At 50.3% G+C, this 121,896-nt stretch overlaps 5 protein-coding genes across 6 annotated transcripts; 2 read left to right on the top strand and 3 right to left on the bottom strand.

Annotated features, from left to right (window-relative positions):
• Window positions 1–241: 241 nt before the first annotated feature.
• On the top strand, window positions 242–2,893 carry SLC51A (solute carrier family 51 subunit alpha). Of its 2 annotated transcripts, none has more exons than XM_058812502.1 (9): window positions 242–382; window positions 574–668; window positions 1,039–1,193; window positions 1,295–1,368; window positions 1,443–1,601; window positions 1,733–1,844; window positions 1,946–2,092; window positions 2,289–2,394; window positions 2,511–2,893. In XM_058812502.1, exons 1-9 carry the CDS (start codon window positions 348–350, stop codon window positions 2,645–2,647), a joined length of 1,020 nt encoding a protein of 339 aa, XP_058668485.1. In that variant the 5' UTR covers window positions 242–347; the 3' UTR covers window positions 2,648–2,893. The 2 variants fall into 2 exon arrangements, with proteins under 2 accessions (XP_058668485.1, XP_058668486.1); XM_058812503.1 differs by having other exon boundaries at window positions 355–382; window positions 596–668.
• Window positions 2,894–5,978: 3,085 nt separating this feature from the next.
• PCYT1A (phosphate cytidylyltransferase 1A, choline) lies at window positions 5,979–24,082 on the bottom strand. Its single transcript, XM_058812003.1, has 9 exons — window positions 24,002–24,082; window positions 17,219–17,359; window positions 14,374–14,473; window positions 12,055–12,171; window positions 9,956–10,107; window positions 9,080–9,158; window positions 8,259–8,401; window positions 7,036–7,224; window positions 5,979–6,457 (listed from the first exon to the last, which is right to left on the bottom strand). Exons 2-9 carry the CDS (start codon window positions 17,333–17,335, stop codon window positions 6,251–6,253), a joined length of 1,104 nt encoding a protein of 367 aa, XP_058667986.1. The 5' UTR covers window positions 17,336–17,359; window positions 24,002–24,082; the 3' UTR covers window positions 5,979–6,250.
• Window positions 24,083–25,957: 1,875 nt separating this feature from the next.
• DYNLT2B (dynein light chain Tctex-type 2B) lies at window positions 25,958–31,777 on the bottom strand. Its single transcript, XM_058812425.1, has 5 exons — window positions 31,673–31,777; window positions 31,102–31,235; window positions 29,441–29,510; window positions 27,723–27,786; window positions 25,958–26,413 (listed from the first exon to the last, which is right to left on the bottom strand). Exons 1-5 carry the CDS (start codon window positions 31,747–31,749, stop codon window positions 26,366–26,368), a joined length of 393 nt encoding a protein of 130 aa, XP_058668408.1. The 5' UTR covers window positions 31,750–31,777; the 3' UTR covers window positions 25,958–26,365.
• Window positions 31,778–36,825: 5,048 nt separating this feature from the next.
• Window positions 36,826–41,374, top strand: PDCD1 (programmed cell death 1). The gene is made up of 5 exons (XM_058812581.1): window positions 36,826–37,022; window positions 38,988–39,320; window positions 39,618–39,770; window positions 40,313–40,347; window positions 41,156–41,374. Exons 1-5 carry the CDS (start codon window positions 36,914–36,916, stop codon window positions 41,372–41,374), a joined length of 849 nt encoding a protein of 282 aa, XP_058668564.1. The 5' UTR covers window positions 36,826–36,913.
• A 15,655-nt stretch (window positions 41,375–57,029) lies between these two features.
• Window positions 57,030–77,980, bottom strand: MASP1 (MBL associated serine protease 1). Its single transcript, XM_058812347.1, has 11 exons — window positions 77,819–77,980; window positions 75,611–75,836; window positions 68,818–68,995; window positions 68,427–68,558; window positions 67,760–67,956; window positions 67,313–67,460; window positions 66,720–66,838; window positions 65,779–65,857; window positions 61,407–61,544; window positions 60,365–60,439; window positions 57,030–57,925 (listed from the first exon to the last, which is right to left on the bottom strand). The coding sequence occupies exons 1-11, from the start codon at window positions 77,821–77,823 to the stop codon at window positions 57,030–57,032; spliced, it is 2,193 nt and encodes a 730-aa protein (XP_058668330.1). The 5' UTR covers window positions 77,824–77,980.
• Between the last annotated feature and the right edge of the window lie 43,916 nt (window positions 77,981–121,896).

Here is a 121,896-nt window from a genome sequence, read left to right as displayed (position 1 = left end):
CTGCCGAGGGCGCAGCGGTGTCACCCCAGCACATGTGCCCTGCGCCCCGGGCCTTGGCACACGCGGGCGTGCCCGCTCGGGTGACAAATGCCTTCGCGGGTCGATAACCTGGTGGCCAAAGCACTCGGAGGGCCGGGATGGCGAGAGGCCACGCCAATGGGTGCCCGCGGCTGCGGGAGAGGGAGGGAGGCTCTGCAGGCTCTGGTTGAACTGGAGGGAGGCGCGGCATCGTCCCGCGGTCCCTGCCCCGGGGACTCTGACCCCGTGGGCCGGCCGGGGCAGCCGAGGCAGGCGGTGCCGAGCAGCCCCACAGGCACCGGGACGGAGACAGCGAGGAGCCGAACAGGATGGAGCCCACTTGGGAGCTGGCAGATGACCCCAGGTGAGTGCTGGAGACTCCCGTGCCGCTTTGCAGCCGGGCAAATCCAACTTTTTGGATCGGAACTTTGGATGATTCCTCTGTAAAGGAAGGGAGGCCTTGGTGGTGAGGCAAACCAGCCAGGGGACTGCTCGGACCCTGCGGGGCCGGGTGTCCCCGTGTCCCTGTGCAGCACTCCCGGTTCTACTCCGCAGGTTCTCCCGCCCTTTGGTGGAGATGCTGATCAGGAACTTCAGCGTGCCGGCCGCCTGCTTCTCCCTGCCGCCCACCTCCCAGCATCTGCTGCACCGTACGTGGGGGGACAGGGTGGGCAGGACCTCCTGTTGTCGCTGGCGGGAGCAGGACAGGGATAAAGGTGGTAGGGTGGCCGAGGCAAGAGCAGGTATGGAGCAGCCTCAGAAGTCAGAAACTGGTGCCAGGGTCTTAGCCTCCCATCCCATAGTCCTGCCTGTAGAGATGGAGACAGCCCAGGAAGGGCCAGCACAGGGGCAGGTGTCATGGGACAGGGAACAGTGGCACAGAAGAGCCAGCTCCGGCATAGACAGGCATGTCCAGGGCATGGCACAGAGCTTCCTAAACCTGGGCAGTGGTGGGTCGAGGGGCAGCTCCCCAGGGGGGACTGGACAGGATGAAAACAGCTTCTCACCCCTCCCTGGCAGAGCTGGACATGGCCCAGCTCATCATCCTGGGCCTCTGCACCATCATGACGCTGCTGTCGGTTGTGATCTATGTGGAAGAGGTTTCGTACCTCTTCCGCAAGATCCGCTGCCCTATCAAGATGAAGACCCTCTGCTGGAGCAGCTCAGCCCCTACGGTGAGCTGGGCTCTGGGGGTCCTGGGGGGCCAGGGCCACCCAAGGGGTGCCAGCCCGCAGGAGGGGGGAGTGCCAGTGTGCCAAGCTCACATGTCCCCCAGGTTGTGTCAGTGATCAGCTGCTTTGGCCTGTGGTTCCCGCGCTCCATGATGGTGGTGGAGATGGCAACCACGGCGTGAGTATCACCCACCCTGGGACAGGGCACCACAGAGCCCACAGCGCTTGACCTGCCTTCCTCCTCCTCCCCAGGTATTTTGCTGTCTGCTTCTACCTGCTGATGATGGTCATGGTGGAGGGCTTTGGGGGGAAGGAAGCACTGCTCAGCACCCTGAAGGATGTGCCCATGGTGGTCAGCACCGGGCCCTGCTGCTGCTGCTGTCCCTGCCTGCCCAAAATCACCATGAGCAGGTGAGGGGGAGCTGGGATAAACCTCTGCCCCTGGAGAGCTTTCACCCCATGCTTCTGCTGGGCTGGAAGAGAATTCCCTGGGCAGAGACCTGGGGACTTTAGAGTGCTACCTGTCTCTCTCACCATGCCAGGAAAAAGCTTAAATTGATGATCCTGGGGACTTTCCAGTATGCGTTCTTCAAGGCAGTCGCTGTCTTCCTGGGGCTGGTCCTGGCCACCGATGGGAATTACAACCCTGCTGACGTGAGTGCCAAAGCACAGGGATGGGCAGGTTGATGACCTAGACAGGAAGCCTCCACCTGAACTTTGTCAGCCCAGTAATGTTTTCTGTGTGTCCCCCTCAGATTTCAGGGGAGAGCGTGGCCCTCTGGATCAACACCTTGATTGGTGCCTCCGCCCTCTTTGGGCTGTGGGGCCTGGGCATCCTCTTCCGGCAGGCCCGGCTGCACCTGGCGGAGCAGAACATGCAGGCCAAGTTCACCTGTTTCCAGGTGAGCCCCTGTCCTGCCCAGCTCCCTCCTAGGTGAGGGGTTCTGCAGCACTGATGGGGTGAGGCAGCATGAGGGAAGATGGTGGGGCAGGAGCCACTGCTAGGTGAGAGCCCCGTTGGCTGCAGGACGGGGGGAAGGTGAAGGCTGAAAGCTGGGCAGCAGCACAGCCCTCACAGCAGGGTGTTGGTGGTTGCAGATCCTGCTCCTCCTGACGGCGCTCCAGCCTGCCATCTTCAGCATCCTGGCCAACAACGGCAGCATTGCCTGCTCGCCGCCCTTCTCCTCCAAGGCCAGGTCCCAGCGTAAGTAGGGAGATGAGAGAGCAGCACTCCCAGCCAGGCCCCTCCATCATGGAGATGGCATGGGGGGTGGGCATGGTGGCTGAGAGCAACTTCAAATGGCCCCTCTCCTGTTCCAGAGATGAACGTGCAGCTGCTGATCCCACAGACCTTCATCCTGGCAGTGCTGACACGGATGTACTACCGCAAGCAGGACGACAAACCGGGCTACCAGCCCGTGAGCTTCGCACCCGCAGGCTCCGACGCCAAGGCGTGAGCAGGAGGGACAAACTGGAGTGCCAAGGGCAGAGTGGGGTGAGGGGTTGGTCTGCCCTGCACAACCTTCTCCTCCTCCACTGGCCATGGGGAGCTGCTGGCAGCAGCAGAGGCAGGAGGGGAAAGAGCATCTTGGGACAGAATGAAAGGTCTGAAACCTGAAAGCCATAAGCCAAGGGGGTCCATGGAGCCACCTCCAGCCCAGGGGCTCTTGTCTAGCACTGAGTAAAGATAAATATTTACAAGAGTCTCGCATTGGTGACTGGCTTCATATTATCTCTGCCTAGGCTGGGTGGGAGATGACTCCATGCAGGGGGAGGACGATGGAGCCCAGACTAACACAGCCATGGCGTGGGACTGTCATGGGATGCCCAACATCCAGCTCTGACACTGAGCTCTGGGTGCTGCTGGCTGGGGTCCCAGAGGCAAGGCAAGCCCAGGACAATGGTGATTTCTACCAGGATATCAGGATGGATCTGGCCCGTCCCTGGGGCCTGCCCTCTGTGGGACTGGCTGCTCCTGAAAGCACACAGGGAGCATCCACACCTGCCAGTTAGGTGCCAGGTAAAGGAAGGAGCCTTGAAGCACCTTCGTAACACTGGGAATTAGTCAATGCTGCCTTAACCAGCCTCAGTCCAGTACCAGTATCTGCTCTAGACACGGGGATGGACATCAGGAGCAGTAACAATTTGCAGAAACCACTGGGTAATCTTTTGACCCCAAGTGTTCATTACAGACACCAGAAGCACAACTTAGCCCATGGTTTCAAATGAGCAGATCACATGTTAAAAAAAGTTGCAGCATTCTCCAATGCTCTTGCTTCTACCACCATCTCTGGTCCTTCTCAATTCTGTCTGTTGCTGTTGTTCTTTGCCATCAGAAAATCCTTTCCCGGGGCTCACACCCCAGATCTACAGAGGAAGTGAAATGGGGCTGTTTCACATGAATAGATGCCTCTAGATTTGGCAGCATCAAACTCCACAGGGCTCTTCACTGCATGCTAGTAAACTTTTGTTTTTCCACTGCACTTTTTGCTTCATGTCTCTTCTGGATGCTTCTTTTGAAGAGGAAGGGATGGCTTAGAGTTGTGCAGAACAGCCCTGAAGCAGCAGCACTGGGTGTATATGTGGGAATGAGATGAGCCTGGGGAACTTGGCTCATGTTTTGCTGAAAGATCAAGCTTTACCTATTCCCGATAAAATATGACAGTGCTGGAGAAGACTGGTCCAGCAATCCAGGAGAAAACAAAACAAAGGAAAAATAAAGGACTAGACTGGGATTTCAGTGTCCAATTTAATTTCAGTGCAAGGAGGAAGCAGAGATTATTGGTTACAAGAAACAGCTCTGTTATTCCAAGCTACATGTAAAACCATGGCTGGCTTGCCAAGCACCCCAGAATGTGCAAAGAGACCAAGCTTGTTAAGGTCTCTGCAGAACAAGCCACAATCCAGAACATCATGGATACCCAAACTTACAGAACACTGTTGCATAACTTGTGTTTAAAACAGTAGTAAGGCTCTAAAGCAGCCTGGCCTTTGTGATCTGGCTCAGGGAAGCAACCGCAACATCCACGCCGAGGGAAGGGCGAGGAAGGGAAGATGAGGGAAGAGACAACGTGAGTGATACAAACAAAGTGTTCTACCACTCATAAACCAGAGGATTAACAACTGGCTTCTACCACGTGACTGTTATTTGCTCCTTAGAGTTTAAAATCCACGGCAGTCAGCCATGCTCCCACAGCTGTGCACATCCCTGCTGAAAGAGATCCAAGTGGCAGATTAGTGATCCCCAAAATACCCTTTCCCATACTGGTTCTGACTTCAAGAGAAGCACATAACCTCTGTCAAGCCCTTTGGGCAACGTGACAAAAGACCATCAAGACAGAAGCTGGAAAGAAGCCGCAGCCTGTTCCTACCCCAGGGCCACCACGTGCTCTGGAAGCATCACAGTGTGCAGAGCTTGTTGCAGCACTTGATGAGTTTCTTCCTTGCACGTGCTGCTCCCCAAGCCTCACATCCTGCTCTGGAGACCTCCCAGCAGCACTGCTGACAGGGCTCTGAGCTGTCCTCTCTTCCCAGCACCACAGGATACAGGCAACTCAGCCCAGCAGCTCCACCCAGAGACAGTGGTTATCAGAGGCAAACCCTGGCAGAAAAGCTCCACAGCTACATGACAGCAAGGCCAGTTTCTCCAGTGCTGGCTGCAGGACAGGGTGCTGGACCTGCTCTGCTCAGCCAGGAGGAGGGCAAGTCCCCTTGGGGAGCCACAGGCCACAAAGCTCAGTGTGTATCACAGACACAACAGCAGGCACAACTTGGACCATGGACTCACACGAGCACTATGCATTTAAATACCCTTAAAAAGCTGCAGCACTCTCTGATGCTCCTTCCATCGTGCCTCATGGAGCAGAGTGAGCAGGCATGGATTTGTGCATGTACTGCACAAGCCAGGTAACTGTCACACAGAACTGGGGCCCTTCATCTGTCCAGCTGCACACACTGACAGCAGCAGCACACTGGCTGCTTTGCCCTTAGAGCAGCGACTTCATGGCACCAGTGTGAAGGATTCCTGCAGCCCCTACAGCACAGCAACTGAAACACAGACAAACACACACAGAGCACAGTGCTGAGGGACTGTTTGGACAGACACTAAAATGTGTAACACACCACAGACTGGAACAAGGAACTTCTCAAAAGACTAGACACATTCATTTCCTACCTGGGCTCTCACACCCAAGGAAATGTACAACAGCAAATGCCCTGAAGCAAAGATTCATTCTCTTCTCTCCAACAGCAACTGAGGGCTCAATTTTAGCTCAGGATTTAGCAGTCTTGTTAAGATTAGCTGGAAAGGCCTTTCCCCTGTAGGCCCTCTACAGTTTGGAGCTGTGAATGCTGTGCACTTTACGGGGTGTGCCACTCTACAGTGCTGTAAGTCCTCCCCAGGTGTAGCTCCTGCGTGCCAAGCTGGTACCCCTGCCCAGCACGTCCTCACTGCAACACGCTGGGAAGCTCAGTTAAGAGGCATGTGAGCACTACAGGGTCTGCTGGACAGATTCCTATCAGCTCCAGCCCAGCAGGGATGTCTCTATTTCCTAGAAGCCTCATTACACCACTGCTTTGTGCATGCTCTCGAGGTCATGTTGGTTGAGGAACTGAGGGGTCTTTTGTTTGGCAGTGGCACAGATACTGCCCGGGGATGGGGGGGGATAAGACAGAGGAGCTGAAGGAAAGAAGAGACAGATGGGTCTTCCCACTCTCTCTCTTGCCTGGAGGTTTAACAAGGGAAAAGAAACCAAAACAAAAGCCACGCTTGAATGCTATTCCTTGCCCTTTTAACAAATATTTTCTTAAAATATAAAAACCATCTTCACCCTGGAAACCGCTAGAACGTAAACAATAAAAAGGGGATTGGGGGAGAAGGGAGAGGAGGTTTGAATGTGCTTCCAGGCAGCAGCCCTTGCTATGAGCAACGGGTGCCTCCAAGGCCCTGTGCTCAGCCATCAGCCCTGTTCCTATGGCTCTCTTGCTCATTTAGAGTTCCCCAGTGGGTCTGGACTTAGGATTCAGCGATTAGCGGTCCGCAGCAAATCCTGGCAGGTAGGTTAATCCTCTTCATCCTCACTGATGTCATAGGTGACTGCAGACTCGTTCCTGGAGCGGTTGGCAGGGGAGGAAGGAGGAGTCTTGGTGGAAAAGGGCCAGCGGAAGGAGGGAGATGGGGAGCGGTCGTGTGTGGGGCTGCTGCTGGGACTCTGCTTTGGGCTGATGGCCTGCAGCATCCGGCCCTTGCCCTCCTTCAGCATGTGTTTCTGGTGAGGGAAGCAGGAGGACTGTTAGCATGGGTTGCACACTCATGGAAATGGACATTACTTACACCCTGTGCAGCATTTTGAGTTGTGCCCCTTCAGAACTTCATACTATTTAAGAGCAGAAAAAGCCCCAGCATCACTCTGGGCTTTGGAAACTGCACACAGTGTAATCACCACTCTTTTTCAAGCACTTCTAACATGAAATACCTGTGATATTCACCCAACAGTGCAGGAAAGCATAAACAATTTGCTTCAGACTCATCTTAGGCCAATGACAAAGTGACCACCATCCTCTTGGCAGCTCAGTGGTCAGCAGGGCACAAATTGGAGTTTACAGGTCAGCTCTGGGACAGGGGAGTTTTTCACTTTACAATGTAACTGGCATTATCTCGTTGGCAATGGTGGGTACTCCCTGAAAACAGGCTGCCCAAACCTGGGACAACTTGTCTGGAGACTGGCAGCACACTGAGCACTGCAACAAATGCCAGACCTTTCCTCTGCAGACCCTGTAGAAGACCTACAATGTCTGTTAATGTCTCCAAAATTCCCTTTCCCATTTTCCCATAGCAGCTCCTTACCAGTGCACCTTCTGGGCCAAACATCTCCAGGAAATTGCCGATGAACTCCCGGGACTTCTCTTCCCATTTCTGAATGAGATCAATACTCTTCTCTTCCACTTTCTGGACAAATTCCTTTGACTTCTCCTCTACATCCTTCACTCTCTTTTTCACCTTATCCACACGTTCCTGGAGGTGATATTTTTTCTCCTGCACAGAGAGTGGTGGATCAGAATACAGATCACCAGATTTGAGTGGAGACCATCTCTGCTCTGTGTAACTACACTGAACTGCTGCTTGAGACTCAGCATCTCCATTAGTCTGGTGACATTCCTCCTTCACTTCTATGACACTTCTTTCCTAGACTACATGGCAGACACAGTGGGGCTGTGAGACACTCTGTGGCAGGCACTGGCACAGTACACAAAGCAAGACTAAAGCCAGAGATAAGCACTATCTAATAGGAGTGCATTGAAGAGGGAAATATTTATACAGCACACAGATTAGATTCGAGTGACTTGCTGTAGGTCTCTGCATATCACAACAGCACCAGTCTTTCTGCTGGGTGTTTTTAAACAGAGGCAGAGTTATGTGCCAAGGAGAGGCCAAGCAGCCGTTACCTCTCCTGTTTCACTGCTGTTCACAGGCACAGTATCTGAGTGATAAAAAAAAATGTTTATGACTTTACTTCTAACATCAAAAATGTCTTCTGCCATGTACTCTTTCTGAGGGCTAGAGCTGCACAGCACAGGATCAGGGCATATCCTTCTGTCCTACCCAAGCACTGCTGCTCCTGCAGCTCCAGGAAAGGAACAGTACAGTGGAAACAGCATCAGATTTTATCCTAACAAATGACTCTACCCTAGGGAGGTGGCTAGGGGAAGAGGAGAGAGATGAGACAGCAGCTCCTGTCAAGAACAACTCACTCTTCATTCAAGAAAAACATACATTTTGCCACACACCCTCTCTCCGGCTCTTTCAATAGTTAAGACATCATCAAGACATCTCTAACAAGACAGCAGCATTAGCAGCCCCCCAGTTCCTCTGAGTGGGTCCCTGAGGTGATTTCAGGGGTGGAAGTCTATTTTTCACTCCAAGGACACTGGTTTGGTGCCAACGCTTAGCTCTACAGACAGGCCTTTCACTGGCACATGGCAGGACTGTGCTATCACTAGACAAGACTCCCTTCACACTCAGCAAGGTTCTGGCTCCTGCAGCGTGGGGTGAGACCCACTTCCACTCACGTTTATGAAGCTGACATTGAGCTCCTTGGCCGTGTAGCCCCGCTGCAGGTTCCGCCGGGCGTAGACGTCGTAGTCCCGCACGATGCGCGTGATGATGTCGGATGTGGAGATGCCCTCGGTCCTCTGGGTTGGTGCAAACATGCCTAAAGTTGGGGAAAAGGACCCAGGACAGCTTGAGCAAGACACAAGGCAAAAAGCTGCTGCCGCCTCTGTCACAAAACAACTTCTCTTGTCAACATTTGCTAACTGCTCTCACATCTTTGTCCTTAAATGTACAATACCACAGCCATCCTTTCTGGGATGCCTAAGTAAGACCAAAACATGCCAAAACCCTGTCAAAATAGCAGGTATTCTAATGAAAAGGTCTTCACTTTAGCTGGCTTAAATATTGACTGCATACAGAGTAGTGTGGGGACAAGGACAGGACAAGGGGTCCTGCATTTTAATGGATGGAAATATAACATTCTGATGGCTGAGTTTGGATAGATATAAAAAAGCTGCATCCCCAGTGAATTTAACAGCTAGAGATGTCCCTCTGCTAAGTTCATCAGATTTCCCATTTGTGAGAATCTCTAAGCTAAACTGTAGTATGTTTTCAAGAGGTTGCTGTTAATTCAATCAAAATAACTAGACTGAAATTAGGAATTAATGCTGGGCCATGGAACAGTCCTAGTGTTATGAAGTAGGGCCCAGAGCTTCTCCTTCCTGCCACCACAGGCTCCTGGGCAGATCAGAGGGGCATAATCTCGCATTACAGAGGTACAAGAGAAACTACAGAAGATTTTTGATAAGAAGCCCTGGAGAATTTGAGGGGGACCCACCTGCTTCTTTTATATGCTTATAGACATCATCACTGCCAGCAGAAGAGTAGGGGATGTCATCATGTGCAACAAAGTCGATCTGAAAATTAGAAAAGCAAGTCAACATTTTATCTGGAACGTGCAGATCTCCTGCTGCTGTCGAAAGATGGTAACTTTCGGCTCAACAACTCCACTCATGGGTATGAGAGAGAACAGCAGGACGTTCCCTCTGTAACAACACAACACAGAGCAGTCCCAAGTGCTCAGTAGCAATTGCCTGTGAATTGTAAGCACATGACAGAGGGGAAAGAAAAGGCTGGGAATAGGTACACAGCTGCTTTAAGCTCCACAGAGAAATGGCTTGTTAACGACAACAACGGTAAACTAAGCAAGCTTTCCTAGAGACTCCTTCACCTCCCAAAGCTGTTCAACAGATGTTAAGAGATTCCTTTCACTTTATCTCACCAGCTGATAAAAGGCTTTCAAGACAGCTTGTCTGGTCTCCTGTGGCAAGGAGGCTGATGTATATCTAAGCTGCTCCCGCTGTAAGCAGGGAATTGGACCAGACACCACCCAGAAATCACTTCAAACACACCTATTCCTCTCTCTACTGCATTTCACACCTATCTGTATCCAGCACCAATCTCTACTGAAATAGCAAGAACCTTTTTCATTATGTCACAATCTCTACATTATTTTAACATTACATACCAGCTCAGCAAATGCTTCTACACTCCCAAGAAACCCACTCAATTCCCATAACCCAGTTCATTCTATATTTAAGGCGCTTCAACAGAAACAGCTTGCTCAGGCAGAGGTCACTCCCAAAGATGAATTCTTGCTATAAACAGAGAGAGGCTAATCGAAATTCCAAAGAGATCAGATGTCACAGATTACCCTGTGCTCTGCCAGGAACTCGGGTGTGAGGGTCCAGGGTGCATTTCTCACCACCTCGTCCACATAGCGACAGTGCTGCACAGCATCATAGCGCTCGTTTTCGTTCATTACCGTGAAACCCTTGAAGTTGTGGGTCAGCTCATCACTGCACACTGCAGAAACAGGCAGAGAACACAGTCTGAGGCACTTACCCCCATGACTTACAATAAAAGGACCTGGCCCACATTGTGCTGGACCTGACAATGCCAGCAGCTGACAGAGGGTGGTGTTTCAAACCCAGCTCTTCCAGCCACAATACACCAGGAACACGGAGTGCTACAGGGCACTAAACTCCTGAGCAATTCTGGGCAGGCTGCTTGGAGAATTTCTGCCCAAGCTGGGGACCCACACACCCCAAGCCTTTAAAGTCTCCAGAGCTTTCAACACTTGTCAAGAAAACCAGCTAACACAGAAGACCATTCTTCTATAAGAAATGGCACCTGGGGGGCCTGCTGCTCAGAAATCCACCTTTAAAGCAATGGATGTCTCAGGCTTGGAATCTGAAAAAACTTATTGCCTGAACTTCTGATTTCATAAAATGCCATACCACAGTCTAGCTCTTGGAAAGTTTATGTTAAAACAAAGGGGGAGTTCACAGGAAATCAAGCTTAATTATTATGTTCTATGAGAAAGTAAATTAACAACTCTTCATAATCTGCACTGTAAGATACTGAAGAAGGAGTTGTATTTGATTATCAGACTCAAAAGTAAACAAGACACTACCAGTATCACTGGTATTGGATTTATTTATATGTTCTAGACAAACAGATGATAAAGACTGGGGGAGACTGTTCCCTGCTTGGAGCTAATGTTCTTCTGGGATGTGGCCTCTTGTCTCAGTCCTCGTGCAAGTTCATTGCCCTTCTCCTCACCAGTCTCCCAGAGGCACAGAATGTCATTACACTCCTTGCTACTTTAACATGTCAATAGTTTGACCTGAAGTTATTTTCCTGTCTGTTGTAGTGTTCATGTAAATGGGGATGTCTTTCAGCCTTTAAGATTTCTAAGCTCAGGGCAGTTTGTAGGTTGGAGCAACTGTTTCAGCTCTCCTCCCTCCCTTCCCCTTCCAGACACTACTGTAGCACACAAGAAGTGCAGGCACATCACTATTAGAATGCTCTCAGCAATGACTGGAACTGTGATAAGGAAACAAACACTCAAGGATGTTATAATCATTCTATGGCAGGGTCAGAATTTCATTTTCTTCATGAAGACAACAGGAGTTGAGAAAACTAGTTAAAGGTATTTTCAGTTCTCATTCTTCAGCATCATTGTGCAGCCTGAGTAGGGGTCAGCTCCTGATGGACAACATGCACAGCCTGCTGTGCCCTCAGTGTGGGTGGAGGGGTGAGCAGAGGCACTGCCTGGGCAGAGGCCCATGCACTGCAGCAGCCGGAGAAGGGGTATCTTTTTTCCTGTTACATGCTTGAAGGAGCCTGGCTGAAACACCTCTGCTAGATCCCTTTAGGCATTCAGCAGGATATTCCTGGCACCATCTAAAGACTTATGACCTAACAGACAAAATGGGAACTTCTATTTTGAGAAGGAAGGCCTAAGTGACTTCCAGGTGTCCAGGCACATGCCCAAGAAACCACTGTGATCTCCATGCTCCCACTGGGATCTGTTTGACACTAAGCAGTCTCTAGCAGGAAACTGGAGCTGGGGAGTGACTTGCAGGGCAATACAGGTGAACAAAGCAGCCATGGGAGGGGCTCATACTTTAGCTGTCTCATTTATGAGTCAAAAGTAGATGCTCAACGATCCCTAATATATTTTGATATTCAGATGTGCAACTCACCTGTACCTGTCACAAAATAGAAAGGTCAAATTAAAACAGCACAATCAAAAATCTTTTCCTTAAGTATTAATTTGGTGCAGGATATCTTTCTGCAGACATATCCAGCCCTCAAAGTTTTGCAATAAGACTCCAGCAACATTTGGGACAAGTGTCTGCAGTGAGAGTCACTGAGGCCACAAAGACAAAACCTCAGTATGCACAACCAGAGACAGAGCTCAACTGTACTCCTGCAACAGCCAAAGTCAACAAGGTCACTCCTTACCTCCAACAATGAGGTATGTGTTTGGGAAGAGGTTCTTTGCTTGCATCAAGGCCCGGGCATGTCCAGAGTGGAACAAGTCAAATATTCCATCAGCATAAACTCTGACAGGGCGATCCACTGTGCCAAAGGAACAGAGACACAGCTGTGAATATGCCTGCCTGGAGAAGCAGCTGCTGCTCATACTCACGTTTGAGGACCTTCTGAAAGTCATGGAGGGGTTACAGAATGCAGCACCATAATCAGGACAGAAGTATGAAGAAAAATGCCTGGCTCTCTGCCTTCCCATGTGGAAACAAATGCATCTGAGCACAGAGCTGAAATACAGCCACAAATAAAGGCAGACTGAAAGCCTACCATGTATCACCCAAACAAGGTGAAGGAGAGACCAAGGGAAAAGCAAACCCTGAACATTTCCCTTCTATGGAAATCCAAATGCAGAATTAACTTTTTGCACACCAGAGGGGAACTGACTCAAATGTTTCACAGGTGCCTGATTTCCTCCTGCCTGCTAGGATGGCATCTCAAGGCCTTTACAGCATCCCTCTCTGCAGCCTGCTGCCACAGTCTGGTGGAGGGACCAGCAGCATCAGCTCCCCTAGGAACAAGCAGTGTATAGCCTTATTCAAAAACACAGCTGAACTAATCAAAGAAAAGCAGACACAATTCTGCTGAATCACTGGCATTATCAGCTAAAAAAAAAAAAAAATTATTATTATTATTATTATTATTATTATTATTATTATTATTATTATTATTATTATCATCATCATCATCATCATCATCATCATCATCATCATCAAAACTTCCCTCAGGCCACCTCTGCCAGGAGAAACTGTAGCTCAGTTCTTTGAGGGCAGCACAGAGGTAAAGTGAGATAGTCTAGCACTGCCATGTAACAGTTGGAGGTTTCTGATCTTGGGACCACACAGGACCACAGTCCTCTTGCTGCTGATAATCAAAAGCCACACTCTTTGTATGTGACACACTCGGGAACAGCCTGCTGCTCTCTTGGCTCAGTTCAGACAGACTCAGAGGAGTGGTGAGCACAGGGACAGCAAAGCTGCAGTGAAGAAGGGCAGAGAGAACAGGACCTAACAGGAAGCTGAGACCTCACAGGTCTGGGGAGAGCCCTGGAGGTACCCAGAGACAGAGACTGGGAGGCAGCAAGAAGAGGAGTTGATGCAAAGGTCAGGGATCTTAAGTTCAAGCTGAGCAGAGGAATCAGTTTGAGGACAGCCTCTTACAATAATTTTTTAGTGGTTCTAAGACCGCAATCTGAGGATGCCAGAAGGCTCTGAAGAGCCAAGGAGATCTGTGACTGCAAAAGCTTTCTGTATGCCAGAAGAGGACTGGTCCTAGCAGACCTTTATGAATATTCATTCACGTTCTGGAAAGTGGCTGGGACACCCTTATCTTTCCTCTGTACCTGCAGCAGCTGCAGTTCCTGAGCACAGACACAAACAGCAACAAGGAAGTGTGCACTGTGTTTTAGTCTCAGCAGGCAGGAGACCACCACTGCTGAATCAGAGACCTTTGTGCAGACTCTGGAGATTTTCAGCTGGGAAATAAAAGCAGACTGTGAAATACACTGGATTTTCAGAACCCCAGCAGGAAACCACAGCCAGGTCTCAGTCTGAGCTGGTTCATCTCTCAGCAGTCAAGCAGATAGAAGCGCAGCATTTTTATTGCCTCTGTAGCCACAACAGAGAGCCCAGGTAAGACAGCACTGTCTGCACACTCTGTTTGGCAGGAGAGAGCCTTCAGGAGTCAGCTGTGCCTCTGCCTCCCCTGTGGACTTGCAAAGAGAACAGTGTTTTTCCCAGCTTGGTTTAGAGAATAAAAGGACAGATTTTTGTTGACAGGCTGGCCTGTGGTGTTTAATGACACTGACTTTAATTCAAATCAAGGCTAGAATGGGACAGTCTGACAAGGATATAAATTGGTTTTACTTGCCTGTTTCAAGTTTCAGAAAATATGACTTTTAAAAAATATGACTTTTAAAGGGCTTAAGGCTTAACTTTAAGCTGCCTCAGACATAGTAGTACAGAAAGTGTGGAGTTCTATGGCTGTCAGTGGCTCAGCTAGAGTTTAAAAGAAATATCTGTAATCTCCTCACACATACAAACTTGAATTTCAGGTACTGACAGCCAAATTTCCCATGGAAACAGTTATCTAATCACCAAAGCACTCACTTTGTCATTGGCTGTAAACCTGGTCAAACACACAAGGTTGGCTTGGTCTCAGAGATATCCCAATCATACCCACATCCCCCAAACCCAACATTCATACCATCCCCTTCCAGTCTGTGTTCTTACTTACAGGGGGTCCCTCTCATGGCTTCTTCATAGGTCACTCTGATGTATGGTTTGCTGTAGTCGATCTCCACCTCATCTGAGAACGGGGCTGGCTCCCGCAGGCCCTAAAGAGCCAGGAGAGTTTCACTGAGAGACTGCAAAAGTGAGGGCAGTTTGTAGTGGCAGCACTGCCATCACAGCGTCCCAGCCACCAGGTGACTCACTGCCTCTGCATAATTCAGACACGTGTACTAAAAGAATAATTAGTGTAAAACCTCAAAACAGCCTTGCAGGCTGATTAGCCTGAGTTTAGAGAGGGAGAGAGAGAGAAAAGCAGATTTTAGAAGACAGTATTTCTACTGGAGCAAGAAAATCAGAAGGTCAGAGCTGCAGCTGCTAAACTCAGACTTTTGACAAACAGCAGTTCACAGCAGCACAGGCCAAGCTCAAACCTCACTGTCACAGCTCCAGCTGTGACCAGTCTGGCAAGACCATCACTCTGCTGTGCCTGAGTGTTTGTGCTGTGATGTACAAACTGTAACAGCTCTTTTATCTGAGTATATGAACAAGGAGAAGAGCAATACCAATGCAGCACTAACTCTGAGAGCATGTGTGTGCTGTCACCATTTTTGAGCCATACAAGTGACAGACTCCTCTTCATCTGTGTCAGAATAACTCCAACTGCTGCAAGAAAACCCCTCCAGCCTGCTAGCTTGACAATAGCAGTACATTTAATCAACAGCTGAAGTGCAGCCATCATTTCTGGTCTGCTCTGAATGGAAATGAAACATTTGCCCTTCCCATTACAAAACAAAGAGCTGAATTTCCTTCTAGCTGGAAGGTGTAGGGCTGCAATGGACATCTTGTTCCCGAGTCAGAACACTAGGAAACAAGCTTGCAAATCATTACAATAATACCTTCAAGCTGAACGGGCTAATCTGCAGTTTCCTCTCTGGCTTCCTGTCCCACTGCAGAATGCTGGCAGCATCCAGCACCACTGCAACCAGAAAAACCACTGCTATTCTGGCCAGTGTCAATCCTTATCAGAGTGCTTATAGTGAAATGCACAGGAAAACAACCACTGACCACGACAGTCAAACAAGCTGCTCCTGCTGAACATCTCCTTTAAGTTACCAAGGGCTCCACATTTCACACAGCACCTCCTCTACCAGGATCCTTACTGTCAGATAAGGCCTGTAGGTCTCTCCTCTCATCACTGCCAGTAAGTCTAGGACTTCCCTATAAAACTAGATTCTTGGCAGTTTAGTTGAAGTTAGGAATAGAAGCACAAAAGGCCCTATTAAAATTATCTGAGGAACACAGAGACATGTCCTCAAAAGGTCCTGCCAGAACCTTGCCCTTCCCCTGCAGGGCCACTGAGGGTCAAAACTCAACCTGATGTGCACAATACAACAGGCTTATGTGTCAGCAGGTTTGTTACCACCATCTGCTGCTGAGCCCTGCTGCTTCAGGGGAACATTCTGCCAACAGCTGCTTAGCTGGGAGTGGAAAAGGCTTCAAGGTAATCTCACAGTTAGGCAACACTATTACTCTTGCTATAATAAATAAAACTTTTGCAAAAAGAAGAAAAAAAAATCTTTCACCAGGAGAACTGTATTTGCCCTGTGGCTAAAAACAGGCAGGAAGCTTAGAAAGTGGATGGATATTACTTGTCTTGTGCTGTTTGCCAATGCTTTATTTCTAACAGAGGACAGATAGCAACTTGAAGAGCAAGTGACTCCCACAGAATAATAAATAACCTGCACACTTCTCTTTCCTTACTGAAATACATGAGATCTTTGAGAGGGACAGGGTGGGTTTTGGCAACAGTGAAGGACATAAATGTTCTGTGGGATAAGTCACACAACAGCTCAAGCCTCCATTCCTAATGCCTGCCTCCCCAGTTCTCACTGCTGGTGCTGCTCTTACTTCACCACCACTGTCAATGCCCTGTGACAGGGCTGAAGCCCTCCTGAAGAGCAAAATGTTGTCATCGAGGAGGAAGATTGCAACACATCACCACATTCTGCCAAGGACCACGACCCTGGTATGACGTGGCAGGGATGGTAGCTGGCTTTTGACAGAGATAAGAAAAGAACAACTAGAGCACACGTGATGCACAGGACAGCTCCAGGAAGAGGGCAGAGAAGAACTATAAAAAGCCAATTGTCGCAATCTTGTGGCAAGGACAAGTTAAAGACAGCCCTTGTCAGTAGCATTAACTGGATCATACCCCCTTCAGAAAGGATCCTGCTAGCATTAGCTAGTTAAAGCCATCCCAATGTTGACCTAGAAAAGAAATCCTTTTGGTTGTTTGTTGTGGTTTTTTTTTTTTTCTGGGCACTCCCAAAGTACCAGCAACATAAATGTGGTCCCTCTCCAGACCAAGAAAATCAAATGAACAGTGATCTACCCTGTGTGTCAGAGCATGGATTCAACAGATCACTTCTGCAGGTGCTCACAGGCTTCAGACCCTCCTGCAGCTGTCATGTGCTTCTCCTGAGTATTTCTCCCTCCCAGTGGGTCACTTAAAACCCACCTGGGAGAAAGGCCTGCTTCTCTGTGGCTATCTAAATGCATGCCTCTTTGGCTCAGCTTAAGTGACAAGCTGGACACACCACAAAAGCAGCTTAGCAATGCTTGCCTCAGACCTAATTTAAGCCCACGTTGTAAGTATGTTATTAGTATGAACAAAGGAAGATTCCAAACTGGATTTGCAAGAAGGAGAGCTACTATCATTTGCTTCTTATCCCCTGCCCCCTGCCTTGTTTTCTCTGTCCACAGATAAACCACCACCTGTATCTTCCTGCTGTTACAGCTCAGTGTCCTCATCTCACAGGCTCCCAAAATTCTTATCTCTGCTTACTTACGAGTGAGCGTCGGGACATTTTTGGAGGGATTCCGTCCAGCTCTGTTGCCCCATTAGGGCCTGATCCATCTTTTCTTCTCTTTCGGGAATTCAGTCTGGATGAGGTCGGCGGCTCCATCTTGCCAAGCACGTCCAGAAAGAACTGGAACAAAATGAAGGAGAGGGAAAAAAGGAAAAAAAAAGAAAAGAGATATTTCTCAGTTCTTCCAAAACAGAATCAGCCAACAGCAGGCACAGTGCACAGAAGGTCAGTGCAAAGACACAGCCACCTCACAAGGGGCTTAGCCAGTTGTATTTGGCATCAGCTGCCAAGGCTTGACAAACAGTGCCTGGTGGGAATACTGAATCATTTAATGCAACTCAGAGCTGTTCTGCAGAGAGAGGCGTGCAGCAGTCAGCTGGCTGGAGAGACACTGAAACAAGAGTTGCAACGCAAATTATAAATCATTACTATGAGGTTAATAATGCTATTTTTGCATCTTAAAGGCAAGCTAAGGATATGGCATGCCCACATCACATTCAGCCCTTGTCCAGCTCTCATTTGGATTCTTTACCGTTTACACCCCCAAGGGCAGCTGGTGGGTGTGCATGTACAGTCCTTCTTCCTTCTCTTCCCTGTACAGTCTTGAAGAGAGGAAGGAGGGTCTATGCAGAAGGATAAAGGGAAGGGCTCGTAACTTAAATGACTTCAAACAGGCTTGCTGTTTGCTTTGCTGTTTGTGTAAGACAAAGTTGCAGCTGCCCAGCGGGGACAGCCCACCTTGGGACAGCTGCCACCGTGTTCCCCTCTTGTCCCTTGTCCCCACCGCAGTGGTGACTCAGCAGATGGTGAAGCAGCTGCTGACACCACATTAGGCCACACTTCTGGCACTTTATGCACTAGCTTGCAATTAGTGGTGGCTCAGCTGAACTGCTTCTCTGATGAACAGACAGACATACCGCCAATTTGGGACAGAAATGGTGACAGTTATAAAGAGGTAAGTTATCTGTGCTTTGGGCTGGAGTCACTGTACCTTTGCAGATGGGCCTGGAGTATTAGTAACTCCTGCTTCACACAGCTGAAGCAAAAATAGGGATTTATAGGAAGGCATGGCAGTGAATATTCCCTTTCCAGCTGCTGCAGGAGTTAGAAATGGGTGCTAGATTTGCAAAAACTAGAAAACAGCATTATGTCTCTTGTTGACTTGAAGTGTGCACCTCTCCAGTGCAGCACGTGGCACTTGTGGCCTGGAAAGCAGCACGGCCCCTCCAGCCAGCAACGATCCTTAACAATGCTAAGGTGCTGCTTCAACTCCCTAATAACAGGAGTGGGGTGGAATTTAAAACGCCTCTCCACCCACATGCAGTGGGTGTGCTGGAATGTTAGGTGGGGCAAGTGCAAGGTGTGACAAAGAGCAGATGCCCCTCTGAATCCCATCCTTTTCAGCAGTAGAGGGGCTCTGCGGAGTGTTCTGTTTGGGATGAGCTACGTGAGGAGCTGTGACTGCCCTCAAATGGCCACTGGCAAAGCTCTGCTGTTTGGCAGCCAAGAAGGGTGTGTTTTGTGAAAGAGCTGCTAAATAGCAGATTTAGTGATCGGACTTACTCAAGCACACATGACTCAAGGTTAAGGAATGCTCCAAAGTAACAAGACAAATGCAGTTTAACGAGATGCAAATATCTCTCCCACCCCACTGAGCATCAGCATGATGATACCTTATGGGCAGTTTTAGGGTCAGACACAGCTGAACTGCTTTGGGGCTACATACATATAAGTATCCTCGGCTGCTCTGCTAGGCCTACCACTATGTACTAAGAACAAGGAAAGAGAATCTTAGGTCAGTAGGGAGCCAAAAAAATATTGTTGAGAAGATAAAAGTGACAGTGAAGAGCAGCCACAAGGACATTCCAGAACTGTGTGAGCCATCCAGTACTCACTGTGAGTCAAGCTTGCCGTTTCCCCCATTCCTGTAATTAAATTACTATTTCCTGAGAACAAACATATGGGAGAGTGCAAACATAACCTCAGGCAAAAAAGTTTGGAACCCTCAGGTACAAGTCTTTAAACATTTAACCAAGCATTTGACTTTCAGGTGAGATCCGTGCTATAAATGCAGGAGCTTCCAGAGTGCCTCTGTAAAAACACAGGGTATGACACGAGTAATTCTTACATTTTGCAAGGTGTCATCTTGCAAGCACACTCTGCGTCAGTCATTCACCACCCTGGTCCCAGCAGAAACCATGAAGTTCAAAAAAAGCAGCAAACGTCTGTCTCTGGTTCAAGTAACCCCAGAATTCATGGAAACACTGGGGGCAAACAGCAGTCGATTTTTTTGTTATTTGGTTAAAATAATTTCACTGTGCTTCAAGTCACCTGTTGGTCTCTGACCACTTTCTTTCCTTCCCTTGGGAGAGAATTAAAAGGTCTGTTAATGTGTGCTGAATGCAGACATTCTGAACCACTGCCCAGCAAAACATCAAAAGCAGAGGCTTTGGTGCTGAAGCACAGACACAGCAGCCCCACACACAACCAGGTGAAGCTCTTCCCCCATCAGAGCAACGAGACTTCACTGCACACAAGTACAGTCTCTGCTGAATTATCAGCAGCCCCTTGCTGCTGGGTGCAGATCCCATGGCCAGGCAAAGAACTGCAGGTTACAGTACAGGGCAGCACTGTCCCAGCTCAGGAGAAAACTCCAACAGCTTCTTCCAGCTCCTCCCACACCCAACCATCCACCCTAACTTTTCCATTTCTCAGGGTATACACAGTCAGTTAAACGATGGCAAAAAACAACTTAAGTGAATGGATTCCAGCTTCAGAGATTCTATTATTCACTGTGCATTAAATCAGCAGCAGTGGTGAGACAGCATCAGCCACACAGCAGCAGCTCTCCCCAATGTACCAAGTGAGAAGCCAGCCTCAAGGGTGGGATAAATATGCTGTGTCTGCTCTGGCCTGACAGGTGAGATGTTGCTGAACTGGCCTCTGCAGCGTCCGGACATCTCATGAGTGACACAGCTCTGTTAATTACTCAAATTAATGCAGAAATGAAACAATAATTTTACCACTATTCAGAACTTTAAAACCTCTGTCCTGTGGATGGTGCATTTCTGGGAAGTCCTCCCATCACCAGGCTTGGCTTCACAAAAAACAGGGAATACACCACACCTTACTGCAATAAGCCTACTCATCTTAGAATGCTTCATTTTGACCTAAGTGACTAAAATAGCATCTCAAGCAATTATTTACCAACAGTGGGATCCAGCACCTGAAGCTGAGTTTAACAGATGAGGATATGGCTTTGCTTCTCCAAATGCATAAAACACTGCCTGCTCTAAAATTAATTACATTTGCAGCAGATGGGGAAGAGGAAAGAGAAGATAACTCAAAGCTCATTCTGAACACGCCAAGATAGAAACCAAGCATAACCAGAAGAAAGAGCCTTGCTGTAAAATATTAATATTGATCTATTTTAAGGTGTCACCCTCCTGCATTATTGAGTTCATGGCTGAATACGAGATACTGCTCCAAAGGAGCAAAGCTGCAAGTGCCCCGTTTGGAAAAGCCACGGGCACATCACAATCCCTGCACCACTTTATAAAACACTCAGGGCTTTTCTTCTTAAATATTTCTTTGGTGTATCCTGTATCAAAGAAGAGCCTTGCATCACCTGCCAGCTAACTCATCGAGAGAGAGACCCCTGCACAGGCTCTGCAAGGAGCAGCTGACTGCCAGATGGGAAAAGAGTTGCTTTTCCTGTCAGGGAATCACTGAATCCTACTGAAACACAGCCACTTCTGGAGGGGAAAGGGGACAAGCATTGATTACTAGAAAGGAAAGCAAAATACAGGCAGGGAAGGATTTTAAAACTTCTCCCTTGGTGTCAGTTAACTACACCATCATCAGAACTGGAATTTAACCACAACACCAAAGCTGACCCCTCTGGCATGGGGAAGAGGTGAGAATAGGTCCAGCAAATCTTCCTGCTTAGCCAAAGCTTTACCTCACTGTCTGCATCTTTATGGACAGTGCTGCCATTTTCCAGTCTTGGTGGTGTCAGAGAACTCCAGCATCACACTGCACTGGAGAAGCAGGTCAGATCTTTCTACACCCTAGGCACACTGATGGCATGAGGACCTGGCCCATCTGCCTTTTTTTTTTTTTTATGTCCTGAAGAACTTCTTGGAGAATATTAACTGCAAACCTACATCAGCAGCAGGATTTCTTCTGCCACTTCTGCTGCTTTTCACTTGCAGATTTACCTGTGAAGCAAAATAAATGCTGCTACTTAAACTGAAAACGAGCTTGCTGCACCAACTCAGTAAATGCTCCAGCCCAAAGCTGCTGTAATTCCCACCAGGGACCCAAAGCACAAGACTGGCAGCTGGACCAGGGAGGCCCTGGGACACCCGCAGCTCCCTGGGTGGCACCGCCTGCTCCAAGGCTGTCCTATCGTCCCTCTGAACCTGGGAGGCGTTGGCACAGTCAGATGTGACTGTCATGTGCTGCTTTGCCTACAAGATCATTGCACTTTACAGGAACAAGATATTTCTCTTCTGCTGACTCATCTGCAGTCAACACTACTAAACTTTGCACTCTGCCAGCTGTCTGCAGAGAATTGCCTTGACACATGGACAGCATGTAAGCAAGAGCCTCAGGGGAAAGGCAGAAGTCCAGTCACTTCAGATAGGTCCCTTGCCAGGCTATAAAGTACCAAAGCAACTCTATATTCCTCTGCATTCCTTGACCATAGAGTGAAGAGAATCCTTTTCCCCCTGTTCTCCCTCATGTGCAACACCCAGTCTCCAATTAACCTTACTGGTTGGTGTGTATCCCCATGGAGATCTGCGGAAACACAGAGACCTGGGAGAGGTTAATGACAGAAGACTCATCATGGATCTCTTCTATCAGCGCTTAAAAAACTTGCCCAATCTCCAAGGCAACTTCATGCCCAGCCCAGGCTTGCCAGGCCCAGCTGTGTCCCAGTCTCCAGACTCAGAGCTCCTGCCTGGGAGCAGAGTGCTGATAGATATGACCCAGCCTGCTCACCTCCAGACAGACGGCACCACTCCCCACAGTCAGCATCTGCTCATGGTCAAGCCCTTGAGCCCCTTAAAAAGGTTACTGCAGGATCTGGCACAGTCCTGTCCACTTGTAAAACACAGGCTGCTTCAGCTACTTTGGATCAAGATCAACAAAAGCAGCTGTCCCACAGTGTGTTAAAAGCCACAGGAACATATAAAAGGAATTCCTGTCCAGCCAGTGCCACACATCAGTCCAACAGCATCCTCACCTTTGCTACACCTGCTAAAACAACCCGCCAGGCCTTGCATCCCCTACTGGTCCAGGCAGGCTGATATTCTCTCAAGCAGAAGCTCTGGTACTCATGTCCTGCAATTGATGAAAAGATGCTGCTTTTCTCCAACAAAGTCCCAAATGGCTGAAGATAACTGTCTAACCACAACTGAAAACAGTTCAGTGCAGTCACCTAGATAGTGCTGCTAAGTAATACACATAAAAAAGAGAAACTGCTGTCAGGACCTCTGTGAATTCACAGCCCTTCTGGGTATACCATGACCTCCAGGCACTGAGTGTCTTGACATGTGACAGCCCCTGCTGGGTGAGTGAAGCAGCAGAAATAGGGTTTACTTATTACAGAATACCAGAAAAAATACTGTCAGGAACAATAAAGTGTGAGAATAGGTGGCTATTCTGACCCGACTTCTGCACTGTTTTGTTTCTAGGGATTAGCAACAGAGCTTCTTGAGACTGGAGGTGTAACCCTCCTTTAGCAGGTTTACACATCAACACCAATTCCCTACTGGAACAGTATTATTTGTGGCTCTTGGAAAAGTAATTTAAAGAGTGTTACAACCCAGATCTCACAGGAAAAAAATTCAAAATCAGGAAATTTCATAATTGTGTATATCAGGAAAACTTATTTGGGAAATAATGCATGGGTATTTGTCATCTGAATTTCAAAACCAAATACAGTGGCTGTCCTCAGACCCTGGGGTTCTGCAGATGGAAACACAGCATTACCTGTTTCTGACCACCCCAACCTTTGCCAGGGTCCTGGTGCAGCAGCATCACAGGGAGGGGACAGAGCGAAGGCCACCTGCAGCATCCTGCACCGCCCTCCACAGCGAGTGAGGACTCCAGAGGAGCATCTCAGCTCTCGGAATTCCTGAGGACTTTAAGTCCCATTGCAAAACCATTAATCAGTGCAGCCAGGACTCCGGTGGACACAGAAAGAGGGTTAGAGAGGATGTGTGCCTACGCAGCAGCTGGGTCACACCTTGCTCCGCCGCAGCCAGGGCCACCTCGTCACTGTCCTCCCTAGGCCCTGGCTGTGTCCCCTGGCTGGGGGATGTCCCCCGGAGCCCCCGGGACATCCAGGCGCTGAGGCTGCACTACAGAAGTTTCCCAATGAGCCACCAGTGCTGCTCTCGGCTGCCAGTGCTGCCATCCCAGAGGATCACGCCCGAGCCCCGGCCTCTGCCCAAGCCCCCACAAAGGGGACGCAGCGCATCACGACCACCCCAGCCGACACTGCCCTCTCGCCCAAAGCCACGTCCCGACCGGCCAGCACGGCCCGGAGCCCCCAGCCCGTGCCCCGGGAGAGGGGCCCGGGCGGGACCCCCGAGCAGCTCCGCAGGGGGAGCGAGCGGTGCCCTCATGTGCCGCCGGTCTAACCGCACTCCGCAGCCTCCGCTCCGGTGCCAGGCTCCGCTCCGCTCCCCGTGCCCTGCACCCCCCGCCCCGTCGGTGACAACCCCCCGCTCCCGCCGGACGCCGCCGTACCAGCCGCCGCCGCCGCCGCCGCTCCGCAGCCCAGCGCGGCGAGTCCGGCCCCGCCGCCGCTCCCGGCCCCGCCCCGCTCCCGCCGACGCCAGGGGGGCGCGGGCGGAGCCGCTGCGTGTCCGCCCGGAACCACGGAAGGGACCGGCCCGCCGCGGGGAAGCCGCGTCCCGGGAATCCGCGCCTGGAACCTCCGTTCCGGCTCGCGACGGTCCTGCCCCGCGGCTCTGCGCGTCACAGAATATCCCGAGATGGAGGGGACCCGCAAGGATCACCGAGTCCAGCTCATGGCCCCGCTCAGCACCATCCCCAAGAGTCACACCAGGTGCCTGAGAGCCTTATCCGAACGCTTCTTGAGCTCTGCCAGGCTTGGTGCCATAACCACTTCCCTGGGGAGGCTGGTCAGTGCCCAAACAGCCACTGTGGGCAGAACCTTTTCCTGATACCCAACCTAAACCCCAGCACACAGCTTCAGGCCATTCCCTTTGGTCGCGTCACTGGTCACCACAGAGAAGAGATCAGTACCTGCCCCTCTGCTTCCCATCGTGAGGAGGGGAGACTGATGAAGTCTTTTCTCCGTTCATCCAGTGTATGGATGCATCTGGTGTAAATTCCGGAGGCTCTGGAAGGAGGGAGCTGCCCTGCTTGCCCACACCGGTGTGCAGTGCTTCAGCAGTGGCTCAATCTCTCTCCAGGGGAAATACACCATCCCTTACTTGTTCCACACCACAGCCAAGGGTGGTGAGGCTGAGCGATTACAGACTGAAATCTGCTCACCTGCGTTGTAAACACCTTTGTGAAGAAGCCATTAAACACCTCCAAAATGGAGCAAGTGCAAGGTTAAACATTCTGATTGAACAGCCATGGCTTTATAAAAGCTTCAAAACGAGTCTGAGGTCATATGTACCAGCTCCTGGAAAATGTTGTGTGGAGGGTTTTGCTGTTCCCCAAAAGTCACACTCCCAGGTTGTGCACAAACAGAGCATCACTGTCACATCTCTCTGCAGGTCCATTAGTGGGTGACAGCCACAGGCAGCAACAAAGCAGTCAGTGAATCTACCCTTCATTTCCCACCAGAGGAAAAGGAGAGGAAGACTCATAGCCAAAATATTTCAAACTAATACAATAGAGAAGCAGCAGTGTGCTGCCTCCAGCACACTGAAAGGATTCCAGAAGATGCATTGTAATTTTTTACTTCCCTGGCTTCCAAGAGCTGCATGGGGAGGGTGTGTTCTGCTGTAACAGTTGGTGAGGGTGGGATTCAGAGCTCACCTCACCCCACTTTGGCACTCTGAAAGCTGTTCATCCCACTGGAATGGTTCAGCTGTGCTTGCTCTGTCAGCAGAGAGAGTACAGGCATCACCACAGAGCATCCCATCTTCCAACGGGCACACTAAGATGTACTCTCTTGGCACCCACTGTCTCAGCAACCCACTTGGTCTTCCAACTTTTGGGGAGATGAGAAGATTTAGCATTCTTCTGCAGATCTACTGCAGCCTTTCTGAGGCTGGAGTCCTAGCAAAGCTGGTCTCCAAACATCCACCCTCATATTCCAAAACGATTATAAGAGAGATTGGGAAATCACTGCAGTATCTGCTGAAGAGCCTGAGGAGCAGTGATCACTCACAGCATCCAGGGGTGCCAAATTGCACCAAACCAAGGAGCACTTATTGCAGGGAGGAGTTCTGGCAGTCACGGGGTGTGTGGGCTGCTGGCCTGACCTAATGTCCTAAATACCTCGACTTTCCATCAATTAATACCATCTCATGTGACACAGCTGAGATTCATAGCCCAATTGTTGTGGGAGTCATAGGAACAAATCTGGATAACCAGAATCAGAGATCAGCTTTGTGGATTAATTTACAAAGAATTGTCAAAATGCTCACCTAAGAAATGCCGACAAGCTATCAGGATAGTGCATCTTGTAGAGTGGAAGAAAATGCCACAAGAGAAGAAATATTAAATACATAGATTTATTATTTTTTTTCTTATAAATATTTCATTAATTTCATAAAAAATAAAAGTAACAGAACCCTTTCGAGACAAAAGTTGAGTTTGCCTTAGAAGCAATGGCTATTGGCAATACACTTTTAGGACAAAACCAACACTATATTAAAAACAAAGGGCCATTTAAATAAAGGACATCATAATAATAATAGTAATATTAATATTGTGCTTAAAGCTATATAAATATCCACAAGGAAGAGGGAATGTTGTAGTGTGTAGCACAGGTGTAGGACGTGCTTTGTAGAGCAGTTAATTGTGTTATGTACTCAAGGAAGAGTATGATGCTTTTGTACACTTAAATAAAAAATACTCCAAAGCATTCTCCCCAATGTCCATCCTTCTGTGCAATGTTTGTCACCATCAGTAGTAGAAGCAGCCAAATGCAGCCACCACACAAAACAGACTGTCCTGGGGAAAACAGAGAAAAGCTCTGTGTTAGTCAAGGCAAGCTTTTTGCTAGTCTAGTGGAACAGGCAAACATCGGGGAACATTTAGACCAGATTGTGGGATCTTAGCACCTCAGGATGGAGGTGCAGAGAGGCCGAGACCACCCTTGGGGGGCTCGGGAGTCCTGGAATGCTGCCAGAAGTGTCTGGTGGCAGGGCTTTGATCCTACACAGGAGATGAGACCTGTATGAGGACTGGGAGGAATTCACTGGGTGAATGGTGAAGGGATAAGTTAGTTAAAGTGTAAAACACAGGGTTTAGGATTTTGGTACAGGGGGGTCTAAAGAAGTAAGATGGAGGAATTGGGGCGTGTCCTGTCCTTCTTCTTTTTCTTCTTGGCCTCCATCTTCTGTGGTGGTGGTGGCACTTGGGGATTGGTTATTACTAGAAGTGCACCGGTTAATAAGGGTAGAAGGTATTGGGGAGAAATGATAAATATTGTACACGTAACTTAGGGTATAAAGATAAGTGACCGCCCAGGGGCTTCGGCAGTGTGCCCATGGCTGACTTGCTGTGCAGACCTCTGTCGGGCTGAAAGAAAATCTTTTAGATAAACAATTAATAAACACCAAGACCGAGACAAGATCAGAAGTCTCTCCTCGTCCTTTGAAGCGTCGGCTCTTCAAGGCCATCCCTGGGCCTTTCCAGGCCACCTAAACAGCATGGAAAACCTTACAAGTGGCGTCCCTGAGCTATCACCGGTCGTAAATCAGCCGGGAGAAAAATGAACTTTACACCAGATCATAACTGTATGGTAATATATAGCAATTTTCTCTCTTTTATTTAAGTTTCTTATTCACCTCACTTGTGGTGTAACCCAGGTGAGTGCATCTGAATGCCAGAATTGCCTCAATTTCCTCCATCCACACACCCACAGGTATCTAGGTGTCAGTTTAAAATAAAATAATAATAAAGTAAAACCTTGACTTTGGCACAGTCCTGGATTTCAGCCATGCTCCACGACTGCAGTTCAGCAAAGTATGTAAGAAAATACTTAATTTCTTGTGCTTTCTCTCCCCACCAGTAAATGGTGTGACTACAATGACTTTTGTACTGTACTGTGTCACCTACTCAGGGGAGAACTTTAACTATGTTGGCTGTTAAAGTTAAGTATGTTTTGTGAACAAGCATGTAAATCAGGCTGTTTCAATAATCTCGATTCCTTCCTTCTAGCAGTTGTTTCTTTTCTGCTCCATATTTAAGGTCACTCTGCCTCTCATACAAAAGCAAGTAGCCTTGCACTTGCCATGAGAATCCAGCCCATACTTACGTTCATGAACACGTCGTGAGCACAGCTGTCAGTGTCAGCGTCCCAGAAACATCGTGCAGCCATGCTAGACAAAGGAGACAGACAGGGACATTACCCAGAGTTCATGTATATTGACCTAAGTGATCACAGATACTTCCCTTGAAAACAAAACTGAGCTTGCTTTAAAGGTAATGGGATTGGGAAGTATGCTCCTGAATCCCAAGCCTGGTTTTCTACTGCTGAATTCTACCACATGCTGTAATCCCCTCTGTATGTGCTCCACCTTCAAACTCATCAGCTCTCAACCTTGCTACTTCCACTGTGCAGCAGGACTTGAAATCTCATTGCTGTGGTGCTTAAGAATCTTTGACTTCTGGCCTATGCATATCAGTGGCTAATTTAGCTTATTTGTTCTTGTCCTTCACCTGCACCCTCATGGCACATACTCCCAATTTATTTATAGGGAGCTATCGTATGCCTTGGCAGATGCCATGCTACGAGACCACGACCTCTTCAAGTCTTTTCATATCTATACCCTCTGCTCCCTGACTATCCTGATGGACTTCTACACCCAAGCCCTATCCTGAGCACAAACAACCAGACCATAACAGGATATTGCATGGGAGATCTTGCGGCTGCCTTGTCTAGTGACACTGACATTCCCTTATCTCTGCTTCAAGGCTCCCACTCCCTGCCTGCCCCAGTGAGCCTCAGCTGACAGGATTCCTTTAGGGGCACAGTCCCATCATGTATGAGTGACTGCACTAAGGTGTATTTTGCATTAAGGAAGTCAGTGATTATGTTTCAATCTTGCTTCCTGTCTGTTACAAACTGGAAAATTTCCCCAACTGCTCTGTCAGCCTGTGTGGCTGGACTTCACATTTCTGATCAGACCATCTGAACACTGAACTGTTCACCCTGGCACAGTGCTTGTGGAGCAGCCTGCCTGCAGACAGACATTCCTGACAAAAGCCAGAACAGCAGGTACAGGTATTCCTCTCTGACCTCCAGAACAGGGAGGCAGCAGCTCTGATTACAGCTCTGCTGCACTTATTTTCTGCTGGAGTATCAGGCACAATAATAAAGATAAGCCCAGCAGATAAAGCACATAGACCTTGTGAGCTGTTCCCTTTTGTTTTCTCCCTACCCATGAGTAATGGAAAGCTACAGCCCACTATTGCAGCCAAGAGGAATTCTTTCATCTGACTGCAGGCATCTGGAGCTGACTGCTAGTGCTCAGCACCCACATGGGAATCTAGGCTTGGTTCCCATGGCAGTATTGCAGTGGGATTATAGAAACTGAAACTTCTGAAAAATGTAAATGAAGTGCTTATCGAAGCTTTCTGGCTTTAGACAGAAGTGAGTTACCATGGCTTTTGTGCTCCAGCAGGGCCTTAGGAATGGATGGGGGGTGTAGCCTAATTCATCATGAATACAACACAAAAGGCTTCTACCACACTCCTCAAGGCTTCTACCACACTCCTCAAAAATGATTTTCAGCATTTCAGCTTGCTAAGAACCTTGCTAAGAACTATAGAGCCAATTATCACTGGCTAATTCAACCAGTCACAACCTAAGCACTCAAGTTGCCACTAAAAGAGAAAAGAAAGTGATTTACACTTTATCATCTGCAGACAGATCTTTGTAGCAAGGGAAATTGGAAGCAGCTTCCAAAGGAAAAAACTACACCTAAACCCAGAAAACATGCTAGAAATACAATTAGAAGATGCAAAACTTACTTCACTCCTTCTCCTCTCTGCTCTCCAATGACAACCTGCACCACCATCTTGTACCTGTCAAATCCCTCCTCTGGAGAGAGAAAAAAATAATAGTGAGAGCAATAACTTTTTAAAAATATGAGCCCAAGACACGACCCTGAAAGCTAAAGATTTCTGGCTACAAAGCAAGTGGCTGTACAAGCCTATGCAAGCAGCCAAGTGGACAGACTGCCTTGCAAACTTCATTTTCCTAGTATGGAGTACCATGGTTTTGCTGGAGTTGAAGGGTGAACAGAGTAGTTGGCATCCATCAGAAGCTGCATCTTAAGGCACTGGACACCCCTGAGCAGATACACTGTGGGTCAGCATTCTGCTTTGACAACTTTCAAGAACTGGCCACATGGAAAGAACATAAATAAGGCTGCTGGCGGACAAAATGCAATTTGAAAAAAACTGCCTTATTTTAAAACTGTTTGATGCAAAGGTATTGTGAGATTCTTCTGCCACACAGGTGTTTCCTTTGCTCCCGAGTGGTATAAAGGGCCACACAATAGCTGTGTTATTTTTGTGCCTTCAGAGATGTGCTATTGTTTCACAACAGTAAAAAGTACCTCTGGGGCACAGGCCAGATCTAATCAGGCCATGGCAATGTTCCAGAAGCCAAATCAGAACAGGCATGTTTGAAATCAAATATAGATCCCTATGCCTGTCTTCAACAAAGCAGTGTCCCGGGACGACTCCAGCACCGTTTCCACTGGAGGACTGAATGCAGCATGATGGCTCTGCTAACATCCAACAGTCAATGCTTATCAGAGATGCCAGCTGATAAGAGTGGCTACCCCGGGCCAGCCTAGCTTCAGGCTGCTGCCACTGTGGTTGCACATGACTGAAGCCAAGCCCCGTGCAGAGGAGCTCAGCGTGAACGCGTGCAGGGAGTACAGCTGCTGCTGCTGCTGGCTCTGAAGCAGATGTGTAGTTCTGGGAGAAGCACAAATGCACGGCTCCTGCCGAGGGTGACCGTGCCACCACGGCAGGCCAGCCCAGCAGGTGGAGCACCAGCGTGTCCCCAGGAAGAACGGGACAAAAGTGTCCATGCCAGCACACACATCCGTATATTTATTCCGGCACAAAACTCAGGAAACACCTGCTGGTGCCTGCACTTTTCTTCTTGAACTCGAAAATGCTGGAGGGCATCCTGTGCAGCAGCACAACCTTTTTCCAGAGCTGTGAGGCTGTAGTCACACCCCTCCTTGGCTGACTGCTCCTCCCTCCCACCTTCCCTGTGCCCCCTGAGCCTTGTTCTGATCTCCACTGCTATTCCAGCTCTGATCTAACTCACAGCAGAAAAAGAGCAGGAATGGTTCTGTTTATGGAATCAAAAGGCAGTGAAACATCACTTCTTTCTTCTCTCTAATGCAGCTTCTTTTCCCCTGCAGACCCTCCAAGTCTGACATCACACACCTGCCAAGTTATACAAAAACAAATCTTGTCTGCTTGAATTAGATCTCCAGTTCTGCAGGCAAGGAATGCATATATATAGGACAGACTGCTTCATACCAGCAGACTGGAGTCAGTCAACGGGGAAGGAATACATTTCAAGAATAAAAGAAGAAAGCGAGATCTTGTCAAAATGGAGAGGACATGGCAAGAAAAGAAATTACAGCCCCAGCAGACCTCCTTACCTTTCAGTCTGTCTTTTATTGTGTCTGATAACGACTTGGTAAGTTCAGCCATTTCTTCTGGTTTGTACTGTACATCGGCCAGCCTCTCCTTCAGTATCGCACGGATGCATTCTTTTACTGTGGAGGACTTAAATCTATCATGGCAACAAAAAGTAAAAAAAAAAAAAAAAAAAAAAGAAGTGGAAAAGTTCACACACAACGTGTAGAAACACACACAGTGCCACTCCTCGGAAAATATAGCTTTCATGTATTAGAGAAAAATTATAGATGAAAAAAAAAGCTCCACTAAAACGGAGATATTGCCAAAAGCCAAACACCTATCGGCAGGGGTGAAACCAGCCGCACTGGACGTTGCCCCTCCAGCAGCACCCCCCACTCCAGTGGGTGTAAAGCTGGTGTGGGAGCCCGGTGCCGCCAAGCCCTCGGTGCTCCCCGTTCCCCACACCCGCACCGCCTCACGCCCAGGGACGCCCTCCCGCCATTCCCACCGCAGCTCCACATTCCCCTGGGGCCCACCCGCCCCAGTCCAAAGTTCCCCATCTTGCTGGCCCCTCTTTCCCGGCGGCCTCACCGGTGCTGGAGGTCGGGCCGCAGGCTGTACGTGTTCTCGGCCCCCTCGGCCCCCTCGTCCGGGCCCAGCTCGCCCATGGCCCCGCAGGCCCCGGCGTTGGTTACCGGGACAACTGCGGCGCTTCCGCCGCTGCCGCCGCTTCCGCCGCCCGCCCCGCGCGGCGCCGCCCGGGCACGGCTGCGGGGCTGCGGGGCTGGGCTGTGTGTGTGTACCTGCAGCGTGGGGTATCATTTGTATTGGAAAAGGAAAAGGAAAAGGAAAAGGAAAAGGAAAAGGAAAAGGAAAAGGAAAAGGAAAAGGAAAAGGAAAAGGAAAAGGAGAAAAAGAAAAGAAAAAAGAGAAAAAGAAAGAAAGAAAGAAAGAAAGAAAGAAAGAAAGAAAGAAAGAAAGAAAGAAAGAAAGAAAGAAAGAAAGAAAGAAAGAAAGAAAGAAAGAAAGAAAGAAAGAAAGAAAGAAAGAAAGAAAGAAAGAAAGAAAGAAAGAAAGAAAGAAAGAAAGAAAGAAAGAAAGAAAGAAAGAAAGAAAGAAAGAAAGAAAGAAAGAAAGAAAGAAGAAAGAAAGAAAGAAAGAAAGAAAGAAAGAAAGAAAGAAAGAAAGAAAGAAAGAAAGAAAGAAAGAAAGAAAGAAAGAAAGAAAGAAAGAAAGAAAGAAAGAAAGAAAGAAAGAAAGAAAAGAAAAGAAAAAAAAAAAGAAAAGAAAAGTTTTTGGGTTTTTTTGTTAAATGAAGTAGTTGGTAAATAAGTGTTAAATAATTGCAGGCTATTTTAATAAATGTAATAATTGTAAAATTTTGAAATGGCTTGTAGAAGATGCTGAGGTGCTGGAGCAAGTCCAGAGAAGGGCGGTGGAGCTGGGGAAGGGTCTGGAGCACAAATCCTGTGAGAAGCAGCTGAGAGAGCTGAGAGTGTTTAGTCTGGAGAAAAGGAGGCTCAGGAGGGACCTTATCCCTCCCTACAATTCCCTGAAAGGAGGGTGCAGCCAGGCAAAGGTCAGCCCCTTCTCCCAAACAACCAGCAACAGGATGAGATGGCACAGCTGTTCCCGGGGAGGTTTAGGTTGGACATTAGAAGGAATTTCTTCATCGTAGAAAGGGTGATTAATATTGGAATGGACAGCCTAGGGAGGTGGTGGAGTCACTGTCCCTGGAGGTGTTTAAGGAAAGACTGGATGTGACACTTAATGCCAGGCTGTAGTTGTCATGGTGGTGTTGAGTCATAGGTTGGATGTGACGATCTCAGAGGTCTTCCCCAGCCTGATTCATTCTGTGATTCTGTAAGTAAAGGGTTTGAAGAAGTTGCTGCCTGGGCTGTGGCTGGAGGTATGATGGGGAGAGAGTGGGGTAAGACATCCTGGCCTCACTGGGCGCTTCCCTGGTGACCCCTTCTGTCCCAAACCAGCCAGCAGCCACAGCCCCTGTGCTGAGCCTTGCCAAGGGCTTGAAGGGCTCCCTTCCTGCCTCTGTACAACACGTCCCAGACATCAGGGAGGAGATCCCAGCCTTGCTCCTTTCCTCCAGCAACTTCTTAAATCCTCCATAAAGGCCTAAAATTCTTGCTCCCCAGAATCCTTGTGCCCTTTTCCCTGCCCATAGCAGCTGTGTGTCACAGGGAAGGCGGCATGTGCTGCAGCCCCTGCTGAGAAGCTGACATTGTTTCCTCTGCAGGTTATCTCGAAGCAGCGATCTCTGTGATTGATTGTGCTTCCCACGTGCAGCGGATGACACGGCTGAGAAAGGTCCCTGTGTGCCTCACCCAGCTCCGAATGGAAACACTGTGAGGGCACAGCCAGTGCTGCTGTGGAGTGATGCTGCTGACACAGATGAGAGGCTGGAGGGGGCCATGAGCTGTGACAGGGCTAGGTGTGCCTGGAGGTGCCCCTCGGGTACAGGAGGTGTAAGGTTGCCCCAGGAGGAAAAACTGCCAGAGTTTTGCTTGGGTTGCACAGGCATATCCCAGCTGGTGCCAGATCCTGCCCCAGCCTCCTCTGAGCATGAATGGATTGCTGAGACCCTGAGCAGCAGCAGCTCCTAATTTCCACAGACTTTGCCAGCACCTCTTGTTAGAGATGGACTGGCAGAATCCTTACTACCGCTGGGCTGGGTGTCAGCTCTGACCGCCAGCAGGAACACTCACTGCCATGCTGGAGGTGACATTGGTCCTTTGCCATACCCATGTGGCACCTTCCCATCACAGTTACCAGTGCTCTGCCCAGGCCCTGCAGGTTTCTGCTTGTTAAAGGAACAGTTTTGTGTCTCTGTTCCATCCCTGTACTTACTCACTGCTTACCGCTGCTTACTCAAAACCACAGCACGCTACCTGTCCCCACAGGGTCAGATGTTGCTGCTCATGCAAATCGTTTGCAGAGACCTTCATGATTTCTGATAAGTATCTGAAAGACCTCACGATTCTGTATTTATTTGCAAACACTATCAACCATTTCCTCCTCTCACCCTAGCCACTCGGCTCCCGCCTGGGTCAGAGCCACAGATGTGAATTCAGTTAAACCGTTGGGGGAAGGATCTTTGGAACGTGTGGGCTTCTCTTCCTCAGCACCTTTTGTGGCAGTTTGTGTTTCCTCTTTCACCTGGGAAGCTATGGTTTCCCTGGACTTCAAGGTCATGCACCTCTTGGCTTCAGTCAGCTCCATCAGAGATATTTGATCACAACTTTCTTTTTCTTCCAGTTTTTCAGTGCTCCTTAAATAACCCAGATGCTTTTAAACATTTTGGGGCTCTACCCTCTAAACATTTTGACTCTCTACCCTCTGAGGTGAGTGCTCAGGTGACAGCTGTGTGCCCCAACAGCGATGGCTGCAGAAGACCAGGTCCTCCTCTGGGTCTCAGATGGAACTTACCAGCTTCTGGCTGGAGAAAAACTATGACATTTGTGCTCCAATGAACTGGTGTGACATGTGCTTGCTGCAGTTGCTGATTCTTAGTTTTAAATAACTGTCTTCTCACTTATTTCTGCTTGTCCTTACTTTTTAGACTTAATTTTCATCTTTTGGTGGACAAATAGAAAAGGACTGTCCTATGCAATTTGCCATGCTCCAACTCACAGAAAAAATTTATATTTTTTTAAGCACCAAAGGACCTTTTTATGACCTTGTCAGCAAACTCCAAGGTGTACCATCTACCCCACTGGGCTGGAGCAGATTTACCAGCACGAGCAGGGAGCTGCATCATGGTTGGAGCCAGGCTGTTTTCCTTCATGCTGGAGAACTTGGAGGAGCCAGGGTGAGCTGTGCTGGTCTGGCCGGCTGCAGGCAGGGTTCAAAGGCTGCCTGAAGCCCCAGGGCTGCTATGGGGCTGGGGCCGTGCTCCTCTGCAATGCTGACACCTGAGACTGCTGCTCACTTCACTTTCCTCCACAGCAGCTTCCTAGCAGCTTGATCTTTTCTTTTATTCTTTTCATCACCATGGGTTGGGTTTTTGTTTCAGAGAAAAGGACATCTTGCCATTGTTAGTTTCTCATGGACATGGCAGCCTCCCCACCCTGGGTACCAGTTATACCTATTGCAAGTGTGCATTGGAAAGTTTGAGCAATTTGTGCTATGATTCTAATCAGCTCCGCTGCTGCCACACGAGGTGGGGAGGATGAGCCAGTTTTTCCTGCCTATCCCCCTGGCTTGCTGAGTTGTGATGTTGGTGGTGATACCCATCACATCTTCCACCTCTAGAAACCAAAACATGTGGCAAGTGCCAAACGAGCCTCCCCACACCTGGCTCAAGTGCCTGGTGTCACTATTTGGGGACATAAAGCCTCAAGGTGGAAAAGTGTCCTTGCTGTCAGTTTCCTTTTTTCCTGGAGTTCAGTTCAGTTTAGTTTAGTTTAGTCAGGGATTTTTAGTGGGAATCTAGGAAATTTTGAAGGAACAAGTGATGTCCAAGTCAAAACCCATGTGCACCCTTGTACATGATGGAGAGCACTTCCTTTTGCCACCCACCTAGGCAGCATGGTGGGCTCTGGCCAGATGGCATAGAGAGGTGACAAGGTGGTCACAGCACCCAGCCTGGCTCTGCAGCTCAAGTAGTGCCTGCAGTCCATGAGAAAGGAGTGTTGCTGCAAATGTCAGGAGGAGACTGGAAAAGAGGACCAAGACAGGCTGGACTGAGCCACCTTCCCAGGGTGAGCCCTGTCTGCCCCAGCTCAGAACCCCCTCCTTGGCCATCCTTGTGGTATGGTGTTTTTGGCTGAACCTGATGGTCCTAGAGGTCTTTTCCAATTTTAATGATTCTATGATTTCATGATTCTATGAAATTAGGGGTGGCTGCCCCAGCCCACTCGCCTGCCAGGGACATGTTTGAAAGTGAGAGGTGAGCAAGCCCCAGCCCCACAGCTTGTTTGTGGAAGCTTGGAAAAATAGTGAAGTCATCATTAGAATCACATCCTTCTTATTAATTTTCAGTCACTAATTTTCCCCTGACATTTTCCAAAATTGTGGGGCACCGAGGCTGTGTTTTAGAGAAATGGAAGAGCGTGCTTTCACCGCTGGTTATTTCCTATGCCAGTATTAGTCAGTGTAGTGAGAGGGGAGCATGGATGGCAAAAAATTACAGAAGTTTTCTGCCCCAATAACAGCACCCTGGGTACCTGCCCTTGCTCTCGTCAAATCTGAGAAGAAAAACACCTAAGAAGGCAAAACTCATCCTCCTCCCCCTCCTCATCTCCCATCCCATTCCATCCTGGTGGGAGCAGCCTACAATAAGTGTCCCATGGTTTTCAGACCCTGTCCACCCAATGCCACATGTCCCACAACCCCACTGCCTTGGGCATTCAGTGGGAGCACCTGTAGATGCCTGGGAACCCAAGATGACTTTTACTTATGGGCCAGGCTCAGAGCTGAGGACATGTCCCTTGTGGTCCCTGCCTCCTCCAACCCTGGAAGCTTTCCCCAGAAAGGGTGCAGGCTCAGAAGAGCTGTTCTGTTAAGCTCTCCCCACTGCTTGGCAGCTGGGTACCTGCATGGGCACATGCCAGGAGCGCGCAGGGAGGGGAAGGGGCCAGGTCTGGCTCAGCTGATCCCTGGTTCTGTGGGGAGGAAGCTGGGGGCGGGAGGCAGCCCGGGTTTCCCTCTGGGGCAGAGATGGGTACGTTTCATTTCCACCCAGCCCTCGCTGTGTACGACAGAGAACAAGCTGCTGCCTCTGTGGGGAAGGAAGCACGGAGAGAGCCGGGAGCGGCACAGCGCACACGGCACAGCACCTCCCGCCTGCCTGGGCAGGGGACACAGCGGCTCAGCATGGCTCCAGGGGCCTCTAAGAAGTCATGGGGCAGCGTGGAGGTGGCCCTGGTTGACCTCTGTGCCATCCTGCTCTGCTGTGGGCCGATGCTGACCTGCTGCCGCCGGGGTAGGTACAGGAGTGTGCCGGGCTTGCTGGCATGGCCATGTCGTTTGATGCTGGTGGAAGATGTCTAAGGGCTGGGAGCTTTGTAGTTAAAAACTAGCTCTGGCATCAAGAAGGCAGAAACCTCAAAGCTTTTGGGTATGTGCAGCTGAAGCAAAGGACTTGGGGATTCTTGGGGCAGAAATGGGATTAAAGGATGGAGAAGGGGACAGGACACCAGAGCTGTATTGTGACACAGTGACAGTGGTTGGAACTTGGTGTTGAGCTTATGAATTTGCCAGGGGGGTGTGGGGTTTTTTTTCTAGCTCTTGTGGCTTCAGTCTGTGCCCTTGGGCTGCAACTCCTGGTTTGGACTTGATCCTGAGGGATCTAGGGTTCTTGCTCTGGGTGAACTTTGTGGCAGAAGGAGAGGTTGAAGGGAAGGTGTGAGTCTGGGCAGGGTGAATGAGAGCTCTGATAAAGCTGATGAAGCCCTTTCCTTCCAGCCCGTTGTTTCTTTGGTGGATTCATGTACTTTTTGCCTTGAGGGTGGGCAGAGGCTGGGTGTCCCTTGGAGCAGATGTTACCTCTGGGAAGATACAGGAAAACATGTAAACCCAACATCCACTTTCAGAAGTCATCTGAACGCTTTATTCATTGTTGGCAGCGGCACTAGTAGGAAATAAAGCCCTGAACCTGCCAAATATTTCCTGTTAAACACAAGAAATCCAAAACATGGCAGAAATCCCATCTCTTGGTGTGGACACTGCCACAGCCAGTGCCGCCTGTGGGAATTGGGGCACTTCTCTCCTTCCTTCCTCCTGTTTGGTCTCGACCCTCATTTCTCAGCCCAGTTTTCTATCTGGTCTTGTATTTATTCACAGAATTTCCAGGTTCCTTTTCTAGTTGGTGATGCTGAGGTTATGGTGCTAATGGCCTCAGGGCAGAGCTAGGGGGACAGGAGGGACTTTCTGACTCTGCGTGCGAGCCCTGGGGCTGCTTTCGGTGGTGATTTCTGAAAGGGGAAGGCAAATTTCCTTTCACAGAGACTTTTCAAGCCATGGTGGTTTGAATAGCTTGGTTGGGAGACCCTTGTGAAAAATGCTTCTTCCCACTTTTCATTGTTCTGAACAGAAATAATTACAACGGCTGTTCTGCTGTGTGGGACTGGCAGAAGCTGGACACTGTGTGCCTGGCCCACATTCACAGCATTCCCACAAGGCAGGATGGATAAACCCACCCGGATAATGGGCAGGGAAATGAGGTGAAGCAGCAGGGCTGCTGCTAAAGCAGAGGAGCCTGTGCCTGTGGCTGGCTGGATTCTGTGTTGGGAGCAGCCTGACAAGCCCAGCTGGAACCTTGGGACCTGGCTGCCACGCACACATAGGGAGAGGACAGGCCCCTGGAAAAGGATGGCACTGTAAGCTCCAGGTTGTTCTTCCCTGTCAGGTGGTCTCAGGCTGGAGATGACAAATACTGTGCCAGGGGCAGCCCCTGCCTGCTCTGAGCTCCCAGCATTGTGTAGTGGAAAGAGCCAGAGGATCCCAGCAGGCAGCCAGGCATGTGATGGGCTGAACCACAGGACACTGCCCCAGCCTGGGACTCTGTCCTCCTGCTCACTTTCAGAGTCAACCTCAACTGGAGAGAGGATGACTCAGACATGAACATACAGCATATATTTAAAAATAATACAACCCCCAAAGTCTGTTTTCCCTGGTACAGGTGTTCAGTGCTAATTTTAGGTAGCCCGGAGCACAATTTGGTCTGCTGAAACTATTTCACAGTACAGTTGCTACCTCTGAGAGTCCCTCTCCAGCCAGCAGGCATACTTTTGGAATGGCAGAGACATGGAGTGATGTACCTGCCCATGTCCCAGAGTGATAATGTGAACTGGGCTTGCATCCCTGGCTCCCACACAGGGTATGGCTGTTTCTGAGACCTGTGCCTGCTGTAACCATGTCTGCTCCTTGTATCCTCTCTCCCAAACAGTGACCATCTCCCCAGCAGTGTTAACTCGCCCTGAAGGTGACAAAGCCACTTTCTACTGCAATATCTCCATGGAGAATGACTCTGGTTCAGAGTACAGCCTCAATTGGTACAAGGAGACCAACCACAGCCAAGCCCAGAAAACTGCTGAGATCAGCCGATACAAGCCCACGACAGAGACAGAGAAGTACCGGCTCATCAACAACACTCCTGTCTTTGAGATTGAGATCCTGAACCTCCACCAGAATGACTCAGGCTCCTACTACTGTGGACTGATCACTTTCTACGAGCCCGATAAAGTGATGGAGAGCGAGAGGGCCCAGCTGATAGTCACAGGTCAGCCTGGGGGCTGAGCTGATGGGGATGGGTCCCAAGCCTGTTGTAGCACCAGGGGTTAAGGCAGGCAGTAACCTGCTGGCAGAGGACCTGACATGGGTCAGGAGAGCACAGCCCTGCCCTGTCCTGTCTCCTTTGCACCCTGGAGGACAAATGAGACCATGACAGCCTACATGGCACTGAGCCCTTTCTGAGGACGGCCCTATGTTCCCCTGCTGCCTTTCACAAGGACTGTAGAGGCCACGTTGTACTCCTGACTTGCTGTTTTGTTCCCCCTTTTTTGAATGCCTATTGCAGCAGCCCCCCAGGTGAATGCTACTGACGAGCCGGAGATGGAGGAAGGCAGCCCCTCAGAGCACATCAAGGCCATGCTCCTGGGCATCCTCCTGCTGGCTGGAGTGGTTGTGCTGCTGATCTTCGGCTACCTCACCTTCACATACAGGAGAGGAGGTATGTTTCCCCTGGAGGCCACACAAACCCAGTTTGAGACCTGGGGTCAGCCAGGTGTCTGCAGCTGCCTGGGGTACATGGACTGGTTCAATGTGCTAAACCCAGCTGTGGCATGCCCCTGTGGGACAGATATCTCCAAGCTGGGAGGAGAGGGGTGCTTTGAGCTCTGCTTGCCCTTTGTAGAGCCCCCAGACCATGTGCTGTGGCTCCACACCACTCGTTAGTGTTGTGCCTTAGTGGTGCACTTGAATCCCTCCCATGCACCTTGCCCAGGTGCCTTTGGAGCACCTCACCCTGCTGCAGCACAGGGCATCACCTCAGACACACCACAGGCACCCAAGGACTCACAGAGAGTTCTGCTGCACTCTACTAATCCCAGATTAAACCCTAGACTCTGGGCTGATGTCTCACTTGTCCTTGTAATGCTCAGGGTGTTAGGCCCTGTGGACAAGGAGTGAGTGTGGTGAAAAGATTGCAGTGTCCAGTGCTCTTGGGTGGGGCACACAAAACTCCTCACTCTAACCAAGTGTGTTACTTTGCAGATGTGCAGAAACCACCGAGTGAAAACATGCCAGTGGTGAGTTTTCCGCCTCTGCCACCCTGCTTGTGCTGCAGGAGAGCACTATGGCATCACCGGGGCAAGGAGGGTGCTGGGCCTTCCTTTATCAGCTCTTCACTAGCATCTCACTTCTTCTGTCTGCTGCTGCTTGATCTTTTCTGCATGGCTACAACTGCTTTTCTGCACCCGCAGCAGCACAGCCCCATCACAAAATCAAAATAAAACTACCCAAGATAGGATGTGACTCTCTAATCCAATTCTTCTTCAAAGCAGGCTTCTCTTTGACAGTGGATTGTGCTGCTGTAGAGAATGGGAGGATGTTACCCTCCAATATATCAAGCTAAAATTTATTTTGTTGCAGCTGGTGCCTGTTTTCCTCTCTTTAGGCAGGCACCTGTAGGAGGGATCTGTTTCCTTTTTCTCTCCAACCCCATTCAGTAGGTGGCTGAAGGCAGTGAGTAGGTTGCTCTTTACTCTCTCCTTTCTGGGCTGAGCAAACTCAGCCCTAGGCTCTTCTCCTGCACACCATCCACCTTGGAGCCCAATGGAGAGGTGGAAAGGGGCTCCTAGCACAGCCCTGCCTTCCATGGCCGGGCGGGCAGAGTCCAGCCTGCCTGCAGAGGCAGAGAGCTGAGACCCCAAGGCTCATGGTGCAGTTCCTCTGTGCATGTTCTGCCCCAGGTCTGTGCATCTTTCTGCTGCGTATCACTCTCACTCTCCCATGATGCTTCAGAGCTGATTTTGGCACTTGCTGTAAGAACGGGTTTGTGCTGGGGATGGTGGGTACCTCTGGAGGCTGAACCACCACGATGGGGTTACCTTGCAGAAGGAAGAGAAGCCCCCCGTGGTGTTTGTATCCACTGTGGACTATGGTGTGCTGGAATTTCAGCGGGACCAGCACAGCCCAGTGCCCTCCAAGACTCAGCCAGTTGAGCAGACTGAATATGCCACCATCATCTTCCCTGAGGAGAAACCTGTCACACCAGAGCATGGCAAGAAACACTGGGAGGAGAGGACTCGACAGCTGCCATCACTGCCCTGCTGAGGGTCAGTGTCCCTCCTCACCAGGGTGTGGGCATGAAGAGGCTGCCCCAGCCCCTCACTCTGGGAAAATCCAGCGTATCAGGACTAAAGCAACAGAGATGCTGCTGCTGCTGGAGTTAGTATTGAACAGTTCTCACCACAGTGTTGTTGTGGCCATGGGGTGGGTACCACAGGATCAGGAAGGTCCCTGCTGTGCTCCATGTGCTGCCTCTTCACTCAAGGCAGGGAAAAAGGGCTGAGGCAGAGCAGTGATGCCAACAGGTCTGTCCCAAAGGTGACTTACAGTATTCTACCTTCACCCAGTGCTCTCTGGAGTAGCCATGCTGCTTCCCTGCCCTAGGTCTGAGCCAACTATCAAAGCATGACTTGAAGAAAGTGCTGGAGGTCAGAGCTGGAGTGAATCCTGTGAGATGCTGCTCACAGGAGCCAAAGCTTCTTGCAAGCTTCTTGCTCGGAGCAGAGGCTGCCCTATGTACCGCTATTCAGAAACCCCTGGGAAGCAGGCAGCTGGTCTTCTGCCTGTCTCCAGGCATTTTCCTCCTCTACATGAGGGGTAATCTACCCCTGTGTCCCTCCCTCCCCAGGTGGGAGTCAGATATGGCCACGGGGGTGAATAAAGAGTTTTGCATCCAGGAGTTTGTTGACTTGTGATGGCAAGTGCGTGGGCAGGCAAATAACGGCTCTTGCAGTGCAGGGCAGAGCTGGGAGGTGGCAGCATCTGTTGTGGTTCCTGGGCCTCTCCGTGGCATATGCAAGCTGCTCTTCCACAAAGCTGCTCTTAAGAATTTAGAGAGGTCAATGCTCATTTTCTCCTTGCCCCTGTCTGAGCTGGTCACCCAGGCATGGCTGAAAGCCAACACTCTCCCTTAATCAGGCTTGTCTTGGGGCACTCACCCACTCCATGGGGATGAGCATCCCTGCTGTGCCAGGGGTCTGGCTGCCATTAGCCAGGGCAAAGCTCATATCGTGGTGCTCAGTGCAGCTTTTTTGGCTTCAAACTTCCACTTTCTCTCTTGAAAGAGATGTGCTACGTGCCAGAAACCAGAGTGGAAAGAAATGACAGCTGCTTGAGAGAGGAGAAACCCCAGTAAGGAGTGGCTTTGGAGGCAGCAGAGGCTTGCCAGGAGAGTGTGAAACTCAGTGAAAACTGAGAAGAGTCACTTGCATCTTACACTTTGGCAGCACTGTCAGCAGGTTTCTTCCTCCCTTACCACCCCGTAAAACCAGTGCAGCCTTGTGGGAGCAAACCTGGGCACTGGGGGAAGGGGTGAGGCAAGCCAGGCACCTCATCTTGTACTCTGTGGGGACTGGAAAGTCCATGAGAAACTTCCAGAGAGGACTAGATGGTATAAATATCCATTTGGGATAGCTTTCACCTTTCTTCAGGGTAAGACAGTGGACGGGGTGTCCCCTTTGGTCCCCAGTGCTGCTGAAGGCTCCCAGTAGCTTCCACGGGCAGTGCCATAACTGCCCATAACTCATGGCAGTTCATGGTTCAGCCCATCGGGGCTGTTTGCCAGCAGCAGCCCTGCTCTTTGCCCCAGCAGCTCTGACAGAGACCTGCTGTGGCCAGCAGGCCCCAGCAAACGAGGCAGGAGGCAGCTGCAGTGGGAAAGTGGGAGCTCCGTCAGCACTTCTGCGTTTTGCTTTCCCGTCAGACACGACACTGACATAGCTGAGAGGGTGGACCCTGCTTCATATTTTCCATCCTACCTCTCAGGCAGCAGAGGTGCCAGATCTTCAGCACTTCCTGCACTCCCTGGCTGCAGCTATGACTCCTCCAGGTGCAGTTGCGGCTGAGTCCTTTCCTCTCTGGTTGGATGGTGGTCTGCAGCTGACCAGAGGCTCCCAAGCCATCCAGTGGGGTTGGAGGTGTAGCAAAAGCATCTCCCACTGCCTTTTGGGATGGGAGAGCATCCAGCCTGCTGCAGTGCCTGTGTCCCTCCAATCCCCATCAGCCTGGCTACAGTCCTGCCCATTGCAGGGAGGAAGGCTGGGGCCTCAAGATGCATGGGTTGAGTGCTGGGGATGCTCCAGGCTGCCAGACACCATCTCCCATCCCTGCTTGGAGCACAGGATGCCCAGCACTGACAGACATGAGCTGTACTCCCCTGCACCTGGCCTGGCACTGGCTGTGCTTTCTGAGCTTCCCCAGACCAAGCAGTGCCCTGAGATGGGTGTCAGGCCCTACACCCCACTATCCTTCTTGGGAATGGGGAATCAAGTGTGCACACAAGTGCAAGCACACACAAATGCTCATGACGCAGAGATGTGCAAACAAGTCACCAGACAAATTTGTGTGCACACCCTCAGATTTGCACAGCTACTGTACCAAATACCACCCTCCTGCAGACACACATCCCCTCAGGCCCCCATCCCTGTGCCACAGCTTCTGCTGAGCTGGGAGCCAGGACCAGCCAGGGGAGGCTGTGTGTGCTGGAGCTGCTGCATTTCCTGTGCAGTCTGGTCTGGCAGTTAGAGCAGCCGCTTCCGACCGCGGGCACCCCCGAGGAGAGGCTGCCACCACCTCAGTGCCAAAATGCTTCGTCAGCCCTCTGAGGCCACACACCCTCTGAGACCTCTGGGGAGCCTCAGCCTGGCCCTACACTAGGGTCCTGATGATGAGCAATGGCCCAGAGACATCTGGGAGACCTCAGAGAGCTGGGACTGGTCCCTGTCAGCATCTGCGGGAAGCTGGATGTGTGGCAACGTGCCTGGGCTATACCTAAGCAAGAAAAATCCTCCTACATGATGCTTGAGAGCCAGCCTGGCTCCTTATACATCCCAGCCTTGATTAAAGGTGGTTGGAAACAACATTTGAGCAAGCTTCTCTTCAAGAAACCTGAACTCATAAACCATGTCTTAGGAAAACTGGACAGGTGGATGAAGATGGAATGGAAATCCTCCTGCACTTTGCAGTTGTGTCTTTGAGGAGAGCCATGCCATGAATCAGAAAATCACTGTTCCTGAGCACCAGGGCATTGCAGGTGTTGAGGGAAGAAGGGGTGGTCAGGCTGTAGGACAGCAGGGTCAGTTTCAAGTGAGCACTGTCCTGGTCACTGGGATGTCTCAGAAGTTTTTGATTAGGACAGGTTGGACTGGAGGTGATGCATGAGGTATGTGGGTTATTTGTCCACTGGGTTCATGAGATGGCTTGTGGGTGGGACTGGTCTGTCAGGAACTGTGGTGTGGGAGCATTGCCATAGCCTTGACTATCTGGGAAAGAGACTGTTGTTCCTGGAAGAGAAAGGCTGGAGGGAGTTGGTGGGTGCTGTGCTTGGTGGTGGGAGGGGTGAGCTGCTGTGCAGGCTGCCTGGACCCCTAACCATGGTCAGGCTGCACAGCTCTGGTGTGTCCTGAGGGGTCTGGGTCCACAACATCTCCTCCATCCTGTCCCACCGAGAGGCTCACCCTACCTGTCACTGAGCTGTTGTAGCTTGCAGAGTATCTGTGTTTCCTCCTCCCGCCCTCATTCTGCTTTCTCTAGTTTTGCTTTGAGTTGCCTCCAGAGTTTCTTCTCCTCTCTCTTCTTCCCTTTGGTAGGATGTGATGCTCAATGAGGAGCTGACAGTCCAGATCCTGGTGCATGGGTCTTGGAGGGCCAGGCAGGAGCCCTGTGCCTGCCTGCTCCTCTGTCCCAAGGCCAAACTCTCTGCCCATGGTGCTGGCACAGAGCTTTGTTGGAGGGGGTCGAGCTCGCCCCTTATGCCTGGAAGGACCATCACAGAACAAGGAGCCTAATGTGGAGTGATACCTGCCCATATCTTCACATCCATTTGCCCCCTTAAATCTCTCTCCATTGCTCAGCATCCCTCTCTTTCCCAGAAATCCAGGATGATGGGGCAATGTGCCCTCTCTACAGCCCAGCTTGGGCATAGCCCTATTTCCTGAGGAACTGATCCTCCTTTCCTCAAATCTACCCTTAGACAGGTGGGCCCTTCTGCTCCAAGGGTTCAGCTGTGCAGACAGTCCAGCATGGAAGGGAACCTGTAGCCACTGCTTGTCCCTAGAGCTGGTGGGTTTCACCATGACAAGGGGTGACAACCTTTCATTGTCAAATGCATCAAGGTTGGAGGGGGACTGAGGCACAGAGGGCTGTCATGGAGCTGTGTCCCAGGAGGATATGAATGTCCAAAATTCACTGTCTGCTTCATGGAAGCAGAAAAAAGAGGATCCGGGAAATTCTAGATGAGTCAACCTGCCTCAATATCCAGAAACCTGCTGGAACAAATTACCACCAAGTGGCAAACACTGACAGGGCAGTGCTGGGGCTGAGAACACAGATTTAGCTGGAACTTGTGTCAAACCATCCTCATTTTCTCTTCATTAGGGTGGCAGACTGGGTACCACAGGGAAAGCGGGAGTGATGCTATCTTTGTGCTGCCTTACATGACATTCTCATAACCAAATGAGGAAATGGGAAATTCTGCCACTATGGGTGGACGGATTCTCAAGAAGCTCTATCCCATGAGCAGTTATCAATAGCTTGTGCAGCAGACACATCCAACAGAGATTTTCTGGGGAAGCCAGGCTCATATGAAAGCAAGATGCTATTGAAAGAGGGTGTAAAGGCTGTTTGGATGGGGGATTAGAAACTGAATTCACCCTGATGACCTAGAGAAACGAGCAAAAATTTCCTGAAAGAACGACTGATGGAAAAGAATTGGGTGTGTTCAGGAAAAAATGAGGGAAGTCTTCAGAATAGGAAAAAGCCTCAGTATGAAGCAAGCAGTGAGAAGTGTTTAGGGTTCTGCCCTGTTGCTTAGATGTCAGTTCATCTGTCCTGTAAACCTTGATGTGCCCATGGACACAGCATCCCCACTGCTGAGGGGATGCTCCTTTCTGCAGTCCTGCATGGGGTCTGGGGTTGAATGCCCCTTTCTGCCCTTTCCAGGGACTGCTGGCAGGATGGAGCCACCAGGGTATGGGGTGACCCATGCCAAAGGAAGGCATGGATGTCCCAGCAGGAAAGGGGTGCATGTGGGCCAAGGAGAGTCCTTATGGCAATGTGGGCACTTCGTCCCTTGGCTGGAAGAGTGGGGAATGTGGAGGCTGACACATAGTGAGAAATGAAGAGGAGGAGAAAGAACTTTGGGAAACCTTCCTGTGCACACAGAGGCGGCTCACCCAGGGGTGGGAGCTCAAGTCAAAAATAATTTTGTGCTGTGCAAAAACAGCAGGGAAATTACCACTGAGGCTGCACCTTGTGTGCTTCCTTCACGCATCCCACGGAGCAGCCATGGCCAGTGTGCTGGAGTGAAGAGGATTGGCAGGGTCTGACCCTGGCAAGGGCTGCCAGCCCAATGAGGTCACACTGTGTGCAGGACAGAGCATGTCCCCACTCCCTGCTGAGGCCAGGCTGTAGGGAGATCCTGTAGAAACAGCTTTTGTTTCCAGGCAGGTACTGATAAGCAGCAGGGTGCTTGGGCAGAGCTGGGAGGTGTGTGTGAAATGGAACAGGATGTCGAAGCAATTTCGTCTCTGTGGGCTGTTCTAGGAAAGTCCCTTTAGTAGAGGCAAGTCAAAAGCTCTAATAGAGGGACCAGCACTCGGCTGTGTCAGAGATGACTGTGAGGGCTCAGCACACTGTGGGTCGTGATTTGAGTTGTGTTGCCATGACGTAGCAGGCACTGGTTTCCATCACAGCCAGGTTTTGAAGGCAGGGACCTGTTCCCACACCAGGAACCAGGTATGCCACTGTATCCCCACTGAGCAGTGTGCCAGAGGGGCAGTGTTTTAGCCCCTGGGGTGGGGAGTGTGGGGAGTGGTGCTGGTCCTGTGGAGAGGATGCCTTGTGTCAGCAGGCTCAAGGAGGAAGAGCTGGGCTGAAACCACAGATCCTTGTTTGGGTGAATATGAGAGTGTCTCCAGGGGGCTTCTCCTCCTCAAAATAGCTGGAGATGTTTAGCACAGGCATGCCCTAGATGTTAATGGAAGGTGTCAAAACCTTTAGGTCTTTCCTGCATTCAACCCCCACAGGGTAAATCTTGGACAATAACACAGAAGGGGTGAAGTGGACAGGCAGATGCTGCAGGGTGGGGGCTCCATCCTTGTCACCGTGTGTTGGCTGGGTGCCCATGCCATGCTTGGCCATGGTGCCAGCCGTGAGGCCAGCCCTTTCCCTACTTGGCTCCACCTTCTGCACCATGAGATTTGCAGCCCTGAAGACCCCTCTGTGGCAGGATACATGAAGGGGTTTTCTATAATGAATCTATAGACATGGGAGCCCCAGGGAAAGGAATGATAGGAGGCTGTAAAGATCTGCTGCTTTGTCTCTTCCTCCTCATGCACCAGGCCTGAGCCAAGGATGTCCCCCAGCTCCTTTCTGTGAACATTGAAAACACTGGTGGGATGATCCCTCCTTCACTGCCCTGTTTGTAGTTCACTGCCCCAGCCCAAGCAGGACCCAATGAACCCATGACAAGGGTCTTGGCAAGGGGATGACTCAGGGTCTATCCATAGGTGAGGGCTTTCTTCATAAGCCTCCTGAAGACCTTGTCTTGGCTTCTCTGCTTCCAAGCACTTTCTGTCCTTCCAGTCCTGCTCCAGATGATGATATCAAGGTGTAATTGAGAGTGGAAGGAACCACAAAGAAGGAAAATGTGGAAGCTGAAGGTTTGCTATGCCCTGGGATCTCCTGGGGTCTCCTGCCTCTGCTGTCACAGGAGGGGCAGGGCACGTTGTGAAGGTGTTACAGGGCTCTTGGTACAAAGGACTTGCTGACTTTTCCCTTCCAGCAGCAAACATCAGAGCCTCCCTGCCAGGCTGTAGTTCCTGGGATTTACCTACATGGACAGCCTGGAGTTAAACCTGCCTTATCAAGATCTTTCTCAAACTCAAGTCCTGTTATCATTTGGCATCTTATCTAACCTGCTTTCCATCCTGCATAGCTCTCCATGGGATTTCCTGGGGGACCTGCACTCGGAGAGGGGTGAGCTGGGAGGCAGAGGGCAGCAGGCAGCCCCAGCCCTGCTGTTTATACCTTGCCTGGGTACTCTCAGCTCGGAGCACACCTCATCTCTTTTGCTTTTATGCACTATGCTGTCCTCCCCAACTTTCCACCCTGAAGTTTCATGTTAGGCCTTTTTCTGCTCAAATTGGCTGAAAATAGGTAAAAATAGCCCATGGTTGCTGGCAGCTACTGAGATAGATAAGGTTATCTGGAGCTTTATCAGCTGCTGAGTCCTGCATTTTCGATGGGTTTCACTTTCATTATTCCTAAGCCGGGCAAATCTCTTAAATTCTCCCCACTGCCATGAATGTGATGGGCGTGGGCAGCCTGGCAGGAGGTTTTGTTTCCAGTCTTTCTGCCTATGGACAGAGCAGCATTGTGGCTTTCCAAGGTCAGGGGTTCATGTGCATATATTGAAGAAATCTGCTTTGTCCTTACTTTAGGAGGGATTTCACCTGGCCAAGACCTGGTGCAGTGTCAGCAGAGACTGTTGACCCAGAGATTTGCATGGGGTGGTGCTGCTCATGCAGGAGCAAAGGTTCCCCTCTCCAAGCACAAAAACATTGTTGTACAAGGAGGAAAAGTATAGGGAAAAAGCAGTTGCACATGTGCATTCAGAAGCTGCAAGCTTGACTTGCAAGCTTGGTCACGACCCCTTCCCCAGCTTCAAGTGGAACTATGAGCATGTGGCAGAACATTTTTGCAGTGAAGATTGAAGAAATGCACGTAACAGATCCGTGGACACTTCTGGAGGATGATACCCTGCAGGTGCAGGCCTGCAAGCCTGGCTGGAAGGAGTTTATGCCGCGCCGTGCTCTTGGGAGGTAGGGGGCTGCTGATGGACCCTGTTGGAGGGGCATCAGGGTTGATGGGTCGATATGTGGACCTTTTCCTTTTTCAAAATTTGCTTGCAGGAAACGGGGTTTTGAGCAAAAGGGGGAGTTTGGAGGTGGATGAGGCTGTGAAGGGTTTCTTAATTTTTGTTTGAATCTCGGTGGGTTATTGCCAAACTGGAAAACATGATATTTGGAGGGGACAATAGTTCAGCAGGTCCAAAGGGCAGCTGCTATTTGGCCAGAATTTCTCCATGTCATTGTTAAGATGAAAAGAGCTCCTTCAGCAAGTAGGGGGAGTTATATCTCACTAGAACCAAATCTTCTGGGTTTGCACGCAGGGGGTGAGGAGAGGGAGAACCACTGTGTTCTGGGACATGGGGTGATGCCTCAGCAGCCCCTGCACCTGCACCAGGCTGCAGGGCCTTGGGCAGAGGGAGTCTGTGGCTCTGCATTGCTCATGGGAAGCCCCATCCCAAACACTTCCACCCTGGGCATTGCTCAGACACCTTGCGTGAGTGGCAGCAAATGAAGACCTTGGTTGCCAGCCCCAATACAAATTGTGCAAGATGAAGAGCTGTGGCTGCACACCTTTTGGCTCCTCAAGATATCTTTGCACCTGCCCTGCACCCTCCACCCACACTTTCCTTCTGTTTTGCTTTTTATTGTCTTACCCAGTCTTGGGCTTGATGCTGGCTTTCTGCTGAGCTGTGATGAGCCAGCACGGGCGAGAGGATGGAGTGTCCCAAATAGGGACCTGATGCTACCCATCCCAAGGGCCCCTGCTTTTGGCAGTGGGGCCAGGATCCCAAAAGACAGCGTGGCTTCTGAAATCTTTAATGCTGAGGCCAGCCCTCAGCTCACATCTGTAGTGAATTTCCCAGACAGGCATCATGCTGTCAGGGGGAGGACAGTTTGGTGTAAAGCTTGCATGAGTGAAGTTAGTCCATAGTCTGTGTTAACCCTCGTCCCTACTGACTGTGCTGAAAGCCTCTAGCTCAGCATGGGCACCTGGGATGAGCTGGTCTCCTCTTTGCCCTGACAGGTTTCAGTGCTCCCAGTGCTTTTATAACTGGTCTTCTGCCAAAGTGCACATCGTGTTCCACATGTACCATGGCCCAGGCTGGGGCACGGTGTGGATGCGGATCTTTCGCCAGAAGTGCAGGCGCTGCCCTAACTCCGGGCTGGAGGATCCTCAGTTCAGCCCGGACACTGTGGAGACAATTCTGCACAACCTGGTGATAAAGATCCTCCAGTATTTCTACAAGAAACCTGTCCAGCCCTCTGACCTCCTGGAAGTCGTGGTGGATAGACCAGTGACGGGGCCACACGACTGTGCCCACTGCGAGGCCTGCGAGCTCGGCATTTGCAACAGGTCACAGAGGGCCCCGGCACTGGATGCCTGGAAGCCCTTGATGGGTGAGGACAAGGCCAGGATGCACAGCAGCAAGCCATGTGTGGCCTGGCCTTCAGATGTCTGGAAGTCCTTAACAAATACGGGGGAGGCTGGAACCCATCACACGGAGCCATGGTCATCCCTGGGATCAGATGACTGCAAGCCCTTGGTTGGTGTGGACAAGGCCAGGACCCATCGCACTAAGTTGAAGTCAGCCCCAACACAAGTTGCCCGGAGTAAAACAAAACCCACGACATCTCAGACCCTGAAACACCAGGGCTTAAGGTCCCATGAAGCCTCGGCCCACCACCCCTCACCCTCCAACAGCAACTTAAGGCCCCATGAAGCCTCGGCCCACCACCCCTCACCCTCCAACAGGAACTTCTCCTGGAAATGGTGCTGCTGCATTGGCAGTTCTTTGCTCGGTGTTCTGGCACTGATCATCTTCGTTGTGCTTTATTTGACCATCATGTAGAGGGACCTGGAGATCACAGAGAGGAGCTGGGGTGATGGATAGGGAAACTGATGAACTGCCTGGAAAATTGGATACCCAAGGTTCAGCCCTTGCTCTTGGCTCAGCAAGCTCCCCAGCTCCTGGTGGCATGGGATGCCTCAGCCAGGCACCTCATCCAACAACCTCTGGAAGACTGATGGGTCTGGTGGATTCTTACGAGACATATTCTGTATGAGGATGAATCTCCCAGCTACCCTCATCCTACCAGCACAGGATGAGGTTTATTACTTGCAGGAACAAAACAACCTCCTTCTCCTCAGCCCAGGAATGCATTTGTGCTTTTTAATGTCTCAAAAGCCTTTTCTAGGTGTGTGTGGGCATCTTGAAGGGAAGCTTGGGGCTGTTTTTATCTCCCAGGGTGCTCTGCTTCCAGAGAGGCACATGCCCATCTGCCCTGCCTTTGGCCAGCTGTCTGGGTACCCTGCAGAGGGAGCAAAGGGTGCCAAACTTGGCAAGTGCAAGAAGGCTGTGGCAGCAAGTCCAAAGTCTAGGCCCCAGTTATGCAGAAATTGCAAATATTGGGCTACAAAGGGGAAGATGCAGACTCTTGCCTTCTGCTACTTCACCTTTCAGGGCTTTAGGGACCTAGTGGGTGACTTAAGGCTGGGAGGAAATGTGCTGTCCCCATGCAGCCTAACACCCTGACTCTCACCTTCCCAGCAGGGCAGCTGGGCTCCTGCAGAACTTACCCGTGGGCACAGCATGTCCTGTGGCCACAACTGATTTCAGCTGGGATGGAGAAAATTTTCTTCTTTGTAGCTGTTACTGCACTGTACTTTAGATTTAATATGGGAGTAATAATGTTGCTAGCACACTGATGTTTTAGTAATTGCAAGTAGTGCTTACTCTAAGTCCAGGACTTTTCTGTTTCCTGTGCTCTGCCAGTGGAGCAGGTGCACAGGGAGCTGGGAGGGAGCAGGGCCAGGACAGCTGACCAGAACTGGCCCAAGGGACTTTGCACACCATAGATCATGCTGCTCAGTGGATAAACTGGAGGAGTTGGCTGGGATGGGCTGATTGCTCTGGGGGATGGGCTGGACATCAGTCAGAGGGTGATGAACAACTGTAGTGTGCATTTCTTGTCTTTATTATGTCTCTCTCTATCTCTCTGTTCATGATTGTTATTATTATTAATATTTATTTTATTTCAATTATCAATTGAAATATTGTTCTTATCTCAATTCACAGACTTTACCCTTTTCCAATTCTCCTCCCCGTCCTGCTGGGGCAGGGTGGTTTGACTGAGTGAGAGGTTGTGCTGTACTTAGTTACTGGCTGAGCTCAAACCACAGCAACATGAATAAACTTTTGAAATAGCCTGTAACCTGTACATCACAAGCCCCAAACACAACCATGGTTACCAAGATCTGTCTTCTCTGGGACCCTGGGGTGAGCAAGTGGTGTTGGGGGGCCAAGGCGTGCCCTGTGAGAGAGAGCATTGTGAGGGCTATCACCTGGGAGTGCACTGGTGACACCAGGGATGGGAAATCCATCTCCATGGGGTCACAGGAGAATCCAGAAGATGCAGCCATGCTGCTTACCTGAGTAGCAGAGTTGAATTGACAACCTCCAAATAACTTTGGGTACTGAAATAGATTTTAAATCTGTCAAATTAGTCCAACAAGAAGCAGACCTGCAGAACCACTGAGGCAGCTGTATCCTTCCTCTCCTTGCTTTGCAGATGATTTGATGCTGAAGATGGGTATGATATTAAAGATTTTGTGACTGGATTAGTGGAAGAATGATGGACCAAAGGAGAAAAAATAACCAAACTCAGTGTGGCTTACATAGCTCCAATCCCTGGCTGTGCAGCTTCCCATGTGCTGTCCTCTCCTCCCTGCTGTACCTTGAAGGCCCTTTATGCTGCTTTTTCTGCTACTGTAAAGTTCATCTTTATTCTCAGCTAGGCAACCTGCAGGCTATTGGTTAAAAAATAAATATAACAAGAAATTGGTTAAAAAAATAAATATAACAAGAAAAGACTGTGTATTCTAGACGCCGTGTGGATTTGGTTTCTTAAGTGCTCTAACCTGCTTCTATCCCACCGACCATTCTCTTCAGCAGCGCCTTCTCTGCAGCCTCAGCAGCCCTGGCCATGGAGCCACCAGATGGAGCTGCAGGTCCCCGGCACTGCTCCGGGAACCACCGGGACCAGTGACCCGCCAGCACTGGGAGGGGACAGCATTCCCCGCATGGGGGATGCCCTCCATGCCCTCCCTCCCTCCTGTTTCTGTGGCCAGCTGCTGCCCTGTAGCACGGTCCACCCAGAGCCCACCCCACGTGTGTCCGGGGCTGGTCTGTGGCTGAGTGGCTCTGATGAGTGCTCTGCTGTGATCAGACGAGGCTGATCCTGCAGCCCGGACCAGCTTCCTTCCCTCCTGTGCTGCGAGCAGCCCGCCCCTCCCCGACAGCAAAGATACGGCCGAGTTTCCTGCTGCCACTGCCCACAGCCCTCTCTTTCCATGCTGAGGATTTCCCAGCCCCAGGGACCGTGTCCGGGCTGTCTGTGCCTCCCCAGCCACCCAGACGCCGAGGGGGAACGCCCTCGCCTCTGCCCGAGATGCCAGCTCTGGTGGAGACTACATCCCTGCAGGGGTCCCTGTTTTCCTGCTTGAGCCTCTCTGCTCTTTTACAAGGGCAGACCCACTTCTTGCTCCCCTGCAAGTCTTTTACACCCCCCCTGTGCTCCCCCTTCCATGGCCCAGTGTGAATATTCTCCTTTTCCCTTGGTTCCCTCCTCGCTGCTGCCTTCTTGCCTGCCTGTGTCCTCATTCTGTGCAAGCATGTCCCCTCCCTCATGCAGCCCCCTCATCTCCTCCCCAGTCCTCAGAGCCACATGTGCATGAATGGGCTTCTCAGCCATGGCCTCGTTTTTGGGGTTCTTTCCAGGATACCCCTTTCCAACATGCAGTCGTGACCATTACTAGTTTCTGAGCAAACTGCCTTAAAATTCTTCTTTCTGGGGCTCCTGGCACTTTTGGGTTCAGAGCAAGCACTCCTGGCCTGGCTGTCATGGGAGCAGTGAGCCCATCCCAGAGGATGAAAGAAGAAGGATGCTCAGTCTGTGGGTTTTGTGCAGGTCCTGTCTGCCCCCCCAGTCTGTCTGAGATTGGGCTCTGCTACAGCCAGCTCTCAGCTCATGCCTGGCACTCGCAGCCAGGGACAGCAAAACTTCACCCAGGGATGTTTTGCTGGCTTTTCACCACAGCCAGACTGATAAATAGCTGTCTCCATGCCTGTCTCCCTGGAGAGAAGCTCTCACCACTCCGGCAGGTTGTGAGGTGCCAGAAATGCAGAACCCATTGTTGGTCTCACTTTTGTCCTCGGCTGTCTGTCCCCAGCCCCCTGCAGCCACCACAGTGCCCGTGGGTCACTCGGGGCTGGCACAGCTTGGTGAGCAGGGGGTGAGGGCTGGGCTGGGTCGGGATTTCCCGGCAGGGCTATTGACGGGAGGCGGGGAGAGTCTGTATTCACCAGCGGTCTGTTAAAGGGCAGCAATATTTTATAATGTGCCCCAGGGCTGTCTAGGCTCAGATCTCATAGATGCTGGTTTAATGCTCAGGGGACCAGGCCTTCGTTTTGCTTTTTCTCTGTCCTCTCCTCTACTCCCGTGATGTCTCTGGAAGTGTTGGCAGACCTGTGAGCCAGCCAGACCCACCATCCTCCTCCCTGCCGTCAGTGCAGAGGAGCCTGGTGCTGTTTTTCAGTTCTGTGTCATAGGAAAATAGGGATCAATAACCCAGCTCCCAGCCCTGGATGCAGGCACATGGGAGGAAACAGCCCCCATTATTTTAAGCTCCCTCCAGAGTGGAGATTTTCACAGTCTCTGGTGCAGAGATGTCCGGCAGAGTTTTGTCCCTGTCTCAGCTCACATGCAGATCCTCTGCTGTGAGGACATTCTCCTTCAGTCCAACAATGAGTGGGAATGGGCTGATTTTTCACACCTTTTAAACAAACCTCATATTGTTTCCCTCATGTCAGTTGAACCCAGACTTAATTGCTATTCTCAGCAAACAGGTTACTGCCCTCTGCTCCTGCCACCACCCCCATCTTCAGTGATGTGCTAAGGCTATAAATAATTGAAGGCAGGATCTCCTCTGTCGCCTTTTTTTTGTGATTTGTATTCAGGGGCTGCTCAGGGTCTGTCTCAGCCCTAGAAGCTGCATAGGCCAAGGCTGAGCAGCTGTCAGAGTGAGGGATGGTGTGAAGATTCTCCTGGGAGTGCAGGCGTGCATGGCAGATATCAGCAACCAGCCTTAACCATGTTCCTCTTGGAATAAAAGCCACAGGGCACAAGCTCAATACATACAAAAGTTTTATTTTGTTCTCAGGAGGAAATCTAAGAGAACCATCCTTACCTGACATCAGGTATTTTACAGAATGTAATATATATAAAAAAAGAAATACATATATATTAAAAAATACCTTGTAATTACATGACATAGCCAAGAGTACAGTTCATAGTGTATCTGCAAGTTCAACCTTCCTTAGGCCTTCTGCTCCTCTACAAGTTCTACAAATGGCTTTTTGGGTGATAGCAAAATGTCAGAGTGGCTCATCCACTGTTGGCTTCTTCCTTTCATGGAAAAACCAAAGGAGGAGGAGAAAGAGAGGCCTGAAGGAGGCTACAGGCACACAGAGAGCACAGCAAGCAGTTTTTGCATGTTGCTTACAGCTATCTTGGCAAATGAAGGAGAAAGTCCTGCTGAAGGAAGGACAGCTCACCTGACATTGTTCCTTTTTGGGACTTGTCTGCATGGGCTGTGGAGGGGAGCTGGGGAGATATGAATACTCCTGGTGTGGTAGGTGGATTTGAGTCAGTCTAGAAGGACTCGGACACCTGCAGTAGGCCACAGGAGACATGAACAAACACTGAACACCAATGGTAACCTGTAAATCAGCTAAATCAGTGGCCTCAAAAGCAGTGAAAAGGGACTAGGTTCTTGCAAGAATGAATAAACTGTCATGCAGGACTAACCAGCTCCTGAGAAAGAGATGAAAGACAAGAAAGGGTGTTTTATATGAAATGATTATGCTGAAAATAAGTATTGCTTAGATACAGCTGATGTGAAGCTGTCTTGTAATGGAAAACTTTCCTTGGGAGGTCTGCTGTGGCTGGAAACCACAGAGCTAATCTCAGGGTGGGACTGGAGAGGGCTTCAGGTGATAGAAGATTGGAGAAATTTTTGTGGCTGGAGGTCAGGGTGGTGCTGAGTTCAAACCCTGCTCTGTGTCCTCATGTTCTCTGTGGGTCTCTCATCCCACATGGTGGGATACAGGTATCCCATTTGGGCTGGTGCTGTCTTGGCAGCTATGGCTGAAGTTTAGGGCTAAATGTGGATGCATCCTCACATCTTTGGGGCCAGGTGGATATCACCTGAGACGCTACCAAGAAGAGATGTTTATTTGCCTATGAAAATAATGGCAAACTCCCAGGACTCTCTCACTACTCCTTGTACAGAAAATGGGGTTCACCAGCGTTGCAAACCTGTGAGGTCCAGGCCTGCCCACATGGATTTCCTGCACTGTCCATAGGCTCTGAAGCTCTGTAGCTGCATCTTCTGACAGAGGGATCTGGCCAGAGAGCCCTGGGGGTGGGGACAATTGCCTGTACACAGCACAAAGCTTTGGTGTCAGGGAAACGCTGCCTTAATCGCTGTGCCTTTTTCCTGCCTCGGAGGGAAGTTCCCTGGAGTGTGGGTGAGGTTTGCAGATGGGCAGCACATGCAGAGGACACCAGCTGAGATCTTGTCCTTCGCCCCCTCCTTCCAGCTCCCTAGCAAGCATTTCCTAAGAATGCGAGCGAAGGGATGCGGGACCAAGCGAAACAAATGACCTGGCAAGGGCTTGGCATGCGTGGAGTATCGTGGCTATTGCTTGCGAAAGACCCGAGTCTGGAGCACATTAAACAATAACAACAAGAAGAAAGGGAGCCGCGGTGGCAGCAGGCAGCTTAGTCACTCATCTCTCCAGCTCTGGGTCCAGAAATGTCCATCTCTCTGAGGAGCCTGTTTTCTGCTCCACCCAGTCCACGTAGTTGGAGACCTTGGTGTACACACCGTACACCTGCTTGCTGCCGCACTCCTCCGGGCCGCCCCACGAGACCAGCCCTTGGGCCACCCACCTCCGCGTTCCCGGGTCCTGGATGACGAAGGCTCCCCCACTGTCCCCCAGACAAGTGTCCTTGCCCCCCTCGTAGTAACCAGCACAGAACATGTTCTCGGTCACGCTGTAGTTGCCCGAGCGCGACTCGTAGCTGGTCTTGCACTCGGCGTGCAGCACCACGGGCAGTTTGACATACTGCAGGATGTCAGACAGGGTCCTCATGCCTGAGCTGATGATCTCGTCCACTGTGATGTTGGGGTTGGAGATCCCCCAGCCAGCCACCAGCCCCAGCGTGTTGGGGTGAGGCCCCTCCAGCTCGTGCTCAAACTGGGGCAGGCAGACAGGCATGACGTACTTCCCCATGGTCACCTTCTCCTTCAGCTTCACCAGTGCGATGTCGTGGTTGTAGTTCTGGATGTCAAACTCCTCGTGGAGGATGATCCTCTCCACTGTCCTGTTGACAGCTTCCATCTTGTTCCTCACGTCGTGAAGGGCCAGGTAGACGGTGACGTGCTCCTTGGAGACGGGGATGACGGTGTTGTCCCGCCGCTGGGACCGCAGCACGTGGGCGGCCGTCAGCACCCAGGACTCTGAGAGCAGCGCCCCGCTGCCGAACCATTTGTCGTTGGGCACCCGGGACATGTCCTCCACCACAATCAGGGCCTGCCAGGGGAAGAAGCCAGGCTCCGCGTTCCGCCCGCCGATGATGCGCTTGATGATGCCGGGCAGAGGACGAGCCGGCCGGCCACACACTGGGGACAGAAGGGACAGCACAGTTACCTCCAGCTTATTTATCTAGGGAACAAATGAAAGGGGCTGTGTGGCTGGTTATCTCCAAACCAAACACTCTCTTTTGTCCTTTTTGGTTTTGTTTTTCTTTCCATTTTCAGTTTCTTGAGGGATTTGGCTAGATCCACACCACTTCAGATGCAGAAAGGCCAAATGAGTAATCTTACAGCCTCACTGTGACCTGTGAGCTCAACCAGCCCTTCACAGACCTTTCAGGCACTTGCTTGGCTCCTGCTCAGTGTGCCAAGAGACCCAGGGGAATGATGGTGGGAGGACTGGAGCTTGACATCAACCCAGTCTCACCCCTCACTGAGACCTGTCATGAGGTCTGTGCTCTCACAGCCATGGCATTTGCCCTCCTGGAGCTGCTGTGGCTGGAGAAGGCTCAGCCATGGGATGTTGCCTAGCACCATGGGCTTTACTCCTGCGTCTCATCAGCCACAATTCTGGCAGCCAAACCAGAAGCTCTCTGCTCAGCTCTTCAACAGACCAGAATTAATGCCTGAAGAACCCTGACATGGTGCCTGCTTTGCTCCCAGAGCTTTATCTAGGCACAGTGTTAGGAGGGTGAGGGAATCAGGATGTTGAAGGTGGCTCTGAAAGGTTGGACAGGGTAGGGAGGGACAATCCTGTCCCTAGGAAATTTAAGCCTTGGGATATGGCTGTTGGTGGTAGGGCTGATTCCTGCCTGTGGCAGCACTGTGGAACAGGACTCAGGTGGCTTGGCAATGCTAATATCACTGGGAGGTTGTGGGAGCCTATTTGGGCATGTCCTATATCTGAAAGAGTCCTGAATCACAGCAACTCAGGTGCAGGTCTCATCCCTCTCAGTCTGCAAAAAAACCCCAGATCCTCCATGGAAAGTGCTGGGACTCTGCCTCAATGCCACCTGTGCTGTGAGGATGCAAAGCCCCACAACCAGAGGCTCTGACCCCTCAGGGTGGTGGGGTCAGGGTGAGAATCAGTCTTGGGACCAGGGCAGGAGCACTGGAAGCTGCTACTGTGGATTTGTTGAGGCTGGGGTCTGTATCTTGGAAAAATGTAACTCTAGCAGGGAGGGAACATGGTGAATGTGTCTCTGCATGTGCTCCACACCCCTGCCTTTCCCAGTGCTGAAAGGAATAAAAAACATGCTCAGGAAAAGAATTCCTGTGTCCCAGCCCAGCTGCTCTGCTGCACCGAAGCCGATGGCTGTCCCAGGGAGATGCTTTTAGAGGAAGTGCATGCAGCCAAATATTTATTAAATTACATATCAAAAATGCTGACCAGGCTGCAAATGCTCCCACTAATGGCAGAGGCAGGCATGGAGCAGAGGTTCCTGGAAGAGAGGTTCCTATTGATGGGGAGGTGCGTGAGACACGGGAAGATCTGAAGAGCAGCTGGCCAGCTGCTGCCGGCAGATGCCGATCTCAGGAGAGTGTGACCCTCTCTCTGGGATTTTCCATTTTCCTGAAGTCTCTCTGACTCCTGTCACTAATCACAAGGCCTGGAAATGGCCCATGAAAGCAGCTATGGCCCCAAAGCTGTCCCCGTATGCTCCCAGCTCAAATTAGTTCAGGCTGAAACATCAAGCAGAGATGCAGAGAGCAGCTGCCACAACAAGAGCAGCCACAGCCCTGGTCTTGGAGTTTTGTGGGATGCAGGGAGTCTTAGGAGTCCTTTCTCTAGCCTGGCAGTGTCTCAGCATGGCTGGAGAGCAGATACCCTCCATGGGGTTGGGCCAGTGTCTGAACCCAGGCTGGTTGCAGCTGCAGCTGCTGCATGGCATGGATGCCTGCACCTCTCTGGAGAGCCATCCCTGCACATCCCACTACAGCCCACACCCAAACTGCCTCCAGGCCCCTGACGTGCTAGCCAGTCTGGCCCCATGCTTGGCCATGGCCACAAACTCCCAGAGACTTTTGTTTAATCCCAAGCAGGTGCCTGGCCTGGAAACTTGCTGGCTGCAAACATTTCTGCCACTGCTCAAAGACTTGGGACATTTCCTTCCCTGTAAAGCAGTTTGTTTTTTTCTGGAAGGCTTGAAGAGGTGGTAATTGCTACTGGATGTGTACACACTGCCAACAGGAGCTGGCAGCCAGGTAATGCTCTGCTCTTAGCTAAAACCATCTCCAGGGATGCTGGCAGCTGAGCATGGCCAGGGGGCTGCTGGAGTGGGGAGCTTGGGGAGCCCTGACAGCTAGGATGGCTGTGACCCCAGTGCCACCACTGCACCCTGACCCCCTGGGCCTGCTGGGGTAGCAGGAAGCCTCTGTCCCCACCACCCTGCTGGCCATGCACTGTGGCACTTGGGTATGTACAGCTGGCACTGTCACCAGGAGCAGGGTTCTTGCATGGCAGCATGCCCTCCCTGTGTCCCTGCTCTGCACCCCTGGCTGTGTGAAGCCACCCCTGCACAGTACCTGGTCTGCAGGATGGCAGCTTGGTCCCCAGCTCCTCACTCCTCCACTGCCCCAGCGCATCGCACGTGTAGGTGGCTGCAAGAGAGCAAAGTGTTAGCTGGGCTCTGGTCCTGGCATGAGGGATTGTCTTTTCCAGTGAGGAGACCTTGCCTGGCTGTCAGGGCCCTTTGAACCCTTTTTCAGAGCAGGAAGTGACCTCCCTTTTAATGCCCTTGGCCATGGTAGCCCTGCCCCCATGCAGGGACATGTCTCCATCCTCAGTTTCATTGCCTGGAGCTGTCTGGAGGGCTGTGCTATGGCCTCAGCCTCTGCTGGCAGCTGCCTCCATACAAAAATGCTGCCAATGCCCATTCTGATAATTCATATGTGATGCTGGGACCATATGCAGGGAGATAAAAGCAGGAAGACAAGAATGTGAAGAATTCTTTTGGCTTTGGTTGCTGAGGGAGGAGAAGGGAGAAGGGCTGGGCTGTGAATGCACCCTTTCTAATGTCCAGAACTGCGTCTGGAGGGTACACAGAATTGTGATAATGATAAACCAACCTGTGGTTTTTCTTGGTTGTGGACCAAGGGGGATGGCAGGAAAAACTCAGTCTGATATGATCCCACCACTATCTGTTCAGCTTGTTCTGTGCTGAACACTTGGGTACTGGAATGAGAAGCCTTGCAGAGTCCTTCCAGAGGCTACTCAACCTGGTACTCTCTCTAGCAGCAGCTCCTTTCACAGACACACAGAAAATTTTGTAGTCTGCAGGGAGCAGATGGCAGGGCGAGAAGGCAGAATGCAAAACAGACACTCACACCGCTCTGCTGAGGCTGTGAAACACCCAGGCAAAGCGGCCAGCAGGGCCAGCTCCATCCTACCTCATTTGTCCAGTCTGACAGTCCAGGCAGGGCAGACACAGGGCTTGGTATGTGCAGGCTACATCCACAGCCTGCTGTTTGCAGAACACCCTGGAGCTGCCATCCCAGCTCCCCCTCTTGCATCCCACGTGCCCACCCTGGCTGTGCCGTGGGGACGTGGCCTGGCCCCACTGCTCACCGGTGCTGTTGGGGGCCATGTGGTAGTAGGGGTGCTGGCAGTGGTACTGGATGGATGCCTGGTAGGTGGTCAGGTTGTTCCTGGTGGAGAAGGTGACAAAGCCATGCTCCAGCTCTGGCGGCGCCTTGCAGTCAGCAACTGAAAGCCAACACAGAAGGGGGGGTTGGACCCTGTGCTGTGGTTTGGGGTGTTCAGCCAGCCAGCAGGCAGGTAGTGCTGGGCTCTGGCCTGGGATGGTGCTCTTGGGGGGCAGACCAAGGGCCTGTATGGTGCTGTGTCCCTTTTCTCTGTGGCACTGCAGGGGGCTCTGGCCTGGCAGGGCAGGCTGGCCCTGTGAAACCCTGCCATGGCCACCCTGCACAGACAGAGCACACGAGTGGCACCAGGAACACCAGCAGCCTGTCCCACCCATAGGCTGTGTGACCAACACTCACACTGGTGGAGACCCCAGGCCCAGGAGCCCCTTCATGAGGGGTCAAGATCTCTCTGCTGCCCCACTGGGAGGGGAAGAAGCCTGTCCTGGCAGGTGAGATGGTCCCAGAGTGTGTCTTTGCACTGCTGAAGTGTGCAGGGAGAGGCAGGCAGTGATTCACCAGCTGTGCCTCAGGGGTGCTCCTCTATGTACAAGGCTTTGCTGAGAGCACAGCCCTGTCCTTCCTGCTCTGGTTTTGCTCACCAAGAGCTCATGAGCATTTATAGATCAGGTGAACAGCCCTGGGTCCTGGCTGTCCTGTGACAGCAGGAGATGAAGGACATAGACAGTGTGGCTTGGCTGGTCTGCAGGCAAGGGGGAGGCCAGTACATGTGGGTGAGACCAAACTCCTCCATCCCCCAAGACATCAGCAGGGTTGGCTCTGCTTTACCAGTCCCTGGTGTTGACTCAGGGTGGGATTGAGGAGAAGAATTTTGCCCTTCCCCATGGCCTGTCCATGGTTCCCTTTCTCCCCATGACCTCCCAGAGTGTTCTGCCCTCTCCCCATGGCTTGTCCCCTGTATTAGGTTAGTGCCAAACACTCAAGGGAGGGCCCCAGGCTGTGGGAGGGTTCATCTGCCAAGTCCAGGAGTCACCTCCTTGGAGCTGAGCCTCCCTCCCACGTGGGCAGCTCACAGCACATTCAGGTGATGCTGTGCAGCCTTCCCCTCCCCATCCTGGGTGAGCTGCCCCAGGGGAGGGCAGGAACCAGAGTCTGATACTGCCAGGAAATGCAGCGCTGTGCAGCTGGGTTCTGCTGTGTTTAGGATGAGGGGCTGAGTAGGGAAACAGTGACTTTGCAGTAAGTCACAGTGACTTTGCAGTAAGCAGGTCCTGTGGGTCAGGGATGATGTGAGGTCTGTTGGTTCCCATGTGCTCTAGGATGTGAAGGGAACGAGGAGAGTACTCTTAACTGATCCAGGCTAACAAAGAGAGAATTCACTGGACACAGTAGCTGGAACCAGGGATATGGTCCACTGCTCGAGATTGTCTAATTCCTTGGGTGAAAAAAGCCTGATTTATGGCAAAATACTGCAGCTCACCATTCCCCAGGATCCCCTTCACTGTCTGTAGAGACAGCAAGTGATGGGATGAGTGTGTAGGTGCAGGCAGGCTGGGTGGAGACTCTGGGTTTTCTTGCAGGAAAGAGGGAATGAATGTCAGGGGACCACCCTGACCACCTCTGCTCTGGGACTGTTTATGGCTGCAGGGCAGCATTCACAGGCCTGCACAGCCCATCTCATCCCTGTGTGTCCCTCAGACCTGGGCAGGCCTGATCCCTGGAGAATGGGCTCTTGCAGAGAGGTGTTGCTGCACCAGTGTCCCAGGTCCTGCTGAAAGCGTGAGGGGAGGGCATTCCTTCTGTAAGCCTTTCTAGAGTTTTTCCTCAGGAAAGGGGCCATTTAGCATCTCTGTCTTTGTAGGACCAGAAGTGGACTGATGTCCCCAACACACATCTCCTCCTCCTCTCCCTCTCGTTCACATCCCTGCACCCTCCTAGAGGAGCCTCCAATGCCTCAGGGAGAACAGTGTGCGTGCCCATGGTTCCTGGGGATATGAATGGGGCCAGATACCAGGTCTGGCCTCCTTGAGCTCCTTGGGCAGTCAGCCTGAGGCCAGGCTGTCCTCACCTCTGCCAGGCCAGCCACGGGGAGCAAAGGGGAAGTGAAGGAACATCCATCCCCCTGTCTTGGTGCCTGCAGGACAGGGCTGGTGATGCCAACCCATCCTCCAGGCCTTCTTGTCCAGAGGGTCTGAAAGGCACCAGGACTCTTGGAGAGAGGAGGGGAAGGAGTGTTTCTTATTTGCAACACTGGGCCAGTGAGGAAGGACACAGTGGGAGACTGAATCCAACCCACCAACCCAGCAACCGGGCGGCCGTGCCACAGTCCTTGCACAGCTGCCTTGGAGGGGGAGCCAGGGCGGCCCAGGAGTCCGAGCGCAGAGGGAGGGATGCAGAAATGCTGGGAGCCAGCAGCAGCAGCACGTGGTGCCCAGGCAGTGCTGCTGGGGCAGGTGGGCCCCCTTCCCTGGGGCAGTGTGTCAGTGGCAAAGGGGGGCTCGGCGTCCCTTTCCTTCACCCTTCTCGAGACGGAGTTAAGAAAGCACCAGGCGCGAGGGTTAAGAGTGCCATGCCGGTTAGACAAGCCACAGAGATGGATTTGGCAGCCAGGCCAGTGGAAAGGGAACCTGCCCTGGGTACGGGACAGATCAGAGGGGCATCGAGGCAGGCTGCCCGTCGGGGCGGCACGGCCGGCGCCAGCCTCACGCGGCCACTCGCTCCGAGCCGGCTCTTCCCTCTGTCTGGTTGTCGGCTCTATCTGCAGCTGCACCGAAAGCACAGTGGAAGGAGGAGAGCAGAGAGAGAAAGCCCAATTAGTAGATGAGCGGAGAGAGACATGCAGGAAACCCAGCCCCCAAAACACCAGAAATTGTTAATGAGCTCCCAGCGAGCTGAGCCAGGGTGGATGCCAGTGGAGCCACGGCCCTGCTGGGGACCCCCTCACTCTGCTCAGCCAGGGCAGCCTGGGGGTGATGGCTGGGAGAAGCTGTCACAGGTTTCTGTTTAGCCTCTGCAGGCTATGGAGCGGGATTTTATCCACTTTGCTGAGAAGTTTTCTATTTTCTGCATTGTTTGTGCCCTGCCTCGCACAGACATCCCAGGGAGGTGGAAGTCTGTAGCCTAGAGGCCTAAATTGCCCATTTAGGGGCTTCTTGGCTTTCCAAAGATGTCTTAGAAATTTAGTGTAATGAGTCATATTACACAAGAAGCTGGAACAATGCAGGTAATAATCTCCATTTTCTCAAAAAATTAGTAATTTTTGGTGCTAAAAATATTTACCTAGATTTTGTTCTAAGTTTTAGACAATGCAAAATTTTCTCTGATCACTGTTCAAGCCAGATGAAATCAATGGGAATTTGTGGTAGTGTGAGTGTAGGAGTGAGGAGTTCCTCAGTAGGGCAGAGGCATCACTGACCCCACAGCTTTTAAGGAGCCCTTTCAGTTATTAATCTATTTAGCAAGTCTGAGAGGCTCCCAGTTTCCATTTGGCCTGAGAAAACATGAATTAGAACTCCAGAAATACTCTTTGTTCCAAGGTAAGATGCACAATTATTGAAAGCGTCTGCCCAGATGAGAAGAACCTGGATCCCAAAACATACCCCCCTGCCTCTCCTGGAAGGACCTGGGACAATGTCTGACCATGTTTGCTGCTTTTCTCCTCTGGACCAGCCTTACAGCACTGAGCAGCAGTGAGAGCCTCCCTGAGCTCTGAGAGGTTTGGAGGATAAGGACAAGGTGTGATCAGATACATATCTCACACCTGAGCTGAGGGAAGAACTGGATTAGATGAAAGAGGAGATAATTCAAATTATCACCTGTCCTTTCAAATGACATTTCTTTTCTTCTCTCATTTTCTCCCATTTAAAGGTTTGTAAATATTTGGACATTTTGCCCTCCTCTCTCACTTACCTGAGCAGTGCTCAGTTTAGGCTCATACCAGGGACCTCTCTAATGCCCTGCATTCTAATAGCCTCTATTTGGAAGGAAATTTGGACCAGGAACTAGATTATCCCACATTGTCCCAGGCTTACCTGACAGAGCCAGTTCTGAAGAGCCAGGCTTGCTCTTTCTTTGACAGGGAGACAGCAAAGTGGCTCACAAATCAAGTTCTATGAGTAATCTGAATGAAAGCACCAATCTCCTGCTTGTGGCATTTGGCCTGAGCCCCGTTATGTTATTCAAGAACAAGCCAAAAGAGCTTTGCAGGGTTACGTAGCCTCTCTGGCTGGGTTTGTGTCTCTGAGTAAGGAACTCCACTCTGGCAGGGCAGCTCCCATTAGCATGAAATGATTTTAGCAGGAAAAGGACATTGGCAGGGTAGGGAAGGGTGTCCTTACTTTTGCAGATAGGGATCTTGTTACTCCACGTGCCATCCTTCAGACACTCGATCTGGAAGGAGTCGCTTTCCACGTTATCCTGTGCAGAAGGTACCAACAAAACAAAAAACAAACCACATTCTAGCAATGTTCAAAGCAAAGAAATAAATCTCTCAATAAAAAGGGAATTTCTTGGTGATTTAGTCAGGTTATAGCTAGCATGCCCGGGAAGAGGACTTTTTAAGCTAAAAATTGCAATAAAATTGTAATGAAAAACTTGAGGTGTTTTCTTGCTGCCAGCAACTCTGTGGCACACTGAAAGCCAAAGAACTGGAGTCACTTATTCCTGTTGTGAATGATGGGATGGGTAAGGAGGCAGCTCTGCATGAAGGATGGGACTGGGAGGAGATCAGAGAAATACCCAGGTCCATGTTGGAAGTCAAAGTGGGCTACTTGCTTGGAGGGAAGACAGCCACGCCATGAGTCAGCCATGCTCTCTGTGGTTCTCAGCTGCTTCCCAGAGAGCCTGCCAAAGTCCTGCCCTCCTGACTCACTAATGCTGTCCCCAAGTCCCTGAGGACCTCCCAGTCAGTGGAGACTGGCCTCTGCAGGGCTGCTGAGACAGTGTCCACTGAGGTGGGGGGCAGGCAGAGCCCTGGCAGCTGCCTCAGAGTTTCTGCTGATTTTTTTCTCTGCCAGGGGACCCAGGCCTGACATTCTGTGAGGTTGCTGCCTCTGGAGGGATGCTGAGAGGATGGCTCAGGGAAGTGCTATCTCCTCTTTCCCTCTGCATCTTTGGAAAGGAAAGGTGTTGGCTCTCAGAGGAGGTGTTTTCCTTGCCCCTGGGAAGGGAATGAGGATGATGTGTGATTGTGTTCACTCTCCCAGAGATGCAGTAGCTCTGAGAGGAAGTATCCTCTTCTTCCTACCCCTATTCCCATCTCCATGTTGTCAACCCATACCTTCAGCACTTTGTATCCAGTGTTGCAGCTGATGACAACCTGGTCTTTGAAGGTGTACTTGGCTTGAGAAGGCTCAATTTTCCCATTGATTGGTGGTTGCACCAGCGGGCATGGGTTTCCTTTGAATAGAAAGCAAATGAGGCTAAACAGGGGAATAAATAGAGCAAATGTAAAGTCCCAGCTCTTCCACCCAGCCCATGTAGCAGAATTTGAGCATCTCTGCCCTGCTTTTACCCTTAGTCTACACTGGCATGGCACAGCCAGGCATGGAGGCTCCATGTCTTTCCTTCAGTCTGTAATTCTCTGTCTTTGAGCATTACAAATCTGGGAGCTAATAACAGTAGCTTGTGCCATTATCCTGCCCAAAATTGCTCTGCTCTGCAATATGGTCTTGTTTCAGAGCCCAGTTGTTGTAGGGAAAAAAAGAATCATTTGGAGGGAGGGCTCCATGTTACTTTAAGCCTCTCCTATTGTGATTTTTGGAACAGATCCTTTCTGGAGACAGGATCACAGACTACCAAATTCATGCTGTCCACCTTTATAAAGCCCTTCCCATTCCCAAGCCCAGCAAACAGGAAAGCAGCAGGAGTTACCAACTGCTGTGTACGACAGCTTCCAGCCCCTGTTCTCTCCAGAGTTGTCACTGTGGAAGCGGATCTGCACGCTGTTGGTTTGGGTTTCAATGCGTCCTGGGGACTTTTCTCCACAGAAAGGTCCAAACTCCTTTTGGCCTGCTTGGATCTGCCGAGGGAAAGATGACGGAGGGATTTGAGGGGGCTCTCTGATCCCTGAGGCCAATGGGTGGGGCTGGAGTGGGGCTTAAGCACCATGTGTTGGGAGAATGTGAACAGAAAGAGGGTCACTCTTGGTTGCGGGGGTCACAAGCAGATGTGGGTGAATAGACATGAGGTGAATAGAGCACAAGGCTCCTGTTGATTCTATCACCCCTGTTTAGACTGGGGCGATTCTGATCCCATCACCAGAGCACTGGGCGCACAAAAGGTGAGTGTGAGAGGAGGAGAGTGCAGAGTCCAGCTCACCTTGATGTGGTCATATGGACAGGTCACCTCGGGGTGGTCTTCCACATCAAAGCTGTCCTCAAAGTTGAGGGTGATGAAGAAGCCCTCCTCCAGCTCGATGCGGTACAGGCAGTCCGAGCTCTTGGGGTAGGGGCTGGGGAAGTCGGCACTGGTGATCACCCCGCTCCTCTGGGTGTAGAGGTTGTCACTGCACTCCACTGAAACGCAGCCATGGCTCCATCAGGGCCCTGACAGCCGTGTCCCAGCCCTGACCAACCCAGGAATCCTCCCAGTGGAGTGGGGTCTGTTGGGTGGATCATGGATTCCAAATATGGGTACATGGATCCCAAATATGTGTCCATGCAAGGAGAATCTCACACAGCCAATTTCCAAATATGCCCATGGCACAGAAGCCCTGGGCTGAGAGCAAGTCCCAGCCAATCTACATGATGCAGATTCAGAGCAGGGACTAAAACTTTCCATTTTTCTGACTTGAGGAGATCTATAAAGCTTAGCTGAGGAGCACAGCCCCTGGGAGTAGTCCCACACTACTGGTTTGTAGGGGAAGAAGCACCTCATCCCTGCTAACAGCCAAAAAAGGGCTGTTTTGCCTGTGCTTGGAAGGTGTGATGCCTACTCAGGGACCCTCTGTGTGCCCATGCCTGGGTGTGGGCTGTGCCTGTGGTACCTTTACAGGTCCTGTTGTCGGAGTGCAGGATGTAGCCAAACCTGCAGGAGCAGTAGTACCCGCCAATGTAGTTGTGGCAGTAATGGTCACAAGCCAGCTCCTCGTCACTCTTCTCCTGGCACTCATCCACATCTAGAATTGAGTCAACAAGGAAGGGAGGTCACTTTGAAGCTCTCCACACATCACTCTTTGTGGGGACATTTGTCATAACAACAAGAAATCCGTTATCCCATGTGGTGGGTCACATGAGCACCCAGTGAGTCCCACATGGCCCAAGGGCTGCACACGAGTTCTTCTCTTGCCAGGGAACCCAAGGCTGACCTGAGATGTGGTCCCTGCAAATTTGGTTCCCTGTCCTAGCAGTCTGGCCATGAAGCTCCAATGCTCTTACCCACGGCGGTGTAATGGGCATCGAAGCCAGTGAAGCGTTCCTCGTTGGAGAAGTCAGACCTGAAGGTGAGCCCCATGTAGGGCCCTGGGGACAGGATCACTTGCTGTCCTGGAGCCTGCTCCGTGTCCGTTGTCTCCCTGCCACAGAAGGTTGCCAGCTCCTGGTCCTCAGTTTCAATCTGTTGGCAGAAAGAAGGGGTGAGCCTGGAGAGCCCGCTGTGTGTTCCCTGGGGAGATCAGGCTGGGATTGGAATCATCCTCCCTACCCGGGAGCTCACACCTCTGCCTGTGCTTGCCCAGGCTGTCCCTGCCAGGACTCACCAGTGTCGCCATAGAGCACAGGGATTCAGGTCTGCCTGTTCTGCCTGGAGGGGCCTCTGAGGCAGATGCCAAGAGCCTTTGGCATCCAGGATGTAGTGAGGAGCTGGGGGATGTAAAGGGAGGACGCAGGGTGGGAGCTCATTTGGGAGATGGGATGAGATCATGGGGTGGCAGTGTAGAAGAAGGGATGTGAAAATCAGCCCTCGGCTGTGTCATTCCCACTCAGAGCTGGTGGCACCTGAGATGCTTCCCCTCACCTCTTCCCATGGCTCAAACACTGATCCATCTGTGAGAGGGGCCTAGAGCAGTCCCTGCCTATTGGTTTTGCATCAACTCAAAGCAGCAGCTGTAATTTCTGTCCCTTGGGCTGCCTTGGACAAGCTTGGTCCTGTCCCTCCTACCCAGGCTCTCTGTCTGGCTCCAGAGCTGTGGCTCCAGGCACTGCTGGGACTCTGACCGTGCCCCCAGAGGGCTGAGGAAGGGGAGTGATGAGCCAGGGTGCCCTGTTGTCATACCAGCACATTCAGTAGTCTCTGTGTGCATCCCTTTAAAACAGAGCCTTATCTGTGCCTTAAAGCACTGTAATCCCTGCAGAAAACCCTTCAGTTTTCCATGGAAACCCTCTCCTTTCCTTTTTCCCTGCTGTTTGCTCCAGCATTAGTCCACCTCCTTCTCCTACACATCCCATCCCCAGCCCCTGTCTCAAGCACAACCTCTCCCAGGCAGTTCCCAGCACCCTGCCTGCTTTCCCCTGGGGATTTGAATATGAATAAGCCTCGGCAGAGGAATGTGATGAGCACCACCAGGCAGCCACCACTGATCGAGCCAAGCCACCGCTATTGAGGCTGTGATGAAGTCTGCAGCCCCCCAGCACATGCCTGGGGAAATCAGTCATCTGCTGGGGGCCCATGGGGTCCCGGAGGTGCTGGAATGCTGTCCCTGGCTTGCTTGGCCTCAGCAAGAAGAGACCCTTCTCTGACTCCGTCCCTGCCACCAAGAGACCCCCAGGATGTGCCTGCTGGGGAGGGTCTGGGCTGAAAGGGAAATTTCCCAGAGCTGAACAAACAAGAGGAAACTCGTTCACACCAGGGAAAGCCAACATGGAAATGGCAACTCAGCATGCCTTGACATTGCCTCCAGATATTTTCCATCCTCTCATACAAGCTGGAGCTGGCCAGAAAAGAGAGACACTTTCCGATTATAAATTTTGGGAATTTCGAGAAAAACACACGCACCCTGCTTTGGGGACAAAAACCCAATTGAATTTTTTTTTTTTTTTTTTGTGTAACAGCGTTCTGGGGCAAAAAAAGAAAACAAGTAATTTGGGCTCCATCTGGTTTCAATCCCTTTGAAATATACTGTGGTGCTTTAGAATTGCTTTTAAATCTGAAAGATTGTTTTGAAATGAAAAAGTGTTTCAGACTGAAAAACAGGAGTGCCATCACCAGCAGCGAAGGAAAAAGGCATTTCAGCCCTGATGCACAGAGTGGGCAGTGCCAGCACGTGGAACACAGCCTCTTCCACAGAAAATGCTTTTTCTTAAGGAAATCTGTGGGAAGGAGGGATTTCCAGCCAGCTGCTCTGTGTGGGGCTGGTGGCTGTCACCCCTGTCAGAGTTCAGAGCCACCGCGTGAGCTCCCATTCCTTGCCTTCAGCCCCAGGGAGTGCAGGACCTGCAGTGCAGCATTCCCAAAGTGCAGGAAAACCTTCCCAATGCCCTGTGCCTCTGCTCTAGGATGCTGCAGCCATGGGGCCAGCCCCAAGCATCCCTGGATCCCTGGATCCAGCCCTGGAGCAGCAGGATGGGCCCCGGGAGAGCTGTGCTCTCCTCACTGGAGGTATCACAGCCCCTTATCTGAGACGGGTCCCATGCCCCGAGCCACAGGGAGCAGAGGCAGCCCTGCAGCAGTAAACTAAACACAGAGGTCATCATCCCTGGTTAATATTTGCTACTTCTGCTGGGGACTGTATACTTTTTTGTAGATCATTTACATCCAGCGAGCAGGCTGGTAATTAAATCCTGGTTGTTTGTTTGGAGTTTCTCCCTCTCGGGTCACGATGTCGACGTTTTCACTAGAGAAGATGTGTCCCTGAGGGAAATATCAATTGCCACAGAGAAATTCCCTATAAAAATACGCTGAAAGAATCTTCCTTTGAAAAATAAAATATAGCAACACCCTTGTGCATTAAATTTACCCATGCCAATGCTTCCTGCTGTCTTCCCTGTTTTTTCTTGTATCCTTAGTCCCTCATTAAGACTTCTGCCCTTCTGGATGGAGGCAGATTGGAGTCCCTCTCTGGTTGTGGATCTATCCCTCTGCATTTTGCTGGTGCTGTGGCTAATGGGTGTCCCAAGCTGTGGGGCCCCTCTCTGCCCCACAGCAATTCCTCCCTTGGGCAAAGGAGCTGGGATGCCCTGGCTGGCAGGAAAAAATGCTATCCCAGGGCATGGGCTGTTGCGGATGCCTGGGAGCGCTGATGCTCTGGAGGTGCCTCCTGCAGCCAGGGGGTTAATAAAATGCCAGAAACACCGAGGGGAATTTGGCCAGGCAGTTTGGTGTCTGCTGCCCGAGAGGAGCAGGCAATACAGAAACACAGCCGCCACCCGCCCCCCTCTGCAGCCCTCCAGGAATGCACTAATTGGACTGATGAAGGCCAAACATACCACTTGTAATATATATAAATGGCTCATTAGGCAGAGAAATCGCAGTGCTGGGCTGAAGACACTGGGAACATGACATGGGGAGGAGATGCTCAGAGCCAGGGCAGGGCGCGCAGCGGCCCCCGCAGAGCAGCCCTGCAGAGTGTGGCAAGAAGGCAACACCCAGAGCAACAACGGGGCTTTTTCCACAATGCTGCTTCTGCTGACTGCTGGGAATGAAGCAGGGACAGCCCCTGCAAAAGCCTCCATCTAAGTCTGCTGGAGATCTTCTCCCCAGGATACATCTAGGGTCCTTTCATAAGCTGCAAACATGAAATTGCCCTGAATTTCCGTGGGAGCATAGGTGGCAGCCCTGCTATGGGTGATGAAGGAGGATAGTTGGTTTCCTGGGCTGTGGATTTGGCTTGGCTCCAGAGACTGTCCCTTCCTGCACGGCAGCTGCACCCATGTGCCCTACGTACGGGCAAGGTTTGTTCCCTGGAGGGGCTGGGGGTGAAAAGAGACCCAGGCAGGAGGCTGTGGTCCTGCAAGAGAGGATGACTTGCTCCCATGCCTGGTCTCCCTCCTCCCCCTGCACTGTCCCCAGTGGCACAGGGGAATGGACTCTGCAGAGAGGTGGCACTTTCCTATCAGGATAGGAGGGACAAGCAGCAAAGCCCTGGGCTCTCCCAGCTGCCTCCTGGGGTTCACAGTGCTCCTTTTGGGACCCCACACTCCCAGGGAATGAATGAGCCCCAGCTAGGGCTGGCTGACAGGACCAAAAGAGGATGCTCTCCTCCTGAACCCTCAATTCATGCCAAACCTTGATTTGTGCTTTTTCTCCCTGGTTTGAATAGAGGAAGGTGTACATGGGCCCTGTGCATCCTTGTTGCAGCCCCAGGCTGCCCTGAATGAAAAACCAAGCCTGTTCCCTGGTCCTGCATGTGCCCCACCAGTGCCTCATCAGTCACTGGTGGGGTGTCCCCCCATATTCATTCCAATCAAGGAGCTGGCTGCCAAGCTCTTGGGGGCTGATTTCATTCCAGGGCTTGACTGAGCAATGTGCAAAACCCCACTGACAGCTCCCCAGGCTCAGATCTCTGTAATAAGCTTGGGGATTTACTCATGATGGCCCTTTAGAAGCCAGGATGCCCATCTCCCTGTACTCCTCAGTGACACTGTTCAAGTCATTTATCCTGATTTTATAGTCAGAGCTGTGGATTTTTGGGTGCCCTGGGCCAGTGCTGCAGGCTTGCAAACCATGGTGAAACCCTCTGCAAATGAGGAACCCCCAGACTGGCTGGCTGTGGATGGTGATGAGCTGGGCAGAGCCTGCTGAGCAGCACAGCAAAGGAAGGAGCAGGAAGAGGGTGGTGCCACATGCACCTGGCAGGAGGCTGACAGCAGCCACCAAAGGTGAGAGGCTGTATCCAGTGTGCTGAGCCCCAGAGCTTGGCTCTCCAGCAAACTGGAGTTTTCTGCCTGCATGGGGGGCTTCTCCTGGTGGGTATTTTGGGGATGGCTGTTCCTCCCACTCCTCCTGGCTCACTTCCTTACTGAAGTGCAACTCCCCTTCTCTGCCATGCCCATTTGCACAAACAAGCCTCCCATGCTGTGAGCATTTCTTCAGGAGCCACGTTCATTTTTTACATATACACACAGGGGCACGCGTGAATGTGCATATATATAAATAAACAGCTATTGTTTTAATTAGCCATTGTTTCAGAGCTCTGGAAACTGTTCCCTCCTGCAGACCACCCCGAAGGCAGAGGTCTGTGAGGGTTTACAGCTCACATCACCCTGAGCTTGCCACTTGGGATGAGCTTCTACACCACTTAAGAGCTTGGGTGTGTGGGCAGCCAGGGGGTGAGGGAAGCAGGACACAGGAGCTTTCTGCCTGTCCTGAATTGAGTCCTCACCTGCTCAGCCCCTTTTAAACTCCTTCTTACAGCAGTCAAGATGAGGAAGACCCTGAACAAACAAGAAGGTGTTCCTTCATACACACAGAGACACATAACCATGTATTTAACCTGTCCAACTCTCTGGCATGTGGTGCTGCAGAGATCAAAGTTACCCAGGAGCTCAGAAAGCAATGGTACAAGTTCATAGATGGGGAATCCATTGAGCACCATGGAACATAGAGCTCTGCCTGTGTTTCTCAGCTCCCTCACTGTCACCAGCAGAATATTACAGAGAAGCACCTGTATGTGCTAGGTCTATAGTTATGTTCTATAGCCATGCACTGTGGCCTCTGTCAAAGAGAGGGGTGATTGATGCTGGTTTTATAGCTTGCACTGGTGGAGACAGAGCTGGACACACAAACCCAAGGAGGAAAACAGCCACGGACTCATTCACTGCTCTCCTTAATGTTTCCTAAGCCAGTGGTTTAGCAGCATCAAGAGTGCACCCTTACCCAGCAGAGTAACCTCTGGATCTCCTGGAATTCATCCATTTTCATCACTTTCCAAATGTAATTCTGTGGTGGAGGCTCCGCAAGCTGAGTTATAGCCCCGAGCAAATTTATACAGCTGAGATCTAAATCCCTGTGAAAAATACCTCCTTCTTATGGAAATCCAGCAGCAGGGAGAGATGTGGTGCCAAGTTGGCACCATGGCCAAATAACAGGGAGCCTTATGAAAAAGGAAAAAAGAGCAGGGGGTGAAGGGCAGGAGGAGGGGTAAAGATTGGAATGGGGAAAGTTTCCAAGAAATCTGTTCCTTGAGCTTACTGGGGTTTTAAAGCAATATATCTCTATATATGTCCCTGGGCCCTTGTGCTTGGAGAAGATCCAGGAGAAGCAGAAAGAGCTAATCAAACCTCAGTGAGAGCTGTTAGTAGCAGGGTGAGTGCCAGCACAAAGGGGAAATTAAAGCAGGGAGCAATAGACCCTAGAGGGAAAAAGACACAAATGTTTGCTTTGTTTTCTTAGGGCAAGAATAAAACAATAATTTCAATTATCTGGCAAATAGCACCAGGGTCAAGTTCTGTGGTTCCAGACCTGGAAGCAAGCTCCACCTGCCTCTGTGTGAAGGAGCAGGGTGGAGCTTGTCCTGGTGATGATGTAAGGTGTGTTCAGCCAGGCAACCTAGAAAGCACCTGCTTGCTACTGCTTCATCTGCCAGAAGCTCCACACTTGAACATCTTCAGAGATCTGGAGAGCCACCCTTATCCTGGATGTGAAGGAAAGCCCTGCTTGGAGAAACCTGTGGTGTACAGACAAGGTTGCTCTGGGGCACTGCAGTGTGTGGCCACCCCAGTTTTGGGTGGGTTACCACCCAGCAGAGAAGCAGACTGAAATATTTGGAGGTTTTGGCCACGGCAGCTCCCTGGAAACCTCCATAGCATTCTCAAGCTCAGGTCTAACCTCTCCCTTTTGCTTCCTGTGGGGATGGACAGGGTGTCCTGAGAGCCTGCAAGGTGTGGCCAGGGATCCAGGCTGGCTGCAAGATGCATCCACAGCCATGGCCTGACAAGTGTGCCCAGCTCAGGGCATCTCCTGGCTGGCATCAGAGTGGCACAAACTGGTGCTTAGCCACAGGTGTTTTATCAGCCCAGAGGTGTGAAAATCCCATTGGGTGCAGTAAGAATTAGATGCCCAAATACTTTCAGAAATTTGTTTGTCTCTGGGTAAGCTCTGACTCTGGTGTCCCACTCCCTGTTGGTCCAGTGGGTGCTGCCAGCTTACCTGTGCTCTCCCTGTGGTCCACTGGACTAAAAACTCCTGAGCCCAATAAAATGGGGAAAACTGTCCTGTTCCCAGCTTTTCCAGCACTACCCTTTCTCAGCTGGCCAAGCAACCCTACTGTCTATCCCACCACCTGTCACGGCTCACCTTCACATAGTCGTATTCACAGAGGTAGGATGACTCCAAGTCAAAATGCATGAAGTACAGCTTGATTTTAAACCCATCAGGCACAGAGATGTTCCAGGTCATTTCTGAGTCGCTGGGATAGGAGTCGGGGAAGTTGGGAGACTGGATCTCCCCAAACATGTCTGTCAGCTCCACAGCATCTGCCACACAGAGCAGCAAGGCACAGAGGGGCCAGGCCAGGGGGTACCTGGAACACACATGAGGGGATGAAATGAAACTCTGGCAGTGACAGTGGCTGTGCAAGGCTCATCTCTTTTCCCAGGTGGATCGTGCAAGAGGAGGTGCAGCACCATGGCACCATGAGCAACCCCTGGGAGGAGCAGGTGGGATCTGCATGTGGCTCCCATGAGGGGAAAGCCCCTTTGGAAGGTGGGTGCCACAGGTGCTGCAAGTGAGGCAAAGGCAGCTCCACAGCTCCCAGCCAGCCTGAAGTGCCATCAGGAGCTCAGTGTTTCCTGTGCTGCTGGAGCAGGAGCCATTGGCAACACATCCCTTAACTAATGGAGCTCTGGTGGGCAAATCTTCATTTAATGGAAGAATGAACATAAGCATGCTTAATAAAATAATGATGTTCTCTAAATCGATTTAGTGAAAGCATCCTGGCAATAACTGCTAAGTATCATCATTATTATTATTATTATTATCATTATTACTGCTGAGCCTCATCCTGCCAAATTGGGATCATTAACTCTCAGTAAAAAGCACACATCTTTGCAGCTGGGCAAAGATGGAACCAGGGCTCAGCTTTGCAACCATGCATGTTACACTCTTCTCTTCTCTTCTCTTCTCTTCTCTTCTCTTCTCTTCTCTTCTCTTCTCTTCTCTTCTGAGGCTGAGATTAATAAAGATGTTTTGTCATCAAACCCATCTTTTAAAAGATCTCAGTCTGAAGACTTTGTCCCAACTTGTTCCCAATTTATTTATCCCAGAGGAGGGCAGAGAGAACAGGTGAATCTGTGGTGGTCCAGCTGACTTCACACCAGCCTTGAGCTTCATTTGTCATGAAAGGGAGCATGAGCTGAGCATTCCTCTGCACAAGGAGAGAACACCACCCATGCTGGAGGTGTGAACACAAAAGCCTGTGCTATTGCATAGGACCCAGAAAGAAGAAAGACCTCAGGCTCTTTACACATAGTTGGAGCATACAAAGGAAAAGAAACATGCAGGAAATAAGAGCCATTAAACATTAAAATTTCTAAAATAGGCACTAAGGCCTGGCAAAGGTTTGTAGGTGTATACAACAGACATTGGAACTACTTACATGTACACCTGGTTTCAAAATCAGGGCTTGATTTAGGTATGCTGGTGAGGAAATTGAAGCTGCATTAATGGATTATTTTTAACCTGTCTGTGTTCTTTCAAAACCAGGGCAGCAAATTTCTGGGGTTCATTTGTGCAGTGCCATCAGTTCTTCTTTCTCTCTTTTCTCAGCTCTTCTTTACAAAGAAAAGTAAATGGGAGCTGAGAAATTTGGATTGATTTTTCTTTCAAGCGGAGTGAGGTTGAACATGCCCTTTGCTGACAGCTGTTCTGAAACCACAAAAATGTGTGAAGGGAAAAACTGTTATTCCTCTGCTCAGAGTACATGCACGGGGCTGGGTGCTGAGCTGGTGTAGTGGGCATCACCTCCTCCATTTCAACAGGCTGTTTTCTTGAGCAGTTCTGCTTCCTCTGAAGCAGGGGAGGCAAAACAGCATCAAACTTCATCCTCACGACCGGAAAGTCTTAACCTCATGTGAAGTGATAAATGACCGTGGTGTGCACAGAAACCTGAAGCCCACTCGGCAGGTCCCACCTCGCTGTGGCTCGGCCGTGGCAGAGCGGTGCCCATGCCGGGATGTCCCTGTGGCTGTGCCGGGATGTCCCTCTGGCAGTGCCGGGTTATCCCTCTGGCTGTACCGGGATGTCCCTTTGGCTGTGCCAGGATGTCCCTCTGGCAGTGCCGGGTTATCCCTCTGGCTGTGCCGGGATGCCGCTCTGGTTGTACCGGGATATCCCTTTGGCTTTGCCGCGATGCCGGCGTGCACGAAGTGCGGCACGAAGCCGGGCCGTGAGCACTGCCCTGTTCGCTCAGGACAGAGGAACTGGAACCGATCCTGGAGAATCCCTCCTGAGCAGGACACCCCCCTGCCCGGCCGTGCCCGAGCTCAGCCCGTGCGGGGTACTCACCTCATTTCGCTGCTGGGGGAGTTTCCCGGCGGCTTTGGTGCGGAGGATCGATGGCTCGATCCTTGCGGGGGACGGCTCTGCCTCCTTCCCGGCGCTGCGCTGTCCGCCTTATCTCTGTCCGGAGATTTGCGAGCGTGTGTGCGCCTATGTGTGTGTGTGCGTCTGGAGCTGTCTGGCATTTTCCATGCAGGTCACGCCTTCCCGTGCCTGCAGCGTTCCCCGCATCCAGGCAGGCAGGCAGGCAGACCTGCCCGCAGCCGAGCCCTCCTCCCCGCCCGCCGCTCCCTCCTCTCCGCCGCGGGGCTGCCCTGCGCTCCAGCATTCAGCGCCGTTTTTGTCTTCCCTAATCTCCAGAGTTTTGTGTATGTGTGTGTGCCCATGCACATTGTGTTTTCTCTCTCTCTCTCTCTCTCTCTCTCTCTCTCTTTTTTTCTCCCCCCTCACAGCCTGCTTTGCCAGATGGCTAAAATTTGCCTCTCAATAGGGTCTCAGGCTCCAGCAAAAACAGAAGGCAAGAATGTGTGAAAAAAAAAAACCTGTGCCGGGATAAATAGCTTTAGTGGTGGTGCTGCCGCTGGGATCGGCGCTCGGGAATTGCTTTCAGCATCTCTGCTTAGTGCCGAGCAGCGTTTGGGATGGAGATCTGGCTTCCAAGAAACTTTGGAGCTGTGACAGTCTGAATAAAATCAAGCCCTAATTTGCATCCTCCTGTAGAACTGAGGAATTGCCAGATTCAGTATTTTGTCCCAGGGCAAAAGAGCAGCTTTAGAAGTGGACTCTGCTCAGGAGTGAAAACTTTAAACACTAAAGTTTCACAGTGTTTTGAGCCTGACTCCCTCCTGTTCAGGAAACAGGTAAAAACATGAACACTCCCCGCTAAGCCACGGGAGACTGATCTCCCCTCCCTGTGCCAGGCACAAACCAACCCAAACTCCCCTGTCTGCATAGCTAAGAGGGAAGAAGATCCATCCGGGCTGCAAATAAGGCAACGGCACGTAGGACGTCAAAGGATGCGAGCGACTCCCTCATTCAGAAATCTCCTTGGACGCACAAGGAGCAAAACTTTAATAGGTGTTTACCAACTTCAGCTTGAGCTGGTTAATGTGAACCCCGCAGATATCCACTGGCAGGCACGGATACACATGCGGCACGCTGAAAGGCACACGAAAACAAGGGAGGGAAGAGGCAGGGAAGCAGGGATGTGTTGGCACCACGCGGGGCAGCAGCTCCCGGCCCTCCCGGGCTCGCTGGCGTCAGGCTGTGGCGCTCCCGTTAAAGGGGCGATGGTGCCTCCAGCCTCTGCACAGGCTTTGCCCCTCCAGCAATCCTAGAGAAGCTGGGAGGGAAGTGGATAGAGTGAAAAAAGTAAAATTGTCTTTTTCCATTTCTTGTCTTTGTATTTTGGGAGGTTATGGTTTCTTGGTTTCCCATGAAGAAGCTGCTTTCTCATTCCCGCAAGTCTCTGGTTCTGCACCGAGAAAGAAATGGTACCTAAGAGACACAGTGAAAGAAAATAGAAAAATATGGGTGGAAGAGCACTATAAAAAGAGGAGAAAGGCCCTGAGTAAAGGGAAGATCTCAGTCTGCCATAATTTCTAGCTCTATTTGGAAAGTTTTAACAGCTTATCACTAAACAGACATGAGCTCTCACTCATGCTAACACACCCAGGCAAGCTGATCAAACTAATTAATATGTAAGCAATGTGTCAAATGCAAGGATTTATTTTTGCAGGCAAGTGTGGTCCTGTCTGAGCCTTGAATACACTGTGATCTATTTTTTCCCTGCCTCTTCTGCAGGGTGGGTCCTTTATGCATTAATTTTTCCATCACGGCACTCTTCTATAGCTTTTCAGAATGGCTTCTCTAATTCAGGGGAAGTATTAATTCTGAAGTCAGATTTTCTTTGCCTGCCAATGATTCTTTCAAGACCACCTTGGGTCAAAGTCAATATTTACACTTCAAGGCTGGACTGGGAAGTGTAAAGTGGTATCAGAAGCTCTGCAGGGTTTTGCACCATGCTGGTGGATGCACCATGGGCTTAGAGCATCCATGCTGACCGAGTAGGCTCTGGAAGGCAGGAGAGGATGCCCAAGGAGCAGCACACTGCAGAACCCAACAGCAGCCCTCTGAGCTGGTTTCCCTGCTAGGCTGCTGAATCCTAGGGGTTTTCCTTTATCCAGTGCTTGTCCCTGTCCCCCAACCCCCTTGGTGTGCAGAATCACATCTCCCTGAAAGCTCATGCTGACCAGCTCAGGACTCAGTTGAGTTGAGACATTGTGGGCTGCTAAAGAAAGTTGACGGGTAGTGGCTGCATGGCCACCACTTCAATTCTGCTGTACCCAAGTGCTTAAAATTACCTGCAGCCTCCTGCTCCAAACTCCAGCCCCAACAGCTACACTGCTGAATCCTCTGGGAAGGGACTCTGATCTCCAAATGAGTCCTCTTGGAGCCCTGATGAGCTGGCCTGGCTAATTGCACTGAGTTACAGAAGGTCAGCCCTGGTTGCCCTCTGTAGCAACATAAACCCTGTGCTGCAGTGACTGCTGGTGGGGAGGCAGATGGAGACCTGCAAAGGGAAGGTGGTGCAGAAGCTGTTCTGGCTGCAATGCCTTCTCCTGTGTTATTCCCATCTGACAGAGAGGAGGGCTTATCATAGCCAGGCCTGGCCACTGACACAGCTGTGAAGTGTCCATGAAGGGTAAAGGCAATAAAGGCCACCAGGAGAGGATCTGGTGCTGTCCAGGCAAGGTCTCATGTGTGCTTGTTACCTGCTCTCTACCTGAGCTGGCTCACAGCTACCAGGGATGCCAGGGCTGTGGAGACATGTCCCACCTCACTGGGGCACTTGGAAAAATATTACCTGAGGTGTCACCATGCAGTGACCAGAGTGGGGATGCTGAGTTTTTGGGAAGGAGTGTTTTCTTCCCCAGGTGCTGGTGGAACAGGGGAGTTAGACTGTGACAGGTCAGCAAACAGGCCTGGACCTGCTTTCTCACTGATGTGTCCCATATTGGAGAGATCATTTTTGGAATTACTTCTGCATGTCCATGATGCTCATCAAGGACTGAGCTCAGCAGTGTTGCCCAAAGCATTTCTTTAATGCTGGGGTCAAATTCACCTCCTTGAAATAATACCAGTATTATCTAATTCCCTGAGTGGAATTAGACAGGGATAAAACAGATGCGAGGCATAAGCATGGACCCACAGGAATACGATTGTGGGGTGAATCTGTGACTGGAATAAATGGTCATACACTGAAAACCAGTATCTTGCAAATGTTTGAGACCCTGCTGCTCTCTGGGTGAGGCCAGAACAGCCCACACCACAGCCTGGGCACACTGCAACGTGTGCACTGCTGCTTGTCATGGTGCGTGTGATAGGGACCAAAGTGCTGGCAGATGCTGCTCCTGGTCTCCCCTGCTGTCTTTCACCTGGGATGCTGGAGAAGATTAATTCTCCAGGAAATGTGAGCTCTGTTTTTAACATCTTTCGTGAGTCCTGCAGGAGATGCAGGCTCTGCTCCTGGCAGTTCTCCCCCATCTCTGATGGGCTCCTGGAGCCCCCTCGTGGCTCCTGCCACTGACACGGTCCCACCGACGCCACCTTGGGGAGCTGCTGGGGGACGAACAGCGCCTCTGCTGCAGCTCCTGTGCAGCCCCAGTGCTGGGGAGTCACCTCGGGGGTGTCACAGGGGGGACAGGGCATGGGGGTGACAACAGAGACACTCAGGGGTGTGAACAGGGCGGACAGTCCCACTCCAAAGCCATTTCCCCGCTTTGTGAGCCCGGCAGGAGATGAGTCCTTCCGTGGGTTTGCAGTGCCGGCCCCTGGAGCCTGCTGCTCGATGTGACAGCCCCGGGAGAGGCGGCCAGAGCCCGGATCCGGCGTGGAGGAACGGGAGGATGGATGGGGAACGGGGGATGGATGGGGAACGGGGGGATGTGAGACAACGGGAGAAAGAAGGAAGGTGGAGATCGGGGAGGAGGCACACAAAGGTGGGGAAGGGGCTGTGGGGGTGGCAAAGGGTCTCTCTGTGCAGGAGAGGGGAGAGCGGCTGGGAAGGGGCGTGCGGGGCGGTGGGCAGGGCAGGGCTCGCTGCCCGGGGCTGGGGACGCTCCCCTGTCCCTCGGGCCCCGGTGCCACTAGATGGCACTTGAGACTCTGCGCGGAGTAACACGGGGGTCCCGGGATGCGCTGGGATCCGCGGGCTCCCGAAATCCTCCTGGCAGCCGTTCCCGTGGGTGATTCTGTACCGGGGACTGGAAATGGAGAAAGCATTTGGGGACGGGTACTTCCCTCCTGTCCCTGGGCTGTGCTGGCTCTCCTAGGGCACTTGCCATGCAGAGAGGCTCATGCCACAGGCCCTTGCACAGGTGATCTGCTGAGGTACCACACAGCTTCCACTGGAAGGTACCTCAGAAATATCTAGTGCACTCTCAGCACAGTCCAGAGGTTATTCTGTAAATCGATGCTTTGTTCGGCTGTGAGAGAAAATCAGATCCATAATGCTGTGGATGGAAATATTGAGCCCCTTTTGCCATTTTCTGTCCCATCCTCTGCCTCTACGTGCACACTGTGAGGTCACGGGAGGCGCCCTGACTGTCACAGCATGCTCATGACTGGCACGAGAGGATTGGGATTGTTTCAGCAGCCAGACATTCCCCTCTCTGCTGAAACTGAGGGATGCATCCAAAAGGATGCACAGAAGAAAACAAAAGCATATAACATTGAAATAAAACCAGAGAAATCAGGATGTTGTGCCATATATTGGCCAAGTCAAACACATCTCCTCTCCTCTGGATCCCAGCCACTGCATCGCTGGCTCCTGACAGCTGCCAGATCTGAGACTTTGTGCTGCTGTGTAACTGTGTGTGCTGGGCCCGACTTTGATGGATGTTTTGTCATTGCTCCCCTTTGTATTCCACTGGAAGGGAAGCCCATGAGTGCTTTTGAGATTGTGAGGCCTGAGGTGCTGAGGCATCTGACAGGACACAGGCTTGGCTGGGCCTGCACCACTGCTGAAGGACAGGTGCAGGACTTGTGAAGGGCTGAGGCACTTAGCACTCACAGAGGGAAGCAGCAGAGCATCTCTTGCACACCTTTGAGAGAAAAAGACCTTTGAAATTTATTTTGAGCAATCCAGGGAAAACCTGGGGTAGGGACAGGCTTTGAAACCTGGTCCTGCCTCATAACCTGTTGCCCCACACCCTCCCCAGTTCAGGGGAGCACTTGGCATGAGAAGGGCTCAGTTTTCTACCCCCAGGTGCCCAGACTCAACATCCTTTGTTTGTCCAAGCCCTTTTCTTGCTGACAAGTGAGTCACTGGGGAGCTCTGCAGCCTGTAAGGGTCAGACCACAACCAATCCCTCTGTGCAAACCAGTGTCCTCTTTAGAGGCAGAGTGCAGTTGTAATGCTTTCAGACAAGCCCAAATTGCTGTGATTTCCCCCTGACAGAGCAGCTGTGAAATTGCAGTGGGACAGAGCATGGTGTGACAGATTATGTGGTGGCAGGGGATGATAGCAAATCCATGGCACTGGAGGGGGCACAGATAAACGTGAGCTGGCCGAGCTCACTCAACAGTTCGTTTGCAGGACCTTGCTTTGCTGGAAAATAAAAAGACCCAGAAAAATCACAGAGCATTGTTTCTTTCTCTTTTTTTCATTTCCAAAAGCTTGGCCCTGCTGAAGCTGGTGGATGTTGGACCATGATGTGAGTCATTGCTGGTCCTGATAGCAGCAGCCCCTGCTCACATGCCCAGGGCTCAGTGCAGGTTCCTGTAGCTCATAGCTGCCAGCATCATTCAGGTCTGCAGCCCCTGCTCCAGGTGTGTCACTCTCTGCCCTAAATGCAGCTTCTTTCTCCTCTTGGGAAGCCTGGGAATAAATACCCTGGGAACCCAAAGCTTCCTGCTTTGGAATGTGCATTTTTCCTCAGGACCAGTAGACACTCTGAAGCTCCCCACAGGGGAAGCCCTCTGCCCTGGGTGGCTGGAGTTACTTCTAGACATGGTGGTGAGGATGTGATGGATGTGGAAGCTGCAGGTGTTTGTTAGCTGCAGCAATGAACAATCCCCTCCCTGAGTGTGGTGTTGGGTCCACCTGCTACATGGGGCCTCAGTTACAATGGCACCAAGTAGAATGGTGGCTGGGAAGCAATTTGTCATAAGTGGTGGCTCCTGGGGGTGCCATTTGGTCCTTGGTGAAGCAGGGGTCGGCAGGCAATTTGCTGTGTGCAGGGGACACTGCCCATGTGTGCCATGAACAATGCAAATTTATGCTTGAGGCCCCTTTCTGTGCCTGTGGTAGGAAGCATTTTTAAGGCTGGTGATGTCCTCACAATGCTGGCCATTTCAAGCAACACAGCCTGGAAAGAAAATAAACCAAAGAGGGTCTGGTGTACAGAGAAATGTCATGGTGACATCCACTGCCTCTTGGTGAGGCCAAAACTGTTGGGAGAGCCCTTGGTGCTGGGGCTGCTTCAGTGGTGAGGCAGCTGGTGCAGACATCTGTGCCAAGTGACTCATTTCCTCCTGGCCACGAGGGGAAACTGCTGCTGCCAGCATGGAAACCCACATGTTTTAGGGCCTTTCAGTCACTCCAGGGATCATCCCTCTTGCTTCCCATTTCTGGGGTGGGACATGGGCTGCTGAGGAGCTGCTAAGGCTGGAAGGCGAGGCACAGGTATGGGGGTGCTGCAAGAAGGAGAAGATGTCAGACACATCCTTTGGCACTGTGCACACTGTTTTACTGCTGAGGAGATCCCCAGACCCCACAGTCACATCTGCCTTGCACCTTTCACACAGGGCAACGCCCATGGCAGAGGCATGATGTCCCCTGCCTCGATTTCTCACGGTGCCATTGGACTCAGTGACGATACAAATGTCAGAGCCATCATGCCACTAACTGGCAAATGTGCTTCCCAAACTGCTGCCCAAGGAAGGTTTGGATATTTAACCCTTCCACTGGCCATCCCTTGGAGCAGCAAGACTGGGAACTCGTGGCTATGGGCAGACAGGGGAGCAGAAGAGGACCCAGGGATTGAGGGATGCTGGAGAGGACTGTGAGCTGTTTGCCTGCCTCTGTGCACTGCTCTGAACCAGCTTGGGAGCTGTTGTGAGTGTGCTGTGGAGGATTATCGACAAGCAGCAGCTCTGCCCTCATTACAGGCCGTTAATCACCCACCGGCTGGCTGGGGGCTGTGCAGAAGGGCAGGAAATGCAGAATCTGTTCTGTGGGCTGGAGGTGAGCACAGCTTAGAGATCACATAGCTGGAGACAGAGTATGGGGGGTGAGGGGCTGATTTCAACAGCTCACCTGGATGTATGAGACCCAGCAATGGGCCCTTAGTTATCTTCAACATCTGCTGTGCCTTGTGCTTTTTGGGACAACCACATTTACAATCTCTTTCAAATCACATCTTAGCTCTTACTCATGCTCCAACCGACCCCTCCAAGACATAAAAATTCAGCTGATGATGAGCTATGGGTTTGGGAAAAGCAGAAGGTTGTTAGTCCTGAGGGCAGCATTGGGCAGAGAGGGATGGTGCCCTGGGCTGAATTTGTGAAGAGCAATTTCTGCATTATTCATTCATGAGTGAGCTCTTTGGGAGTGTATTTGAGCGCAGAAAAATGATATTGAACATTTGCAGCATCACAAATTGACTGCACACAGGTGATTTCAGTTGTTGCCAGGATGTGGCCACTTGTGGGGCAGAGTACAGGTACCTGAGCTACCTGAGCAGGTCACCAGTGCAGGGGAGGGTGGGGGCAGACTGGGCAAGGGGAGAAGTTTGTAGCCAGTGTCTGCCTGAGCCACTGTCAGGCAGTGACCCACACACTCTGTGCCCTTGCTTACAGACTGAAGAAATTTAAACATCAGTTTTACACCTCAGGGAAAGCTCCACATGGGGCATGGCTCTGGGCTGTGCTCCCATCTCAGAGCTGGTGAGAATGGCTGGAACATGGGGGTTAATGGTGCTTCTGGTCTGACACAGCTGCACTGGTTTTGCCTTCAGACCAGGTAGAAACTGCAGAAATAGCTACAGAGAAGCTAAGAGTCGTTTCGTTATCCTAGACTTTAGGAAGACTCCCCATGATTCCTTTGCTCTGTCTCCCTCCTCTGCTGTTTCCATCAGGCTTGGGGCATATCTCACACCACAGGGGTGTGAGATATGGCTCAGAAAGCTGAGGGATGCAGTTTGGGTGAGGTGGGGTGTGCCTGGTCCTTAGGAAAGCTTGCTGATTTGGGTGGGGGCACCTGCAGAAGAAGGATGCAAGCTTGGCTTGCCCAGGAGGACTTCCCTGCAAGCCAGCTATGTCCCATTTCTCCTTAGTGGTGTCTTTCAGTACTCGTGGGGGCTGAGCTGGGGCTCACAGACCTTTTCTCAGCTCTCAGTCTGGGCTCCCTGGGGAAAGCCAGTCTGTGATGAGGCCAGAGGGCACAATGTGCAGGGGATAAGCTGTCGATAGCTAGCGTGGGTGGGTGCAGATTCTGGTGCTACCATGCTATAAACAGCAATAAAGATACCAAACCCACACAGACAGGTTGCTGATGAGGCAGCAGCAGCCTCAACAAGAGGCTGAGGAACCATCCAGCTGCCTCCAGCAGGTGCTGGGGGTGAGATATGCTTCATGTCTCATCAGTGCTGGGGAAGCGCTGACAAGAGAAACAAAAGATGTGAGCAGGGACGGAGAAGGAGAAGCTGGATGGAAAATGTGACTTTAGATCTGTTTCCAAGTGAGAAAAGTCTTTAACATGTTAGAAGACTGCAAAAGGAGGGGTTGCTCACTCAGCAGGGTTTGGATCACCCCACAGCAGCACTGGGGCACGATGGGCTCCTGCTGAAGTCAATGAGAGCATCCAGTTGGGACTGTGCACCTGTGGAGTGACTCCAGCAAACACTTGTGCACCAGAGCTGTGAGCAAAGCTGAGCTGAATCCCAGCTCCAGGGCCACTGACTGCTGGAACTGTCAGCCTGGAATGTCCTGTACCTTCCTCTGGAGCAACTCACTTTGGGAACTGCGTGATAAAGGAGGGCACAGCATGGAGTGGCTGTCACTTCCAGCCTGTCCCATCTGCTTGGTGCCAAGGTCAGAAATGCTTTGTGGGGTTTTTTGTTTGGTTGGTTTTGGAGTCTTTTTTTCAGCCCTAGCTGCGTAATTTCATCTATAAAATGCTGAAGTGTCAGCTGGGATCAAGTCCTGCCTTTCATTTTCTGTTTCTGCTTAAATTAATATTGATGTAGTGTTTATCTTTATTTAATATTCATGATGATAAAAGACTTGGAGCCATTCACTTTTAATTACATCCTTCTTAGAGAAGTGGTCTAGTGCAATTAGAGGCCTTCCAGTGCATGAAAGAAAAACAAACAAAGTTTTTCCCTCCCCTTCCAGAAGTGCCAAGTGGGGTTTCCAAGGGCATCCCTGCTATGGTGGCCTGTGAGCAGAAGTTTCTGTGTAGGACTCTGAGCTGTGGTCTCAGGGAATCCACAACACTTGGTGACCATGTGCAGCCCTCTGATGTGGGGCAGTGTCTGGGAGAGGTGGGAAAGGGGCAAATGTGTGACGGTGTTCACAGGGGTCCGAGGATGAGGGAAGAGATGAGAATCTGACTCCATGTTTCAGAAGGCTGATTTATTATTTTATAATATATATTATATTAAAAATATAACAAAAGAATAGAAGAAATTATTTCATCAGAAGGCTAGCTAAGAATAGAAAAAGAAAGAATGATAACAAAGGCTTGTGTCTTGGACAGAGTCCAAGCCAGCTGACTGTGATTGGCCATTAATTAGAAACAACTGCATGAGACCAATCACGGATCCACCTGTTGCATTCCACAGCAGCAGATAATCATTGTTTATATTTTGTTCCTGAGGCCTCCAGATTCTCAGGAGGAAAAATCCTAAGGAAAGGATTTTTCACAAAAGATGTCTGTGACACAAATGTGCAGCTCCATTGGGTGGGGGTGGGTGGCTTTGAATGCAAGGAAAAGCAGCTGGGGTGTTGTGATGTGGGAGTTCCATTCCTGTCCTTGCAGCAGCCCCTCTGTGAGGGTGATGGGAGCCCTTGGACCTGGATGGGGGAATTGGAGCCCCTGTGCTCTCCCTTCTGGCTCTGGGCCTGTGTCCTTGTGCAGCTCAGAGTCTGCCTCTTCTCCCCCAGCAATAACAGCCACTTCAATAAAATCTGGGAAAATGACCATGGAGCGGTGCCTTGATGGCAAGGCAATGAGCAGCTCTCCTCTTCAGCACTCAGACAGCATTGCTCCTCTCTCCTATTACCTTATCCACGAGCAAATTATTATATTGAGCTGTGCAAATTGCCCAGAAGCTTCTGCTGGGAGCCTGAGCCTCTTCTGACACATGAAGCCAATCTGTCTGAGCGTGCCAATGTTCAGACATGGTCTGGTGATCAGCATCTCTTCTGGCAGCTGGGGCAGTGGTGGCTTCTGCTCTTGGTGTGGCTGCTGACAGGCGGCAGCAAGCCTGAGGAATTCCTGTGGACTGGAACAACTCTCCTGCTGTTACAGGGGTGGGTTTTTACAAGTCTTTGAAAATTGGAGCCCTTTAAGCGTTAAATGTCAACACCCTAGGTGGAAACATCCCATGTCACAGCTCTGTTTGACCCCTGTGCCAAACAACTTTCTGTTCTTGGGGTGCCTTTTGGTGAGGAATCAGACATTATTGGTCACATCCTGCTCACAACCAGGGGATTGCTACCTGGGGTTTTCTCACGTTCAGTATCCTTTGGCTGAGAGAACACCTTAATGAGGAGCTCCTTTAAAGTCTCTGCTCTGTTCAGGCAGGGCTCAGTGCAACAGGCTGATCATTTCCACCCTGTAAAATGTACATAATTCCATTTTACATGGGGCATAATCACTGCAGAACTGACTCTTATTTTCATCCTTTTCCTGCTGTAATTACTATCCCACTGCTGGATGTCTGTGCATGATGAGTGAAAATTTAAAGTGCCCTGGGTGATGGGACATAGACCTTGCTGAAAAATTTAAATGTCTTGTATCCAGAGAAGGCTGGCCCATAAATAAAGGATGAAGTCTCCACTGCAGGAGGGGAAGAGCTGGTGCAGCTCCTGATTTAACACCTTCCTGCCCACTCCATCCGTGCTTGGAGCTCTGTTTCTTCTCCTTGCTGAAATCTGGGAACTTGTAGCAGCCCCAGGGTGTCACAGGCTGGAGACCCAGAGCTGGGAGGCCAGGCTGAGTCACTGTGTGTGTTTTAAGGAAGCCTTGGATTTAGGAGCAAACTGAAAACAACCATCCTGAGTTTAAGTGGGCATGTTGATCCATTTAGCCTAAGAGCTAAAGCTGCTGGTACCTGTGGAGCAGAGAGGCTTAGCTAGAACAGAAGTAATAGGCCAGTTTTCTTCATTGAAAAATGAGGAATACAAGTAATTAATCTCCTTGTGCCATGGAGGGGATGCTGGGGGAAAGTGATTATGACATGCTATGAGCACTGGCATGAATAACTCACTATCCCTTCAAAAGCCAGAGATTTTTTTAGTTTCACTGTAGAGAACTGTTTCTATTTCCACATCTCTTCAGAGGTATTTTACACTCATAATTTGCAGATCAGCCCAGACAGTCACATATGAAATGACAGTTTGGTGAAAAATCTCTCCCAGTAGTAAGTTGCTATTTCTGTGCATTACTGACTGTGCTGCTCGAGTTCACTGTAAAGAACAGGAGTTGGAGACCTGTGGCATCATCAGGTCTGACTCCCTTCTGTCACATGTCAAATCTGCACACAGACTTCAGGGATCCCTCCCCCACTTCTGCTGCTGGCAGGGGCTCATCCAGCACAGAAATAAAGGGGCAGTCTCCCCCAGGATGTCTGTCCTCAGTCCGCACTGATTTAAGCAGCTGCACCGAGGAGGAAATTGTGTGGGATGGAGCAATGTTTCAGGAGGAGGCAGTGACTCTTCTTGCCTCCCAGGTGGTAATTTGCTCTGAATGTGAAATCTCTCGTTTCCAGCTTCATGTCCCAGCAATGAGCTAAAGAGCTTGGCCCTCTGTCTCTCACCCCAGCACCAGGCACCTTCAGCCAACTGATAGTCTCAAAGATGTTAAATTCCTCCTCAGTTCCATGAAAGGTGGAAGACACAAACTGGTGTCTTCCAAAGGGTGAACTCGACAGTCTCAGAGGTGAGAATCCACTTGGGAGAGTCCCTGAAAAGCCACCCTCATGTGTCTGCTGTCTGTGGAAGGCTGGGTGTGAGGAGTGGGATGCAGAGGCAGAGGAGATAAAAGCTGTGCTTAGGTGGCTCTGTGGCACCTTCTGCCATCAGCCCTCAGGGATGGGGACAGGGACTAAGGCAGGATGGAATATTTGCTGCCATTAACATGGGTAATTACTTTGTCATTCCCTTTTCAGAGCTGGGTGCAGTGAGCTGTGCAGAGAGGATGGAAATTGCATTGGTACAATTTGGGGGTGATGTAGAAATGAGCTGAACTGCCAGGGCATCCTTCACTGGGGTCCCATGGAGGTGGGTGAGAGCACTGTAGTGGGTGTGCTAAAAAGCCATCTCATGGGGTGGTATGGGGTCACAGGGATGGGGGGCTCATTCCTGGGAATTGCTTCTTAGGGAGGTTTGTGTGGGTTCTTCCAATTGAACCATTACACTTAATTAGTAGGAGCTCCCTGTGGAGGCTGACAGGTAACAAACTTGAGGGTTGGTCCTTATTAACTCTGGGTTGGGATATTAGTGGGGAAGTGCAGGTTGCTCTGGAATTTGCTGCCTGAATCCTGGAGAAACTCTGCTCCCATCTCCTGAGTGTCCCTGTCCCCAAGGCAGGCAGTGTCACACAGTCCCTGTTACCATTGTGTTCTCTGCAAGATGTTTCCATGAGGGGGCTCTTCCCCTTCCCAGGACTGAAGGGGCTCTGGATTTTGCAGGACCACCTCAAGGGCCACAGATTTTTTTTGTTTGCAGGCCTTCTTTAGGGGGAAACTCCAAGAACTGGAGTGTTACCTCCAGAGTGCAGCCAGGAAAGATCATGTTGGTGGCTTGCGGGCTCTGCAACAATCTGGTGGAGGTAACCAGGGATGCCCATCTGTTCCATCTTCCTGCATTACAGCTATTTTTTTTATGCTGGAGACATTGAATGGAGGTTTTCTAAAGGCCAGAGCAGTCTATCCAGCTCTATTCCAGCTGTGTTCTGCCTGCAGCAAGTAGTTTGTGACAGTTCTTTTTTCTTGCCCTGTGCTGCCTGTTCACACCTCTCTGGTGTGGCCCACCCTCCCCCAAGCACAGTGAGGAAGCCCTTTCATTTTGCAGCTGCACTGTGGAGAAACAAGGAACTCTGGGTCTGTATTAATTTTGAAGAAATAGATATTTTGATTGTCAAGTCAATCCCAGGTTATTTTGGGCAAATGCAGTTCGACAGACCATTTTTTTGAAGGGACATGGATCATTTAACTAAGCCTAATTGCATCTGTGTGACAATTAGTCACTCAGGCTGAGGAGGAATTGGTGTTACCATCATTTTGTACTTGGAAGCCAGTGACTAAATCTAATGGAAGTGTTTGAATCAGAACTTCTATGTATGTACATTCATTTTAATGCAAAATTGACCACATATCATGGGACTGGGCAAGACTGTGAGTGTGTGGTTGTGCTGCAAGGGTGAAAAGAAGGGCTGAGGATTTGGGAGAGGAGAATGAGGTTTCCAAGTGCCTCTTTGGCTGGAGATATGGGGGGTATGGGAAGGGGTGCTCAGTGCCAGTTTTGGCTCTCAGATACAATTTCCCTCTTGGCAAGGGTGATAGGCTCCTGTTTGCAGTACAAACCCAGTGGAGGGAGGAAAACAGCCAAAGGTCTGGAGAAGGGAAAGGTTCCACAGTCCTTGGACTGCTCCATCACCTGGTGGAGTCACCTTGAAAAGCAAGTCAAGAAGCTTGAGACCAAGGGAGCAAGGCTGTTCCTCAGGGTGAGGTGGAAGACTCTGTCCTCTTTAATTTCCAGGAGGTAAATGATGCTCTGTGTTGTGTCCTGGCAGTGGTCAGGGTTACACCGCAGGAGTAAGGGCTTGCAAGCTTCCACTGCCACCCCATAGCACACCACGTGATGCTGATGTGGTTTATTTGGTTTATTTAAATGTGTCAGGTAAATCTTGCCAGACTTTGAGGCTCTCAGTTGTCTTTGGTGTTGAGTTCAGCGGTGGGAATGTTTTGGGAAGGAAAGGTGGGAGGGCAGTGCTCCTTTGCCTCAGGTACCACAGGCCTGGAATGGCACTGCAGAACTGGGGGGTGGTGAGTGGCTCCTGGGAACTGCCCCTCCTGTCCCACAGAGCCCAAAGTTTCCAAAGTCTTTCAGTTTATCAGAGAACTGCAGACCGTCAGCTGAACGTCGCAAGTGAGCAAAGGAGCCAGGAAATTAACTCCTCCATGAAACAAAAATCAAACTGACTCATTTGTTTTCAAGGTTCTTTACCCCAGAAAAATGAAAGCCATAATCACACAGGGGAAATAGGAAGATAAATTGGGTGTTATTTCAAGTATTGCTTGCTCACATAATTTTATTGTGATGTTTGCAAGAATGGGCATTTGTTCCAAAGCTTTGGAATCTGGATTCAGACATTCTTGTTACTCTCAGCTTTTAGTTAAAAAAAAAGATGTTTTATGCCTCATAATCATAGAACACAGCTTGAAAATTGTGGCTGAGTTTGACTTCAGAAGCTCAGCAACCAGAAAATGAGTAAGGAGAGCTCAGAGGACACTTTGTCAGATTCAGGGCCGGAGGCCTTGCCTTTGCACACCTCTGCCACAGTGCAGTGCAGATAATGAATGTGTCTCAGTGTCTGGGGACACCGAGGTGTTGGCTGTGTGAGCTGGCTGTGACCAAACAGCCTCCTGGGGAGCTCATTTGTCTGAGCATCTCTGCAGCTTGAACTTACAGGGAACAGAGGAGCAGGGTACATGGCTTATTTGTCTCACTGAATGGGGGAAGGACTTGGTGCTGATGTCAGGGAAGATGTTGTGGGAGCTGCCAGACGCTCTGAACACCAAATTTTTGATTTTATTGTGCCCCAATGCTGTTGTCAGATGAATGGGGTGAGATGGATGCAGCTCCTGCTCCTCTGAACATCTTTGACAGCTGCTCTGATGGAAACAAAACTGCATTGGCCCCTCTCCTGTTTTGATCAAGACAAATGTTTCTGTGCTTTCAAACAGCCAAACACACAGTCTCAGAAGGACAGTAAATTTTAGGGACATATCAGGTAATCTGTGTGTGAGATGGAAAGCAACATCAGGGAAGATTTGGATCTAATACAATCTTTCCTTGCTCTTGAGAAACCAAATACCTCAACGCACTAAGGCTTTAAGGGAAGGGAGTGAAGGGGAGACAGGATCAGTGTGGTACAGTTGAGGTAAGATCATGCCAGGCTCCCTCACATCTCCATCCCACTCCCAACAGATGGATGCCCATCACAAGAGGACCCTGGTGTTGCACACAGCATTTTGTACCTGTCTGAGCCAAGTGAAGCCCTGGATGGCTGCTAATGTGCCTTGCAGAGCTGTCCCCCTCTTCATTATTGATGTTTAAATCCCTTTCAGAGGCACAGCCATTAATTTTGCCATTGCCTTGGTGTTGAGGAGCCAGCACAGACAGTGTTGTGTTCCTGGAGGCAAAAGTCTGGCTGAAAACACCTCCCACTCCACTCAGCTGCTGTCCTCATCCACACCATCCAGAGGAGCTGGACTCAGGTCCTGGGGTGCAGGTGCTGCTGTGATCTGCTTCAATGAAGAAGGGACAAATGTCCTGGTGAATGCAGGAGATGAAATGTTCTATCTTGTCCCTGTCCTGCTTTCATCTCCTCCCCTGTAACTTCTTCAGTGCTGTTTTGGGCATTGTCCTGCCTTGGCTTGCCTCTGATGCATTTTCTGAGGTGGGTGGCTGTCACCTGTCACTCCAAGGTGTCACACCTTTGAGAGCAGAGATTATTTCAGAACAGAATCGTTATGAAGTATCAACAAGAAGGAGCTGGGGTTTTAAGAAATAATCCCAGTGTTTTTGGGGGAAATTCTAGCTATTCGTTTGGTAGACAAAGTTTTGTTGGCAGAGGGAGTTCAAGGCAGCACAGGAGGCATTTGTGATCCTGGACATGATGCAGTGTTGGGGATAGGACTGGAGAGAAGAATTCCTGGGGAAAACTTCCCCATGCACTGCAGGCCCTGGGCATCCCCTGGGGCGAGAGCATCCTGCAGTGGAGAAGGCCAGGCTTCTCCAGATGGAGCAGGAATGAATTTGGATGGATTCATTGTCACAGCCAGCTCCAGCACTTGGATAGCTGCAGATCCAGCAGCCACCCACAATCAGCTGCATGGCCAAATCTGTGCTGGGGATGGAGCTGCAGGTGCTGCGGACATGAGTGGCACATCCCTGAGGTCTGGGATGTGTATTTTGGTACCTCTGGGCGGAGCAGGGGTCAGAGGACTCTGGAGGAGCAGGAGGTGGCACCTGAGAGGTGGCTGCAGCAGCAGGGAGGCAGGGATGTAAAAGAGGCAGGGGGAGTCCAAGGACCCACATTTCTGGGCTATGGGGCAGTCCAGCAGCACAGGCTGTGGCTTGTTCAGGTGGATGCTGCGGGGAGCAAACATCCCTCTGCACGGGTTTGGGGAGCACATTTCCTGGCTTGCAGCCACTAGAGGCTGCCCTGCTCCAGCTCCTGAGCTCCCACTCCTTGGGATAACTGCGGCTCTGCTGCCTGTGCTGGAGGAATCAGGAGATATGAAGGCTTTTTTTCTCCTTTTGTCTACTGGCAGCTTGTCACAGCAAACGTGCGACCTCAGGGATGCACCTTGTGTCCCTGCTCACATGCAGAGGAACTGAGGTACCAGAAGCTGCATGGGGGCTGTTATCACACACAGAGCCCGGTGCCTGTCTGTGGCTGCTGCCAGAAAGGGGGCAGGAGCATGCCCTGTGTGTGTGTGTCTGTCTGTCTGTCTCTGTGTGTGTAATAACAGCAAAATCCTCAGACCTGCTGGGAGAGCCTGGGGGGGGACCCGATTCTGGGAACAGCTGGGCAAATCTGATGGCTGGGCCCTGAAGCACCAGAGCTTCTCTGGGAGAACTGTAGTGTCTCCAGCTGCAGCTGCACCCTCAATCCTGCACTCATACACCTGTGCAAGCCCAGCACCCCTTTGCTAAGCCACTGTGCTGGAGGAAGCTCAGTTCTTAACTTCATTGTCAGCACACCCACTGCAATGTCCTATTCAACAAAAATCCTGCCTGTATGGCCCAGGCATTGCTGCCCTGCATGGTGGCAGATGCAGAGATGCAGCTGTAGAAGGGTAAGACCTGAGCTGTGCTGAGTGGGTTGGAAATATCCCTGAGACAGTCCTGCTGCCCTGAGAGAAAGCCATGGTGGTGGAGATGTGAATTCCAGGCAGGGTGCATGAGATGATCCTATGGGGTGCTGCACAGATTATCCTGATGGTCCCTCATGGCTTTCAGATGGCTCAGAAGCTTCTGGGCTGATACCACCAAAGACTCAGCTCCAAACCTTCCTCTCTGCTCCCTTCCATTTGAGGGGTGTGTGTGGGTCCCAGCCCGGGTTTGCAAGGTGCCACAGGTGACACTGGGCTGGCTCACGGCCAGGTCTGGTGTCACTGGATCTGGCACAATTCCTCCATGTCCCAGCCATCCCAGGGACAGCTGTGCTCCACCGTGTGGCAGCAGGCATGGCTGGGGAGGGCTGGTTCCAGGCAGTCAGGCAGGCTTGGGGTGCTCGTGGGTCAGAGCCACCACTCCCCTGTTTCTCCTTCAATCTCATTCATTGCTGCTCTTCTCCTTTCTCCTGTGCCCCGCAGAGGTTGGCACAAATCTCTGTTTCTGCCCAGCTGCTGATGGGCTGTGCTGTCCAGAGCCAGAGGATCCTCAGGTGGTGTAAATTGATGTGGCTGCCCTGTGATGAGGGTTCTGGCACTGAATTAGGCCAGGTGAGGATCTGCTCCATAGTCTCTATTTCATTGTTATCAAAGTCCAAGCATGGTTTCCAGTGCCTGAAAGTCTCTGCCTTCTATCACATCTGTTCTTTGGCAGACCAACGTGTTGACAAAGACACCTTCGTTTATCTTCCCTGTGCATCTGCTGCAGCCGGATGCTTCTCTGACCCTCATGTTTTCAATAATCTTTTTCCTCCTTCCCTCCAGCATTACAGAGCCTCTTACTCGTTTGAGAGATAAGTATTTATGTATGTGTTGGTGAGGAAAACTTAATCAATAATGCCTGTGAATAACATTTCTTTGTGTGTTAGACCCATCAGCTCTCTCCCCCACCCCCACCTTCCTTTGTTTTGTTGAGGGTTGTTTGGAGAGGGTTTTTTTGTTTATTTTTATCCTTTCCCTGCAGGATTCACATTCTGCTCTGGCCTCTTTTTTTTTTTTTTCTTCCCAAGGTTCAATTGTCAGAGGGAGAAAGTGTACTCCAAGTAAAAGCTGTTGTTTTGGAGAGACACCAATCTCATCAGTTCCCTCCACCCACCCCATGCCTGTCCAGGGGGCTACTCCCAGCCTTCCCATGAGGGATAGGGAAGCCTCTCCCTGAAAATTCAGTCTCACATCTTCTGAGTATAGAATTCACTGTTGGCAAGTGGTTCCCCAAATCTGCACATTTTGGAACTGAGCAGTGACATGCAGCTGCAAAATCCTCAAACACAGGTTTGTTTTGCTGTTTTTTTTCCCCTCCAGGTGATTGAAAAACAAGAGACATGAAATTGTGTCTTCCAGAGCAAGTCTTAATGAGGCTTCAGCTGCTCTCTTTGCAAGGGCAGGGTGCTGTGGGCACTGGACCTGTTGCTTTCCCAGGGTGAGCTGGGGCAGCCCAGAGGTTGCTCTGGCCAGGGATTGTGATGGGATGCTCCAGCTCCTGCTGTAGCTGAAGGGCTGGATGGTAGGAAAAGCCCCTCTAATCCTTCTCCCTGCTGTATTTTCTATGCAGTGGGTGTCAGATGGGTCTCATGTAAACCACACTGTGCTGGACAGTCTCACCCAGTGGTTCAGCTCAGTGTTTCCTCACCTCCCTGCAGCATGTGCTGCCTGTTCTGGCCATCAGCATCCCTGGGGATCCTGCTCTGGATGAGGCTGAGCTGCTCTTCCTGTGCCCTGAGCAGGTGGGGCAGCTACATGTGCATTCTGCCCAGTGCCTGTGGCGGTGATAGGGAAGCTCATACACCATGGTGATGCCTGTGTGCTTGTGGGAAGCAGCTCCAGGAAAGTAATGGACCGTGAAATTATCCAAGGAAAGAAAAAAGAAGGAGAGAGTTAGAGCAAACTGCACTGCATCCACAACCTGCTCCACTCTCAGCCAGCTTAATGCACTGGCAAATAAGACATAGTAGTTTTATGCTGAAGACAGGAGGGGCTGGTAAAATAGCTCTTTCCAGCTTATTTGGGTGACCTAGTGTGAAGCTACACTGGAAAGATCGATTTCCTGGGGGAAGCTACAAGGAAGTGTCACTGCATTAAAAGAAAAGGAAAAAAGAAAAACAAACAAACAAAAAAAGTCTTTCAGGGGAAAATGGATAGTCATCATCATCCTTGTGATAGTAAAGTGGACCAATCTTGCAATCTTTATCCCAAGGGATCCCAAAATGTGTTGTCAAATTGTGTGTACAGAAATTCCTTGCAATTTTTTCTGGAGCTCCAACTTCAGTGGGGGAAGGACACATGGGGGAAAAATGTGCTTGAAAACAGAGACTGCAGGGAGAAATTGAGACACATGGAATAGCTACTTAGAGCAGAATTCAGCAATAGGGCAGCATCCCTGGGTGAGAGGGATGGAGGTTGCTAATGGCTCTGGATGGGTACAAGGAGAGCAGCAGCAGCTTTTCATCACCAGGCTCCCTATCTAACCTAATCTGGTCTAATCAATTCTGCTTTTTACATTCCTGCCACAGCAGTGTCTGAGATGGGAAATGAAGTTGTCTGCAATAACTAGAGCTGTTTGGGAAAAGTGTTATTTTTTTCCCATCAAAAACGTCTGGTGAGAACATATGTTTTTGTTGAAGCAAGAGAAAAGCCCTCTGATTTTTATTTAGTCTATTCAAAATCTAAAGCTCAGGGTTTCAGGTTGCTGGAGTGTCTGTTGGAATTACTGCACTTCTCAAGTCACAGAGAGGAATTGTCTGGGGAAATGTTAAGTGTCCATTTGATCAAAAAGCTGTTTTATTGCTGTGCTGCTCCAGGAGTAGAACACAACGGGTGTGACTGTGCCAGAGAATCAGTCAGAGATCATTTCTCCATCCTGCTGCAAGCTCACCAGGCGATGACAGCCTGTTATGGCTGCACCTTTCTCCATGCCTTCCTATACAGAATCACAGAATACCAGGTTGGGAGGGACCTCAGGGACTATCTGGTCAAACATTCTTGGCAAAAGCACGGTCCAGACAAGATGGCCTGGAACTGTCTCCAGCTGAATGTTAGAAGTGCCCAGCGATGGGAAATCTGCCGCTGGGAAGACAATTCCAATGGCTAATTATTATCATAGTGAAAAAATTTCCTTTTGTGTTCAGTAATCTTATTTATCCTCAGGTTTTGCATCCCTCAAAACAGAATCTGTCACTGGAACCCAACCCAGGCCTCAGCAACAACTTCAATTCCCTGTTGCCACGTCTGAGAGGGACTTCAGAGTGCACCTGCTCAGGGCTCTCTTTTTATCCTGCTAGAAATATCTGGAGAGGGAATTTCATCTGATAAGAGGAAGATCAAGAGGAAGTTTTGGGGCTGTTTTGTGCTGCTTGAACCTGTGCAGTAATTCAATTTCTCCAGTGCCATGTTCATCCTACACCAGCTGAGGATCTGAAATCTGCTTGCCAGGTTAATTTGCTTGCAAACAACAGACAATTGACACCAGTGCTGCAGCTTAAATGCTACGTGAGAGAATGTAAGCTCATGTGAAAGAGCAAACACCCCCCAAAATAATGGATGGTGACCACGTGCTCTGCTAAATACAGCTCCAGCTGGGATGTAGAAAGTGGAAAACATGTAAATAAAAAAGAGGTGGGATTGTCTGATGTGACTGCTTTGAGTCATGCACAAAGGCAGCTACAGGAGGTGGATGGGAGACCAGAACACGTGGGTTTTCCTCCACCTCTTCTCTTTTTTCCTTTGCAAAATCCTTTGTGGAAAGAATAGAAAGAAGTCCCTGGCAAGTGAAGCTGTGCTGGGGGTCTGTGGTCCTGTTGTGGGATGAAGCTCCTGCAGGGCTCTCCTAACTGAGATCCTCTCCTCTCACCTGGCTGAAAGGGCCAGCTCTCCTCTGCTCCCATGTGCCAGCAGGACAGGTGGCCCAAATGATGTCCTGGGTGATCGTCTCCATCCCGTCCACACCCAGTCCAACCCAGGCAGTCCCAGCTGGTCGGTCTCAGGGTGATGGGCTGCCAGAGCCATCCCAGCTCATGCTGTGGCCATGTCCCTCGGGTACAGAGAGCTCTCTTCCCATCATGGCTCTGCCCAAGATGAGTCCTGTTGCATTCCAATGAGCAGTGGTCCCACAGTGTCACCAGGGTGGGAGCAGCCCGGAGCCATTCCGGGCTCCAGCAGTCCGTCACTGCTCAGCCCAGCTCTCTGCTGATGAAAAGAAAGTTACATTAGAAAGGCCTTTTACCCAGATACTTAATTAAAATAATATTGAAACAAGCAAGACACACTGTGTGCTAAGCACACGGTCACAGCTTCCCACAGCTCATTTGCAAGAGTGCTCAATAATGGCTGTGGGTAATTATTTTTTAATCAGCCAGTGTAAAGAACGATTGGCATGTTAACAAATGGTACTTATTTTCTCTTGCTCCAGCAGGGCGAGATCAGAGGGATGTGGTGCCAGCCAAAGAGTATCCCCTGGCACAGCAAAATCCTTCAGCTTGCCATGGCTGGGTCTTGTGTTTGGAGATGCAAAGAAGTGGATGGGATTAGGAATAGCTGGGGGCAGGCAGGAGAAGGCTGCAGGCATGGGGCAGCCCAAAAGCACTGAGGTGCTTGGGAATGAGGCTCTGGGTGCGAAAACAGGAGGAGGAAAGCTAGACAGAGATGCCTTGGCGGCTACAAGGCTCCCATCCTCCCTCCCTGGTGAGCCAGGAGATAATTCAGGATGGTTTTGGGGTACTGATTTACATCTGTCCAGGACCAATTCTTCAATCAGGGGGACTTGGGCTAGCTTTCTCATTAATTAGCTGACATGTCACTGAAGCCCAGATGTGATTTTGAGGGCAAGAGCAGTGTTGCCAGACAGTGGTGTGCTCTACCCCTTGTGAATATTTTGCTGTTCCTAATTGCCTGCTGTCCCACTCCCTGAAAGTTGGGACTGGCTCAGAAGCAGGGCAGCTCTGAATTAGTGCAATTAGACAATTTTCTCTCCTTTTAAAAGCTAAGTGTCTGTTATATGTTATTCCTTCCAAATAGCAGAGCCATCAAGAGGCACAAGACCTTTTCTCCAAGGTTCCTGCTTCTCTCCCTCTGCCTGCCTCCAAGGACAAGCCTGGCTGAACCCTGAAGAATGCACTTTCTCAATTCTGGATTTTTCTCCCTCAGTTTGTCAGCCCTGCTTTGACTCTCAGAGGGCCTTGTGCTCCCGACAGTGCTTGGGTAACTTTGAACATTAATAATTCTGCTTGTTCTAAAACCACATTCTGGGTGCCATGAAAATTAATGAGGGAGCCTCTGGAAATCAATTTGCTGCTGTAAAGTCTCCTTTCTGCAGAGCTGGGTGCTGTGGGCCTTTGGGGTTTATTTTAGGATGGCAGTGCTCTGTATCCTTGGCCAAAGGATGTTCTGTCTTGGGCTTCTGCTGTGGAAAGATGCTCCTTATTTAACTGCCATGCATTTTCTGCCTCCTTCCAGTGACAAGGGTTTGTCAAGTCTTGCTCTGACGCTTCAGGTCTGGGTTTGCTCATTGACTTGGGCTCAGGAGGGTGCCAGCAGTGTCTCCTCTGCTTTGCAGGGTTAAGCTGTGCCATTTCTCACAACCTTTCTGCATGGCTCTGGCTCTTCCTGCTCATCCCACAAATTTCAGCCTCCTGGGTTTTCAGGTTTTGCTCCCTTTAGAGACATTCTGGCAGGTGAGGAGGAGCAGGACTCTGTCTACAGTCCCCTGATATCACTACTCAGCTGAGCCAGCACTTGTTCTTGTGGCTCAGTGACCAAATGTTCCTGAAACCTCAGCCCCAGTGGCTGGAGAAAGTTCAAAGATGCTTCCTCACGTGGGGAATTCATTGTCATCACCACAAAGGGGGCTCCCAGGTCTTCCAGACAAGCTCTTGGTTTCCCAGCAGCTGGCTTCATGTGGCCTTTGTGTTCCCACGAGACTGTGTGGGCTCATCTTCATCTCGTCTTTCCATCTGGTTGATTTATTTCATTAAGTTGCAAAATTACAACTGACACATTCCTCCCACAATTGAGTTGTTTTTCAGGGTGCAAAAAAAAAAAAAAAAAGACTTATCATACCACCCAAGTGCTGTAACTTTTGATTTTCCCATCTGGGCAGATGTGCTTGGTGCCTCTGGGATTTCAATATCCACGTTGCACCAGAGAGTTTTAAATCAGCCACTGTCTCCAACCTCTCCATTGTGAAGTGCTGTTCAGGGGGCAGAGCTGGGCAGTGGGGATTTCCCATTCCTTTGGTGCATGTTTAATTTATTTTCTATTGTGGTTTTGCTAATTATTTTGTTTGGTTGCCCCCAGGTGCAATGAGTTCTCATGGCTGTCTTTCCTTGCAGAGCCTCCAACACAAATAAACCCAAGAGTGGAGTAAAATCATGGCAGGGAGCTGTCCAAGAGGATGCTGATGCTGGTCCCACTGGGGATGACTCCAGTGGGTCCCATTTAGAACCTTGAGGTGGGCTTGAATCCAGTACCACCAGCCAGCAGATGATCTGTCTGTCCTCTTCTCTCCTTTACTTTCCACTCCCAAGATGAGACTCCATCTATTCCCACCCTATTTTATTTCCCCTGAGCCAGTGTATAATACATTTTGTGCCCTCATCTTTGAGGTGCCCAAAGGTCAAATTTGTCAGAGAGCTTTTCCCTTTCTGCTTTTTAAAAGCAATTTGATTAAAACAGGTCTCTAAACCATGCCCCTGCCCAGGCTCAGGGGACCCAGCCAGGACTCTTCTTCTTGCAAGTCAATTTTCCCTCCCAGTCAGTCCATTAAAATGCTTTTCCCTGCCAGAGCTGTTCTGGGTGAGAGCACTTTGCTTTATTAATATGGACATGTTTGCTTGGGAATTGGAAACGGGGATTTCTGAGTGAATTTTATCCTTTGAAACAATGCAGTGGTTCTGGCTGTCTGTGGTTTATTTTCCTAGAGTAAGGATGAGATGGTTTTGCTGGGGAACTGACCCGTTAGGGTTCAGCTCAGCTGGCTGGGGGGACATGCTCAGGTTGGTAAAATACCAGCAGTCACTATTTAGGTGCTGCTGCATCCCTGGTCAAAACTACATTGCTGGGAAAAGGTAATCTGGGTCTTGACCCACTCCAAGCATGAGGACAGGACAAGGTGAGGGATGCTGTGTGCTCACCTGGCTCCTGGGGCAGTTGCTAGAGCTGAGGTTCTCTGTACAACACATTGCAATGTTTGCATTGCAATGTAAGCAGTGTTTGCATGCATCAGCTAGACAAACAGCTTGCTCTCAGATCTGAGATAAACCACCTTTCCAATCTCAGAAGGCTCTCCATATCCATTACAGTTCCTATTTAGGCTCTCTCTTAGCTGGAAAATGAGCACACATCTCTGCTGGTGGAGACGTTCAAGGTACACCCATATCTACATTTGGAGTTAATCTTGTAGTCACTCTCTGCCGGTTCCAATAAAATGAGCTCCCCTTTCTTCATCAAATCTCAGGTGGAAGTTGAGATTAAAGTGTGAAATTGATGTTGTGCAGCAAAAGCCTTTCTGGAATGGCCACTGAATGCAGGGACCAAGCAGAATCCCCCATATGTGGGTGCTTGCAGGGGTGTGTGTGTACAGACAGACATCCTGTCCTTGCTTTTGAGATCACACACATTGACAGAGTCAGTCCCTGCTCCCCAGCCAGCACTCAGGCTCTCAGCAATATCTAATCTCTTCCTGTTGTTAGTGATGATTGCCATAAATACCCACAACACGAATGTGACTTCAGCCAGGCAGTTAAATTCCATTTGTTTTCCTATGATTTAAATCCCACTGTGTTAAAAAGTGTAATTTCTCTGCCTTTCCCCACTGCCCTCTGCTCTCCTCCATATGGAGATTATGAGCTGGGGGAAAGTAAATGTCTTATTTGAAGTAAAAAAAGATAAAGATATTGTTGAAATAACTGCTGTTGGAGGAAGATACATTTTTCAAACACATCCTCTGTGCTCAGCGTGAGGCAGCAGCTGCCTGTGTTTCAGAGCATTATGGTACATTAGCCTCCACATGCAGTGTTGCTTGCTTTGTTTATTATTTTAATTTCCACATCTCTGGCAGGCGTAGATGGTGCCAGGGTGATGGCATGGGAGGAGTGAAGGACTCTCCTTTGCCATGCAGTGGGGCTGGGGCCACAGGTATCAGTCCCTAGGCAGCCACCCAAGGGAGCAGGGCAGGGGCAGGACACTGCCAACCCAGCAATGAACATGACAATTCCTTCTCTTTGCCTGAAAAAAGAGGTGATCTGGAACCTCCAAACTCAGCCTGTATGGACCCCTGGAGCCTTAGCTACAGGAGTCTTTGACAGGATATTTATTGTCCCAGCTACTCCATCCTTACCTGCTCCAGGGGAGGAGCTGTCTCACTAACAGCAAGGAAAAGTCAGGGTCTGTCTGTGGAGAATGATCTGGGTGAGATAAAAGGGGTTATTTTTCTTCTTTACGACAGCAGCCCTTTCTTACTGTGCCCTCTGTGCTCCCCATGTGAAATCAAAGATAGGAAAATGTGGGTTCCAGTCAGTCCCCATCTTCACTCTATCCTGTGCAGATGGATTTGTCTGTGTTTTGTTTTGGTGTGTCCAGAAAATTAGGGCAATTTTTGAAGAACAAAAAATTACTTTGTAATGGGGGGAGAAAGACAGAGAATATGTTTTGGCATTCTGTCTCAAAACACCATCCTTTTGTCTCCACCAAGACTCTGCTGCATTTGACCTGAATTCTCAAATAGCTCTGGCCCTCCAGGTCTGGTTTTCATCAAAAACACCCCTCTTGATTCACCAGATAAAATTGCCCAGGTTCACTCAGGAGGCTGCCCACAGAGTGCTCTGGAGTGCCAAGACCTCACTGGGCTTCTAAATTCCCCATCAGCTGGGGGATTTAAGCAGAATATCTGTGATTCTGTCTCTGACCTCATCCCTGGGCTGTGCTGATGACTTCATCTGTCCCACTCCATTGCCTGGAGAACCCCAGAGGATGGGAGGCTTGGGAAATACCTTGCTCCTCTGAGAAGCTATTTGCAAATATTAACATAAAGCCTATTTGTATGCATTAAAGGCCAAAGTTAGGCTGAGTTCCTCTTATCTCTAAAGCCCTGATGAGATGGGAGGGAGCAGACCGTATCTGATGGTGGGTGCATGGGAATGAGAGGTTGGATTCATTAATTACACTTTTCCCTTTCTGCCTGGTTCTGGTACCAGCACAGATTTGCAAGGGAATGCAGTCAGTTGGTAGCAGAAATGCTTGGAAAACTATGTCTGGCTTGGCAAATATGGAAAGGAAGTACAAATCAAAGTAAAGTAACACTGACAGCTCTAGAAATGGACTTAACTTCTGATAACAAAATGACACTAGAATAAAATATTGCCTTGAGAGCCAAATGATTTGACAGAAAAGGGCTGAGCAGCTCTGGCAGCCAGGCAAGCACCACTGACACATTGACCAGTGCTGAGTGCCCAAATGGCCTTGGAGAGCTGGTGTGGCCATTCCCTGTGAGCATCCCAGGGCACGGCTGTGGTCACCCAGCCTGAGCTCCAGTGTCACAGTGACTGTGCGGTTGCACTCAATTGTGTCTTCTCAAAACCAAGTGGATCCTGGTCCAGGATCCAGCTCTCTGGATGAGGAGTCTGCTCTGAGCTGGTGCTGCAGGAGAGGACAAGAGAAGGTGGTGTCCTGCCACATCATCACCTCATCTTCCTTGAAACCCCTTCCTGGAGTGGAGCAAGGCATCCTCTGGAAGTGCCCATCTCCCCTCTGGCTGCAGGGAGAGCAGGGCATGGCCATTCCAAGGCAGCCAGATTGCAGGGAATGGAGTCTTTTCCTGCATTTAGTAGCTTTTCACACCCCAGTGGAACAGATGGGAAAGGCACCTAGGGGCCCCAGTGGGAAAGGTGCAAATCCATCCTGCAGCCCTGCAGACCGGCATGGCCAAATGCTCAGCCACTGCAGCCACTGCAGGCGAAGAGATAAGGAGAAGGAGCAAGACTTTGATTGCTGTGAATACTCAGCACGTGGAGGGAACAAAGAGAGGCATTGATCTCCTTTACTGCTCAGTGCTGTCATAGGAATGGAGCAAACAGCTGCTCAGTCCCACTTTGTCAGAAAATCCTACCCTGAGTATTAGTTTCAGCTCATCCACAAGAGCCTGACACTAAACATAAATCACAGTCAGAGATGAAATTATACATGTGTATGTGTCCTTACTCTGGTATTATTCTACAGCCCAAAGCTGGGACTTCAGAGCCAAATGCTTCAAATTCAGACAAAAAATTCTGGTCTAACCTCCCCATAGTGCCTGTGAATCAGGCCAGCATTTCCAAGCCAGAAGGGGCGGCTCTGTCCAGCCTTTATTTTAGGTAGGACTGAAATTTGGAAAGATGAAATGAAATCACATGGCTTTGCCAGACAGCTGACAGTCAAAAATAAATGTGTTTCCATGGGAAAAGGGGAGAATTTTTAGCAAATGTATTAAGGCTTGCTAATCTCAAACCTCTGTTTCACTTTCTTTACAAAGCCAGTAATTGCAGAGAGGATCTGGAGGAGCTGGAGCCACTTGAGATGAGTGACTTGTAAGTAGAAACTAGTTTGAATTTCACTTTTTGGAACTGATGGTGAAGGGGCAGGGTTGGCTGGTTTCTAATGCAGTGTTTTCCAGGTATGTTGTATAACTTTTTTTTTCCAAATCTCTTGAGTGGTCCATAATGAGCAATTATAAAAGGCTAATCTCATTAAAAGGAAAATCTCCTCATTCATTTAATTCTTAAATCTCTTTCTGTTGGGAGGGGAGTATTTAAATGAGCTTCCTCCCATTACAAAGTTACTCCATGGTCTGTTTTTCATCACAGTTAAATCAGAACAGGGGCATGAGGTGCTTTTACTTTAATCTGTTTTTAATTTGATTTTCCTTAAATGAAGTTGGATCATTTCTGGTGCAGAGTCCTAGAAACCAGGGAGATGATGACTAGCAAGAGGTCATTTATTCTGCTCCATGGTCCCCACAGGGACCCTGAAGTTTCATTAATGATCATTGCAGCCATAAAGAAACCCACTCATTTTACTCATTGGCCAATAAATACTTTATAGTATTTAATGGGACTCTTCTTTAAGGATGGGAGGGACAAGAGCCCTTTGTAGAAGCAGAATCTCATGGGGAGAGCTGCCAGCAGGGAGGAATGTTGTCTACACATCACAGGGGGCTGGAGAGAGGGACCCAGAGCTAGGGCAGCAGCTGGACCTCATGGAGCCCTGTCTGGGGCTGGAGACACTAGGCAGTGACAGAGGGGACAGCAGCACCCTGGCATGGAGCGGGGGTGGTCACAGGCTCTGCACCAGGACAGTGCTTTGTTATCTGGGCTGTGCACTGCAGCACTGCCAGCCTGCATGCCTGGACAGCACTTCTGCCTGTGCCAAATCCGTCACTGGGCCTTTCTTCTGCTCCCCTTCTGTCCCTTATCAGCCACCCCCGTGCCTCAGGGGCCACCAGTGCTGTCAGCACACAAGGCTGTGCCTGCACCACCGCCCCCTCCTCTCCCCAGGGCAGCACTTGGCCTCTCTGGCCACTCAGTGGGGGAAGGCAGAGCTCAACAGGACAAAAGTCAATCGCAATGATAAAGTAACAGACTGCTCCAGGAGAAGGAGAGAACCTGGAATTACTTTTCATTCAGAAGTCAGCCCAAGATAAGGCTTCAGCCCAAATGCCAATATGCTAATGTTGATCCTTTAGCAGTGTGCTCTGCCAGCGTCTCTACCTTGCTTGTTCCACATCCGTGACAACCTGTCTCTCCTCAGCACCAGAGATACATATTTTGCATAGAAATTAGGGAAAATCGTGCCAATGTTTCAATGTGAGTGATTAAAAAGGCCAACACCCTTATGCCATCCTCTTAAGTGTCCTTTTTCTTTCTACCCATCATCCCCACCCCGCTGAGCTTCCCACCACATTGTCTCTGGAAGTGACTCCATGGTTTTGAGTTTGATCCCTGCCTTCCATTTGCTCCACTCTCCAACTTTCCAAAGGCAAATATCCAGAGTTTGACGTGGAAGGATGGAAAATATTTTGCTAAGGGGAGGAGAAGAAGAAGGGAGGGTTTGTTCAAAGAGAGAAACTTAGCAGGATGAAGGACATTGTTTGAAATGATCCAAAGCAAAACCTGGGGTTGAGACATTGTCAGAAAATGGCCAGCAGTAAAGCTGGGACCTGGACCAGAGTGTCACAAATGGCTGCTTTGGCAAGAAGCTGGAGTTCTTTCTTGGAAGAGAGTTTTATCCTGGCTGCCTTGTCCTTTCTCTGTGTTGTTTCATGTTTTAGGCTACTCTTCCTTTCTGCAGTGAGACAGTCCGTGGACATTCTGTGCTCATCCCTGTAGGAACAGAGGAGCTGCACAGAGGCAAGGTTCAATTGTTAACTTGTCTAAAAGCATTCACAGACAGTCAATCCTGTCTCTCAATAAATGAAGTATTTCCTCTCCAGTTTATCTCCCTGGACTCCAGCAGCCCAGATTGCTAATAGGCAGCAGCCTCTTCCCTCAGCAGAACAATTCTTTCTCATTCATGGATTGTTCTCCTCAAATTCAGTCATGACAGAAGTGGAAATCCATTTTCACACCTCTTGGGCTTTTTGTCTGGAAGAAAACCCTTTCCTGTTGTTGAAATGAGTCCAACATTTAAAGTGTTTTTTAAACCTGCAGACAGATTGCTTTTTCTCTTGGTCTTGGTTAATTTAAATGTAAAATTTAGGTGAGTAGTTCTTGACTGTAGGAGAAGGCTGGCTGTGGAGTTTTGTTTTCTAGGAGTCATCATCCAGAGCATAGTAAATAAGCACAAAATTAAATAAAACTAAGGAACTATTATGAAACAGTGTGTTCTTATTAGGAGACCTGCAAGTGATATTTTCATTTTGGAATCAATGGCTAGCCATTATTATGGAAACAGTAACCTTAATAAAAAATGACTGTGGTAAAATGATCTGTGGAAGGAAAAGGTCTAAATCCCTGCATATAATTTGGAATCCAAAATGCTGACTTTAAAGGAAAAAAGGTTGAAAATGGTTTTGTTTCTTTTCCTCTGAAAATGCTGACTTTAATGCCCCCCCCACCCCCAAAAAAATTCCATTGAAAAATGCAGAAAATATTTCAAGTGAAAATTATCCAATACTATAAATATCACTTCCATTTTTGAATGTAAAGATGCGATTTATTTGTGAGGAATACTGCAACTTTCTAAAAAAGTCTACCAGTACTTCATCAAGCTGCCTGACTCCCGGCAAAGTGTTCCTGCTTGGAAAAACCAAAGCCCAGCAGGCTGGCCCAGCCTGACTCCCACTGGCACAGACAGCAGTGAAAGGAGCCTGAGCAAACCCTTCACCAGTGCTCCAAATGAAGATGGGGATTGCAGTTCAACCTTAAAACCTGGATGGATGGATGGATGGATGGATGGATGGATGGATGGATGGATGGATATAGATGGATGGATGGATGGATGGATGGATGGATGGATGGATATGGATGGATGGATATGGATGGATATGGATGGATGGATGGATGGATGGATGGATGGATATAGATGGATGGATGGATGGATGGATGGATGGATGGATGGATGGATGGATATGGATGGATGGATGGATGGATATGGATGGATGGATGGATGGATGGATGGATATGGATGGATGGATGGATGGATGGATGGATATGGATGGATGGATGGATGGATGGATGGATGGATGGATGGATGGATGGATATGGATGGATGGATGGATATGGATGGATGGATGGATATGGATGGATGGATGGATGGATGGATGGATGGATGGATGGATGGATGGATGCTCATCATCCCCCACCAGTAACTCTTTTCCCTGCCTGGCTGGTGATGTTCCAGCTGTGTGTTGGCATAGAATCTACAGGATAATTCCTCATTTTCAGACACTATGAGTGCCCAGATACCAGAGGGGAAAACAACTGTAGCCTTGCCCTGAAGTCAGAGCCTGGTAAAACCCCAGCCCAAGCATCTCCATCTGGATGAGGGCTATGCTTGAGGAGAAACCTTTGCTCCTTTTTCCCTCAGGGCCCCAGGAAACCTGTGAGAATGTAGGAGGTATGCTGGTAACACAGGACTGGAGAAGCAAGACCAGCATGACAGAGCTATTCCTGCCTGCCAGTTCTTTCTAATCCCAAGGCTGCAGAAACAGCTGGAGCTGCTGCTTTCACTGCTTTCTTCAGAGAGCCAGAGTGCTCACAAAGACGTGTATTTTTTCCATGTGCACAGCTTTCTGGCTGCTATTTTTGCTGCGCTGTTTGAGCTGCTCCCGTGGCATGATGATATTTCTGTTCTATCCTTTACAGCATCTTCCCTGACAGGGTACACAGCGCCTTCCAAACATCCACACTTTCGAGCTTGCCTTCTCCCTTTGGACAGAGAGGGAAACTGAGGCAGGGGGAAGAGCTGTCACACAGCCACGGTTACTCAGGGAAGTAGGAGACCTCAGGAGCTTAGCTCTGGGTTCAGTGTTTTAGCAGCAAAGCCGTCCTTCCCCTCTGAACTGGGCTACTTTAAGTTGCCTCCGCGTTTTATTATGTACAGGATTTTCGTCAGACGTGCAAAGTAAATTAGCACCATATTCACAGCCATAATCACCTACCAATGATCTCATACATGTGGCACAAAGGGAAAGGATCTGCATGGGATTCTGTTCTGCAAGTATAATCTGCCCATAGCCTCCTTGTTAATTAGCTCCTCTCAAGCATCCAATCTGTGGCAATTATAGCAATCAAAAATGCATTCATCCCCCCACCCCTCCTGCTCCCCATCAGCACCTGACAAGCCGCAGGCACATTATCCCAAACCATGGCAAGTGCTCGCTGATAGGACAGAAACCTCCCCGCCGCCTGACTCAGGATTCATCACCCACAATACCAGCCCTGGCACAAGCCCTTGCATACCAGGAATTATTACAAAAAAAGGAAGAAAAGGAGACAGAAAGAGACAGATTTCAATTTTCTCCCATAGTTTTGGGAGCCCATAGAAAACCGAGTAAAAGATGTTATTTAGCCCATTGGGTTCAATTGGTGTCATCTTCTTCTTCTTCTTTATTTTTTTTTGCTGATGTCAATGAAAAAATGAATCTCTCTCATTTTAATGTTGCCTGATTGAAAGTGCTGCTCGCCACATTGCACCAGGAGGCCCAGGTGGGATGAATGGCTGGGGGATGGATGCATGGTGCTGTGCTCCTCGAGGCACACTTTGTGAGAGCAGTGGTAGGATTGCACTGGGGCAGCTGGGAGTGGAATCCCACTACAAAGCTCTGCCAGTTAAATGCAGCTCCTTCCTCCTCCTGCTGCTTCCCCATGTTTCTTACTCCAAGATCAATGGGGCATGTGTGCCACAGCAGCTACTGGTGGGAACCTCGGTTTGAAAATTGCACTATGGGCCCTCCTTGCTCCCACTGGGATCAATAATATTGTATTTCTTGGGCAAACCCCTTTGATTTTGCACTAGTACCTGCTATCTCACTACTCCTGGAGGTAAATTTGCTCCTTAACTTCCTGACTGGATTTTTGCTTTGCTGTCCAAGTATACAGATAAGGAATACCTTTCTCAGCCCAGATCCTGTCACTGACCTGCATGCACTCAGTCCCAGTAGCCTTCCACAGATACCCATTGCTGTGTCTCAGGGCTGGCACACAGGACAATCCATGTGAGTGCTCCTAGGTCAGTCCTAGGCAAAATCAGCCAGCTGAGCTGGCTGCAGCAGTGCTCACAAGCCTCCTAGCCCAGCTTGTTTGTGGGGAAATCATCCTTCAGGTAGACTGATCCCTTGGAAAAGTTGAACTCTCTGCCAGTGTGAGAGGCACAACAGGCCCAGCTGGTTAAACCATTCTGGGTCCTGTAGACTGCATGATGCTGCCAGGCTTTTAGCTCTGAAGTGTTGAGGAAAGTCCACCAAGAGAGAGATGGTCCAATAAAGCATAGGCTGAGCTCAGAAGAGCCCCAAGACAGCTGCTGCATCCAATGTTACTTGACCCTTGGTCTCCTACAAGGAAGCCTCCCAGAGAGGGAATTACTGCTGCTGTTCACAGACAAAATATGTCCCTCTGATGCTCTTGAGCTCCTCTGCCTTGAAAAGAAATGTCAGGATGCCCACACCCCCACATGGCCTGCATGGAGCAGAGGCAGGCTGATGAGGGAAGGACTCCAGAGCCAGAGACAGGCAGAGCCCCTCCACAAAGAACTTCTCTGCAGGTATTTGAATGGCTGTATTGTGCCCTCTTCATCCATCTCAGCACTTTGTGTATGGCTCCAGCCCACACAGAAAGCACCTGGGGCTGGTCCTGCTTTCCAGGCTTCACTGACAGCTTGTGCTGCCCAGGTCCTCACTGCAGCCTTGGCACAGGGCTGCTTCAGCAGGGACAAAGTGGGTGGAAGGGAGGAAAAAGCTGTATGAGCAGGACAGCTGCTGCTGTAACCTGAGCTTCTGCACCTCTGTATAACCAGGATAGTGTGAGGGAGTGTCTGAGCATGGACAAACACTGAAGGATGGACCCAGCATCTACCCTGGATGCACATGGAGACAGCAGCTCCCAGGCACTGTCCAGGGAGCATCACAGGGTCCTGGGCACTGGCCCAGCCCCAGTGGCACTAGTGGAGACCAGCTGAGATACGGCTGACATCTGGCCTTGGGGTCCAGCAGGATTTCCTCCTCCTGGCATTGCCATTTTTGTCTCTCCCCTGCAACCTTCTGCACCTTGCTTGGCATCTCCTTCTCTTGCCTCTCTGCTTTCAATCTCATTTCTCTTTAACCTGGACTCGCCACAAAACCACCCTCACTGCAGGTCCTGCTGGCCCTGAACTTTGCCTGTCCTCAGCACCAGGCAGAGAATTAAGCCCCAGGTACCAGCTCTGGCCATCTGCCATCCACAGTGCTGCTTCCCTTTGCTTGCCCAATAAATAAGACCCTGAAGAAGTAGCTCCATCACTTGAAGCGATACATGTGGCAGCTGAATATCATGTGCAGCATTTTTCAGACATGAAATGACTTTCCAGAGCACTGTGGTGGCCTCAGATCTCCTGCTTATGTCCATTTGTTTAGAGGTTCATGGTGGGGTTTCTTTCCTTTGAGCACAAAGCCTGTTTGCTACCTCTCCTCCTTCCACTTATTTCTGGTGGGGGAAAGAGCTGAGTTGCATCCTGGGATGTGAATGCTTGAGGGGTGAGGGCTGGTAGTAAGAAATCCCAATTGCCAGCATCCTCCATGGGGGGATGCTGGGCTGGGGTCAGGGTGTTGGAACCTCTGCGGAAGATCCGAGCCTTTGCATCGGAATGGAAATGGCTGGAGAATGGGAACTAATCAGTAGATACGGAAATAGTGGGAATATGAGCTGAATTAGCTAAGCTGTCATTCAGTTTCCCTTTTCCCTTCCTGCTTTCTTTCCTTCCCAAGCCAAAAGAGCTGGTTTACATTCTAATGGCTTTAATTACCTCACGGAGATGTGAGCGGATGGGGAAGCGCTGCCACCAACAACGCTTTCATGGTCGGCTGCACGCAGTTGGAATTCATTTGGCTGGGCTGGCTATTAGCACCAACACTCCAGGGCTTGCCTCGCTGCTGGGGCTTTAACTTCCCCTGCCCCTGACGGAGTGCAGGCTTCCAGGCACTTGCTCAGCTGCCCACCCGCTGAGGCACCTCAAGGACAGCTGGAAAGTGCTCCCTCTCCTCATCATCTCCCTCACTCTTGGCTTTATTTCACTTATTTGTGTTCTTAGTTTGGAAATGACTTAGAGCTGTCTTTGAGCCCATATCAAGCCATCTTTCCTGTGCCTCCATCTCTCACAATTGCACTCTCTGGCATCCAGAAGGTGTGAAAGTGCATCCCAGCTTGGCTCTGTGCCTGTGTGCTTGTCTCTGTGGGTATATGTGTATTTTCTCTGTTGTGGACCGAGGGGCTGAGCTCCAGCTGCTCTGCCTTGCTGGAAAAAACAGCAGGAGCCCCTCCTCAGCTTAGTCACATCTGCTAGCTCACAACATTTGTGGGGACATCACTTCTCCAGGATGTCTTCCTCTCTGGAAATGGCCCGAAGGCTTTAAAGCATCAGTGGGGGGACTGGCAGCCCTTTGGCAGCATGGTGCTCCAAGGTTCAGCTGGTCCATGTGAGCCTCATCTCTCCAGGAAGCCAAGGGAGAAGCAGCAGCCCTGGCAGCATTGGGGCAGCAGCTCTGTACCTGAGGGCTGAAACTGGCTGCTTTCTTTACTGTTTTCTTTGCTGTTTTCTTTACAAGATCCCCCTTTCTACAGCCTCAGGGTGGACTTTAACCCCAGAACCCGCCAGAGCTTCTGTGGGCTTTCTCCTCCCTCCCTGCCTGTGTGTCCTGCTCAGAATCAGGCCATGAGTGCCACCTTGCAGGCAAGCCTTGGAGGCAAGTGGCTGCTGGGCTGGCACAGCTGTGCTGGCAGCAGGTGATGTGCAGGCTTGAGCAGGTGTGGACTGGCCAGGAAATTACATCCTCACATATTAGCACCTCTCAGAGTTGTGTTTGCAGCAGGTCACTTGGATTGGTCACGAAAAGCAGAAGCTTGTCACTGGTCCTTTATTGCCATGTCCCCTCCAGCCCCATCTGATCTCAGAGCTGCTGAGAGGAGCAGGATGTGTAGATGCTTTGCACCCCCTGCCATCACATTTAGCCTGGCCCCTGCCACTGCTGCAACAGCCAGGGAGAGAGATCTGGCTGGGTGTTAATAAAGAGCCTGAAGGAGAAGGAAATTAAAGTAATCTGCATTGTGTCCTTTCCTCTACCCCCACTGTGCTCCCTCCTCCTTGTCTCACACACACACTCTGCTTCTCGTTGCAAATGTTCTCTCCTGGGATGGATTTTCTTTGATCTGTCTGCAACCAAATCCGCACAAGTACCACCAGCTTCACTGACTTACAAATCTGTTGTGCTTGAGTGGCTAAGAAGCCTGACACTGCTTTGGATTTCATGTCCCTTTCAAACTTCAGCTGGAAAGAGCCAGTGCTGGGACCACCTTAGCCGGTGCTGGAGATTGGTATTCTGGTATTCCATGACGTCTCCTGCATTATCTGAAGTGCCTGTTTTCTGTGTCACATGGGCTGGAGGTGGGACTAGCAGTGTTGAGGGTGAAGGTGCTGGTGAGTGCTGACCAGGGTTACTCCTTTGGGACCATTTGCTCTTGGTCATATCTTCAAGCAAAGCTTTCCCAGACTCTTGGGCCACCTGGCTCAGCCTCTTGCCTCCACCTGGCTCCACTCTCTTCCTCTCCATCTGCTGAATTGATATGGGGTCTTTACAGCATAATGGATCAAAACTTTGATATACCCTAGTGCTTAGGAGGGCAGTAGGTCCATGTCAAGGTCTTTGGATGCTCCAGAGCTTGATGTGAAACGCCTCACTGGACTCCAGCCAAAACCTGAGCCCAGGCAGGTTGCAGGCTGCAGGGGAAGTCAGTCTGGTTCCAGCCCTGCAACTGGACATTCCAGGATACAAAGAGAACAATCAAATATTAATATTCATCCTTGAGCACTGGTGATGGACTGATTGCTGTCTGCAAGGGAGATATCAGACTGCTCACGGCAGGGACAGCTTTCTGAGGTATCAAAGAGATTATTGTATACTTTAAATACAGACTTTGAGAAATGTTTTCTTGGCTCCAAAAAGAAAAGCTTCTTTATTTGTGGAGTTAATTTGCATTTACTGTAGCCTGCATTAAAGTTACCCGTTTCCTTTCATTCAAGGGACTTCTCCTTTGTTCACATGAAAGCAGGCAGATTAACCATCTGCAATGCACGTGTTCCTCCTGCTAATTGCTTACGGGATTCTTCCCTTTACACTCCCCAGAACGACATCCCAAAGAGTAAGCCAAAGTCACCACAACTTCCCCAGAAGATTACCTAGGAGGGGAGACTGTCACAGCAGCGGGAGAACACTGAGCATGGACAGTGAGGGATGGACTCAGCACCCAGTTCTGCTGATGCACTCTGGGTTACAACAGCAATCAGTGACTGTGTCTGTCAGACATCGCTTCCCTGCTGGCCCTGTTAGCATCCTGCAAGCAGATCACAGGGGGACGTCAGGCAGCTTTGAAATGAGCTCTTGACTTCTTGGGTGCATATGCAGCATGTCACCAAGTGTGGCAGTTCCTCCAGCATTCCCTGCCTGGCTTGCTAATGAGAGCTCCTTTGATTCAGCATCCCTCTTTGCCCTTGCTGGTATGTAGCAGGCTTTTGATGGCATCATCAAGTGGGCTCTGCGGTGCTAGGTGCTGTACATAACAAACTTCCTGCTCTGAAACATTTACAGTCTGAAAGGGCTACACAAGAGAGAGAGGCTGGAAACCCAGAGAAATGAAGACCCAACTTCAAAAAGGTATCTAAGAACCTCAAATGCTCACCAACGCTAAGAAAATCCCTGGAGGCCAAGGCAAAACTGGCACACCTCCCAGATGGGTATCCCACCAACAAAAGGGGCTTTTTTTCTTCTTTTGAGCAATGCTTGGGAAAAACTAGCTGAGGAAGTGATTCACAAGAGTACCTGCTCTGCAGGAATGGGGCTTTGTGCCTTGCTCCTGGGTCTGTGTGTTTCTCTGTAGAGGTCCTGCTCCCCCATACCACACCTGTAGTTTTGCTAGTTGCTGACAATTTTACCAATGCAAATCCTTATCTACCTTTCCATCCAGAACACTCAGTCCTTGTCTCTTACATGATTCAAGGAGGCATGAGATATGGATGTGTATCATGGCTATGCCCTCCTCCTTGGACAGAACACAAGCGAAGCTAGGTGCTTTCTAAAGCCCTTGGTCTGGGAGGGAACCACCTCCCACATTTATCCTTTCTTGTTGAGGATAAAATTGCCCAGCCAATGTCACTGCTGCCCATTTTCAGCAGGCCTGTATGTCTGAACCAGTGAGCAAATATCCTTTAGGTCCCTCTCAGGGGGACCAGATCAGACTTTCCCCAGAGATGTTTAGCTTGCAGGGATTCAACACTTAGATTTATACATGTTTTAGCTAAGTGATTTAATGACTGCAAATCACTAAGACAAGTTGAAATAAGAGCAAGTGATGCAGCTAAGAAAAGGCTTTCAGAGGAGACAGGTTTGTAAGTTGTCAGAGGGAACTCTCTCCCTGTCCTCCATTTAACATGAAAATTTGCCTATTTTTATGCTTCTAGCACCAAAAATGAGGATTTCTGACTCATTCTGCGGGGTTGAAGTAACAGAGCTTTTTTGGCTCTAAGGAAGAAAGCAGCAATCATAGGGACTAGAGCATCACACACCACCCCCCCAGCAATGTTGTACCAGTTTTCAGCATCCAATGTCACTAAATCCTTGGTGGGAAAGCACTGCATCTCTCATCAGAGCAGCCCGGAATGAAGATTTCATCTAAAGCGCCACCTTGCCTTTGCACAGGGGAATTTATAAAGAACAAAAGCTTCAAATAATCCTCCTCATCTTAATAAAAGGATAAGACACAGTTACAAGCAGTCTGGGGAAAATCTAGCCAGGTTTCAAATTTGGACAGGCAGCTTAAGCCAGGGAGATTAAACAGTTTGACAGACATGAGTACTTGTGTCCTCCTGAATTGTTGTGTGAGCAGAAGACAGCAGCTCAGCTTCTTAGATGATCCTGGCAGTCCGCTGGGAAGAGCTGTCCAAATTCCTGGATTTCCTTCCTGTGAGGGAATACTGGTTCAGACTGTTGGCTGGCACAGGCTGGCTTTTCCCCTCTGACGGCAGGGAACCCAGCCAATCCCATCCTGCTGAGCTCCTGGCTGGCTTTCCGAGCTGCAGGGTGGAGGGCGAGCGTGCCGCGAGAGCCTCCGGTGAACGAGCTCACAGAGACCATCTGCTTTCACTGCAAGCACTGCACATTAAAGGTCTCCTAATGGTATTTAATTTAGATTCCACAAGACCTCCAGTGGATAGCTAACAAAGGATCAAAAATGTATTTCTTGAAACATCTCCGCTGAGAGATAGCAAAGCTGCTGAGGCTTAGTGGATGTAAGTGTGTAAACACTGCTCAGAAAGCTCCTCAGCACAGGCTTGGCTCATGCAGAACAGCAAGAAAAAGCAGACAGCTCTTAAGTTTTCCTCTCATCTCAAGGCTTTCCAGAAGGTTATGATGGTGAAATGGGTGCTGGAGCTTGGTGAAAGGGCTGCATACTTCTGGCAGGCTTTCTACAGCTGGATATAGGAATATTCTTGACATAATATTGGTGAATTTGGACGAGACAGATGGGAAATGTGAAGGGTTTTTTAGGGAGGAAACAGTACCTCTTCATGGATGCTCAACATCTTTCAGATGCAGCCTTAGACTGGTGATGAGTGGGTTTGAAATGCATTCTTGGGGATCATCTCCACATTTAGGGATTGTGTCTGTGGACCTTTGACCCTGCTGGATCTCAGCCACATTCACAAGAAGATTGCAGCTGATTGTTTCATGCAGCATTCACCTGACCTCTCACGTTCCTTCTGAGCAAAGTCCCCACTTCTTCCATTTGCTGCAATCAAGGAGCATTTGCTGGGATGCCAGGAGTGGTGCTGGACCATCAGGCTGTGTGACTCTGTTTTTCACCACAGTCAAACCTCATGGCAGGAACTCTGCCACGTGGCAGGAACTCCGTAGAACACTTTGCTGCTGTTTCTCCAGCCCGTGCCAGCAGGCAGATTTCCTGCTGTAGCAGTGCAGCACAGTACAACCTGAGCTGAGACTTCTACCACAAAGGTACCATAAATCCTCACTCCAATGCTCCAATTATCCCTCTCAGTGCACATCTGACTTCAGAATCTCATCAGACAACTTCACTTAAATTCTACGAGTGACAGAGTCATTAAGTGCAGTCTGGTCACCCTAATTCCTTAATAATTTGACATAGGCATTTTTTCACCTTTTTTATGTCCATACAGGGAGGTGATTATAATCAGGGAAGTGACTTGGTTCAAATGACATAATTGGTTTTCATATTTATTCCCCCTCACTGATCTCAGTTCAAATGTGCTCAGCTCACAAGTCAAAAAGATGATTTCTTCTAATTATCAGTTCTGCAGAGCTCATCTTGGGCTCTGCAAAGCCAACTGTATTCTTTGTGCCTCTGCCATGCTGTCACCAACAATAAAGTGTTTGCAATCAGGATGCAGTCAGTCATGTTTTGTTGCTAATGTGCAAGGCAGAACAGAAGCTTATTTGCTCCTTCACCCTGCTACTGGCTCTGTTGAGTCAAGAGCAGAAAAATGCATGTTTTCAGCTGGGGCATGACTGCAGGAGGGAGATGCAGGGGTCTGTGTAGGGGGAGTAACACGAGAGGGATGTTCCAGGCCGCAGGAACAGCAGATGAGGTGAGGCTGAGAATGTCGTGGGGGATGAAGTCACTCATGAGTCAGTCTCCTTGCACAAAGGGTGAGTGAAAGGGCCGTGTCCCCTTGCTTGAAAGCTTCCTGTTCTGTGGGCTGGGATTTTACAGCAGTCTCCTGCAGCCTTTGTGACTATTCCTGTAGTCAGGAGTTTGGATCACACAGCTGTATTTATAGGTCTGTGACACAGTCCCAGAGCTGAGGCCGTACTGGTATTGACTGATGCTTAAACAATCACTGATATTGATGCCACGGATCCTCTTCACTGAAGGAGGATCTGTCTCTGCTAATCAAGCTCCTCCTGAACTTTCAAGCCTTGCATTTGCAGGCTAAGACCAAATCATGGCTGTTGATGACAAAGTGGGGTTGGGCTACCCTTGCCATGGGAGTGGGAAGGGAGGTACAAAGGAAAGAGCCAGGACACCAAAACTATTCCTCCCTGCAGCTGCTGCACAAAGCCACTTCTGTGGATGAAGCCACCACAGGCTCCACACTCTGACCCATCTCCTGGCAGCAGTCACAGTCAATCGGACTCTGTGAAGTGTCAAATTCTGCTCTTGCCAGAGGAAGAAGTGGGTCCACAGCCCCTGTATCATTCTCATCACTGTGCTGGCTTACCAATGACTTAATTTTGTGCACAGAGCTGGTGCTGCTAATGGGTTTGATAGACAGATCATCAAAATCCAGGGCTCAAATGGGCCTTTGCTAAGGACCTCTATTTAGCATGTCCATCTGTTGTGCGGATGGCACAGATGGCAAAAGCCGTTTTTCGGCAGGACCTCTGCACATCTCCTCACCTGGCAGCCTGGGGGGCGAGCTGATGGCAGGGCAAAGGGGAACAGCACCAAGTGCTGGAAAGCTTTGTGGCCAGGTGGAGAGGAGCAACTGAGGATGGAGCAGCTGGGGGCTGAAGGCAGATTGTTCCATGAGTCATGCATTTTTAACAAAGTGGCTTCTACCTGGAAGAGGAGCATGCTGCCTGCTCCATCCACCAGCGCTTCCTGCCCCAGGCTGCAGGTCCTGCTGCAGCACAACCCCTGCCACACACAGATGGGCTCAGCACAGAGCAAAGACCTGGGCTGTGATGGCTGAGGGTACAGAGCTCCAGTGTCTTATCTCCTGAGCCGTGCATCTCTGAACTTCCCCAAGCAAACCCACTGCATTTTCAGACATCTGGTGACACATTTGCTACTCTTGTTCCCTCTCCCTGTTCCACCTGAGAGCTGTGGGTTTGTTTTCTGTCAGAGCCCCGGCATCTCAAGGGGATGTTGACGTGCTGTGTACATGGGATGTGGATGAGATGCTCTGGGGACTCTCCTGCATCACGAGGCTGCCCTGGGGCTGCAATTGCTGGGGATGTGGCTTGAAGTCCCTTTTCTTCCTTTCCAGTCTTGTGTGCCTAATTCCTCTGAAACAATCCCAAAAGGGTAGTCAAACATTTCCATAATAAGGAGCATTCTAAATAAGAGGTTTCTGTCTCTGCCTCATCTGTAGGCTTTTCTTAAGACAGTAAGTAGTTACTTTTGAAAGTAAGAACAAAAACCCAAAGAAACCGAACTGAATTTATTTCCTTTAAACTGTTGTAGAAAATGTTAATTATGACAATGAGCTTGTCATGCTCTGTGAGTTTTTTTCAGTGCTTCTACTTGGAGGGAATGAGTAAATTCTACCTACGTTTAAAGTATGGACAATTTTATACACTTACACATTTTTATATATATATGTACATACATATACCTAAGCTTTCCTGATCTTGCCTACAGCTTTTTTGGAGAAAGCTTGTGTTAGTATTGCAGATATGGATACTAAACTTGATGCATGATGCAGTAGTTCTGTACCTGAAATAAAGATAAGGTGAACAATTCCCACAGCTCTATTAATAATTTTCCCTGCAGGAAGAATAATATTCATCCTCCACTTCAGATTGGTCACTTTCTGCAGTGTTATAAAATATCTCTCATACATCGAAAATCACTCCAAAATGAAGGACTGCTTTTCTCTGACGTAAAAAAAAAAGGATTAACACAGAGTACAAATGCAAAGCTGATCGATAATGGCATTTCTTTCTAAAGCTTCTATTACTTTCAGATTTCCAATCACCTGATGGACAAGTTCACCCCAACTTACAGGAGCAGGCGATCCTTTTTGTTTACCGCTTTGGCACATGAAGGAGATTTGTAAAAGCTTTTCCCATTTCTCTGAATTTGAGACTGACAAAGCAGACAGTCACAGTGAGTTCACAGCAGACATTACCAAGACTTTTCAAATATCTTGTTTCTGAGGATCTGCATTATTTTGCTATTTCGTGGATCCATCCATCCATGCATCCATCCATCTGCAGTGAACCCCGCAGTTATCTATGCACTGAAGTACAACCATTATTTTTGCACAAACACACCAGCCCACCCATCCACCCTCACATTGTACTGGGGCTGCTAATGCAGCAGGAGCTCCCAGACTGGCACCTTGTGGTGTTTGTCAAGGAAAACCATCTTTTCTTCAGCAAGTTTTACACTGGTCCTCCCAAGGTCACCTTTCTGATAAATCAGACTCTAAAGGGTTGCCTTGGATGATATCTCACAGCCTCTCAACAGGCCCCTGTGTGCCAGCATGGCAAGAGCTGTCACTCTGTGAATGAAAGAAGCTCCCTGGGAATTTTCACATCCAGGCATGGCATCCAGCTTCCAGAAGAGTGTTTGGGAGCACAGGTGTAGCAGGCAGGGCATGGCCGAGCCAGGATCTTCTGCCCTGCACTTGTTGTCTACGCCTGCACATCTCACTTGTCCTGCTCCCATCTCATCTCAGCACTGCTCTTGTCTCTGTTCCCTGGATGGGGAATGATGTTATCCCCATCCTCACTGTCTCTCACTGGGGAGGAGGAACAGCAAGGTGTGGGATGAGGGGAAGGGACAGCACTTAAGAGAGGAGAAAGATGCTGGGACAGCTGACCCAGGGCTCACAAAGGGGCGGGATGGGAATGTACACCCCTGCAGAGGCACCGGCCCAGGAGGAAAGATGCTGAGCAAGCAAGCAGCTTTTGTAGCTGTCCATGAGAGATGTCTCCCCTGTGACACTGCCACACTGTCACCCCTGCAAGAGTTCCCCTTCTCCTTCTTGGATGTTTAGAGAATGCACAGGGCAGCCCCAGCCTTGCATGCCCAAGGCTTGGCTCCATCACCTGTGTCTGGTCCCTCAGTCCTGCCCCTGCCATGCACAGCAGCTCCCATCAGCCACACAGGGAGGGCTCTGCAGGATAAAACACTGGATTTTCCCTTCTGTGAGTGGCAGCAGCCAAAGCAGCTCTCCTGGCAGCTTCTGGGGGAGCAA

This window comes from Ammospiza caudacuta, chromosome 11, assembly GCF_027887145.1.
Source record: "Ammospiza caudacuta isolate bAmmCau1 chromosome 11, bAmmCau1.pri, whole genome shotgun sequence".
NCBI lineage: Eukaryota > Metazoa > Chordata > Aves > Passeriformes > Passerellidae > Ammospiza > Ammospiza caudacuta.
This window is presented reverse-complemented; position numbering and strand designations above follow the sequence as displayed.

Bases quoted from the DNA above. Each gene is read 5' to 3' on its own strand.
- SLC51A (XM_058812502.1), top strand. From the start codon at position 348: ATGGAGCCCACTTGGGAGCTGGCAGATGACCCCAG. The intron at 2,093-2,288 runs GTGAGCCCCTGT...TGGTGGTTGCAG, and splicing joins CCAAGTTCACCTGTTTCCAG to ATCCTGCTCCTCCTGACGGC. The intron at 2,395-2,510 runs GTAAGTAGGGAG...CTCCTGTTCCAG, and splicing joins CTCCAAGGCCAGGTCCCAGC to AGATGAACGTGCAGCTGCTG.
- PCYT1A (XM_058812003.1), bottom strand. From the start codon at position 17,335: ATGGAGCCGCCGACCTCATCCAGACTGAATTCCCGAAAGAGAAGAAAA. The intron at 14,474-17,218 runs GTAAGTAAGCAG...CTGGCTCTTTAG, and splicing joins AAATGTCCCGACGCTCACTC to GGCCTGCGGGAGCCAGCCCC. The intron at 6,458-7,035 runs GTAAGGAGCTGC...TTCCCTCACCAG, and splicing joins TTGGCCCAGAAGGTGCACTG to AAACACATGCTGAAGGAGGG.
- DYNLT2B (XM_058812425.1), bottom strand. From the start codon at position 31,749: ATGGGCGAGCTGGGCCCGGACGAGGGGGCCGAGGGGGCCGAGAACACG. The intron at 31,236-31,672 runs GTGAGGCCGCCG...TTGCCATGATAG, and splicing joins CGGCCCGACCTCCAGCACCG to ATTTAAGTCCTCCACAGTAA. The intron at 27,787-29,440 runs GTAAGTTTTGCA...TCCTTTGTCTAG, and splicing joins CAGAGAGGAGAAGGAGTGAA to CATGGCTGCACGATGTTTCT.
- PDCD1 (XM_058812581.1), top strand. From the start codon at position 36,914: ATGGCTCCAGGGGCCTCTAAGAAGTCATGGGGCAGCGTGGAGGTGGCC. The intron at 37,023-38,987 runs GTAGGTACAGGA...TCTCCCAAACAG, and splicing joins GCTGACCTGCTGCCGCCGGG to TGACCATCTCCCCAGCAGTG. The intron at 40,348-41,155 runs GTGAGTTTTCCG...GTTACCTTGCAG, and splicing joins CGAGTGAAAACATGCCAGTG to AAGGAAGAGAAGCCCCCCGT.
- MASP1 (XM_058812347.1), bottom strand. The intron at 68,996-75,610 runs GTGAGCCGTGAC...TTCTGCCAACAG, and splicing joins GTGAATACGACTATGTGAAG to ATTGAAACTGAGGACCAGGA. The intron at 61,545-65,778 runs GTAAGGACACCC...GTTGGCTTTCAG, and splicing joins CAAGATCCCTATCTGCAAAA to TTGCTGACTGCAAGGCGCCG.